Below are 144,179 nucleotides of genomic sequence, written 5' to 3' on the forward strand. Positions count from 1 at the left end.
TGATGCTGGTGCCCCTCTCACCAGAGAATTCTAGTCACTTTGATAAAGTGCATCTGTATTGGAATACTAGCATGCCTACTTTTCTGAGCATTTTGCTCCTTACATCTTCCATCTGCCATGACAATTCTGCCATTTCTACTTCTCTTAGTGTGGGCCACCACTTTCTTCAAGCTTCTAAGAGCCATCATGGAAGAATGATAGTCATATTTCCTAGGGTCCTTGATAGTATTAAATCCTCTCTCCCTGGAGAGTGCTGCCAAATCAATAAACTCTCCCTTGTCCAAATTTATTTTCCATCTGCTTCCTTGTTTAGCATTTTCAGAATACAGTCTCATAAGCACTCTTCTTGTTCCTGCTGGTACATGTTGGTGAGGTCCTGCAGCTCCATCACTATAAAGTCACTTTTTCCCTTTTCAGGGCAAGTCCTTCCCCAGCTGGCTTTTGCTATAACTTTGTCCTGTTTATGTCTGACTACCCGGAGGATAGATTGAGTAGTCTCAGAGTGATTAAGGAAAACTTAACTGTTGCTTGGCAACAATACATGTCTGTTAATCAGAGTTGAGAAATATTAAAAAGATGGGACACAGTGCGGGTAGAATTTAAGATTGGTAGCAAATTGGTCTGCTCATTGTTCCATGCTCCTTGCTTCGTGTAGTTTGCTGGCATCTCCTCTTACCTCTGTTCTGTTATAAACAAACCCTCTTAGATCTTTAAAGTCTTCATGGAAAATTCCCTCTACATCTTGCCTTAAATGAAACATGGCTCTCTCCCTAGGTCACAGCTTCCTTCCATGAGTTCTAGGATAGTCATTCCAATACCTCTCCTACTGACATGCACCATATTTATTGGTCAATAGAATTACTATTTCCCCAAAACTTTCACTTCCATTTTAAGATATTCATCTTCCCTGCCTTGCAAAATCTCTTCTAGGTCAGGATTATTTCATATGACTACCCACTCTCTATACCCCTTTTATTGTTACTAACTGCACGTATGTCCATGTCATTTGCCCATATTCATTGAGGACATTGCCATCTATGTGAGAGTTTTCTTCTCCATCCCAACTCCTCCCATCATTCTCAGTTAATTGTAAGACACAGCTGGACAACATATTCTACCAACTAGGCTCACATTTCTTTGACTTTCAGCTCCTGTGACTTTCATTTCTGCTTCACACATACTACCCCATTGATGGTCCGTTTTAGCTCTTTATATCACCAGAATCTTCTTCACCTTTAATATCCAACTTTCTGACTGGAGCTGCTTGGCCTTCTCACTTTCTTATATGTTCACTCCCATTACACCTGCTGTTTAGCTTCTTCCTGGTATCCAGCCACTTGAGCCCTCCACTTTACCCCGGTTAACTGTATCCTTCTATCCTCCATCATATGCAGGATAGACACCAGGATCTGAGCTTGAACTACTTTTACTCTTAGCTCATCTCTCAGTACTGAGAATAGCTCTCAGAATAACTTTTACTCTCTGAGCTTTCAACTCTCACTTTCAGCTCTATAGTTCACTTTTCTATGAGCCCTAACAACCCCTCATGTTGCTGTATGATTGTCATGAGTCAATCATACAGCAACATTCTAGACTGAAGCTTATGGATAAAATCTGCCTATCTTTGAAAATATGAAATGAATGCAAATTCATAAACTCTAATATTAGTTGAACTACAGAGCACTATTCATCAGTCCCATTTCCTGTTTTTTTTTTTTATTCTCTATAAACGTAAAGAGCTATTCCACAGCTTCGCAAATCTCCTCAGATCTGGTCATCTCCTAGCCCCCTTCTAAGAATATGGTATCATATCTTACTGAGGAAATTGATGCAAGAACTTCCCTGCAATTTCTGTTCCTACTCTGCCTCTATCCCCATCATAAGACAAACTTCTTTCCTTTTAAGAGCTATACCTACAACTCATTCTTGCCTTCTTTTATTTTTTGGCCATGCTTCACAGTGTGTGGGATATTAGTTCCCCAACCAGGGATCGAACCCATGGCCCCTGCATTAGAAGGGCAGAGTCTTAACCATTAGACCACCAGGGAAGTCCCTCATTCTTGCCTTCTTATCTTTTATTTCAGGGTGTGATTTGACCTTTCAGTTTGGGATCAAATCCTCCATTTGTACTTAACTTAAACCCATCTCCTCTCATTTCCACTAAGGTTTTGCTTTATGAGTTACCTCTTTATACTACATACCTTCAATTTCTTTGTTTGTTTCCTTCACATTATCATAAAAACATTTAAAAGACTATCTTGTCTTCCCCCCAAATTCCATTAACCCTGCCATTATTTTATAACAAATGTTAAGCTAAAATATAGGTTTAATAGAGCTAGGATTTAATTGTCTCAAGATCACACACTAACTAAGGTAGCTCAGTCTCCTCTGACATATAAGTGGGATTAAATAATAGCTACGTTGAAGTATTATTGTTAGCATGAAATGAGATACTGTACTATGCATGGTAGATGTTAAACAAATATTAGTTTCCTTTTCTTTCCTTCCTTTCTATTTCCTTAAGGGTAGGGGCTGTGTCTAAGTAATTTTTGAGTCCCTACTGTATGAATCATTTTTATATCTCTAATATTTACCATAGTGATGGGCACAAACAGTCACATAAGTGTTTGTTGAACTTAACTGCTCATTGATGTCTTTTGAATATCTCATTGAATATCACTCTTTCCAACCTTTACTTATATTGGAACTGTGAAGATAGGTGGGGTGTGGGGGAATAAGAAGCATGTGGAGAAACAATGTTGACGCAAGGTGTATCTTTATGATTCTGAGGATTATCTGATAATAAAGAACAATGAGTTCTATTTTTGTAGTCTAACCCTAATTCTATTTTACTAGAATTATTCTACTATAATGATTTTATATTTTTTGAGAATAAACAATTTAATTTCTATGTGACTAAATTGCTTTGTCTTTACATGGCAGTATAATAGTATATATGTTAATCTATGCATTATTAGTAGACTTAATGAATTAATCTACTGGATTACAATGATCAAATTGGCTGTTTGACCAGAATTTATTTGTTAAAAAATTGGATGTTAAAAGAATGCAAGAGGGCTTCCCTGGTGGTGCAGTGGTTGAGAGTCCGCCTGCCGATGCAGGGGACATGGGTTAGTGCCCCGGTCCGGGAGGATCCCACGTGCCACGGAATGGCTGGGCCCGTGAGCCATGGCCGCTGAGCCTGCATGTCCAGAGCCTGTACTCCGCAACGGGAGAGGCCACAACAGCGAGAGGCCCATGCACCACAAAAAAAAAGACAAAGAATGCAAGACCCCAAATTGCAAAGTGTATGACTTGACTTTACAGAATGAGAACAAATAAGTCTATGTAATGGAAGCATGGGTTAGCTTTACTTCCAGAAGTCACTCAAGTCACCCTAAATGATTGCAAAGCACTTTAAAAATCTGAAGCTTAATAATCATCTAAAATGTGTAAATTAGATGAAATACGTAAATACTAGAATACATAAGAGCTACTATTGTAAAGAAAGTCATATCTTATCAATTACTTTATGTTAACAGCACTTAACAATGACTTTCAGAGTACCATACCAGATGGTCTATAATAATTCTACCAAATCTCATTTATTTGTAAAACTCACAGATTTTTAGACTACAAGTGATTTTAGAGATAATTTATACTAACACCCCAGTTTCATGGATGAGGAAAATAATGGTGATAAAAATTTATTTGCACAGTAGCAGAAAGCCAGTGTGCAGCAGAGTCAGGACAAGAACAAACTTCTGCTTCTCAGTGCAGCTGTCTTTGGATCCCTTCAACTGCAACCTGGACCAAATCCTTGGAGCCCTACCCTTGAGCAATCCCTGTGTAGTGCAGCCTGGGAAGTGAACACTGGATCAGAAACTAGAAGGAGGAACATTATCAACTGTTGCTTCTTTTTCTCAGACTCAGACATATACCTTTAAGGATGTTACAGGTCACATGTTCAGTACTTCTCACCTAAAATAAGCAGGATATCTGCTGTTCTCCAGTAGTGAGATAGAAGCCAGGACTTCTTAGTCACTCTAATCCTTCTTCAAGACAATACTAAACAACCCTCTGGTCGTTTCTGGAAGTCATGGTTCTTTAGTACCCCACAGTCCAGGCCCAAGCCTGGTGTGACTATATGGCTTTAGCACTGGGCATTGTTGGCTTTGCTCACTGAGTGGTTTGTTGCTGGGGGGCAGGGCATGATTAAAAACAAAATCTCCTGCTACCCCAGAAAACCTCTCCACAAAGATAGAAGAGAAAGGGAACAGCTTTATTATCGAATAAGCATAAACTGTAATTACAGGTGATCTGTTAAAGAGATTGCAAAGACAGAAAGAAATCTCACCCTTTTATATAACGTTGACAAAAAGTTAATCAATGATTGAGCTAAGAAAGAAATGGGAAATTTTATTTGAGCCAACCTGAGAATTATAACCTGGGAGACAGTCTTTCAGAAAGCTCTGAGGACTGTTCCACACATTAGAGGTCAAAGCACAGTTATATAAATTTTTGAGACAAAGGGTTACACATCAAATGATGTATTGACTGTTTACACAATCCAGACTGCATGCACAAAGCAAGTAATTTGTCATTATGACCCTTTACAGGATTAAGAAGGATGGTTGTCTCCTAAGGAGGTCTGGTTAATGCAGATGCACAATACACACTAAGGGGAATGAGGAGGCCCAAATAGGTGGAAAAAAATTTATGATTAAATTTTTGTCCTGTCATAAAATGAATTTTATTTCATCAATTTCCCCCTTTTGATCATTAATCTTTTGAGAGAAAGCATTGGGTGACCAAATATTTGATCCCTCAATGATAGGGTGGTTGCTTACCTTCCCTGGGTCCATCATGTCCCTTGATGTCAGGTCTTAATAGCCTGGTTCTTTTTTTCCTTTTAGGGGTTGTACTAATAAGAACTAATGTCAATTCCAAGTTGTCCAATAGGATTTACACCAATTTTATCTTGCATGTGCATTGTGCATGTTCATTAATTTATAGAGGACTATAGATGTGATCAATAGTTTCAAGTTGTTTATATACCATTCTTAGTAGGAGTAGGTGATGCATAGTGTGAAAGGCAAAAAATTATCGCTTTATGAGTTACACAAACTGTAATCAAATTGACAGTATAAGTAACAATGTCATTTAGTAAAGGTTTAAGCCAAGACCCTCCTAAACCAAACCATTTTCTTAGTATTTCCCCTAAACTGGGAAGAGGGTCATTCAGAGTGGCAATATGATTTTTCATATGTGTCATAAGATGAGTTACAATAAAAGACTCATCAGGTATAAAAGCACAACATTCAGTATGTATTATAGCACAAGCTCCTCCTTGGGAAGCAGTTAGAATATTGAGGACCATGTGATTCTGATTTTCATGGAGACTTCTGAATTTAGCAAGCTAATGGCTTGATTGCTATTATTCAAAGCTTGCTGAGTAAATTTTGTTAAAGCCTCTATGTGATTAATGACATCTTCTATTCCAAGTGATGGAACAAGTACTGTAACCAAATTGTCATACTGTTGGAAAACTGATTGAATACAGAATGCTCACATTAAAGGCAGATTGGCAGGAGCTGTTTCCACCTACCTGTAGGTGACATTGAGCCCAAGGAAGAAATACATTTGGTTCATAAACAAAAGTTTATTAAAGTAATACAGGCCTGGCTTAGCATCTTGAGTCAGCTGTCTACTTCAGATGTCGTCTTCTTGTTCTGGTCTGATAGTGCTGGTCTTAAGTTAGTCAGGTGTCAGAAACAGGAGTTGCAGTTCATTCAGGAGAATAAGAGGCCTGATATGATCCCTTCCATCAGGGCTGTAAAGAATCCTTTATCTGATGTTTTTTTCAGTATGCATAATCTCCTGGTCATGGGGCATCTGATCCTCATCCAAATATAGATTACTGTGATAAGCTTCAGAAACAAACTTTACAATAATGTAACATAGCAATAAGGAGCCATTTGAGAAGTGAGTCTTATGCAATAAATACAAATAACTTCAAAGACAACAACACTAGAGCTTCTTTTTAAACCACACTAGAACTTAATGCCCACTGAAACATAATCTTTTCTCTCTAAAATACAGAAAGTTTTAACAGATTACTTAAAAGCTTAAGAAACTTTCCAATCTGTTATCAAAAGCAGATTAGTATCCTAAGAAAACTTTGTCCTCTTAACAGGGAGTACACCAAGTTCAGATTTTACACCATTTAACCTTTAGTATTAAAATTAATTTACTCAATTAAATTTATTCCAATCTTAGCAAATCCTGACATAGAATTCTTTTCTAAAGATTCTTTCATTTTCTTTCTCACAAACCTTCAACAACTTTCTATATCAATATTAATTTGTCCCTTATTTCCTTTCCCATTTAGAAATAACCAGCTTTAGGACAAAATTACTTTCTTTTCCCTTAAGAAAACTCATTTCCAATCCTTATACCTTTTTTTTTCCTTGCATACAAAGATGTTTTCCTTGTTAATTTTTAGTAGTTTTAATTACATATTTTAATTAGAATTCTTAACTTTAAAACCTTATTGTCTCAAACTAACAGGCAAGTAATTATGAACTGTTTGTTTGTCATAACAGCACTTCCCGACTGGCAAACTTAGAAACATATTCTAATTTCTTTCCTCAGTGAGGCACAATATATATCTAAAGAACCCAAATATCTTTAGTTTTTCTCTAATAAGAAGACAAAAGTATGTAAACTTAGACTTGTTTAGCAGTTAAAGTTCCAGTACATTATTTGGAATGATCTGGATATTCAATGAATTCCCATCAGTTAACTTAATTTAGCAGTTTCAAGTTACCAAGAAATCTGCAGAAGCTATTTTAAGTAGACAGTCCTTAAAATAGAAACTATTTTAAGTAGACAGAAACTATTTTAAGTAGACAGTTCTATTTTAAATAGAGAGTCCCATCATTTTACTTAATTTAGCAGTTTCAAGTTACCAAAAAATCTGGAGAAACTATTTTAAGTAGACAGTCCTAAAACATCATTATTCCTAGAGTTCACCTAAAAATCTCTCACCTCATTTATATTTGATGTATTTTAAAGTTTCATCATATCAAGTTAATGTTCTTGCTGACAAATTTTTCAACAGGAACGATAAGAACTTATTTGACTTATAGTAAACCTAGGTACCATAAAAGTATTGATATTACACGTAATGTTGATGACTCTAAAGACATGTCTATATTAATTAAAACAACACACTTAAACTTGATTTCATTCATTAAAGTTAATCTTAGATCATGTGATACTGAAATTCATTTGGATTAGTTTCTTTTATATTTGAGTTTTTATATAAGCACTTAATTTCCTTTCAGCCAAGTAAATAGAGTTATTTTATAAATTAATTTTAGCAATACCATATATCTAAAACACATCTATGTGGATACATACAAACACACAGACACAGAGACCCCATAGTTCCTATAACAAAATTTCAGCCATGAATCAGGTACAATAATATAAAACCCATCAGTTACAAAAGAGATTGGATTCAAATTGGGTTTCTGGCAGATGGAACAAATCAAGGTCATTTGTTTAGATGGCTAAATCCTTTTAACTATTATTTATTGAGAAGACACTTAAGATGTGTATTTGTTCTTGACAAGTCAAGTTCCAAATTAACTATCTATCTCTCTTGTTTTTTTCTTTCCCTAAGAGTTACCTTCCTGAAATTTGCATTTTAAAAAGATGGCCTACATAAGAGTTCCTAGAGAAGACCAGATATATGACTTTATATCTCAAAGGCATAAGAGGAGAAATGCAAGTTCCCCTTAGGAGGAAATTTTGTTCCCTTAAAGCCAGAATTTATTTTTTCAATACTTACAAGCCACTTAAGACAAATAGGGGAGGTTTGTGGAGTAGTAAAAGGATTGGTGGGCTTTGGATTGTTTCTGGAGACACACATATGGTCCTGTAAAGACTAGACTTATAAAACAAGGACAGCTGTTTTTTTTTGTTGTTGTTTGTTTGTTTTGTTTGTTTTGTTTTATTGCGGTACACGGGCCTCTCACTGTTGTGGCCTCTCCCGTTGCGGAGCACAGGCTCCGGATGCACAGGCTCAGCGGCCATGGCTCACGGGCCTAGCCGCTCCGCGGCATGTGGGATCTTTCCAGACTGGGGCACGAACCCGTGTCCCCAGTATCGGCAGGCGGACTCTCAACCACTGCGTCACCAGGGAAGCCCCAAGGACATCTGTTTTTAATTCCCCAAAGGATTGAGTGGCCACTTAAATGATATCTAAGGGCTGACTTACTTTTTCAGCTATGTTGGATTGTTTTCATTTCCCTCCTTTAGCTTAAGGGAGAAAGCCAAAGGAAAAAAAAGAAATCCAATCAGGCCCTCAACATTAGTTATGGTTCTGTTAGACTGGTAGCTTCCCCTCTTGGTAATCCATTTACAAAAACATTCGAGGATTCTCCCTGGGTTTAAAAAATTCTTTAACTATGGCCCTCAGTTTGGCCTTTGATCTGAAGAGGCTCACCTAGAGCCTCAGGTGGTCCCCTTCTTAAAGGTAACCATTCAATAGTCTCTTCATAGTGGAACGGCAATTCAGAGGATTACTAGAATGAGTACTCAAATAAAGGGGGACAGAGGGGAACAGTACTTACATCAGTCTTGAAGTCTTTTGTTTTAGGTACCTTTTATATCAATCTTTCATTAGCCTTCTACAACAAATCCTTCAATGAAGCTACATTGGAATTCTGAAACCTTTTGGGGCTTCTGCACACCAATTAAAATAAGTACAATGTTTTAAGATGAGAGGTATCTAAAATTTTAACAGTTTAGAAGTCTTTCCAATTCAAAGAATCCAAGGAGCTAGCCCTACACATATTTTCTCCTGCTATTCTAATTTTAGAAAAGAGAAAAACTATTACCACTCTTGTTTCCAGTAGATCCTGCAGACAGAGATCCAGCAGACTGGTTGCCATGGTAAGAACTTACCTTCCACTGGCTTTCTTTAAATGTGAACACAAAGTTCAGTTTTGGAGTGCCTAAAGAACCCTATCTTGGCCGTTTCAGGGTGGGATTTCCTTTAATACCCAAATAAGTAAGTACTTGCAAGTATACATAAACCCAGCTGGTATTCCCCTGGGTGGCTATCTTCCCAGGAACTGTTTGGCCTTTGAGAAACAATTTTACATTAATAATTTGGTAATCTAATTCAGATATTAAATCTCATCTGAACAACTTTCTGAGGACAGTGTGGTAGATTGGATGTGTGCTTCTTCTGAGTCTAGCTCCCCAAGGAGTTGCCTTTGGGTTGGTTCAAGTGTCTCAGTTTCTCCCTCTGACAGTCTGAAACCACTGTGGGTGCTTCGAGCACTGGATGATCAGTCCTTATCTCGTGCATCTCTGGAAGAGCAGTATTTACTTAATGATTATAGTGGGGTTCTCTGTGGGGACCTCACTGCATATCATGAGGATTGATCCTCAGATACTTCCACTACGTTCTTAGTCACCTAAGAACACCTTGTGGCTGGAAGGAGCAAATGCCCCTTGTTCTTCAGAGCTGAATGATTCAATCTTTCTTACCACTAACAAAAGTTTTGTTCTGAGCATATATCAAATTGTTTTGTCAATTTAAGCCAAATTTTAAAAACCCAGCCACCTATGATTCCCTGAATCTCCTGCCCAGATCCCCCTAGGTTCCTGCCTAAGAAATGCACTGGTGCCCCTTAAGATTCCAAGTCTTAAGTAAAAACAGCTCAAATAAAAATTTAGAATCATCACTTAAAAGCAATGAGAGCCAGATATCAGGAGAACTCACCAGAACACCTGAGGAGTACTGAGAAGCTGGTGGGGCTCAATGGGCCTATGCTGGTACCAAGTGACAGTTTGGGGTAGACTCCAGGTGTCCTCTGGTGGGTATCTCTGATATCCTGCCAACCATACCATGCATATGTCAATGAAAAAATTAATCAATAGTTGATCTAAGAAAGAAAGGGAAATTTTTATTTGAGCCAACCTGAGGATTATAACCCAGGAGACAGTCTTTCAAACATCTCTGAGGACTATTCTACTCATTAGAGATCAAAGCACAGTTATATAAGTTTTTGAGACAAAGGGTTATATGTCAAATTACATATTGACCATTTACACAATCCAGATCTAAATGTACAAAACAAGTAGTGGGCCATGATAACCCCTTACAAGATTAAGAAGGAAGGTTATCTCCTGCGGAGTTATTGAGTAGTAGATCATCCTGACCCTTTACAAGATTGAGAAGGAATGTTGGGGATTCCCTGGTGGTCCAGTGGTTAAGAACCCACCTTCCAATGTAGGGGACGTGGGTTTGATCCCTGGTTGGGGAGCTAAGATCCTACATGCTGTGGGGCAACTAAGCCCGCTTGCTCTAGAGCAGGGGTCCCCACCCCCCGGGCTGTGGACTACTACCAGTCCATGGCCTATTAGGAAGCGGGCTGCACAGCAGGAGATGAACAGTGGGCAAGCAAGCAAAGCTTCATCGCTTCATGTGTCGCTCCGCATTGCTTGCATTACCGCCTGAACCATTCTCCCCATCGCTCCCGTTACTGCCTGATCCATCCACCCACAATCTGTGGAAAAATTGCCTTCTATGAAACCAGTCCCTGGTGCCAAAAACGTTGGGGACCGCTGCTCTAGAGCCCGTGCACCACAACTAGAGAGCCTATGTGCTGCAACTACTGAGCCCACGTGCCACAACTAGAGAGCTCACATGCCCTGGAGCCTGTGTGCTGTGGAGCCCATGCACCACAACTAGAGAGAAGCCTGTGTGCTGCAACGAAGAGTCTGCCAGCTGCAACTAAGACCCAATGCAGCTAAAAATAAACAAATAAATACTTAAAAGAATATATATATGGGGCTTCCCTGGTGGCGCAGTGGTTGGGAGTCCGCCTGCCGATGCAGGGGACATGGGTTCGTGCCCTGGTCCGGGAAGATCTCACGTGCCGCAGAGCGGCTGGGCCCGTGGGCCATGGTCGCTGAGCCTGTGCATCCGGAGCTTGTGCTCCACAACGGGAGAGGCCACAACAGTGAGAGGCCCGCATACTGCCAAAAAAAAAAATATATATATATATAGATATATAGATATATATATACATATATATATATATCTATATATCTATATATATATATATAGGGTTAGAAAAAAAGACAGAATGTTATCTCCTAAGGAGGTCTGGTTAATGCAGATACACAATACACATTAAAGGGGAGGGAGGAGGCTCATACAGGCAGATAAAAATTTTATGTTTAAATTTTTCTTGCCTTGCCATAAAATATTAATTTTATTTCACCAATAGCCAAGCAGATATAACCTATCCCATGCATGTTCTCAAGATAAAAAATTACTGGTCTTCAAGTAAGGAGGACTTGACACACTGTTTGTCATATTTCGTTCATCCTAATTTTACGTGGTAATTGGAGTGACCATCTGTGTTAACTAATTGGTTTTATCCAAAGGAAAAGTAAACTTCTCATATCTTTATGACAGGAGGTAATTTTGCAAGTTGGAGCTGGAGGTCCTCCGAAGTTAGGCTCCAACCTTCCCACAGAAACTAGAAGATGGGGTACTCTCTTTCTTGATAATTACATTTCTAAGAAATGGCCCCCAGGTCTCTGAGAAAGACATTGCTGGATTGTAAAGCTATCAAGAAGTTTATTTAGCTTTATAAAAAAGATTTACATTCATTTCAAAGAGAAAGAGAAAGAATTTACAATTAAAAGTTTTCTAAAGTTAATGCTCTAAAAAAAGGGAGATAACGGAGTTTTTCCCCTTATTTTCAACAGGGAGAATTGTCTATTATTTTTAATTTGTATCCCCATTACTGTACCAAACTAAGTGGGACTGATCACCCTCTTCAACCTCTTCCCCTTGAGCAGAAGCTGTGAGGCATAATTTTGTACAAACAGAACTTGGTAAACTTATTTTGGACACTATATGTCAGGTTTTTGTAAAACTCTCTAACAAAAGTTTAAATAGCATTGAATGTAATTTCTAGACAATAATGCTTGAGCAGGAATTTTGTAAGTTTTTCCCCCTTTATTTTTTCTCCCTTGGAGTAGTTTATCATCTTTAATAATCTTGTTGAACTTGCTTAATAGTAAGAGACTGTGATTGCATGGGAAAAGAAAAAATCATTATATAGTGATGGCGGGGGTTTCCCCCAATCCTGGGTTAACAATTGCCTTTCTCCATGTGCATGATAACAGTGAGTGTTTACTGGCTCTTTTCTATATGCCAGGCCCTATTCTAAGTGCTTTAAATATGTTATTTCATTTAAACCTGTATAGAACCTTACAAAGTAAACACTCTTCTTATCTGTACTTTACAGATAAGAAAATCAAACAGAGTTCATAACTTGCTGCACATTAGGCATCTAGTGAGACCTGTAGCTTGGCTTGAACCTCAGCAGTCTGACTCCCATATTTACACCCTACTAGCAATGGCTGCGAGCTGGGCCCCAGAGCCAGACAGCTCTGGGCTCACATACTATCACTGTTAGCTGGGAAGTTTGCCTAGTTGTTCTGTGCCTCAGTTTTTCAAATGGGGATAATAATAGTATAAACCTGTGAATGAAGAATGTTGCCTGCCGTATCAGTAAACAAAGGATGTTACAGCCATAAAGCCATCACATTACAGCCACCCCTTACAGTGAGCCCTGAGGGAACTCAGGATGGAAACAGGCTGCCCACTGCCCAGCCCTCAGCTGCTGTAACCACCCCTGACAGTGCACCCTGAGAGGACTCAGGATGGGAAAGAACAGGATACTGACCCTGGTTGGTTACGGCGCATATCAAAGGAATGATTTCAGTGAGCCCAGACTCTTGCATCTTCTCATATGTAGAAAAGTGCTAAATTCCTTAACTTGAGATGTCTGGTTTTCTTTAATTAACAGCAATCTTTTGAAGTTCCTACTACCTGGTCTTTGTTGCAAAAACTCCTGTATATCCTGGCTCCTCCTTTACCCTTTTGGAGCAGTCTCTCAGAGCTATATGAGAGGCTGTGTCCTGGCTTAAATCCTCAGTTTTGTCTGCCAAATAAAACATAATTCTCAACTTTTAGGTTTTGTGTTTTGTTTTGTTTTGTTTTTTTCAGTCGACAACCTCATGAAAGCTCATGAGGATTACTGATATGTGTGCACAGGATGCTGAAGAGTTTGACAAAGAGAAAAAAGTTGAGAGATATTAGCTTTCATTAATAATATATCCTCAGTCCTTGAAGTCAAACCCCATGGCTCCAGCCTAACTGAAATAACTCACTGCATTTGGAAAGGTCTCTTTCTTTCATGCTCCCAGTCTATTCCTTGGTAGTGACTGTCAATGCTATAACTTCTCTAAATTATATTTATGGTACTGGCTTTAGAAATGGCAACAGTCTCAGTGCTTACAAATTCATGCAACAAATGTTTCTTGAGGGCTCACTATGCTACCAGTCATTTGCTAGATATGGGAGATAGAAAGATAGTAAATAAAAGACACTCACCCCCACACTTCCCCTCTAATACAAAAAAGAGAGATGCAACTGCAACTGTGACAAGAGCTACAAAAGGGAAATTCAGGGCTCTATGAAAATGTAGAACAAGGTGGATTTACCTGAAGCTAGTAAACTTCAGGTCCCCTCACTTGCACAATCCTTCCAAGGACACAGAGCCATTTATTTTTTAGTAAAAGTTGCAAGATATCTTAACACTTGTGGTTAAAATAACTTTTCATTCCACTTCTGTTTGTCAAAACTCCTCTCCTGTTGGATGATGTTGGGGTGACCACCAGCAGTTGGGGGATTTGCTAAGAGGAAGTTGAATTGGGGATAGCTTAGACTAAATGAGAAATATTTTGTGATGAGTTGTCTCTTCTGTATAGGCGTAAGTAAATTTTAGTTGTACTGCTATAGGACTATCTTCCAGAAATATACTTTCTCTGTACCCTGTGACATCCATGTCTAGGCCAGAGGTGGTATTGAGATATAGATATGTCCCAACGTGTCCAGTCCTGGAAGAATATGAGGATTGAAGGAGAAGCAAAGTTTGAAATGTTTGAAGTGTATGTAATAAGAAGTTAGTATCAATTGTGTAAAATTGTAAGCAGAGGATATGGTTTCATGGATGCATAGTCATAATGGAAGTTTTCCTTTGTCAGAAATATTCAGCAATATAGTATTTACTATTATGATGCACCATACTTTTTGTGTGTGTATGATGGGAATTGGACACAATAGAATTTATCAGAATTTCTGCCTATGCAGGATACAAATCTGTAGCAGTCCTATAAATAGCAAGTCTGTATACGTGTGCAGTCACATGATTTAGCACCCAAACTTTCTACTCCCTCTATAGAAAATGTGCTTACAAAATCTTTGATATATGAGGAGGTGATCAAAGACAATGCAGCCAAAAAAATGTAGGGGAAAAGTGTAAATAGTGGTATGGTAATTAAGCACTTAAGTAATTAAACATATTACCTTACTTTTCTGGATTGTATGAAATGTGTGATATTACAGATTTTTTTGACATTTGTAATTTGTTATGATTTCTTCTTACATTCTAAATTAATATTCATTTTTATACCTAATTTGGTATTTTTTTTTCTTAAAGAAGGCTCCCAAAAGTGTGTAAGTATCAGATATCACCAAACTTGGATGCAACTCTAGCAGGGAGACCTAAACTAGTCCAGAAGCCAAGGTAACTTTCTGAGAAAATGACATTGAAGCTGACTCTTGACGTTGGAGGTCAGAGGCAGCCGCACTAAGATGGTAGTGTATTTATGTGTGTGTATGTGGGATGGGGATGGGAGGGAGAAAGTGTGAGGAACTGGGGTGCAGACGCTAAGGCTGAACCATGAGGAAGGATGGCAGAAGTCATGGTGTGTTCTTAGGCCCTGCAATTTCAAGAAAAATTAAAAATTAAAAAAATTTAATATGATCATTTCTTTCATGTCACATTCAAGACAGGTACAGTATATATGAATTTTCAATCCCATATTCAGGAGTGAAAGTAATATCATTTTATTTTATTTAAGTCCCATTCTTAGTCCTCATCCATCCGTCCATGATTGTGGGAAATTCAACCTTAGTCATCCTTAGAGTCCTGTTCTTTTCCTTCACTCTCAAGATCATGAGAAGGTGGGCTTTCTCTGAGGTATGTGTGTTAGTCCGTTCATGCTGCTATAACAAAATACCATCGACTGGGTGGTTTATAAACAACAGAAATGTATTTATTGCTCGCAGCTCTGGAGGCTGGAAGTCCAAGATCAGTGTGCCAACAGAGAGTCCCCTTCTGGTTTGCAACTGCTGACTTCTCATTGTAATACCATCGCTTTGGGGGTCATGATTGCAACATATGAATTTTGGGGGAACACTGATATTCACTTCATAGCAGCATGTGCTCTCCATCTTCTCCCAGAGTTTCCCTGTGGCATTGGTCTAACTGCCTACATTGTTAGTTAACTGGATAACTCACCCTGTATTGTCTGCCTCCCTTTCTTACTGGTATTCCAGAGTTCCCCAGTGAGTCATTTGTAGTGGATCCTCCTCTCAGGATCTGCTTTGGAGGAACCCAACCTGAGACAATGAGTTAATACTGTAAGGGCACTGTCAATGCCCTCCAGCCAAAGACCACCAGGGACACATCTATAGTTGAACCAGTTGGGTTTATTTATTTTTTTGCATCAAAGTAGGACACACACCATGGGATATCATGGGGTGTCTCTGAAAAAGTGTGTCAGAAAGGACCTATTATAGTATTTGGACTTGGCTGGATGGTTTGGGAGATGGTCTAAGGAAGCGGGGATTGGATACTGTCAGAAAGCACAGGCAATTCTATGAAGGAGAATCTCAATAAATCTTACCTATAGTGAGGGGAGACTAAAATGAAGTTAAAGTTGCAACTGGAAAAGAAATAGCCACTCATCTGGGCCAAGAGCTGGGCTGTCAGGTACTTGTGGGTGACAACCGGGAACTTGTTTTTGTCTGTGCTTAGACAAAATTGTGAAGTGGACTTGCTTTGTCTCACCTTCTGATCTCAGAGTAAACTTGTCTGAGGTTGGTATTCTGTGAGATGGTTTATGTCTAATAGATTAGCATGGTCTACCTGTGAATGCCAGGCCAGGTTCCGAAAGTCCAGTCCTGGTCTGCTTTTTAAATTTCTCAGCACTTAGAAAATGAAAGGCACTTAGTAAACTCTCAATGTCACATACCAGTCACCAGTCTGAAGTTAGGGCTTCACAAGCATCCTCTTTTAATCTTAACAATAATCTTGAGTTAGGTATGAATTATATTCACATTTTAGAAGCACGGAAGAAATGTGATCTGTGCTTATGCAGAATGTCAACAGGTACATTACATTAAGATGGAGAATGATAAACCAGAGATCTGCCCTTAATTCTGAAGTGAATATTATTAATCCCTTAGAGAGAAAAAGCAAAAGCAGGAGGGTCAGAGGCCCGCTGTCTCTCGGCAATAAGATAAAAGTCGATGTGTCCTTGGAAAAATCAAAGCTGCCCGGAATCTGCAACTTCTATTAGATTTCAGCCACTTCCCCTTAGGAATATGGAGGCTGTCTTAAATATATTATTATTCTGATGATGTGTGGTTCAGCTTGGACTTAAACATGCACTTCAGGAATAAACATAAATTACTGAAAAGGCATTAGCCCTCCGGCAGTGTATACATGCCTTTTGTTTCTGCAGTCTTCAAACTTTTCTGGCACAGTAATTCGTCCACCAACACAAGGACATATAAACCGCCATTACCAGCTCTAGAAAAAACAATCCGGACAACAAAGGGAAAGACAGCAAGAAAGAGCGTGAGAGAGGCCAAGCGAGGCAGCGCCCTGGGGTTCAGATCCGGGTGCAAGGGCGCGAGGCGCCTCGGCCGCTAGGGCCCGCCCGCTCCCAGCCCAGCCCTCATAGCTCTAGGATTTCTGGCCCGCCCCCTGCGCCGCCCGCTTTTCCGGCCAGATGTTGGGAGGCTCTACATGGCGCTGCTAGGCCGTGTCCTCTTTGCTTGGGGCCGCGGTCCTCGGCGGGTAAGGCGGCGCTGGAAGGGCAGAGGGCCCTGCGCTCTCCCCGCAAACGCCCTGTCCGGGGGGCTAGCGGAACGAAGCGCAGAGCGTGGAGTCGCGTTACCGGGACGCTGGGAGCGAGGACAGGGTATCTCGCGGAGAGAGGACAGAGGACTGGGGTTTCTGGGGAATCTCGCGAGGAGCGGGAACCCGGGGACTGGGATTAAGTGGGAAGGTCGCTTTGTGGTGCTGTCGGAGGAAGTCCTGGTATATGTTTGTGTTTGGGATGGGGGTGGGGGTGGGGGTGGGGAGGGCACGCCGTGGTTCTCACTGGTTCCCATTCCTAGTAGTTTCAAAGTTGTGTGTAAGTAGAAAGAGAGGACACTGTACACACCGGCCTTTAGAGGAGTGGGAGAGGGACGGGGTGGGGAGTGGGGGCCCAGAGGGAGCATTGGCCTTCTCTGTAGTTTTTTTTTTTTTTTTTTAATGAAGGAATTCTTTCAAGTGTTAGTTGTTCAGTTAAACATTAATACAAACATATTCACATAAAAAACTTCCCTTCCTAGAGATAATGCTGGGCGAGCTGCATCTCAGGCTGGCTTCCACCACTTCCACTCTCATAATTTTGTCTTGTTTTGTCAACATCTCTCCAGTAGACCACTAATCAAAATAAAGTGTGCAAGAGAAGACAGCTAGAAGGGGGAAGAAAGAAAGGAAAATAAAAAAGTCATATCCAAGACAGCCCCTTCCCCCAACTAAATTAAAAAAAAAAATCTTAGTGAGCTAAACTAAACTAAACCAGAGTTCACAATTTCCTTAGCCAGGTAGAAAAATTAATCTGCCAACTGTGAAAAAAACTTTTTTTTCAGTTAGAATGGGCAGCCATGGTTTTCTTTTTTGAAAAACATGGACAAATTCCAAATGTGAACACAAGGAAATGGTATAATGAGTCTCTGAAGTAAGAAAGAAATTCCTTTTAAAAAGTGAAATTTGTTCAAGGTTAGGGTTTTGTTGATACTGTTTTCTCTTATAAAGATTTAGGTTATAGGTTATTGTAAAAGAAAGCTACATTTTCAGATCCCTTCATAAAGAACTCTCTCATTTGAATCCTACCATGGCTCTGTAAAGAAGAAAAGTCTTCAGAGAATTTTTTTTTATTAGTCTCTGCTTTACAACAAAGTGAATCAGTCATACATATACATCTGTTCCCACATCCCCTCCCTCCTGCGGCTCCCTCCCTCCCACCCTCCCCATCCCACCCCTCCAGGCGGCCACAAAGCACCGAGCCGATCCCCCCGCGCCACGCGGCCACCCCCCCACCATCCATCCACCCCACGCCCGGCAGTGTATACACGTCCATGCCTCTCCCCCGCCCCGTCACAGCCCCCCCACCATATCCCAAGCCCACCCCCAGTAGGTCTGTGTCTCTATTCCTGTTTTACCCCTAAGTTCTTCATGACTTTTTTTTCCCTTAAATTCCATATATATGTGTTAGCATACGGTATTTGTCTTTCTCTTTCTGACTTACTTCACTCTGTATGACAGACTCTAGGTCTATCCACCTCATTACAAATAGCTCAGTTTCGTTTCTTTTTATGGCTGAGTAATATTCCATTGTATATATGTGCCACATCTTCTTTATCTATTCATTTTTCTTTAAACACGAATCATTAGGACTGTAGTAATAAGGTCACACAGACCGTATCCCAGCTCTTCTGACACCATTAGACAATACAGCATGAGGGGGAGAAAATGAACTCATTTAAAAATTAACTGTAATCTGACAGTTGTGAAATTCCTTTGCTTAAGAAAAATGGAAGTTTTGAGGGTGGGGGTTTGAAGGCAAGAGAGGCCCTTATAGGTGGTGTTTCTCTCCTTCCTGGCACATGCAGGCTTGGGTGTGAATTACTGGGAAAGGAAAAGTCTTCACATCTGTTAAGTGGGAGATTGTTCCAGGCAGCATAATGTTTCTGTGAGCAAATACAAGTTTTTTCAGTTAAAGCCCCTGATTTGAATATTTTAGTTACCAAGAAACTGAGAAATGTTTCCTTTGTCATACATCCTATTTATGAAGTGCTGTATTGTGCTGTTAGCTAGTAGGGTTCAGTTCAGTGCAGCGTTTAATGAGAACTGGCTCTGTGCCTGCCCTGGGGATGCAAAGGTTAAAAAAAAGTATGAAACTTGCTCTCAAGTTGCTCTCAGTTTTTTTTTTAAATAAATTTATTTATTTATTTATTTATTTATTTATTTATGACTGCGTTGGGTCTTCCTTGTGGTGCGAGGGCTTCTCATTGCAGTGGCTTCTCTTGTTGCGGAGCACAGGCTCTAGGCACACGGGCTTCGGTAATTGTGGCACATGGGCTCAGTAGTTGTGGCTCGTGGGCTCTGGAGTGCAGGCTCAGTAGTTGTGGCGCACGGGCTTTTTTGCTCCATGGCACGTGGGATCTTCCCGGACCAGGGCTCAAACCCGTGTACCCTGCCTTGGCAGGCGATTCTTAACCACTGCACCACCAGGGAAGTCCCGCTTTCAGTTTTAATGAAAACATTCACTCATTCAGAAGTTTATCAAGAAATGCTAATTAAGTGCCTACAAAGTGTTGGGCATTCTTTGGCGATCCTTACTTGAAAAGTATCTCTACCATCCTTGAGCTAATAGCCTCATATGTATTTTTCAAGTTATGGATAATAACTCATGAATGGACCTTGAAATAATTTAGTGGAACAAAATGAGTTTAAGAAAAATAAAGTGGAATGGAGTAGAAAATAAAGTGGAATAGAGTAGAAAACCTAATGTAGTAAGGTTAAGTTTACTTTGTGAAACTTTTTTTTTTAATTTACTATTCTTCCCTTCATAAATTCATTCTTTGATATCTGTGGTGCACATTGCTTTTTCTTTTTCCTTTTTTTTAATCAAGAGTAATAACTACTATTTTTATAAAAATGATACCTGGCCAATATGAATTCAAGTAATATAGTTAAATTAAAACAAGCAAAGTAACACATGTTCCCAAACTGGCCACCCAGAAATAACTGGGGTTAACATTTGGCTAACATCATTCCAGGCACCTGTTTGTGCTGGTTAAAGGATGGGTAGATAGGCATAATTTTGCTTGGATGTATCACATTTATTTTTCCCATTGAACTTCATCAACATTGTTTCATTGTCTTCTGATGCTGATTATTGTCAAGAAGAAGTGTAAGGCCAGCTGGGTTTTTTTTTCCTCTTGTTTGTGTTTTGAGTTTTCTTTCTTTCCTCCCTCCCTCCCTCTCCCCCCCTTTCTTTCCTTTCCTTTCCTTTTCTTTCTTTTTTTTCTCTCTTTCATTTTTCTATAGAGAAAGCCTAAGAAATCTTTCTTTACCCATCTCAGAATTTCGGAATATAAGCTTCCTGGAGGCAAGGATTTTCGTGTGATTTGTTCACTGTTGTATGCCCAGAGAGCACAGAGTAAATATGGAATATCTGTCACACGACTGAATGCATGTACTGTGTGGTGTATAAGGCATATTTCTTACTAGATCCTCATTCAGAATATGTCTGAAAAATGATATTCTAGTGGGTCATCACCAGACATCAACAGACTGTGAAAATGCAGATGTTTATTAGAATGCATATATGAACAAAGCAGTGTGTGCCTAGAGGAGGCAGGGAAGGCTTCATGGAGGAGGTGGGCTCCTAGAGCTCACTTTTGAAGGAGTTGCAGTGTACAGGATCCCAAAGATAATCTAGATGTAAGGAATTGCATGTATCAAGAAGTGAAGAAGCATGACCTATTTTTAAAAATTCAAGTGTTTTGGCATTGTGGACTTTGCAAAGTATTGGAGTCAGAGAGAAGTTCATGGAGATGAGACGGGACAGGTTGCTGGGGGACCAGGGCATGGTGGGCTTCACTTATTTATGTGGCAAATTGAGCATTTACTATATGTTAGGCACTGTACTAGGGATATGAGCATGAGAAAAAGAGCTGATTCCTGCTCTCAGGAAGCTTAAGAATCTAGTAACATTATAGTATATTATGGTATGTGTTATGATGAGTGTTCTTGATCTTAGAGGGGTACAAATAAATAACATCCCTCTTCTCCCGTCTGAAAAAACAGAGTAAAGATGGAGGCCAAAGTACCACTTGTTACAGTTTGGTATTAGAGCCAATTCTAACTGGATTTCCTGAATTAGGCAGACTTATCATCTGAGGAGGAACATTTGCTTTCTGAGGGCAGCTAGCTCCCAAGAGGGAGAAGGTTTAAGAAGGACTACTCATGCCCAATTATTCTCTCAAAATTTGCTGGTCAGATAAACCATTTCCAGGGGGACAGGGTGACTAAGGGGGCAAAAAGAAGCCTGGAGTTAAACTAACTCAGCTCCCCTCCTGGAGGGAAATGAAACATCAGGATTAGGGAAGAAACATTTCCCATCCACAGTGGGAGAAGTGTACAGTTTTAAGGAGTATAGGGGCTTCCCTGGTGGCGCAGTGGTTAAGAATCCACCCGCCAATGCAGGGAACACAGGTTCGAGCCCTGGTCCGGGAAGATCGCACATGCCACGGAGCAACTAAGCCCGTGCGCCACAGCTACTGATCCTGTGCTCTAGAGCCCGTGAGCCACAACCACTGAAGCCCACGCACCTAGAGCCCGTGCTCTGCATCAAGAGAAGCCACCGCAATGAGAAGCCCATGCACTGCACCAAAGAGTAGACCCCACTTGCCGCAACTAGAGAAAGCCCGTGTGCAGCAATGAAGACCCAGTGCAGCCAAAAATAAAATAAATAAAATAAGTAAATTAAAAAAAATCACTTTAAGGAGTATAATTTTGGGGTTTTACATATAAGCTGGGACCTGAAGGATTAGTAGAAGTTAGTCAGGGGGAAGAGTAAGAGTAAGAAAGTTCTAGGCAGGAGAGTGGCCTATGTGAAGGCACAGACTAGATTATAGGTAGCAAGTAAGGAGGCAGGTGGTGAGAGACAGGCCAGGGAGCAGCCTGTGAGCCACATTAAGGAGTGAGAGCTTTGTCCTGAAGGCCTGGGAATAGGGGTGAGAATGGAGGCAACCTGGGTAATCTCTCCAGATGAGAGGCCATGGTGGCTTCAACTAAGGAATGGCAGTACATGAGAGACTTGAAGTCTGGTGATATTTAAAAGAGATATATTGAGAGGTCTTGATGATTGGTGGTAGGGGGTGAGGAAGGAAGATTGGGCCATGCTGAGGAGGTGAATGGCACCATCAGAATTGTGAGCAGGAAAGTATTATCATCAGGTGAGACTTGAGATGGGGATACTAGAGTGCAAGTATAAGTGATAAGGGTCTGAACTAAGGGCAGTTGTTGGAGCTATTTAGGACTAAAATGAACCGAACTTAGTGGTTTGGGTATGTGGTGTAAGATGAAGCCCAGATTTCTATTTTTGATCCCTGAGCTAAGGGAAATGCTACTCTCTGAGAGAGAGCATTTATGAGAGGGAGCCAGAGGGAAGAGAGGGGCAAGTGATATATCTTGAACATGTTAAAGGGCCTCTAGGACTTCCAAGCTGGTATACAGATAATTTGATTAAGTTATAGAGGTGGTGGTGAGAATGATAATTCTGTTGGGAGTATTTGGGAAGCCTCAGCCTTGAATGATGAATGTTGAGTGATGGTGGGGATCAATTTGTTGTTGTTGTTGTTGTTGTTTTTTGGTGGGGATCAATTTGTATAAAGGTAAATAGGTAGAAACAATTTGTGTTTGGGGAACCCTGCATATTTTGTTTTTTTGAGTATAAATTTCAAGGTGGAAAAGCAGAGGGAGATGAGGCTGGAGAGATGGACAAGAGCCAGGTCATAATGACTTGCTGTGCTGGGTGAAGCTAAGGAATCTGGACTTTATGCAGGGAGTCACTGAAGGATCTTAAGGGTAGAAGTACCATGAGCAGGTTTGCAGTACTCTGGAGCGCAGCATTGCAGATATGTTGGGGTAAAGGGAGACTGGAGGACAGAGACCACATAATGGATGATGTAGCATAGGCCCTTAGTATTTGTGAATGATGGAAGATAGGGACCTTTGAACTCAGGCAATGGATGGAGAGTAAAGATACTGACAGGGGAGGTAAAATACATGGGACTTGGAGAGGAATGGAATATATTAGGTGAAGAGAAAGAGGATGTGAAGGAGTCCCTAGAGGGAATCACTTGGATGAATGGTAGCCTCAGAGCTCAAATATTAATGTGAAGAAATTTCAAAACAAACTCCCTTCCAAAACTATAAAGCTAACTTCGTAATGTTAAAAAAAATCTAGATCTCAGATTATTCCCCACAGGTCATTATAAAGCACATCAAAAAAAGGAGGGGAATTCTAAAGTTAGCCAGGGTTTCCTAGAGCTCATATTAGAAGGCATTTCATTGGTGTTTGGCAAACCTTAGTTTTTAAAGAAAATTCCAGGTAGAAAATAATCAGCAATCTTAGCTGTCCTATATTCTCTTCCTAAGATGATAACTTACTTTGAGATTAGAAATGCCTGTGTAAATATAAGTAAGTTAAGAGTAAGGGGACAGCTATACTTTGATCCCTTCCAGCATGGGGAAGCTCCCACATTGCCTTGCATCTAAAACAGTGATAGAACTGTAGGCTTTCACAGTTTGTGAAATGATGTTGCCATTTACCTTTAGCCCTGATTTATTTTATTCTCTGTGCTTCAAAATTGTATTTCCAACTGCAGATTAGATATCTACACCAGAATAGTCCACAGGCATCCGAGGTGGAGCATTTCTAATACAGAACTGGTTATCTTCAGTTCTCCACCTTGAATCTTTTCGTGTCAGCGCAATCATTTCAGTAACAGCATCACTCTACATGCAGCTATTTAAACTAGAAAACTCTGTCATCTTCAGCTCTTCCCTTCTTGCTCACCATTTCCAGTTGGTTGGCTTCTGAGTTCAGGCTAATCAGCATGTTAAATATGTGTGGTAAATGTTGTCTTGATTTCTGCTGTCATTATTTCTCACTTAGACTAATGCCTTTTGTCTGACTCATATCTATTTCCTTCTAGCTCACAGTTAAATCTTATTCTTTCCAAAACACAAAGGCAATGCAAAAAGTAGCAGAGGTATTGAGGTGAAGGTGAGAGAAGTGGAAAAGGCTCTATCCGCCAAATGGCCTTGATCAAAGGGAGAGACCTCTTTGTCTGCTTTTAGTGAAATAGGTCAATGTGTGCTGAGGTTGGACTTTGAGGCAAGAAGAAATAATTGGATCAGGCAATATTATGTACAATAGTAATTCACTATATCCTCATTTTCTGGGACCTTCCCATCTGCAAGTAATCTTATTTGCTAACTTCTTACCCCTTCTATGATGGCATCCAGTCTAAATCATCATCTCTTACCTGGCCTGGTATAAAAATATTATACTTACTCTCCCTGCTTTTAGTCTTGCCTCCTACATTCCGTTCTCAACTTAGTAGCCAGAACAATTCTCTAAAAACTTAAGGCAGCTCATGTCAATCCGCTGCTCAAAACTTTGGAGAGTTTCCCACTTGACTTGAGTATAATTGTAAGTCCACGTAGTGGTTGACTCAGCCTGTGTGATCCAGTCCCCTTTACCTCATTGACCTCACCTCCTGTCCCTCTTTCTCTTCCCTCCTTCTACTTCAGCCACACTGGCCCTCCGATTCTTCCTAATGTGCTAGGCATGCTTCCTTCTCAGGGCCTTTGCTTTTAGTTTTCCCTCTGCCTGAAAGGACCATGCAACTCATCCCCTCACTCCCTTTAGGTCTTTGCTCAGATGTCACCTCGATGAGACCTTTGCTGACCACTCTATTTAAAATAGCAACACTCTACCCATATCCTATGCCTTATCTTTCCCCACAGCAACATATTAACTTTTAATATACTCTATATTTCACTTAATTTATCTTCCCTCCCACCCAAAGATAATCTCTCTTAGGGTAGAATATTGTATCTGTTTTGCTCACTGCTGTATTGCCATTGCCTAGAACAGTATCTGGGGCATAGCAAATGCTCAGTAAAAACATGCTAAAGATAAATAAAATGAGTTAACACTATAATCGTAATATCATGTTTATCTCTAATACTTTTTCATACAAGCAAATTCCCAAATCAGAACAAACCCTTTTCAAGGGTTTGTTATGCTATGTTGTAAACTGTTACATTGTAGACACTTATTAGGAATTTTTATTTCAAATGCGATTATTTATACCTTTATAACCTTTCCTCTGTGAGGTTGAGAAAATGTTTTAAAATAATAAGAAAAGAAAGTTTATATGCAAATATCTTGCTTAATTTATCTTTCATAAAGTACCAGTTAAAATTCCCTATACAAATCAATACTAAATAAATAAAAATTCATCTTAGCGCTTTTGGGAAATTAGAACACATTTTTTCATTATTACTAGGTAATGATAAACTCACCAGCCTACTTTTGCAAATTTCCTGATTCATCATCTTAATGTAATAGTTCTGGAGTTGGTGGCAGCCTTAAGTAAAACTGCCATTTATGCAGATAAAGATTATAGTAAGTTGCTTGGATTATCATGCTTTGGCAAAAGGATACCAAAAAATGCATTGTTAACATGAAGGTAAACGAAATATAATGACTGGCATGGAGGATTACCAGATTTGCAAATTTATCTTTCACAATTATTTTATACATGTTTTCAAATTTTATCTTTCACTAACTTTTTTCCCTGGTTAAAAAATCAAATCATATTTATTGAATAGATTTTGAAATTACTAAGAACCAATCAAACTAACAAAAAGAACAAATAATCTTCCATTATCCCATCACCTAGACATACATAGTAACTGTGAAAGGTAATGAATGGACTCTGAAGTCAGACACATCTTCGATTTGAGTCTTTACTACTTATTATTATTTGTCTTTAAAAGTTAGTTACTTGACCTTTCTGTGCTTCAGTTTTCTCATCTATAAAATGGGAGTAACAATAGAATTTACCTTATAGGGTTGTTGAAAGTCCTTCATAGACCTGGCACATGGTAAATATTGAATCTACTACTAACTGTTGTTATTTTCTTCCAGTCTTTTTTCTAAGTATATATTTTTATTTATAGTTAAGAACATCCTGTATATTTCTTTTTTTTACTTAACATCATATTATAAGCATTTTCTTGTTCAGTTTCTAGTTGATGAATAGCCTTATCCTAAATCAGTGACTACATTTCTATTTCTTTAGGGTAAATTTTAGACATCTCAGAACAACTAATGGCAGCCCATTTAACTTATAAGAATGCTCTAGCAGGAAATTATTGATTCTGGAATTTTAATCTTATAACCATAACCTGATGGGGAATATCAGATACCCGACTGGTGTGATCATTAAACTCAGTAGGAGCTCAGTGAGTAAAGAGAGGCAGTATACAAGGTCGTTATAATCTTGGTTTTGCAAGTTGGGCAACATACTTAACTTTTCTGGGCCCCTCCTGAACAATGGGATAAAAATAATACCTATCTCATGGAGTGGTGAAGATTAGTTTCTAATCCTGATAAATGGTAAACACTTAATGAATATTAGCTCTTTATTGTTTGTTATTATGGTTAACACTTAAAAGTTTGTTTTCATAATTAAAAGTGAGAGAATAGCAGTGATTTTGACAAGTAATATGAGAGTAAGCTGTAAAATATAAGATAGGGCAGTATAAATATTTTTCAGTTGAAAATGGTTTGATTTTTCCCCCCATTTTAAATACAACAAATATTTTTATCTGTTCTAAATTTATTATCCAGAAGACAACATAGGAAGAGGCATTTGGTTTAATAAATCTTATAAAGGACTTTTTATAATTTTCTTCAGTGATTCAAAGATGGAATGTGATTTTTATCCAAATTATTCTTGCTAAAAGACAAAAAGGCTTTATGTAAGTTTTTTTGAAGTTAAATTTAAGCTAAATGCATAAACTAATAATGCTAGCATTTATAGAGTGCTTTCTGTGTGCTACACAATTTTCTAGGTTTATTATTCATATTAACTCATGAAATCCTTATAATGTCCTATGAGGAAGCTTCTGTTATTATCTCCAGTTATAGAAGAAACTGAGGCAAAAAGAGGTTAAATAACTTGCTGAAGGTTACATGACTAGGGAGAAAATTCTGCCCTGTGTAGTTGAGCTCCAAAGCCCATGCTTTTAACCACTCTACTGTTACTTAACATTCCAACAGAAAAAGAATAAAAATTGATTAAATACAGTACCAACATGTTTACAGTGAGTTTGTGTTAATCCAAGAATTTGATTAATATTAGAGTATGTTTTAAAAAATTCATATCTTTTGTGGGAATATAAGTATGCAAATTTCAATTCATGTTTTTCTTTTAGTTTTTTAGGTATGGAACAAAAATATTATATCAAAACAATGAAGATTTTCAGTCTAAATTCTTTCCACCCTTGCAAAAAGTGATGCTACCACCAAATAGTTTTCAAGGAAAAGTAGCATTCATTACTGGGGGAGGTACTGGCCTTGGTAAAGGAATGACAACTCATCTGTCCAGCCTAGGTGCACAGTGTGTGATAGCCAGCCGGTAAGTCAGTCTCAGCAAGTTGCCTGGCAAGAGTCTATTGAAGAATAATTCTGTGCCACAATATCGAAACACTATTTGCCAGAGTTGTTTGATTTGCGTCGTAATCTTCTATGAAATATCCATTAGATTATTTAACTAAATCTCCTTGGAAAAAGTCAGTTATAATTTTTGATGATAGGGCTTCCCTTGTGGCACAGTGGTTAAGAATACGCCTGCCAGTGTAGGGGACACGGGTTCGAGCCCTGGTCTGGGAAGGTCCCACATGCCGCAGAGCAGCTAAGCCCGAGCGCCACACTACTGAGCCTGTGTGCTAGAGCCCGTGAGCCACAACTACTGAAGCCTGTGTGTCACAACTACTGAAGCCCGTGCACCTAGAGCCCATGCTCTGCAACAAGAGAAGCCACAGCAGTGAGAAGCCCGTGCACCGCAGCGAAGAGTAGCCCTGGCTTGCTGCAACTAGAGAAAGTCCGCACACAGCAATGAAGACCCAATGCAGCCAAAAATAAATAAATTAATTAATTTAAAAAAATTTGTGATGATAGAAATAATGATTGATTATGGAACTGATGATATATATATTTCACAAATTCATTGATAGAATTTTTTCTGTATGTGAAGTTAAAAAGTACTATATTGAGGCTGCTTGTTTTCAGTGAGAGTGATTATAATTACTGATTCAGTGGATAGTTAACCTTGTACCAGGATAATGGATATAATGCTTCCATTTTCTATAAGATGGGCAGATATTTCAAAACAGCTGTTGTGATGAATGTAGGGAGGGTGAGACCACGTGGAAAGAATTTCTTATTTAGGCATCTCCCAGTACCTTATAACGATGTAAGTATAGAGGTTTAGAGACTGGTCAAAAAAATCTACCCCTTCTTCCAATTTTGAATAGTGTACAATTTTTAGGTAGGCTAAGTAGTAACCTGAATGACAAGTCACTATGTAATTTACAGCGGGCAAAAGGAATTTCTTTCAGATGTTGTCTTTAATGCAAATTGGCCAGAACATTTTTTTTTTCATGTTGTAATGTGTCTAAGAGTGTTAAAATATTATTTTCTTTGTAACACTACATAATTTACATTATTTATTTTTTCCTGTTTCTCTCAAGAGCATAAGATTCTGACTATATATAGTTGTCCAGACCCATCAATTTGATCTAAAATCTACTAACGTAGATTTTATACATAACATAGATTTTTTTATAGTTTAACATAAGCTTACATCATTCCAGGAATGTATTTTCCTTCTAAAGCAGGCTTGGGCAAGGAAATAATTTAAAATCTATGAGTAGATATAAAATAACTGGCTTAGAAGTAATTCAATAAATTAGTGTCACATATATGAAAATTGCTTAAATTTAACTTCTAGAAAATAAATGCATTCAAACTAACTTGTTTGTAGATATAGCTTTTCTATTGTCTCAAAAATTCATGTCATTAAGCTGTAGATTCTCTTTTTTAATTTATGAAATTAAAAAAAAATATAGCATGAAGTTATTTCAGAACTCATGCAAAGTACCATGTGTTTATTTCTAGAAAAATTGATGTTCTGAAAGCAACTGCAGAACAAATTTCTTCTCAAACTGGAAATAAGGTACATTAATAACAGTTACTTAAATCAGATTTAGGAATTATAGCATGCTTAAGTAATTTACTCATGCTCATGGATTAGGAAGTCTGAAAAAATGTAGGGTTCTTTTTTTCTCTTTGTTATTTTGCAGGTTCATGCAATTCAGTGTGATGTGAGGGATCCTGGTATGGTGCAAAGCACTGTGTCAGAGCTGATCAAAGTCGTAGGACATCCTGATGTAAGTGTAATGGTGATGAGGCGAAAGTATGAGGTCTTTGATGTTGATATCACCTACCAAGATGTATTAAGGAAATAAAATATTGATGTGAGCAAATGCTGTGTTAAGAAGCATCTATTTTCCATTGCTAGCAGAAAGTTAGCTCTGTTTAAATCAGGGAATAGATAAGGTGGACTGCTACACCATTTCCTTTCAGGAGTACTTAAAAAATACATTTACAATCATATAGAACAAACTTGATTTCACTTTATTTAATAAGATTATGAAATAAGAGCAGTTATCCAAGAGCACAATATCTAGTTTAAATGATTCATGCTCTTTGCTTTTTTTAAATAACTTTTGATTATCTCTGTCAGTGGAGGAGAATAATACAAACAAGGAAACCTACAAAAAATATTCCAGATTTCTTCTTGTAAGACCTGAGATATGCATGGGTATTTTGCTTTTGTTTGGTTCACATATTGGAAAGAAACCATTTCTTCTAGTAGTCTCAAAGAGAACACTTTTCTATGTTAAAGATATTTTCAGACAGACCAATAATGTATTATATTATTGGTGGAATAATAATATTCCACCGATAATAAGTGGAATCTTTATTGATATTGAAGAAGCAGGTCATCAACCAAGAATTTCATTAGCTAAATTAAGCCAAAATGATACCAGAAATTAAAGGCATTTTAATTAAGATTTCTTGAAATAAAGTATAGTCACATGGTAGATATGCTTAATCTATATTTATATTTTTAATAATAGACTCTACCCTAATTTTGAGATGGCGATTAGAACTCTAAAATTTGGTAAATAATAATAGGAAATTTTCACAGGCTCACAAAAGGTAAAACTGAACCAAATCTCATGGTATTTTTACATAGCAGACTGTGAACTTTAGCTTTATGATATTATTTGGATTTATAAGTTTCAAAAATAAAAGCCCTTTGGGGAAAATATTCTTCCTCATCTAAGTTTCTGTAACTTGCCTTAATCATTTATTAGATTGTGATAAACAATGCAGCAGGGAATTTTATTTCTCCCACTGAAAGACTGTCTCCTAATGCTTGGAAGACCATAACTGACATAGTTCTAAATGGCACAGCCTTTGTGACACTAGAAATTGGAAAGCAACTAATCAAAGCACAGAAAGGTATGTATATTTATTCTTTACATGTTTATTGGATCCCTACTTGTGCAGGTTCTGTGCTAAGCCCTGGGATACGTAAAAACGTCAATGACAGTGTCTATTCTTGTACAACTCATAATCTAGTGGGGAAGAAAGATACTTAAATAGTTACCATATGCACTTAAATAGTTACCATATGCTGTGATCTAAGCTATATTAAATGTTATGTTTCAAGTGCATTGGAAATCCAGAGAAAGAAATAACTAACTCTCCCTAGGGATGATTATCATGTTGAGGAACAGAATGCAATTTTAGCTGAATTTTCAAAGATCTAGACATGGAGAAGGGGGAAGGAAAGGAAATGTAAATGTCCATGGGAAGAAGCTTGGTGTGGGAAAAGCAGAAGGGTTTAGGGACTGGTTACAGACGGAAGGGAGATCAGTGGGAGATGATTATGGGAGGTGGGTGTAATTGGGAAAGTTCCCGATACCAAAATGGGGAATTTGATGTTAATTTTGAGGAAATGGGGAATTATTTCCTTATGGCTTTTTCTTGAAGGTGTCTCATAAAGAATATGACTTGATTAGAAAGGTTACTGGGAACAATGTAGGGGCTAGAAAAGATTAGAGAGATCATTTAGGAGGGTCTTATTTTCCTTTTGTTAGGATAGATGGCATGGAGGATAAATTAGGAGATATTTAGAAGATAAGATCAATAGGCCTCACTGATTAGGTGAGAGAGTTTTTAGCTGGATTGGATAGTTTAGATGATGATGACATCAATGAGAAAACTGGAAGGAGAGTAGATTTAGAATGTACTAGAACATTTTTGTTTAGTACTATAGGAACAGACTTCTTTAGAAACGTTCATACAATATAAATAGTGAATTTTGGCCTTTTGGCTAAGATCAAGTGTAATATAAATAGTGAATATATTTGTAATGTATTTATGTGGGTATATACATATATGTCTAGAACCAGTGTACATTTATTCATTTAACAGAAACTTACTGATGACTTTTGTGTACCAGGCCCTGTGCTGCATGCCCGCATGACAGGTGACTAAGACACTGTCCCTGAGCAGGTTGTGGTTGGGACTTGAAGGATGGGGGTATTTTCTCAGAGAGGTTGGAGAGTATTCTGAACCAGGACAAGGAGGAAGAATCCTTGTGTTCCTTGAAGGATGTCCTCTGGGGCTTGAGGGGAATGGCATGGAGCTGACCAGTTTCCTTCTGTTGGTTCAAAGCCTTTGCCTCATTAGGTTCAATTTCTTCTTCTTTACAGTGTGGATAATTCTCAGATCAGCTTGAGAAAGGATGTAGGAACAGACAGAAGGATGCTAGAGAGGCACTAGTTTTTTTCCTACGCATGTGCTAATAACTTCCATCTTTTCTCCATGCACTCACTGAAATTGAAACCCCAGGTCACTCATTCCCATTACAGCAAAGTGGATATGATTGAAATTTGGAATTTACATAATTTTTTTGATTTTTTTAAAGGGGTGGATGATTGGGAAGGGAGACAGAGAAGTGTGGGCTGACTTCTCTCTCTTCTCTGTTCTAGGATCCTTCTATCTCTTCTCACTCTGCCTCTGTCTGATTTTCTCTCTCCATACCTCTTACTCATTTCTCTTATTTGTTTCTCTCTGTATATCTGTCTGTCTCTCTCTTTCTCTCTCTCTGTCAGCTCTTCACTTTTGCTTCTGTTTCTTTCTTCATCTTGGTCTCTCTCACCGCTTGGTGTTTCTCCGCCTTGTCTCTTTTATTTCATCCCCTGCCCATCTGTGTTACTCTGGATTTCTGTCTGACTCTCCCTTCTTTTCTCATTATTGTCATTCATTTTAACATAGACTTTGATCTATTTTTATTCATCACATTGGTTAAAATTCTATGGGCTTCATTAAAAATACATTAGCTAAGGCTTCTTAAAAGATGGAGCCAGTTTTTATTCTTCCAAAATTCCTGTCGATTATAGATGCTGTAACCTGACAGGGTTTTAAGGACTTGTATTAGTGAGCTGTGGAGAGTACAATGCACAGGGTCTTTTCTGGTATTGGAGCGATAGTCTAGGAACTCAGGTGCTAATGACCTTTGAGGTGTGTCAAAGTGGTAAATATGGAAGTCAGTTCAGGGAGCAGGCCATCTGTAGTAATCTGTGATCAGAAGTATGTTAGGTGGTCTGGTATCTAGGAAGGCGGTCAAGGTAAGATATCCAGGAAGTCAGAGTAGAAAATATAAGGGCACCAGCAACTAGAAGCCAGATGCTCACTTGCTGGGGACAGGAATTGGTGATGAGTTCCACTCAGAGAGGGGCTAGCAGATCACTGAAGATCAAGAGAACTGTGGCCTTAGCAGGGGCAGAGAAGCTAAAATTAGAGGGACACTGTTAAAGTATGTTTCTAGGCAGCACTGATGCAAAGCTAACAATTTTGAACAAATAAAAGATTTATGAAACTCCTAAAGACCTTAGCCCAATGTGCTCTTATAGCCACAAAGGTCAGTAAATACATGGCTGATCCTTTCTGGGGAGGATTCGAAATTATCCTGCTGAGGTTCATTCATCACTAGTATGTCATGTATAAATTTAAAATTTTTAGTAAATAGTGTGGAAAAGAGTACCTAATTTTATTAAAGAATTGAGAGAACTTGCAATGAGGAAAGAGTAAAAGAATAATACAGAGTTTTATTTAAGAATCTAGTCATGAAGGACATGGATAGGATAAATATTGAATTTTTCCATCAAACCTTAGAGATCACTAGAAGCAAGAGATACCTCTTGAAACTCTTAAGAGGTTATTTTAACCTCTTAAAGTAGCACTATTATTTAAATAGCATTAATAATACTTTATACCACAATAGTGCTTTGTAATTTACAAAGTATTTTCATATACCAGTATAGAATCAGTATGAAATGCAAGATTATTGTATGCTGAAATACAGATAGATTAAAGAAAGAGTAAATCAATACATAATGTAGCTCTAATGTATATATTATTTTTAGTTTGCTAAATGGGAAGAAACATTTATATATAGTGAAATCCACAGATTTTCTATATATAAATTGATACAGAATTTTGATTGTTTTATAAATTTATACACTTAGGTAACCATTACCAAACCAAGACATAGAACATTTCTATTGCCTCCAAATGTTCCCTCTTGCCGATTTCTACTTATGTTCCCTCTTGCTGATTTCTACTTAATCCTCACTGTCTATGTTTTTAATCCATTTTTTATTGAGTTGTTTCTCTTTTTATTATTTTAAAAATTCTATATTTATTTATTTATTTATTTATTTATTTATTTATTTATTTATTTATTTATTTATTTTTTTCTTTTTGCGGTATGCGGGCCTCTCACTGTCGTGGCCTCTCCCGTTGCGGAGCACAGGCTCCGGACGCGCAGGCCCAGTGGCCATGGCTCATGGGCCCAGCCGCTCCGCGGCATATGGGATCCTCCCAGACCGGGGCACGAACCCGTATCCCCTGCATCCGCAGGCGGACTCTCAACCACTGCGCCACCAGGGAGGCCCTATATTTATTTTTTATTGAAGTAACATTGGTTTATAACATATATAAATGTTTCAAGTGTGCAGTATTTCTACTTCTTCATACACTACAGTGTATTTACCACTAAAAATTTAGTTTCCATCTATCACCATACAGTTGATCCCCTTTACCCATTCCTCCCTGCCCCTTCCCCTGGTAACCACTACTCTGTTCTCTGTATTTTTTTAAATTGTTTTTTCCTTCCCTACATCACAGCAGCATCTTACCGTATCTATAGTTGAGTTTTTTGTTTGTTTTTTTTTACGATGTTGGGGGTAGGAGTTTTTTGTTTTATTAATTTACTTATTTATTTTTGCTGTGTTGGGTCTTCGTTTCTGTACTAGGGCTTTCTCTAGTTGTGGCAAGTGGGGGCCACTCTTCATCGCAGTGCATGGGCCTCTCACTATCGTGGCCTCTTTGTTGCGGAGCACAGGCTCCAGACGCGCAGGCTCAGTAGTTGTGGCTCACGGGCCCAGTCGCTCCACGGCATGCGGGATCCTCCCAGACCAGGGCCCGAACCCGTGTCCCCTGCATTAGCGAGCAGACTCTCAACAACTGCGCCACCAGGGAAACCCTGTTCTCTGTATTTATGTTTTTGTTTTTGTTTGGTTTTTTCATTTATTTTGTTTGTGTGTGTGTGCGTGTGTTTGTTTTTTATAGTCCACATATGAGTGATATCATATGGTATTTGTCTTTTTCCATCTGACTTATTTCACTTAGCATGATACCCTCAAGGTCCATCTGTGTTGTCACAAATGGGAAAATTTTATCTTTTTATGGCTGAGTAGTATTTCTCTCTGTGTGTGTGTGTATATCACATCTTTATCCATTCAACTCTTGATGGGCACTTAGCTATTTTAATATCTTGGCTATTGTAAATAATGCCATGATGAACACAGGGGTTCATATATCTTTTCAAATTAGTGTTTCTGTATTCTTTGGATAAATACCCAGAAGTGGGATAGCTGGAAAATATGGTAGTTCTATTCTTAATTTTTTCAGGACCCTCTATACTGTTTTCCATAGTGGCTATACCAGTTTATATTCCCACTAACAGTTTACTAGTGTTCCCTTTATTCTGTATCCTCACCAACATCTGTTATTTATGGTCTTTTTGATGATAGACATTCTGACAGGTGTGAGGTGCTATCTCATTGTGGTTTTGATTTACATTTCCCTGATGATTAGCAATGTTGAGCATCTTTTCATATGCCTGTTGGCCATCTATAAGTCTTCTTTAGAAAAATGTTTATTCAGCTCCTCTGCCCATTTTTTAAATGTTTTTTGTTGTTGTTGAGTTGTATGAGCTCTTTATATATTTTGGATGTTAACCTCTTATCGGATATATCATTTGCACGTATCTTCTTCCATTCAATAAATTGTATTTTCATTTTGTTGATGGTTTCCTTTGCTGTGCAGAAATTTTTTAGTTTGATGTAGTCCCATTTGTTTATTTTTGCTTTAGTTTCCCTTGCCTGAGGAGACATATCTAGAAAGATTGCTAAGACTGATGTTAAAGAGCTTACTGCCTATTTTCTTCTAGGAATTTTGTGGTTTCAGGTCTTAGATTCAATCTTTAATCCATTTTGAGTTGATTTTTATGTATGGTGTGAGATAGTGGTCTAGTTTCATTTTCTGTCAGTGGCTGTCCAGTTTTCCCAACACCAAGTGCTGGAGAGATTATCCTCTCACCATTGTATGTTCTTTGCTTCTTTGTCATATATTAATTGTCTGTATATACATGGGATTATTTCTGGGCTCTACTTTCTTTTCCTTTGATCTGTGTATCTCTTTTTCTTTCATTACCATGCTGTTTTAATTACTATAGCTTTGTAATTTAGTTTGAAATCAGGGAGTGTGATACCTCCAGCTTTGTTCTCTTTTCTCAGGAGTGTGTTGGATATTTGCTGTATTTTGTGGTTCGATATAAATTTTAGAATTTTTTTGTTCTGTTTTCATGAAAAAAGTCCTTGGGAATTTGATAAGGATTGCATTGAATCTATAGATTGCTTTAGGTAATAAGGACATTTTAACAAAGTTAATTCTTCCAACCCATGAGCCCAGAATATCTTTTCACTTATTTGTGTCTTCTTCAATTTCTTTCAACAGTGTCTTATAGTTTTCAGTGTATGAGTCTTTTACCTCCTTGGTTAAATTTATTCCTAGGTATTTTATTCTTTTTTGTGATTGTAAATGGGATTGTTTTTAAAATTTGTCTTTCTGCTAGCTCGCTGTTGGTGTATAGAAACACAGCCGATTTTTTGTATGTTGATTTTGTACCTTTCAACTTTACTGCATTTCTTTACTATTTCTAATACTATTTGGGGGAGTCTTTAGGGTTTTCTATATATGAAATCTTATCATTCACAAATAGTGTCAATTTTTCTTCTTCCTTTCCAATTTAAATGCCTTTGATTTCTTTTTCTTGCCTAATTGCTCTGGCTGGGGCTTCCAATACTATGTTGAATAAGAGTGACAAGAGTGGATATTCTTTCCTTATTCCTGATTTTAGAGGGATAGTTTTCAGTTTTTCCCCATTGAGTATGATGTTAGCTGTGGGCTTGTCATGTATGACCTTTATGTTGTTGCGGTATGTTCCTTCTATACCAATTTTATTGAGAGTTTTATCCTAAATGAGTGTTTAATCTTTTCAAATGCTTTTTCTTCTTCTCTTGAGAAGATCATATGGTGTTTTAAAATTAACTTTATTGAGGTATAATTGATGTATAAAAAACCGTACATATTTAATGTATACATTTGTGTATACCCATGAAACCACCATTCAATCAAGGTAATAAAACATATCCATCACCTCCATGAGGTTTCTCATGTCCTTCTTCCGTGTGTGTGTGTGTTAACAGCACTTATGTGAGAACTACTGTCTTAATAAAAAATTTTAAGTGCACAATACAGTATTGCTAAATTTAGGCACGATTTTGTACCTAAAGAGATTTTGCAGATCTCTAGAACTTATTCACCTTGCATAACTGAAACTTTATAGTCATTGAACAACCCCCATTTCCCCTTCCCCCCAGGCCCTGGCAGCCACCATTCTACTTTCTGCTTCTATGAGTTTGACCTCTTTAGATACCTTATATAAGTGTAATCATGCAATATTTGTCCTTCTGTGATGGGCTTATTTCACTTAGCATAATGTCCTTCAGGTTCATCCATGTTGTTGCACATGACAATTTCTATTAAAGCTTAATAATATTCCATTGTATATGTATACCAAATTTTTTCTTTTTCCTTATCTGTCAATGGGCCTTTGGTTTGTTTCCATATATTTGCTATTACGAATAATGCTGCAATGAACATGCGAGTGCAGATACCATTTCCAGGTCTTGATATCTGTTCTTTTGGATATATACCCAGAAGTGAGATTGCTGGATCATAAAGGTAGTTTTATTTTTAATTTTTTGAGGAGCCTCCATACTGCTTTCCATAGTGGTTGCACCATTTCACATTTACACAATGGTTGCACATTCACCAGTAACAGTGTACAAGGTTTCCATTTTCTCCATATCCTTGCCAACATGTAGCTTTTTTTTTTTCAAATAATATCTGTCCTAACAGGTGTGAGGTGATATCTCATTGTGGTTTTGATTTGCATTTCCCTGATGATCAGTGAAGTAGAGCACCTTTTCATGTACCTGCTGGCCATCTGTATATCTTCTTTAGAGAGATGTCTATTCAAGTCTTTTGCCTATTTTTTAATCTGACTATTTGTTTTTCCCTATTGAGGTGTTGGAGTTCCTTATAGAATTTGGATATTAACCTCTTACCAGATATGTAATTTGCAAATATTTTCTCCCATGCTACAGGTTGCCTTTTTATTCTGTTGATTGTTTCCGTTGCTGTGCAGAAACTTTAGTTTGATGTAGTCCTACTTGTCTATTTTGGTTTTTGTTACCTGATTCCACATGCATCCTTGAAAAAATAACAAAAATTTTATTCTTCTGTGTAACACCATACCATTATTTTACCTAAGAAAACTAATAATTCCACAATGTTTTATTATCCAGTTCATATTCAGATTTCACCAAATATCTTCACAAAATATCTTTTTTTAATTGAAGTATAGTTGATATATAATATTATATGTTACAGCTGTGCAATATAGAGATTTACAAGTTTTAAAAGTTATATTCCATTATAGTTATTATGAAATATTGTCTATATTCCCTGTGTTGTACAGTATATCCTTATAGCTTATTTTATAGGTAATAGTTTGGACCTCTTAATTGTCTCCCCTAAATTGCCCATCCCTGCCCCCCTCTCCCCACTGGTAACCACTAGTTTGTTCTCTATATCTGTGAGTCTGTTTCTTTCTTGTTATATTCACTAGTTTGTTGTATTTTTTAGATTTCACATGTGATAACATACAGTATTTGTCTTTCTCTGACTTATTTCACTCGGCATAATACCCTCCAGGTCCATCCATCTTGTTACAAATGGCAAATTTCATTCTTTTTTTATGGCTGAATAGTGTTCCATATATACATATATATTTTACATATATATATATATAAAACATCTTTTTTATTGGAGTATAATTGCTTTACAATGTTGTGTTAGTTTCTGCTGTACAGTGAAGTGAATCAGCTACATGAATACCTATATCCCCTCCCTCTTGGACCTCCCTCCCACCCCCCGTCCCACCCATCTAGGTCATCACAGAGCACTGAGCTGAGTTCCCTGTGCTTTATAGCAGGTTCCCACTAGCTATCTATTTTACACGTGGTAGTGTATATATGTGAATCCTAATCTCCCAATTCGTCCCACCCTCCCCTTCCCCCCACTGTGTCCACATGTCTGTTCTCTACATCTGTGTCTCTGTTCCTGCCATGGAAGTAGGTTCATCTGTAACATTTTTCAAGATTCCACAATATGTGTTGATATGCGATATTTGCTTTTCTCTTTCTGACTTACTTCACTCTGTATGACAGACTCTACATCCATCCACATCTTTACAAATGACCCAATTTTGTTCCTTTTTATGGCTGAGTAATACCCCATCATACATATGTACCACATCTTCTTTATCCATTTATCGGTTGTTGGAGATTTAGGTTGTTTCCATGTCCTGGCTATTGTAAATAGTGCTGCAATGAACATGGGGTACATCTGTCCTTTTGAATTATGGTTTTCTCAGAGTATATGCCCAGTAATGGGATTGCTGGGTCATATGGTGGTTCTACTTTTAGTTTTTTAAGAAACCTCCTTACTGTTCTCCACAGTGGCTGTATCAATTTACATTCTGAGTGCAAGAGGGTTCCCTTTTCTCCACACCCTCTCCAGCATTTATTGTTTGTAGATTTTTTCATGGTGGCCATTCTGACTGGTGTGAGGTGATACCTCACTGTAGTTATTCTTGTTTGTTTTGTTTTTGTTTTTTGTGGTACGCGGGCCTCTCACTGCTGTGGCCTCTCCCATTGCAGAGCACAGGCTCCAGACGCTCAGGCTCAGCGGCCATCACTCACAGGCCCAGCCGCTCCACGGCATGTGGGATCTTACTGGACTGGGGCATGAACCCATGTCCCCTGCATTGGCAGGCAGACTCCCAACCACTGCGCCACCAGGGAAGCCCCCTCACTGTAGTTTTGATTTGCATTTCTCTACTAATCAATGATGTTGACCATCCTTTCATGTGCCCCTTGGCCATCTGTATGTCTTCTTTGGAGAGATGAAATTTAGGTCTTCCACCCATTTTTTTTGATTGGGTTGTTTGTTTTTTTGATATTGAGCTTCATGAGCTGTTTGTATATTTTGGAGATTAATCCTTTGTCCACTGCTTCGTTTGCAAATATTTTCTCCCATTTTGAGGGTTGTCTTTTCATCTTGTTTATGGTTTCCTTTGCTGTGCAAAAGCTTTTAAGTTTAATTAGGTCCCCTTTGTTTATTTTTGTTTTTATATTCATTCATTACTCTAGAAGGTGGGTCATAAAAGATGTTGCTGTGGTTTATGCCAAAGAGTGTTTTTCCTATGTTTTCCTCAGAGTTTTATAGTGTCCAGTCTTACATTTAGGTCTTTAATCCATTTTGAGTTTATTTTTGTGTATGGTGTTGGGGAGTGTTCAAATTTAATTCTTTTACATGTACCTCTGCAGTTTTCCCAGCACCACTTATTGAAGAGGCTGTCTTTTCTCCATTGTATATTCTTGCCTCCTTTGTCATAGATTAGGTGACCATAGGTGAGTGGGTTTATCTCTGGGATTTTTATCCTGTACCATTGATCTATATTTCTGTTTTTGTGCCAGTACCATACTGTCTTGATTACTATAGCTTTGTAGTAGAGTTTGAAGTCAGGGAGCCTGATTCCTCCAGCTCCATTTTTCTTTCTCAAGATTGCTTTGGCTATTCGGGGTCTTTTGTGTTTCCATAGAAACTGCAAAATTTTTTGTTCTAGTTCTGTGAGGAATGCCATTGGTAATTTGATAGGGATTGCATTGAATCTGTAGATTGCTTTGGGTAGTATAGTCATTTTCACAATATTGGTCTTCTAACCCAAGAACATGTTATATCTCTCCATCTGTATGTGTCATCTTTGATTTCTTTCATCAGTGTTTTATAGTCTTCTGAGTACAGGTCTTTTGCCTCCTTAGGTTTATTCCTAGGTATTGTATTAGTTTTGTTGCAATGATAAATGGGATTGTTTCCTTAATTTCTCTTTCTGACCTTTCATTGTTAGTGTATAGGAATACCAAGAGATTTCTGTGATTTAATTTTGTATCCTGCAACTTTACCAAATTCATTGATTAGCTCTAGTAGTTTTCTGGTGGCTTCTGCAGGATTTTCTATGTGTAGTATGTCATCTGCAAACAGTGACAGTTTTACTTCTTCTCTTCCAATTTGGAGTCCTTTTATTTCTTTTTCTTCTCTGATTGCCTTGACTAGGACTTCCAAAACTGTGTTGAATAAGAGTGGTGAGAGTGGACATCCTTGTCCTGTTCCTGATCTTAGAGGAAATGCTTTTAGTTTTTCACCATTGAGAATGATGTTTCCTGTGGGTTTGTCATATATGACCTTTATTATTTTGAGGTAGGTTCCCTTTCTGCCCACTTTCTGGAGAGTTTTTATCATAAATGCGTGTTGAATTTTGTCAAAAGCTTTTTCTGCATCTATTGAGATGATCATATGCCTTTTATTCTGTAGTTTGTTAATATGGTGTATCTCATTGATTGATTTGCATATATTGAAGAATCTTTGCATTCCTGGGATAAATCCCACTTGATCATGGTATATGATCTTTTAAATGTGTTGTTGGATTCTGCTTGCAAGTATTTCATTGAGGATTTTTGTATCTATGTTCATCAGTGATATTGGTCTGTAATTTTCTTTTTTTGTGATATCTTTGTCTGGTTTTAATATCAGGATGATGGTGGCCTGGTAGAATGAACTTGGGAGTGTTCCTCACTCTGCAATTTTTTGGAAGAGTTTGAGAAGGATGGGTGTTAGCTTTTCTCTAATTGTTTGATGGAATTCGCCTGTGAAGCCATCTGGTCCTGGACTTTTTTTTGTTGGAAGATTTTTAATTACAGTTTCAATTTCATTACTTTTGATTGTTCCTTTTATATTTTCTAATTCTTCCTGGTTCAGTCTTGGAAAGTTGTACATTTCCACGAATTTGACCATTCCTTCCAGGTTGTCCATTTATTGGCATATAGTTGCTTGTAGTGGTTTCTTATGATCCTTTGTATTTCTGAAGTTTCTATTGTAATTTCTCCTTTTTTATTTCTATTTTATTGATTTGAGTTCTCTCCCTTTTTTTCTTGAGTCTGGCTAAAGGTTTATCAATTTTGTTTATCTTCTCCAAGAATCAACTTTTAGTTTTAGTGATCTTTGGTATTGTTTTCTTCATTTCTATTTCATTTATTTCTGCTCTGATCTTTATGATTTCTTTCCTTCTACTGACTTTGGGTTTTCTTTGTTCTTCTTTCTCTAGTTGCTTTAGATGTAAGGTTACATTGTTTTTTTGATATTTTTCTTTTTCCTTGAGGTGAGATTGTATCGCTATAAATTTCCCTTTTAGTACTGCTTTTGCTGCATCCCATAGGTTTTGGATCATTGTGTTTTCGTTGTCATTTTTTTCTATGTATTTTTTTGTTTTATTTTGATTTCTTCAGTGATCTCTTGGTTATTTAGCAATGCACTGTTTAGCCTCCATGTGTTTGTGTTTTTTCCATTTTTTTCCCTGCAATTCATTTATGATCTCATAGCACTGTAGTTGGAAAAGATGATTGATACGATTTCAGTTTCCTTAAATTTTCCAAGGCTTGATTTGTGACCCAAGATGTTATCTGTCCTGGAGGATGTTTTGTGTGCACTTGAGGAGAAAGTGTATTCTTCCACTTTTGGGTGGAATGTCCTATAAATATCCATTAAATCTATCTGGTCTGTAGTGTCACTTAAAGCTTTTGTTTCTTTATTAATTTTCTGTCTGGATGATCTGTCCATTGGTGTAAGTGGGGTGTTTAAGTCCCCCACTAGTATTGTGTTACATCAGTTTCTGGCTGTTAGCATTTGCCTTATGTGTTGAGGTGCTCCTATGTTGGGTGCATATATATTTATAATTGTTATATCTTCTTCTTGGATTGATCCAATGACCATTATGTAGTGTCCTTCCTTATCTCTTGTAACAGCCTTTATATTTTATCTGATATGAGTATTGCCACTCCAGCTTTCTTTTCATTTCCATTTGCATGGAATATCTTTTTCTATCCCCTCACTTTCAGTCTGTATGTGTCCCTAGGTCTGAAGTGGGTCTCTTGTAGACAGCATACATATGGGTCTTGCTTTTGTATCCATTCAGCTAGTCTATGTCTTTTGATCGGAGTATTTAATCTATTTACATTTAAGGTAATTATCGATATGTATGTTCCCATTACCATTTTCTTAATTGTTTTGAGTTTGTTCTTGTTGGTCTTTTTCTTTTCTTGTGTTTCCCGCCTACAGAAGTTCCTTTAGCGTTTTTTGTAAGGTTGGTTTTTGGTGCTGAATTCTCTTAACTTTTGCTTGTTTGTAAAGCTTTTGATTTCTCCGTTGAATCTGAATGAGATCCCTGCTGGGTAGAGTAATCTTGGTGTAGGTTTTTCCCTTTCATCAAGTATATCCTGCCACTCCCTTCTGGCTTGCAGAGTTTCTGCTGAAATATCAGCTGATAACCTTATGGGGTTTCTGTTGTATGTTATTTTTTGCTTTTCCCTTGTTGCTTTTAATATTTTTTTAATTTAAGTTTTGTTATTTTGATTAATATGTGTCTTGGTGTGTTTTTTCTTCGGTTTATCCTGTATGGAACTCTCTGCTCTTCCTGGACTTGGATGGCTATTTCCTTTCCCATGTTAGGAAAGTTTTCAACTCTCTTTGAATATTTTCTCAGACCCTTTCTCTTTCTCTTCCTCTTCTGGGATCCCTATAATTTGAATGTTGGTGTGTTTAGTGTTGTCCCAGAGGTCTCTGAGACTATCCTCAATTCTTTGCATTCTTTGTTCTTTATTCTGCCTCTCAGCAGTTATTTCCACCATTTTATCTTCCAGCTCACTTATTCATCCTTCTGTCTCAGTTATTCTGCTATTGATTCCTTCCAGTGTAGTTCTTATTTTATTTATTGTGCTGTACATCACTGTTTGTTTGTTCCTTATTTCTTCCAGGTCCTTGTTAAACATTTCTTGTATTTTCTCAATCTGTGCCTCCCTTCTATTTCCAAGATTGTGGATCATCTTTACTATCATTACCCTGAATTACTTTTTAGGTAGGTTACATATTTCCTCTTCATTTATTTGGTCTTGTAGGTTTTTACCTTGCTCCTTCATCTGTTACATATTTTTTTGTTGTCTTAATTTTTTGTTGGGTGGGAGTGTGTTCCTGTCTTAATGGTTGTTTGGCCTGACGCTTCCAGCACTGGAGGTAGCAGGCAGTTGGGTAGAGCCAGGTTTTGGTGCCAAGATGAGGACCTCTGGGAGACCTCACTCCAATTAATATTCACTGGGGTCTGAGGTTCTTTGTTAGTCCAGAGGTTCGGACTCAGCGCTCCCTGCACAGGAGCTCAGTCCCGACCCCTGGCCCATGAACTGATTCTGCAAGTGATATGGTGTGACAAGAAAAAAAAGAAAAGGAACAGAACAATGACAAGGAGTAAAAAAGAAAATAAAAATAGAAAACTAACAGGTATATTAGAAAAATTAAAAATATAAATGAAACAGCAACCAGAAGGTAAAACATAATCCCAGTAGCAAAAAAAAACCCCAAAAAAAGCTGGAAAAAGCCTTGGCTTTGGGGGGCGGAGCTTAGCTGGGGCGGGGCTTAGCTGTGGGTGGACTTTAGGCTGGGACAGAGCCTGTGTTCAGGACCTATGCTGCTGGTAAAGGCCCTGGTGATTGGGGGAGGGTGTTAGGCTCAGCAGGGCTCTAGGGGCCCTTGGGGTGCCTACAGCCTCGGAGGGTGGAGTGCCAGGCCCAGCACCCCAGCAGTTTCCATGAGGCCGGAGTGGGCAGGGAAATGCTAGCTGTGTTCCCTCTGATTCTCCTTTCCTGACGATCCCTCCCTATTTGCGTCTACTCTTCCTCCCCTGTCTTCCACACCCACAGGACGCACATGGCTGGAGGGGGCCTCAGAGGGGAGACATCCAGGCCCAGGACCCCAGCTGGCTCCCAGGGGCTTGAGTGGGTGGGGGAAATGCTAGCTGCATTCCCCACGGATCTTCCAACCCTGGGGTTCCCTCCCAGCTCACCTCTACTCTTCCTCCCCCCTCCCTCCCATGTTCCCATGACCCATACGCCAGAGGGGTCCCTGGAGGGCAGAGGACCAGGCCCTGGACCTCAGCAGGCTCCCCAGGGCCTGAGTGGGTGGGGAAATGCTAGCCTCTGAACCCCTGAGGGTCTCCCCCCCCCCCAGTTCCCATTGGTTCGCTCATGGTGAGTGGGCCTCTCCAGGAGTGGGAATCCCTCCGCTTCCCCAGCCACCCCTCAGGCATGTGGGTCCCGTCCAGCCTCCACTTCTCCCCCCTCGTTCCCCATGACGTCCTACCCGGTTGCTCAGGGTTTCCTGCCATCCCTTTGGGTATTGAGGTCCCCCACCAGCATCTGGTAGTTGCCCTAGTTGTGAGAACATGTGAACTCTGTGTCCTCTTACTCTTCCATCTTGACTCCACCCTGTTTATATCACATATTAATCCACTCATCTGTTGAGGGATATTTAGGTTGCTTCTGTATCTTGACAATTGTAGATAATACTACTTACAAATAAAGGTAAGATGTTAGGGGAAAACCAGAATGAACTTTTTGGCCAACGCAGTACAATGAACATTGCAGTGCATGTATCTTTGCAAATTAGTGATTTTTTGGATGTATACCCAGGAGTGAAGTTCCTGGGTCATATGGTAGTTCTATTTTTATTTTTTTGAGAAACCTCTATACTGTTTTCCACAGTGACTGTACCAATTTACATTCCCACCAACAATGTACAAGTGTTCCCTTTTCTCTACATCCTCGTCAACATGTGTTATTTGTGTTCTTTTTTGTGATGGCCATCCTGACAGGTGTGAGGTACTATGTTATTGTGGTTTTGATTTGCATTTTCCTGATGATTAGTGATGTTGAGCATCTTTTCACATGCCTGTTGGCTCTCTGCATGTTCACTTTGGAAAAATGTCTATTCAGGTCTTCTGCCCATTTTTAAATCAGGCTCTTTGTTTTTTGATGTTGAGTAGTATGGTCATTTTAACAATATTAATCATTCCAATCCAAGAACGTGGTATATCTTTCCATCTGTTTGTGTCATCTTCAGTTTCTTTCATTAGTGTCACAGTTTTCTGAGTACATGTCTTTTACTTCCTTAGATAGGTTTATTCCTAGGTATTTACTCTTTTTGATGTGCTGGTAAACAGGATTGTTTCTCTTTCTGATAGTTTGTTGTTAGTGTACAGAGATGCAACAGATTTCTGTATATTAATTTTGTATCCTGCAACTTTACCAAATTCATTGATGAGTAACTTTTCGGTGTGTTCTTAGGATTTTCTATTTATCTTGTCATCTGCAAGCAGTGAGTGTTTTGCTTCTTCCTTTCCAATTTGGATTCCTTTTATTTCTTTTTCTTCTCTGATTGCTGTGGCTAGGACTTCCAGTATTATGCTGAATAAAAGTGACAAGAGTGGGCATCCTTGTCTTGTTCCTGACCTTAGAGGAAATGCTTTCAGCTTTTCACCATTGAGTATGATGTTAGTTGTAGGTTTGTCATATTGGGTCTTTATTATGCTGAGGTATGTTCCCTCTATGTCCATTTTCTGGAGAGGTTTTTTTTTGTTTTTTTTCATAAATGGATGTTGAATTTTGTCAAAAGCTTTTTCTGCACCTGATTGAGATGATCATGTTTTTTATCCTTCATTTTGTTAATATGGCATATTACATTGATTTGTGATCTTGAACCATCCTTGCATCCCTGGGATAAATTACACTTGATCATGGTGTATGATCCTTTTAATGTATTGTTGTATTTGGTTTACCAATATTTTATTGAGGATTTTTGGATCTGTTTTTATCAGGAATATATTTTTTTTAATTTAGAAATTTATTGTTTAATCCACAAGCTTTATATAGCTTTAGTTTAAAACAAACAAACAAAAAAAAACAACAAAAACAAAACAAAAACAGTGAAAACAAGACACTATTTCAAAGTCTGGGCCCTTCCAGCTTTCCAAACACAAGAGCTCTGAAAGTTGTATATACCAATCGGAAGAACAAGACAAAATTATGAATGGAGCCATGACATTTCATAAAACAAAATTTTATGTAACTGAAGGATCCTTCCTGGGACTAGTTAACTGCCTTTACAAAAAAAATAAAAATAAAAATAAACGGAACAGAGTGAAATTCCAGTGTTCCAAATCAACTTGTTACACATCAATATAAACCCACAGTGTCCTGGCAAACAACATGCTTTCATTTTCTGTCTCATCCTAGAGCTCGAATCCTGATTCATTTCAGCAGAGACTCCACAGGCAACAGGAAAGACTGTGGCATTAAAATATTCATTTATACTTTTGTGGTAGTTCAACAGTGGTCTTATTTCTGGGCAAGCTTGCAAAAACCATACAAGGTTGGAAACATCATAACTTAAATGGGTGCTAAGACTCAAATGAGAAAAAGGAAAAAAGAAAGAAAAAGTAGAAAGAAAAACCTCTGGGAATAGACAGGGGCATTTAAAGGAACCATAAGAATGCCAACAATATTTAAACCCCCTTTTTTAAAAAGGGGATTTTTTTTTTTTGGCTTAAAATATTTCACTCTAAATGAATTTATGTCAGCTGTCAATGAAAGAATGTCACTAATACACTGTGGACACCTTTTGCAATGTATATCCATGCCCTTTTTTTTTTACATGGTGAACTTCGACCTAGCAATTATTACAACAAATGTTATAGTCTAAAGCTCAAACACATTTTTAGCAATTTTGAAACTGAATTGCGTACAAACCAAATAAAATTTACATCATAACAAACATTTCCACCTAGGACTGTGGGGACACTTGAGCCTTCCGCATTGATCTCAGGGCCTTTTCACGCAGGTGCTTTTCTAAGTCATCAAGGTTATCTTCAGCCTCACTTTCAGTCTCCTTCTTAGGCTCTGGCTCTGCCTCTGGTTCTTCCTGTGCTGATGCGGCTATGGGAGCAGCAATGGCTGCAGGGGTCACAGGAGCTGCAGCAGCTGCGGCTACAGCCTTTTCCTTCTTGTGTTTTTTGTGCTTCTTGTGCTTCTTATCCTTTTTGTGTTTCTTGTCCTTCTTTTTCTTTCCACCTCCTTCTGGGTCTGAATTCCTTGCCGGTGATGGGCTTGGTGTTGGGCTTTTAGCCTTTTTAACCGGTACCACTGGTGACCAGTTGGTAGAGGGTGACTGAGACTGGACAGGGGATGGAGGTGCTGGGGGTTTTTTAGCTGCTGGCTCAGGAGATCCCGAGACAGATCGGGAAGATGAAACCCTCCTTACCGACTGAGGGCTTGGTGAGGCAGCTTTTTTTATCTTTTTGGGTTCCGGAGTCCTGGAGACTCTCCTAATGGGCCTAGAACTTGGAGATGGGGACTGCCTTCTTTGGGGTGATGATGATGCTCCTCTTCGAACAGCTGGAGAACTTGAGGAGGTCTGAGGAGCTCGAGGCCGTGGTGAGGGCGAATGCCGTTTGTTTGGTTGTGGTGACCGGGCCTCCCGGGTAGATCGGCTCGGGGAAGACCCTTTCCTATGCTTTGATGACAACGAAGGCGAACGTCTCTTGGTGACTGGGGAGCTTCTTTGTTTGGGAGGTGGCGAATGGGAGACCAGACGCTTTGGTGGTGGAGACGGTGATGCCCTTCGTTTAGGAGGGGGAGGGGGTGAAGCCGTTCTTCTCTTTGGAGGTGGAGAAGGAGAATATCTCCTCTGTATTGGAGGAGAGTATCTTCTTGGGGAAGGTGAGCGACGACGTGGGGGAGGAGAAGGAGTCCTTCGTCGTGGTGGTGGTGTGGGAGACCTGCGTCGACGAGGCGGAGGGGCAGGAGAAGGAGAACGTCGCCTTCTGGCAGGCGGTGGGGAGGGGCTTCTCCTCCGTCTACCACGAGGGGAAGTCTCTTTCTGGCGCTTTCGAGGTGATGGAGAGGCACTCCAGGAAGGGGAATGTCTCCGCCGCCTGCCTACCTCACCATTCTTCACGTGGGACCTTTTGGGTCGCTCATCTTCTGAGGAAGAGGAGGAGCCAGAATCAGAGGAAGACTGCTGGTTCTGTTGTCTGTATTGGCGTCTCTGCTGCACAGAATCTGCTGCAGCCATTTTGCCACCTTTATCTTCTGATTCAGATAACTCCACTTTTCTAGGCTTGGGTGCTGGTGAAGGGGACTCTCTTTTCTCAGTACCTTTATGTTTTGTCACTTTACCTGAAGCTCTCCCTGGAGAGACAGAAACACGACTTTTCCTCGTACGGTTTGACTGCTGGGGTGTCGGGGAATGACGAGTTTTTGGTGGTGGAGTTGCTGGAGGTGATGGCCTGTGCCTTCGCCTCGGAGGGCTTGCTGAAGGACATAACCTACGAGTTTTCTGAGGGGGGCTGGATGTCCTCTTTGGAGGCTTCTTTGGCGGTGACCGGGAACGAGATGAAGAGGACGAGCTACTCCCAGACAAGGATGCCGATGAACGCCTTCTTCGTCTCACTGGAGATCTACTCCTTCTATGCCTTGGTGGAGGAGGCATTCGTCTCGGTGGAGTTCTTCTTCGAGGAGATGGCCGTCTTCTTGGGCTTGGCCGCCTCCTAGGTGAGTATGATCTTGATCGGGATCTATGGCGCCTTCTCGGTCGAGTATGAGAAGGAGAGCGAGAACGTGTCCGGGATCTTGACTTGGAACGTGACCGAGATCTTGGTCGGGTCTTCTCCTTTTCCTTTTCCTTTTTGGAGTTTTTCTCTGGAGAAGGTTCTTTAGGCTCTGGTACTGGTTCAGGCTTGGGAACTTTCAGGATGTCACTAGTAGAAGTGGCCTCTTGTACTGAAGGTTCTTTTACTTTCACTGATGGCTCTGGGAGCTCTGAAGTTTTTTCCTTCTTCTCTGGAGCAGGGGAAGGACTCCGGCTCTTGGTTCTGTGACGGGGAGATCGAGAATGACTGTGCTTTCTCTCTCTCCTGACAGGGGAAGATCGTCTTCTAGGGGAAGGAGATCTGGATTTGCATCTTCTTGGGCTTCGAGACCGCTCCCTTTTTTCTCTGCTGCTTTCTTTTTCTTCCTTATCCCTCTTATCCTTGTCTTCATCTTGCTTTTTCATAGATGCCAACTTTTCTTGTTCAATCTGTCTCTGTTTTATTTCTTCTTTCTTCAGTTCTAGGAAAGCAGAAGGGATTCCAGCGATGTTTTCTTGTGCACTTAAGAGCAGGGGTCACAGTTCTCCCATAAATTCTCTAGCATTTTTTCCATTCAAAAACCCAGTCAGGTTGATTTGCATCATTTTGGAGTCTGGATTCTTCACTTCCAGCTGGTTGAATATAAACTCAATCACAACATCATCTTCAAACCCAAGGATTTCCGTTACTCGTTTTGTTATCCAAGGCTTTATAACCTCCAAATTTACTTTGCTCATGTCCACCTTTTTTTCTAGCTGCTTCAGTAGCTTCTTCTGTTTGTTGCTGAACTGATTATCCTGTTCTGCACTTGTTCCATGGAAGAATCCCGCGTCCATCTTGCTGCCTCGCTCGGAGATCCTATCAGGAATATTGACCTGTAATTTTCTTTTTTTCTTTTAATTGTATTTATTTATTTATTTATTTTTGGCTGTGTTGGGTCTTCGTTGCTGTGCGCGGGCTTTCTCTAGTTGCGATGAGTGGGGACTACTCTTCGTTGCAGTGCGCAGGCTTCTCATTGCGGTGGCTTCTCTTGTTGCAGAGCATAGGCCCTAGGCACACGGGCTTCAGTAGTTGTGGCTTGCAGGCCCTAGAGCACAGGCTCAGTAGTTGTGGCGTACAGGCTTAGCTGCTCTGCAGCATGTGGGATCTTCCCAGACCAGGGCTCGAACCCGTGTCCCCTGCATTGGCAGGCGGGTTCTTAACCACTGCGCCACCAGGGATGCCCCTGTAATTTTCTTTTTTGTTGTTGTCAGGATGATGATGGCTTCATAGAAATGAGTTAGGAAGTGTTCCCTCCTCTTCAAATTTTTGAAAGCTTTTTAGAAGAATAGGTATTAATAGATATTAAATGTTTGGTAGAATTCACCTGTGAGGACATCTGGTCCTCTACTTTTGTTTTTTGGAAGGTTTTTGAATACTGTTTCAATCTCCGTACTAGTGATCAGTCTACTCAGATGTTCTGTTTCTTCATGATTCAGTCTTGGAAGGTTGTATGATTCTATGAATTTATCTGTTTCTTCTTTGCTGTCTGATTTGTTGGCATATAGCTGTTCATAATATGTTTTTATAATTCTTTGTATTTCTGTGTGTCTCTTGTTTTTTCTCCTCTTTTGTTGCTGATTTTATTTATTAGAGCCCTCTCTTTTTCTTGTGAGTCTAGCAAAAGCTTTGTCAATTTTGTTTGTCCTTTTGAAGAAACAGCTTTTAATTTCATTGATATGTTCTTTTGTCTTTTTAGTCTCTAGTTCATTTATTTCTGCTCTAATCTTTACTGTATTCTTTCTTTTACAGACTTTGGGCTTTGTTCTTCTCTTTCTAATTTCTTTAGGTGTGTAAGTTTATTTATTTGAGATTTTTCTTGTTTCCTGTTGTAGGCCTATATTAGCATAAACTTCCCTCTTAGTATTGCTTTTGCTGCATCCCATAAATTTTGGTATGTGTGTTTTCATTTTCATTTGTCTTCAGGTAATTTTTGATTTCTCCTTTGGTTTCTTTATTGAACCAATAGTTGTTCAGTAGCATGTTGTTCATTCTGCACATATTCGTGATTTTTCCAGCTTTCTTCTTGTAGTTGATTTCTAGTTTTATACCAATGTGGTTGAAAAAGATGCTTGATATGATTTCAAATTTCTTAAATTTTTTGAGACTTGTTTCATGTGCCAACATATGGTCTATCCTTGAGAAAATTCTATGTGCACTTGAGAAGAATGTGTTTTCTGCTACATTTAGATGGAATGTTCTTTACAAATCTATCAAATTCATATGGTATTATTTCACATTTAAGGCCACTGTTTCCTTGTTGACTTTCTGTCTGGATGATCTATCCATCAATGTAAGTGGTGTGTTAAAGTCCCCTACTATTATTGTGTTGCTGTCAATTTCTTCCTTTAGGTCTGTTAATAATTGTTACATATATTTTGGTACTCCTGTGTTAGGTGCACATATATTAATCACTATGTCTTTTTGATAAATTGTCCTCTTAATCATTTTATACTCTCCATTTTTGTCTCTTGTTACCTTTTCTATTTGATGTCTATTTTGTCTGATATAAGTATAGCTATATCCACTTTCTGCCAGCGTTGAGTAGATGTTCTGTGTGAATCGTTCCACTTGTACAAGTGTTTTTGATGTTTTTGTGGGAGGAGTAGAGCTTCAAACCCTACTCCTCTGCTATCTTTTTTTGTTTGTTTGTTCCCAAACAAGATGGCGGAGCCATGTTGATCACTCCCCTATACCCACTTTCTTTTGGCTACTATTTGCTTGGAGTATTATCTTCTATTGCTTCACTTTTAGCCTATATTTGTCTTTAGAGCTGAGATGAGTCTCCTGGAGGCAGCATATATTTGGGTCTTGTTTTTTAATTCATCTAATTCTGTGTCTTTTGATTAGTGAATTCAATCCATTTATATTTAGGGTGATTATTGTTAAATGAGGATTGCCATTTTATCTCCTGTTTTCTGCTTGTTCTGTATCTCCATAGTTTCATTTTCTTTGTGTTTCTGTCTGCTGTTTTGGTCTGGTGGTTTTCCAGATATTTTACTCAGTTTCCTCTTTTTTATGTTTTGTGTCTCTGGTCTAGATTTATATATTGTGGTTCCATGGGATTTGTATAAAATGTCTCATAGAGAAAATTGTCCTTTTTCTGATGATAGCATCAGACCTTTATTTACCTATATGGGTTCCATCTCTTACCTCTTCACTTTTGTGTTTTTCTTGTCTCAACTTACCCCTTTTTATGCTGTGAGTCTGTTACCAAATTGAAGTAGATATTTTTCTGCTTTTGTTCCCTTTTAACTTTAAAAAAAAATTATTTATTTATTTATTTATTTTGGGCTGCATTGGGTCTTTGCTGCTGCACGTGGGCTTTCTCTAGTTGCGGTGAGTGGGGGCTACTCTTTTGTTTTTTTCTTTTTTTTTTTCCGGTACGCGGGCCTCTCACTGTTGTGGCCTCTCCTATTGCGGAGCACAGGCTCTGGACGCGCAGGCTCAGCGGCCATGGCTCACGGGCCCAGCCGCTCCGCGGCATGTGGGATCTTCCCAGACCGGGGCACGAACCCGTGTCCCCTGCATCGGCAGGCGGACTGTCAACCACTGCGCCACCAGGGAAGTCCAGGGCTACTCTTCATTGTGGTGTGCAAGCTTCTCATTGTGGTGGCTTCTCTTGTTGTGGAGCACAGGTTCTAGGCATGCAGGCTTCAATAGTTGTGGCTCACATGCTTAGTTGCTCTGTGGCATGTGGGATCTTCCCGGACCAGGGTTTGAAGCTGTGTTCCCTGCATTCGCAGGCGGATTCTCAACCACTGCGCCACCATGGAAGTCCCCCTTTTAACTTTTATGCAATAATAAAGTGTTTAAAAGACCTGTTCTGTAAGTTTGTTATGTACAACATGATTAATATAATTAACACTGCTGGATGCTATATATGAAAGTTAAGGGAGTAAATCCTAAGTGTTCTCATCACAAGGAAAAAACTTTCTTTCTTTTATTTTGTATCTGTATGAAGTGATCATTGTTCACTAAACTTATTGTGGTAGTCATTTTATGATGTATGTAAGATTGTTATGTTGTACACCTTAAACTTATATAGTGCTTGCTGTATGTCAACTTTATCTCAATAAAACTGAAAGAAAAAAACCTATGCTGATAAGAGTTGCAATTTTCCAATAACATCTTTTCTATTTATCATCTTACTCAACATTTTGTGTACTTTTGCCTTTTTGTTTCTAGTAGAAGTGATGCTTTCAACATTTTTTGTAAGGCAGGTCTAGTGTTGATGAACCCCCTCAGCTTTTGTTTGTCTGAAAAAGTCTTTATTTCTCCTTGATATCTTAATGATGACTTTTCTGGATAGAATATTCTTTGGTGACAGTTTTCTTTTTTTTAACATCTTTATTGGAGTATAATTGCTTTACAATAGTGTGTTAGTTTCTGCTTTATAACAAAGTGAATAAGCTATACATATACATGTATCCCCATATCTCCTAACTCTTGCATCTCCCTCCCACCCTCCCTATCCCACCCTCTAGGTGGTCACAAAGCACTGAGCTGATCTCCCTATTCTATGCAGCTGCTTCCCACTAGCTATCTATTTTACATTTGGTTGTGTATATATGTCCGTGCCACTCTCTCACTACGTCCCAGCTTACCCTTCCCCCTCGCCGGGTCCTCAAGTCCATTCTCTACGTCTGCATCTTTATTCCTGTTGTGCCCTTAGGTTCTTCAAAACTTTTTTTTTTTTTGGTTCCATATATATGTGTTAGCATATGGTATATTTTTTCTCTTTCTAACCTACTTCACTCTGTATGGCAGACTCTAGGTCCATCCACCTCACTACAAATAACTCAATTTCATTTCTTTTTATGGCTGAGTAATATTCCATTGTATATATGTGCTGTATCTTCTTTATCTATTCATCTGTCAATGGACAGTTAGGTTGCTTCCGTGTCCTGGCTATAGTAAATAGAGCTGCAATGAACATTACGGTACATGACTCTTTTTGAATTTTGGTTTTCTCACAGTATATACACAGTAGTGGGATTGCTGGGTTGTATGCTAGTTCTATTTTTAGTTTTATAAGGAACCTCCACAGTGGCTGTATCAATTTACATTCTGAGTGCAAGAGGGTTCCCTTTTCTCCACACCCTCTCCAGCATTTATTGTTTGTAGATTTTTTGATTATAACCATTCTGACTGGTGTGAGGTGATACCTTACTGTAGTTTTGATTTGCATTTCTCTAATGATTAGTGATGTTGAGCATCCTTTCATGTGTTTGTTGGCAATCTGTATGTCTTCTTTGAGAAAAAGTCTGTTTAGGTTTTCTGCCCATTTTTGGATTGGGTTGTTTGCTTATTTGAAATTGAGCTGCATGAGCTGCTTGTATATTTTGGAGATTAATCCTTTGTCAGTTGCTTCATTTGCAAATATTTTCTCCCATTCTTAGGGTTGTCTTCTCGTATTGTTTATGGTTTTCATTGCTGTGCAAAAGCTTTTAAGTTTCATTAGGTCCCATTTGTTTACTTTTGTTTTTATTGTGATTTCTCTAGCAGGTGGGTCAAAAAGGATCTTGCTGTGATTTATGTCATAGAGTATTCTGCCTATGTTTTCCTCTAAGAGTTTTATAGTGTCTGGCCTTACATGTAGGTCATTAATCTATTTTGAGTTTATTTTTGTGTATAGTTTTAGGGAGTGTTCTAATTTCATTATTTTACATGTAGCTGTCCAGTTTTCCCAGCACCACTTATTGAAGAGGCTTTCTTTTTTCCATGTATATTCTTGCCTCCTTTATAAAAAATAAGGTGACTATATGTGTGTGGGTGTATCTCTGGGCTTTCTATCCTGTTCCATGTATCTGTATTTCTGATTTGTGCCAGTGCCATACTGTTTTGATTACTGTAGCTTTGTAGTATAATCTGAAGTCCAGGAGCCTGATGCCTCCATCTCTGTTATTCTTTATCAAGATTGCTTTGGCTATTCAGGATCTTTTGTGTTTCCATGCAAATTGTGAAATTTTTTGTTCTTGTTGTCTGAAAAATGCCATTGGTAGTTTGACAGGGATTGCATTGAATCTGTAGGTTGCTTTGGGCAGTAGAGTCATTTTCACAATGTTGATTCTTCCAATCCAAGAGCATGGTATATCTCTCCATCTATTTGTAACATCTTTAATTTCTTTCATCAGTGTTTTAAAGTTTTCTGCATACAGGTATTTTGTCTCCTTAGGTGGGTTTATTCCTAGGTATTTTATTCTTTTTGTTGCAGTGGTAAAAGGGGATGTTTCCTTAATTTCTCTTTCAGATTTTTCATCATTAGTGTATAGGAATGCAAGAGATTTCTGTGCATTAATTTTGTATCTTGCTACTTTACCAAATTCATTGATTAGCTCTAGTAGATTTCTGGTAGCATCTTTAGGATTCTCTATGTAAGTATCATGTCATCTGCAAACAGTGACAGCTTTACTTCTTTTCCAATTTCGATTCCCTTTCTTTTCCTTCTCTGATTTCTGTGGCTAAAACTTCCAAAACTATGTTGAATAATAGTGGTGAGAGTGGACAGCCTTGTGTTGTTCCTGATCTTAGTGGAAATGGTTTCAGTTTTTCATCACTGAGAATGATGTTGGCTGTGGGTTTGTCATATATGGCCTTTATTATGTCGAGGTAAGTTCCCTCTATGCCTACTTTCTGGAGGGTTTTTATCATAAATGGGTGTTGAATTCTATTGAAACCTTTTTCTGCATCTACTGAGATGATCATACGGTTTTTCTCCTTCAGTTTGTTAATATGGTGTATCACATTGATTGATTTGCATTTATGGAAGAATCCTTGCATTCTTGGGATATACCCCACTTGACTATGGTGTATGATCCTTTTAATGTGCTGTTGGAATCTGTTTGCTAGTATTTTGTTGAGGATTTTAGCATCTATGTTCATCAGTGATATTGGCCTGTAGTTTCCTTTCCTTGTGACATGTTTTGTCTGGTTTTGGTATTAGGGTGATGGGGGCCTCATGGAATGAATTTGAGAGTATTCCTCCCTCTGCTATATTTTGGAAGAGTTTGAGAAGGATAGGTGTTAGCTCTTCTCTAAATGTTTGATAGAATTTGCCTGTGAAGCCATCTGGTCCTGGGCTTTTGTTTGTTGGAAGATTTTTAATCACAGTCTCAATTTCAGTGCTTGTGACTGGTCTATTTATATTTTCTATTTTTTCCTGGTTCAGTCTCGGAAGGTTGTGCTTTTCTAACAATTTGTCCATTTCTTCCAGGTTGTCCATTTTATTGGCATATACTTGCTTGTACTAATCTCTCATGATCCTTTGTATTTCTGAGGTGTCAGTTGTTACCTCTCCTTTTTCATTTCTAATTCTATTGATTTGAGTCTTCTTTTTTTTCTTGATGAGTCTGGCTAATGGTTTATCAATTTTGTTTATCTTCCCAAAGAACCAGCTTTTAGTTTTATTGATCTTTGCTATTGTTTCCTTCATTTCTTTTTCGTTTATTTCTGATCTGATCTGTATGATTTGTTTCCTTCTGCTAATTTTGGGGTTTTTGTTCTTCTTTCTCTAACATCTTTTGGTGCAATGTTAGGTTGTTTATTTTTGATTTCTCTTGTTTCTTGAGGTAGGATTGTACTGCTATAAAGTTCCCTCTTAGAACTGCTTTTGCTACATCCCATAGGTTTGGGGTCATCATGTTTTCATTGTCATTTGTTTCTAGGTATTTTTTTATTTCCCCTTTGATTTCTTCAGTGATGTCTTGGTTATTAAATAGTGTATTGTTTAGCATCCATGTGTTTGTATTTTTACAGATTATTTCCCTTAATTGATATATAGACTCATTACGTTGTGGTCGGAAAAGATACTTGATATGATTTCAATTTTCTTTAAATTATAAAGGCTTGATTTGTGCCCGAAGGTATTGTGTATCCCAGAGAATGTTCCATAAGCACTTGAGAAGAATGTGTATTCTGTTGGTTTTGGATGGAATGTCTTATAATAAATCAATTAAGTCCTATAAGTATAAATTAAGTCCATCTTGTTTAATGTATTGTTTAAAGCTTGTGTCTCCTTATTTTCATTTTGGATGATCTGTCCATTGGTGAAAGTGGGGTGTTAACGTCCCCTACTATGTTTCTGTTATTGTCTCTTTCCCCTTTTATGGCTGTTAACATTTGCATTATGCATCGTATGTTGGGTGCGTAAATATTTACAATTGTTATAACTTCTCTTGGATTGATCTCTTGATCATTATGTAATGTCCTTCTTTGTCTCTTGTTATAGTGTTTATTTTAATGTCTGTTTTGTCTGATATGAGAATTGCTACTCCAGCTTTCTTTGGTTTCCATTTGCATGGAATATCTTTTTCCGTCCCCTCACTTTCACTCTGTATGTGTCCCTAGGTCTGAAGTGGGTCTCCTGTAGACAACATATATACAGGTCTTTTTTTGTATCCATTCAGCCTGTCTATGTCTTTTGGTTGGAGCATTTAATCCATTTATATTTAAGGTAGTTATCGATATGTATGTTCCTATTAACATTTTCTGAATTGGTTTGGGTTTATTATTGTAGGTCTTTTCCTTCTCTTGTGTTTCCTGCCTAGAGAAGTTCCTTTAACATTTGTTATAAAGCTGGTTTGGTGGTGCTGAATTCTCTTAGCTTTTGCTTCTCAGTAAAAGTTTTATTTCTCTTTCCGAATCTGAATGAGAACCTTGCTGGGTAGAGTAATCTGGATTGTAGGTTTTTCTCTTTCATCACTTTAAATATGTCCTGCCAGTCCCTCTGTCTTGCAGAGTGTCTCCTGAAAGGTCAGCTGTTAACCTTATGGGGATTCCCTTGTATGTTATTTGTTGTTTTTCCCTTGCTGCTTTTAATATTTTTTCTTTGTATTTAATTTTTGAGAGTTTGATTAATATGTGTCTTGGTGTTTTTCTCCTTAGATTTATCCTGTATGGGACTCTCTGTGCTTCCTGGACTTGTTTATTTCCTTTCCTATTTTAGGGAAGTTTTCATCTATAATCTCTTCAAATATTTTCTCAGTCTCTTTCTTTTTCTCTTGTTCTTCTGGGACCCCTATAATTCAAATATTCATACGTTTTTTGTTTTCCTGGAAATCTCTATGACTGTCCTCAATTCTTTTCATTCTTTTTTCTTTATTCTGCTCTGCAGGAGTTATTTCCACTATTTTATCTTCCAGGTCACTTATCCATTCTTCTACCTCAGTTATGCTGCTATTGATTCCTTCTAGAGAATTTTTATTTTCATTTATTGTGTTGTTCATCCTTGTTTATTTGCTCTTTAGTTCTTCTAGCTCCTTGTTAAACGTTTCTTGTATTTTCTCCATTCTATTTCCAAGATTTTAGATCATCATTACTATCATTACTCTGAATTCTTTTTCAGGTAGACTGCCTATTTCCTCTTCATTTGTTAGGTCTGGTGGGTTTTTACCTTGCTGCTTCATCTGCTGTGTGTTTCTCTGTCTTCTCATTTTGTTTAACTTACTGTGCTTGGGGTCTCCTTTTCACAGGCTGCAGGTTCATAGTTTCCATTGTTTTTGGTGTCTGCCCCCAGTGGGTGAGGTTGGTTCAGTGGATTATATAGGCTTCCTGGTGGAGGGGAAACTAGTGCCTGTGTTCTGGTGGATGAAGCTGGATCTTGTCTTTCTGGTGGGCAGGACCATGTCTCGTGGTGTGTTTTGGGGTGTCTGTGACCTTATTAGGATTTTAGGCAGCCTCTCTGCTAATGGGTGGGGTTGTGTTCCTATCTTGCTGGTTTTCTGGCATAGGGAGTCCAGCACTGGAGCTTGCTGCTTGTTGAGTGGAGCTGGGTCTTAGCGTTAAGATGGAGATCTCTGGGAGAGCTTTTGCCTTTTGATATTACATGGAGCCGGGAGGTGTCTGTTGGGCCAATGTCCTGAACTCGGCTCTCCCACCTCAGAGGCACAGGCCTGGCACCCACTCGGAGCACCAACACTCTGTCAGCCACATGGCTCAGAAGAAAAGGGAGAAAAAAAGAGAAAAGGAAAGAAAAAAACAGGTACATGGGGAGTTTTTGCCTTTGGGGAAGTCTGAGGTCTTCTGCCGGCGTTCAGTAGGTGTTCTGTAGGAATTGTTCCACATTTAGATGTATTTCTGATGTACTTGTGGGGAGGAAGGGGATCTCCACTTCTTACTCCTCCGCCATCTTGAAGGTCTCCCGGATTTATGTTCTTAAGGCCTTACTTACTACTCTGTCAGTCCTCAGCTCTACTTTGCCAATAGATATGTTGGTTACACCCCTGTCTTTTGAAATTGATATTTTATTTAAACTAAATTCAACCAATGACTCTTGTGCCACTGTGAAAGACATATTAAATAAGTGTTCAACATAGTATGATACTCTTCATACTTGGTTGTTTTTCAGAATCTTAAATTACTTAACATTTGAGTAAGAATATTGACCACATATCCACTATTATTTTTTTAAAAAATATATTTGGATTCTATTTAAAGAGAACAATTTTTCTTAAATTTTCCTTTTTTTGTGTGTGTGAGTGTATTAATTGACAAAATATGTGACATCCTACCCAGGTATTTTACTTGATTTTGGACTATCTTTGATCATTGAGTCACATAGATTACTTTATACCAGGAAGCTAGAATTTCTTCCACATAAGACCACATATGAGAAATCTGTAGTGATTACTGCAACTTGTATAATTATTAAATACAGATATAAGATGCAATAGATGTTAGAATACTGAACAGTATTATTTATAAGTAAATGCTCTAATTTTAACTAAATTTTCTTCCTTCTTGTCTCCCTCAGTCCCTCTCCTTCCCTCCCTCTCCCCTCCTTCCTTACTTCCTTTCTTCTTACTTTTTTAAAACACCTAACATTTGTCAAGTGCTTATTCTATATCAGGTTTTGTTCTAAGTGTTAAATATTTATGAACTCATTTAATACTTGTAATGACTCTGGAAGGTAAGTTTATAGTTATGGGTAGAAACTGAGGCACAGAGTTAGTCTTTTTTAATATATTGGTAGATGTTTTTAATTCTCACTTTTACAGATGAGAAAATATGGTTTATTAAATAACTAAGAAGTGTTAATTATCACTGTTAAAATTGATGATTGACATATTTTTTTTTTATTGTCAGAGGTAGTCCAGGGCTTCCCTGGTGGTGCAGTGGTTGAGAATCCGCCTGCCAATGCAGGGGACATGGGTTCGATCCCTGGTCCAGGAAGATCCCACATGCCGCGGAGCCACTAAGCCCGTGTGCCACAATTACTGAGCCTGTGCTCTAGAGCCATGGGGCCACAACTACTGAGCCCACATGACACAACTACTGAAGCCCACATGCCTAGAGCCTGTGCTCTGCAACAAGAGAAGCCACCACAATGAGAAGCCCACTCACCACAACGAAGACCCAACGCAGCCAAAAATAAATAAATAAAATAAATAAATTCATTAAAAAAAAAAAGAAGTGGTCCAGTAGGAAAAAAGAAGGAACAGTAGTTTAATTGAAGTCATTGTCACCTAGTTTATACCTGATACTTAGATGGTGAGTCTTGATATTTTGACCACTACTTAGCTTTCTCATCTGTAAAAACGATTGGATAATCAACTACTACTCCAATATTTAGTAAGCAAACAAGGTATTAGATACAAAAGTTTTGTGAAAAACATAAATTGCTTCAAAAATATTCATGTGCTTCTTCATGTATGTGAATGAACATATGGTAGCTTAGATAATTTAAAGAATTAGGTAGAATTAATTTTCAGAGATTCAGGGAATCTAAGAGTATGGAATAGTCAGAAGCAACCCAAGGAAGCTTGAATCATATGGACTGTGTCAGGGAAAAGCAAGGAGTGAACGGTTACTGTCTAGTCAGACTAATCATGAACAATGAAGGGGAAATAGAAAGTAGTTAAGAAATGTCTGTAAAGGAAATCATGGATAAGATCAGTGTCATTGGAAGTATGCCTGAGATGATCTTACCAGCAGCCTGAGAATATCTTACCAGCAGCCTTGTGCTAGAGGAAGAGAAGAGTAAATGCAAATAATGCACCAACCGAAGAAACTAAAAAAGGAAAGATCCTTTTAATCAATAGTTATGAAGAAACAGTTGAAGGCTTTGAACTAAGTAAAATACTTTATGCTATTCTTGCAATTGAGTTAAAACAAATTATCAGAAAACACAAGGTTTTTAACCATCTTGCTGTTCTAGACACATAATGTGTGAACTGTAAACACAGAAATAAATTTTAAAGCATTCTTAGTTTCAATCCATTGATATTGAATTCAGCCAGTTACTTTTCCCTCATCATTCATCATTCAGTGAACCTCAGCCTGTCCAATCTCATGTCCTTCTGTAATCACCCTTTGTTTGGCTGCTCTTTTACATAGACTCTGAAAGAATCATTTTTCCTTAAGCCATATAGAATTGTCATGCCCAGCTTTAGTTCCACACCTCAATGAATGATGTCCTATTCAAAAGCTCTAATACACACTTAAGCATTTAAAAACATGCTGCACATTGTTATTGTTCCATGTTGTAAGTCTCCTTTTCTCATCCATCAAAATTGGAAATGCTATTACCCATCAGTATATAATACTTCTGCCCCACCTGCAAACCCTTTCCACCCTTACTCCATTCTTCTCCCCACCAGTTCCTAACTCATCACTAAGCACAAAGGTGATGCTTTGTTTATGGAATGAAACATTTTTGAGACCCACAAAAAGAAGGCGAATTGAGGGCATGTTTAACACTACTTTAAATTATGTCCTTCAGCTTTACTATTAGGGGAAAAGAAGATGACGAGCCTTTTGACAAAATCAACTGATAAGGAGGCAAATGCACCTTGTTTCAGAAGAAGGAAGAGTAGAGCAGGCATAGGATGAGGCTTTTCTTATTTGTCAGTTGTGTGAGTGCAAGTTGTATGCTGTTTAGATTTTAAAGTATAGAAGGACCATATGGGTACATTTCTGTGTATTGCGTCTAGGCCTTCCTTAGAACAATGGGTGCATTTTAAGAATGTTTAAAAACACTTTCTTAGTAATGAGTTGGCATTTATTAAGGCAGTGTTAATATCCTTTTAAAAATCACTTTTTGCTAGAGTTACTACTTTGATACAACATTTCTACCTCATTTATTAAATTTTCTTATAGAAACTGTGTACCTTACTTTGATGTTTTGTGAAGATAATGTAACGGTAAGGTGATTTGGAAATTTTGGAAAGGAATCTTTTTTTTTTTTCTTTTTAACTATATAACTGGAAATTTCTTTGAGAGGAAATTTTATGAGTGTAGGCTCTGGATCAAACTGCCTGGTTCTAGTCCTGATGATACCACTTATTAGTAGTGTGAACTTGGGAAAACTACCTCTCTGTGCCTCAGTCTCTTTTGTAAATAGGAGGATAAAGATAGAACCTTCCTCCTAGGATTGCTGTGATGATTAAGTGAGCTAGTGCCTGTAAAGTGTTAAGAATAGTGCCTGGCTCAGACTACTACTCAGTAAGTATTAGCTATTAAAGAAGATGTTAGATTCCTCCAAGATAAGTGTATTTTTACCACCTGTTTTACAAGGGGACCATAAAGTATCTGAATGTAAGGCTATGTCCCTATGTCCCATAGTTAAAATAGACTAGAAAAACCGGAGCTCTGATACCACTTATTGTAATTAAACTTTTAAGTTTCAACCTACATGAAGGATGTATTTATGTTAAATGTTCAAATGAGATGTCTTCACTTAGTAGATAATATTCTTTTAAAAAGAGTTATACTATTTGTTTTTAAGTTATATGATCATCCTGTGAATAACTTTTAGAGTGTCGATGACTTTTAGATTTAAATTCAATTGAGGCTCTTATCAAAAAGTGGCTAAGAGTCCTCTGTGCCTTCACCAAAAAGAGAAGTGAAGAGTTTGCTCTTCATGTTATGATTGTCAGGAAGATTAATTGCTGGCAATAACAGTAGAAGAGTTAAACCTGCAAACAGTAGCTCACCTGTGTGCCTAGAAAGTACAAGGAGTTCAGGTTTACTTACTTGTAGTATGTAATGCCTGGAGAGGCAAAGATGAGGCTAAGGGGTGTGGACTTTACCCTCTGGAACTGGGTAAAGATAAACTGAAGGATCTTAACAAGAGATATATTCAAAGTGGTGATTGAAGCATGATTAATGACTGAGGGGAGGCCCCAGTGAGGAGAAGTGTTGAGAAAGAAAGAAGAGAGAACCAATGAGGGAATGTTCTAGTCTCAGGAGATGTGAATCAGAAACATAGGTGGAGGAGTTTACTCTGGATACTGAAAGAGTTGATAAATGATGTTGAGGGCCCTGGTGAAATTGTAGATGCATCTTTCCAATGGCATTTACCTACAGTTTGGAACAGTTTTAAAACTCACTCCTTATAAGAGTGGAGAAGGCCATTCTGGTATTAAGAACTGCAGGGTGGGACTTCCCTGGTGGCGCAGTGGTTGAGAGTCCGCCTGCCGATGCAGGGGACACGGGTTCGTGCCCCGGTCCGGGAAGATCCCACATGCCGCGGAGCGGCTGGGCCCGTGAGCCGTGGCCGCTGAGCCTGTGCGTCCGGAGCCTGTGCTCTGCAACGGGAGAGGCCACAGCAGTGATAGGCCCACGTAACGCAAAAAAAAAAAAAAAAAAAAAAAAAAAGAACTGCAGGGTGGATGTTTGAGAGAATGTGTGGCTAGGAATTGAGTGCCTGATTCATGTAATAGTCTAGGCTGTAAATAGAAGAGTTAGACTAGGAGGGAACTATAAGCCTAAAGAATATGGGAGATAAAGCACCCAGAATTTATAATGAAGTCTCAAAGAGCACATGTAGTATGAGGATGTGAAAGATCTGGAAGGACAGAATACAGAGAGTAACACATTGCATTTAGTATTTTGGAATGATGACAAAGTTCAGGTTGTGGCTAAATTGAGGTAGCACCGAAGGTCATGGAGCTGTAAGATTTATGATCTTGTCCACCTGAATGTTGAGATCTTCCAGATTGTTGAGAGAAGTTGGCTTTGAGATGTGGTTACAGATATTTGTGTAGGTTTAAGGCCAGGAGTCAAATTTTAATGAAAATGGCAGAGTAGTTGGGAAGTCAAAGTTAACATCAATTGAAGTTACAAATGGTGGTTAAAGAGCTGGATATTATCATTTTCAAAATGGGACTTTTTGCATGAGGGTAAAAGAGTAATAGGTAAAATTGATAACAATGATTAATTAGTGAGTAATCTGTAGAATGTAATGACATTTGCTGGAAACTCCCTATTTTCCTACTTTACACTGATAAATCTGGGGCCCAGAACATGGAAGTGATTTGCTCAAGGTCACACAGTTATAGAGCTAGTAAATAGTAGAATCAATGTTTGAGTCAGGTGTCTTTAAACTACAGTATTCCATCTCTACTGAACATTGGAACTGAAATTTTTATTTTAATTTTCAAAATTTGTATTTAAACCAGATTTTAGAGCTTTTGAGTCTTTTTTTTGAAACTGGCACATAATCTTACACGTTTTATTTAATAGTGTGATTTTTAGTGTTTCTTTGTTACTACTTTTTTCCATTTTGAAATAGTTAAGGATGGGCTAGCATAATATTTATTTTATTTATTGCTCCCTTTCTCTATTTTCTTAACTTTGCTAACATAGGTTCTATTTTTGTTGTCAGCACTGGGATATTAGAAACTTGCCATTTACGAACCTCTTCCATAGGTAATTCTAATTTAAATGATTAGCCTTCCTATGAAAAGAAAAAAATATATCTGTGACTGACCCTGGGAATCTGGGAATTCTTTACTTTGAGCTATTAGCACCACTGTTCATTTTTTGAAATCCAGCTGTTAATTGTTTATGCAGCATTCATCCTATTGGAACACTGCAATCTCAAATGTTTGCCTCTTTTTTACACTCGGGGTAATTAAAAGCAGCAGTAGCTCATTCTAAGCAGTGGGCTACCCACATCTTAAATAAAATCTAGAGAGAAAGAGAAGAGGACGGTAACTTTCATTTCCAGTATCTCAATTATGTAATAATGACTTAACTCCTCCTTTCCCACACCTCAAGAAAAATTGCTGTTAAATCTGAATAGGAAGATAGAGCACATTCTATTGGAACACTGGCATTACATAAGTAATTGTCACTTTTAAAAGTAGTTTTTGGGCTTCCCTGGTGGCGCAGTGGTTGAGAGTCCGCCTGCCGATGCAGGAGACACGGGTTCGTGCCCCGGTCTGGGAGGATCCCACATGCCGCGGAGCGGCTGGGCCCGTGAGCCATGGCTGCTGAGCCTGCGCGTCCGGAGCCTGTGCTCTGCAAGGGGAGAGGCCACAACAGTGAGAGGCCCGCCTACCGCAAAAAAAAAAAAAAAAAAAGTAGTTTTTATAATTTTGTTGTAAGATGATGCAGTTAGCATCTGTTGTCAGTGTACTGTAATGGTGTACACTAAAGTTCTACTTCCTCTTCTTTCACAGGGTGAATTTGGAAACAAAGTAATTTTCAGAGATCTGAAAGACTGAGATTGATATATTAGAAAAAGTTACCATAATGCCTAACATAACTATTCTTATTTCTCATGTCCTTAAAATGGTACTCCTGTCCCCTCTTCCACTCCCAATGTTTTCCGGGTTGTGCTAAGTTTTGTTTCTACTCTGGAGTGTGTGGAGGGAAAGAGAAACAAAATATGTCAAGGAGAAAAAAAACTTATCAGAAAGAGAAAGACAAATACCGTATGCTAACACATATATATGGAATTAAAAAAAAAAATGTCATGAAGAACCTAGGGGTAAAACGGGAATAAAGACACAGACCTACTTGAGAATGGACTTGAGGATATGGGGAGGGGGAAGGGTAAGCTGTGACAAAGCAAAAAAGAGGCATGGACATATATACACTACCAAACGTAAGGTAGATAGATAGTGGGAAGCAGCCGCAGAACACAGGGAGATCAGCTCGGTGCTTTGTGACCGCCTGGAGGGGTGGGATGGGGAGGGTGGGAGGGAGGGAGATGCATGAGGGAAGGGATGTGGGAACAGATGTATATGTATGACTGATTCACTTTGTTATAAAGCAGAAACTAATAAAAAAATAAATAAATAAAAAAAAATAAATAAAGTTCTGAAAAAAAAAAACTTATCTGAATATTCTTTAAATTATTTTCCTTGTAGTCCTTCAAACTTGTAGTCTTAAATTTCTTAAAGTATCTACTGTTTCATAAATTATATATATATATATATATATATATATATATATATATATATATAGTTTGATTCATTTGCTAATATTAACTTACAGTATTTTCAGTGTTGTGGCTAAGTAAGAAGTAGAAAATCACTGATTTTTCAGGAGCTAAATATTATTATTTTAAATTTTCATGCAGTCAATTTACTGAGAACCCACTATGTCCCAGGCAGTGTTGATTACTGGCTGTATTTTCCTCTGCTGTACAATATATCCTTGTTGCTTATTTTATACATAGTAGTTTGTGTCTCTTAGTCCAATACCCCTATCTCACCCCTTCCCCCTTTCCTCTCCTCAGTGGTAACCACTAGTTTATTCTCTATATCCATGAGTCTGTTTCTGTTTTGTTATATACATTCATTTATTTTATTTTTTAGATTCCACATATAAGTGATAACATACAGCATATGTTTTTCTTTGACTTATTTCCTTAAGCATAATACTCTTTAGGTCCATGCACGTGTTGCAGATGTCAACATTTCATTCTTTTTTATGGCTGAGTAATATTCCATTGTGTATATATATACCACATTTTCTTTATCCATTCATCTGTTGATGGGCACTTAGATTACTTCCATATCTTGGCAATTGTAAGTAATGTTGTTATGAACATTGTGGTGCACATATCTTTTTGAATTAGTTTATTCTTTTTCTTCAGATACATACCCAGCAATGGAATTGCTGGATCATATGGTAGTTCTATTTTTAGTTTTCTGAGGACTCTCCATACTGTTTTCCATAGTGGCTGCCTCGATTTACAATCCCATCAACAGTGTACTAGGGTTCCCTTTTCTGCACATCCTCACCAACACTTGTTATTTGTAAACTTTTTGGTGATAGCCATTCTGACATGTGTGAGGTGATATCTCATTGTGGTTTTGATTTACATGTCTCTGATGATTAGCATTGTTGAGCATTTTTTCATGTGTCTGCTGGCCATCTGTATATCTTCTTTGGAAATATGCCTTTGCCCATTTTTTAATTGGGCTGTTTGTTTTTTTGATATTGAGTTGCATGAGCTGTTTACATATTTTGGATATTAACCCCTTATTGGCCATCATATTTGCCAGTATTTTCTCCCGTTCAGTAGGTTTTTAAATTTCATCCATGGTTTTCTTCATTGTACGAAAGCTTTTAAGCTTAATTAGTTCCCATTTGTTAATTTTTGCTTTTATTCTTTTGTCTTAGGAGACACATCCAAAAAAAGATTGCTGTGGTTTATGTCAAAGTGTGTTCTGCCTGTATTCTCTCCTAGGAATTTTATGGTTTTAGGTCTTTTTAGATCTTTAATTCATTTTGAGTTTATTTTTGTATATGGTGTGAGGAAATGTTCTAATCTTTTTCTTTTACATGTAGCTGTCCAGTGTACAATATCATTTGAAAGGTCTTCATCTGCTGATTCTCTGTTTTGTGTCATTTCTGAGAGTCTTTCTATTATCTGATTTTTCTCCTGGTTGTTTCTGTGTCTTTTTATGTGTAGTAATTTTTGGTTGCATGCTGTGAATTTTATGTTGTTTATGTTTATATTTTATGCTGTTGCTGTTATTGTTGTTGTTGTGTGTGTGTGTGTGTGTGTGTGTGTGTGGTGTCCACATATGTGTATGCATTTTAATTTCCCTTTGAATTAAAAACTTGTGGACCAGCTTGATCAGTTCAGTGTTTATTTTTAAGTTTTATTTGGGTGAGTCTAGAGTAGACTTTACTTTTGGGCTAATTTAACCCTCCTATTAATGCACAGCCCTTCTGAACTTTCCACCGAAAGACCTGGATATTCAACAAAGCTGCTCAGACTCACTTATCTCCCAGCCCTATGTGTACTCTGGGAATTGTTCAGCTTATGGTTCCCAGGCAGTTGTTCTTTGCCTGGCCTTATGGGATCTTATCCTAAACACGTACAGCTTGATGTTTGGCCAGAGACTCAAGGATACACTATGCAGATTTATGGGGCTCTATCTTTACATACTTTTCTCTTTGGGGGAACTCTCCTCACAAATTGCAACTTCCTCAGTCTCTCTAAAATCAGATCTGTCTCCTCAACTCAATGATAATGCCTTATTTGGCTATTTTCCTACTCCTTATGCCACAGTCTATATGACATATGTATATAGTATAATATAGAGTATGTAATATAGAATATATAATATGTATATATATGTAGTATATAGTACATACTATATAGTATATATACAGTACCTTTAGGCAAAATCTGATCTTAGGGCTCATTACATTTGTTTTTCTTCTCTCAGGAATTGCCATCTTTCCCTGCTTGCTAAACAGTATCTGAAAATAGTGGTATCATATATTTGATACAGTTTCTTTGTGTTTACAGGAGGAGGACAAATCCATGATGCTGGAGGCAGAAGTCCCTGCTAATTTAGTTTTGGTTCCGATTTATTCTTATAAATGTGTTAATGGAAATCCTGTCCAGCTGACTATGCAGGGTATAATAGGGCCATACCTTTGAGATTTGAGCCTTGGTATTGACTCACCTGGTATAGAATTTTAATTAAGCACAGACTGGACCATCCTGAATGGCAGCAAGATTACTAGCAAAGATGTAGCAATATTATTAGATTACTCTTTCATTAATTTAGGCTTAGTGAAGTTTTGAAATATTCTTCAGTTTTTGTTATACCCTCTTGAATTAGATCCCATTATTATAAATAATGTTTTCCTGATGTGAATTGATTTAGCTGTATTGTTAATTACTGTATCATTTTAAAATGTCAGGAGCATCGTTTCTTGCTATTACAACCATCTATGCTGAGACTGGGTCAGGTTTTGTAGTACCAAGTGCTTCTGCCAAAGCAGGAGTGGAGGCCATGAACAAGTGAGTACTACTGTGTTAATCCTGTCACTGAAGATAAATAATGTGCTTTGGTAGCTTGTGTAACTAAATTCCTGCTTTCTAGTCTCTTTCCAGAGAAAAATAAAACAAAGACTAATTTGGATTCACCAGGAGACATTCTATTTCATGAATAAGTCCTAGTTGTCTACAGCAGCACTGTCCAATAGAATTTTCTGCAATGATCAAACTGTTTTGTAAATCTGCAGTATCCAATAGCTATATGTGGCCATTGAACCCTTGCATTCTGGCTACTGTGACTGAGACACTAAATTTTATTTAATTTTAATTACTTATCCAGTATGACTGTGTATTATAAAGTATGAGAAAAAGTCTGATAGGAACTCAGACTAGTGTATCCATGTATCTTTACTAGTGCCCCCTCTGACCTCTCTTAAACATACCTTCATCCTTTTATTCTACCTACTATACACGATTAATAGAACTAACATAGGCCGTGACCACTTGTCAGCTCTTTTGGCCTTTTCTCAGCAGCATATGATTGCTTTTTGAATCTGTTCCCCATTGGCCTTTTCCACTGTCTTAGTTGTAATGTAAGGTCTTATCATTGCTTGTCTTGCTTACTGTAATAACCCCATAATATGTTTCTCTGCTACCAGTTTCTTTTCTCTTTATTTTTTATTCACATTCCCACCAGACACATCTTTCTAGAAATGTATATCTGCTTATTATAATGCCTAGCTAAAAACCTAATATCATTTTTCTATTACTCTTTGGAATAAAAGCCAAAACTCAATATGGTATTCTAAACAGACTTGTCTCTGGCCTTTCTTTATTCATTGACTTATTTGATAAATATTTATTGTGCATCTTTTGTGTACATGGGATACAGGGATATGATAGTGATGGAAATAGAACAGTCCTCATTCTTACCTGAACTTACATTCTTTTACCATTATTCCTGTGCTTTTAATTACCATCATTCCTGTGCTCTATATTTTCTTAAACACACCACGCATTTTTATATCTCTGTGCCTGGGTTATGCTGTTGTTGGAATTTGCTGTGGTATTTTGCCTCCCTTCAGGGCGTTTGTATCACCTCCTCTGGGATATTTTCTTTCATTTCTCTAGAAGAGAATTAACCATTCTCTACTCTTTGCACCCTTAAAACTTTGTTTATTCCAATCTAGTGAGAAGACTAACACATTAATAAATGCCATCCAGTGTTGTAGATTCTAAAATGAAGGGGCACAGAGAAGGGCATTGTAGACTATTTTTAACATGTCATTAAAGCTATATGACTTCCCCACTAGAATGAGTGTTCTGTGAGAGAAGAAAGCATATCTTATTCGTCTTTGTATACTCATTGCTCAGCAAGATCGGGTACATAGCTGGTGCTTAGTTCTTGTAGAACTACATAATTGTTCTCTTTTTCGAGTAGTCTCAAGATTCTTTTTAACATTTAAACCAGTAATACACATTTGTTTGAGATACAAAGAAGTTATACTTTACTCAGCAGTTTAGTTTGGATAGAGATAATTACCGTTTTTTGGGTTTTTTTTAATGTCAAATGGTATTGGAAATAAGGGATTTGAACTCGACTATTTTGGCACCATTTGTACAATATTTATTTTGTCGAGATCTTTGACTCTTGTTAGAGGTTTCAATTTCATGTCTTTTAAGGACTATGATTCTGTGCTGCTTTTTTGGTATTACTGTATAGTGAATTGCACATAGCAGATGCTCAGTAAATGTGTACCTTCCTCCCCAGCCCGTGTTCCCATCAGCCCTCTTTCATATTTTGTAGTACACAGTCATACCAGCTAAGGTCTTGTAGGTCCCTGAATACTGCATGTTGTTTATGCCTTTGTCCTTTACTCACACTGGCCCATATGCCCGGGCTGTCTTCTTTTCTCCACCCTACCTTCTAATATCTCCCATCCTCTTCTTTCCCCCTTACTCCCACAAAAAACTCCTAATCCTTCTTCAAGTGTCAGCACAATTATCACCTCCTGAGGGAAGCCTTCCATGTACTTCAGGAAGGCATAGATACTTCTTCCTTTAAGTAGTCTTAGCACATATTACACAGTTTCCAGGATAGTAGTATCTAGTTCATTATACAACTAAAGTGACCTCTCTTGAGAGAGGGACCATCTCCTGAAAGCAGGGCTGCCTTTCTTTATTTGGGGGTATTGGCATATAGTAAGCTCACAATAAACACCTGTTGATTGAAAAACAATAATGGTTAACATTATTGAGGATACTGTACTTAGCATCTTAACATGCAGAGTGAGCCAGTGAGGTGGATTCCTCATGTTACAACAGATCTTTTTTTTTTATTAGTTTCTGCTTTATAACAAAGTGAATCAGTCATACATATACATCTGTTCCCACATCCCTTCCCTCATGCATCTCCTTCCCTCACACCCTCCCCATCCCACCCCTCCAGGCGGTCACAAAGCACCGAGCTGATCTCCCTGTGCTCTGCGGCTGCTTCCCACTATCTATCTACCTTACGTTTGGTAGTGTATATATGTCCATGCCTCTCTTTCGCTTTGTCACAGCTTACCCTTCCCCCTCCCCATATCCTTAAGTCCATTCTCAAGTAGGTCTGTGTCTTTATTCCCGTTTTACCCCTAGGTTCTTCATGACATTTTTTTTTAATTCCATATATATGTGTTAGCATACGGTATTTGTCTTTCTCTTTCTGACTTACTTCACTCTGTATGACAGACTCTAGGTCTATCCACCTCATTACAAATAGCTCAGTTTCGTTTCTTTTTATGGCTGAGTAATATTCCATTGTATATATGTGCCACATCTTCTTTATCCATTCATCCGATGATGGACAATTAGGTTGTTTCCAGCTCCGGGCTATTGTGAATAGAGCTGCAATGAACATTTTGGTACATGTCTCTTTTTGAATTATGGTTTTCTCAGGGTATATGCCTAGTAGTGGGATTGCTGGGTCATATGGTAGTTCTATTTTTAGTTTTTTAACAACAGATCTTGAGAATATAAACTAGGTTAAAAGAGCTAGCACTAGAACACATTTATCTGCTGCACCTATGAATAGAGATAGCATGGCTTTTCCTCTTAAGCCAGTTTCCTTAATAGCTTGGGAAGTTTTTCACAGAATGCTGTAAACTCTGCTCAGCTCAGTAATTCTGTTAAGACACACAGCTACTACTTCCCTAGCAATCTAGTAGGTGCACTACAAGTACATACCCAGGGTAGGTATGGTCTTGGACTCTGTCAAAGATATCACTCAGAAAAGCAGTTTTTATGTATGATTTGCCTGAAAGAGATGCAGCCCATTTCTCTAAAATGCACCAGTGGATTAATCAGATTAACAGACTGTACTTGGAACACAATGCCTTATAAAACTTTGCTTTATAAAGCATTGTTAATGTTAATGCTTATCTTAGTGTTATCTTAGTGTTAATGCTTATCTTAGTGTTAATGCTTATCTTAGTGATTATCTTATTACATAGAGCTTATGTTATGCTTTATAAAACATTGTAATGTTTATCTTAGTGATTATCTTATAATTACATAGAGCTTATGTTATGCTTTATAAAACATTGCTTTATAAAGCATTGTTAATGTTAATGCTTATCTTAGTGATTATCTTATAATTACATAGAGCTTATGTTAATGGAGATCTTATAATTACACAAAACTTATCCCTTTGTATCTATTGCAAGGATACAGTGTCTTAAGGACATTACTATACTACACAATTTTCCTTTTATATGTTTTCTTGGAAGAAATGTTTTATTAAATTTTTTTGTCGGAAACAATTGTGTTTTTCCTGAGAGATTAGCTTGCTTTTTTCGTTATGGGCAGTGTGAATTGTGTAACTGATTAGGCTTACCTTTTGCATAGCATCATGGAAGGAGTAGATACAAGTTTTTGACCTGCCTATTATAATTATATAGAATATCACAATACATTTAGTTATAAGTTTCATTCTCGACTTCTTTATATTTCCTTATCCTTGTTTTGTTTGTTTTCTTTCTTTTCAAGTAATTTTATCTTCTTCACTTGCATTATATGTATTCCTTAAGTTACATTAAGTCATTTTTTGAAAGTAGATTAAGTATATATGCATGCAAATATACATATGAATATAAATTTCTAAAATAAGTTTAGGTAATAAAAGTTAGACATATCAAGTAAGCTTTTTTTAAAATTTATTTTTGGCTGCATTGGGTCTTCATTGCTGCGCATGGGCTTTCTCTTGTTGCAGCAAGTGGGGGCTACTCTTTGTTGCGGTGCACGGGCTTCTCATTGCAGTGGCTTCTCTTGTTGCGGAGCACGGGCTCTAGGCACATGGGCTTCAGTAATTGTGGCACTCAGGCTCAGTAGTTGTGGCTCTTGGGGTCTAGAGCTCAGGCTCAGTAGTTGTGGTGCATGGGCTTAGTTGCTCCACGGCATGTGGGATCTTCCCGGAGCAGAGCTCGAACCCTTGTCCCCTGCATTGGCAGGCAGATTCTTAACCACTGCACCACCAGGGAAGTCCCAAGTAGGCTTTTAAAACAGGTTGCTTCTTCAGGGTTTCATGTTTGCTATTAGAGTTCTATTTTGCTTCAGGGCATTTAGCAAGATTCTTTTAGATTCTTATTTCCTTTTTAGCTCAGTTCAACAATTGTATTAAAGCCTAGTTAGACATGATATGGTTAATATTTTAAATCTATGTAATCCATCTCTTACTCAATTAAGGCACTTGTAATGTTGCAAACATTGTAATCTAATGTACTATGAGTAAAGTTACGTTGAACTTTATAAGTGCAGGACTGAACTCCAGAAAATGTGGGGGAGAGACGTGAATCTCTTCCTTCTTTATGCTAAATAATGATACCCTTTTCAAAGGTGTGTATTGATATTGGACTTCGTTCAAAACGTGAATAGTAGGTCATCTAGCCTAGTGCTTAAGGACACTAAAATGTAAATGGTAGATAGTACAGCAGAGTGTGATTAAGGGCACAAACTCTAGAGCTAGACTGCTACAGGTTGACTCACTAGCCATATGACCCAGAGCAAATGATTTAACTTCTCTGTGCCTCAGTTTCCTTGTCTGTAACAGGGGGGGATAATAATAGTACCTACCTATTGGAGTTGTAGTCTCTGGCATTTAATAAGCATGCAGTCTTGGTTATTAGTATTTTTAATATATAGTATGATATTTTAGAATCTGTGTTGTTTATTTTAATTTTTAGGTCTCTTGCAGCTGAATGGGGTAAATATGGAATGAGATTCAACGTGATTCAACCGGGGCCTATAAAAACCAAAGTAAGTTTTGGTTTGCTTATGATCACATTTTGAGTGAGTAAGGCATGAAAGATAGTAGATAGATTCTGATGTGTGCAGGATTTTCCATGATACCTTAGTTTGGAGCCCTGGTGGAAGGGAAGAGGGTTTTGCCATTATCCAAAATAAGAAATAAGGAGATGGGCAAGAATACAGCAGCTATACAACTCCTTGATTAGGTCTATTTCAGTGTCGTAATCTTTCTGGGATCTTTTATGCCATCAATTTTGGCATTTTGTCTGATTTGCTTTAATGATCTGTTATTGTGTTATATTTCTTAATTTTTACTATATTTTAAAGGTTCTTACTTTGACATCCTTTTTTAAAATGGAAATGTAACTATATTTTAAATTTAAGAGATGCTTTAGAAATTTATCATATAAGCTTGGTCTTGTTATAGGCAACACTTTCTTTGACACATGTCTGTGCCTTTTCACTTTCAAACACTGTTATGCACATCTTCTAGTTCCCATGTCTCTCTGATTAAAAATCCTTCTGATGGCATGCATTTCACCTGAAATCAGATATTGCAACTCATAATTATCACTAATGCTGTTACAGATGTTGCTTAAAAGGTTCACAGGTCCTCTGTTCTCTCACATTACCCCAAATGACTTCACTCTCATACTTCTTTTTGTTCCCCTGTAAAGCAAGAATTTATAATCCCAACTGGGATGTTTCTTTGAAGGCCCAGGTGAAATTTGCTAAGTTGCTTCTGTTGTATAAACTGAAAATAATGCAAAGGAGTATTTGGCTTGTAGATGGTTCTGGGGTATTAAATATTAATATGGAGATGGTTGTATTAATTTATTTAGCAGTTTGAAGCGTGGAAAATGGAAAGAAAAACTACCTGAGTGAGTGAAACTTGACTGAATATCTTGTTTGGCACTTCTGTAATAAAAAATAATAAAATTAATGGAAAAATAATTCAAAGACACATATTAAAACACATGATTCAGAATAGCACTGTGCTAAGCACTATCTTATATATAGTCATAGAAACTTCTTTCTAGGACCTCAGTATCTAGGAAAGATCATCTGCATTTTGTTATTTATTTAACATGTATTTACTGAGTGCCTTCTGTATGCAAAGATGCTAATAAGAAAGATACAAAAACATTTGTGACAGATGCTTGCCATCAAGGAGCTTTTAGTCTAGCAGTATAGGTGTAAGTTTTATGCAAATAACATGCATATAGTTTTAAAGAGATTAAAAGAAAATTGAAATATAGAAACTCTCTAGCAAGCACTGATAGAACGAGGATTGGGACCTTTGTCTACCGTTTGTCTTTGATGCTTTATACCTGCCTAGGGAGAGCTGAAGTGCTCACAAGGAGCCTGTGTGTGCTTGCTATGTCTCATATCTGTGTTACTGAAGAGAGTTGTCACCTAGACTTCCAGGCACTGGTAGAGAAAAAGCCAATTATTCTTATTAATCAACACGCATGCATACTTTATCTTGGTCTGCTCCTTTTTATCATTAACAGAAGGCAGAAATTGTTTGGCAAATTTAGTTATGGTTTTTCTCTCTCTGGAATCTACTTGAATTTAATATACCTACATACTTTTTTCTTCCTTTTCTATTATTTTGAGAAGAAAGGAGAAGAAAAGGAATTTCCTCTTAAATATTTCCTACGTGAATCATTTTCCTGTGTTTACTAAATCAAATGACAGTAGCAGCCCTACCTCCACCACACTAAATTTGTACATATTTCGGAGTACTTTCATATGCATTTTCTCATTTCTCAGACAACAATTTTGTAAGATAGCTAAGACAGGCATCCTCATTATACATATGAAGAAACTAAGGTAAAAGTTATATTTTCTAGTGTTTTTTTAAACATCTTTATTAGAGTATAATTGCTTAACAGTTTCTGCTTTATAACAAAGTGCATCAGTTATAAATATGTCCCCATATCTCTTCTCTCTTACATCTCCCTCGCTCCTACCCTCCCTCTCCCACCCCTCTAGGTGGTCACAAAGCACCGAGCTGATCTCCCTGTGCTATGCAGCTCCTTCCCACTAGCTATCTATTTTATGTTTTGTAGTGTATATATGTCCATGCCACTCTCTCACTGTGTCCCAGCTTACCCGTCCCCCTCCCTGTATCTGCAAGTCCATTCTCTAGTAGGTCTGCATCTTTATTCCCGTCTTACCCGTAGGTTCTTCAGACCTTTTTTTTTTTTTGATTCCATATATATGTGTTAGCATACAGTATTTATTTTTCTCTTTCTGACTTACTTCACTCTGTATGACAGACTCTAGGTCCATCCACCTCACTACAAATAACTCAGTTTCATTCCTTTTTATGGCTGAGTAATATTCCATTGTATATATGTGCCACATCTTCTTTATCCATTCATCAGTTGATGGACACACTTAGGTTGCTTCCATGCCCTGGCTATTGTAAATAGAGATTCAATGAACATTTTGCTACATGACTCTTTTTGAATTATGGTTTTCTCAGGGTATATGCCCAGTAGTGGGATTGCTGGGTCATATGGTAGTTCTATTTGTAGTTTTTTAAGGAACCTCCATACTGTTCTCCATAGTGGCTGTATCAATTTACATTCCCACCAACAGTGCAAGAGGGTTCCCTTTTCTCCACACCCTCTCCAGCATTTACTGTTTGTAGATTTTTTTTTTGAGGAGAGTTTAAAGATGCTTCCCCTTTTTTTTTTTTTAAGATGTTGGGGGTAGGAGTTTATTAATTAATTAATTTATTTTTGCTGTGTTGGGTCTTCTTTTCTGCACGAGGGCTTTCTTTAGTTGTGGCAAGCTGGGGCAACTCTTCATCATGGTATGTGGGCCTCTCACTATCACGGACTCTCTTGTTGTGGAGCACAGGCTCCAGATGTGTAGGCTCAGTAGTTGTGGCTCATGGGCCTAGTTGCTCCGCGGCATGTGGGATCCTCCCAGACCAGGGCTCGAACCCGTGTCCCCTGCATTAGCAGGCAGATTCTCAACCACTGCACCACCAAGGAAGCCCTGTTTGTAGATTTTTTGATGATGGCCATTCTGACTGGTGTGAGATGATATCACATTGTAGTTTTGATTGGCATTTCTCTAATGATTAATGATGTTGAGCATTCTTTCATGTGTTTATTGGCAATCTGCATATCTTCTTTGGAGAAATGTCTATTTAGGTCTTCTGCCCATTTTTTGGATTGGGTTGTTTGTTTTTTTGATATTGAGCTGCATGAGTCGCTTGTATGTTTTGGAGATTAATCCTTTGTCAGTTGCTTCATTTGCAAATATTTTCTCCCATTCTGAGGGTTGTCTTTTCATCTTGTTTATTGTTTCCCTTGCTGTGAAAAAACTTTTAAGTTTCATTAGGTCCCATTTGTTCATTTTTGTTTTTATTTCCATTTCTCTAGGAGGTGGATCAAAAAGGACCTTGTGGTGATTTATGTTCTGCCTGTGTTTTCCCCTAGAGTTTGATGGTGTCTGGCCTTACATTTAGGTCTTTAATCCATTTAGGGTTTATTTTTGTGTATGGTGTTAGGGAGTGTTCTAATTTCATCCTTTTACATGTAGCTGTCCAGTTTTCCCAGCACCACTTATTGAAGAGGCTGTCTTTTCTCCACTGTATATTCTTGCCTCCTTTATCAAAGATAAGGTGACCATATGTGCGTGGGTTTACCTCTGGGCTTTCTATCCTGTTCCATTGATCTATATTTCTGTTTTTGTGCCAATACCATACTGTCTTGATTACTGTAGCTTTGTAGTATAGTCTGAAGTCAGGGAGCCTGATTTCTCCAGCTCCATTTTTCGTTCTCAAGATTGCTTTGGCTATTTGGGGTCTTTCGTGTTTCCATGCAAATTGTGAAATTTTTTGTCCTAGTTCTGTGAAAAATGCCATTGGTAGTTTGATAGGGATTGCATTGAATCTGTAGATTGCTTTGGGTAGTAGAACCATTTTTCACATTGTTGATTCTTCCAATCCAAGAACATGGTATATCTCTCAATGTATTTGAATCACCTTTAATTTCTTTCATCGGTGTTTTATAATTTTCTGCATACTGGTCTTTTGTCTCCTTAGGTAGGTTTATTCCTAGATATTTTATTCCTTTGTTGCAGTGATAAATGGGAGTGTTTTCTTAATATCACTTTCTGATTTTTCATCATTAATGTATAGAAATGCCAGAGATTTCTGTGCATTAATTTTGTATCCTGCTACTTTACCAAATTCATTGATTAGCTCTAGCAGTTTTCTGGTAGCATCTTTAGGATTCTGTAAGTATAGCATCATGTCATCTGCAAACAGTGACAGCTTTACTTGTTTTCTAATTTGTATTCCTTTTATTTCTTTTTCTTCTCTGATTGCTGTGGCTAAAACTTCCAAAACTATGTTGAATAATAGTGGTGAGATTTGGCAACCTTATCTTGTTCCTGATCTTAGTGGAAATGGTTTCAGTTTTTCACTATTAAGGACGATGTTGGCTGTGGATTTGTCATATCTGGCCTTTATTATGTTGAGGACAGTCCCCTCTATGCCTACTTTATGGAGGGTTTTTATCATAAATGGGTGTTGAATTTTGTTGAAAGCTTTCTCTGCATCTATTGAGATGATCATATGGTTTTTCTTCTTCAGTTTGCTAATATGGTGTATCACGTAGATTGATTTGCGTATATTGAAGAATCCTTGCATTCCTGGGATAAACCCCACTTGATCATAATGTATGATCCTTTTAATGTGCTGTTGGATTCTGTTTGCTAGTATTTTGTTGATTTTTGCATCTATGTTAATCAGTGATATTGGCCTCTAGTTTTCTATCTTTGTGACATCTTTTTCTGGTTTTGGTATCAGAGTGATGGTGGCCTTGTAGAATGAGTTTCAGAGTGTTCCTCTCTCTGCTATATTTTGGAAGAGTTTGAGAAGGATAGGTGTTAGCTCTTCTCAAAATGTTTGATAGAATTCGCCTGTGATGCCATCTGGTCCTAGGCTTTTGTTTGTTGGAAGATTTTTTTTTTTTTTGCGTTACGCGGGCCTCTCACTATTGTGGCCTCTCCTGTTGCGGAACACAGGCTCCAGATGTGCAGGCTCAGCGGCCATGGCTCATGGGCCCAGCCGCTCCGTGGCATGTGGGATCTTCCCGGACCGGGGCAAGAACCCATGTCCCCTGCTTCGGCAGGCAGACTCTCAACCACTGCGCCACCAGGGAAGCCCCGTTGGAAGGTTTTTAATCACAGTTTCAATTACAGTGCTTGTGTTGGTCTGTTCATATTTTCTATTTCTTCTTGGTTCAGTCTCAGAAGGCTGTGCATTTCTAAGAATTTGTCCATTTCTTCCAGGTTGTCCATTTTATTGGCATAGAGTTGCTTGCAGTAATCTCTCATGATCCTTTGTATTTCTGAAGTGTCAATTGTTACTTCTCCTTTTTCATTCTAATTCTATTGATCTGAGTCTTCTCCCTTTTTTTCTTGATAAGTTTGGCTAATGGTTTATCAATTTTGTTTATCTTCTCAAAGAACCAGCTTTTAGTTTTACTGACCTTCACTATCGTTTCCTTCATTTCTTTTTTATTTATTTCTGATCTGATCTTTACGATTTCTTTCTTTCTGCTAATGTTGGATGTTTTTTGTTCTTCTTTCTCTAACTGCTTTAGGTGTAAGTTCTGGTTGTTTATTTTAGATATTTCTTGTTTCTTAATATAGGCTTGTATAGCTATAAACTTCCCTCTCAGAACTGCTTTTGCTGCATCCCATAGGTTTTGGGTCATTGTTTTTTCATTGTCATTTGTTTCTAGGTATTTTTTGATTTTCTCTTTGGTTTCTTCAATGATCTCTTGCTTATTAAGTAGTGTGTTGTTTAGCCTCCATGTGTTTGTATTTCCTACAGATTTTTTTGTGTAACTGATATCTAGTCTCATAGCGTGGTCAGAAAAGATACTTGATATTATTTCAATTTTCTTAAATTTACCAAGGCTTGATTTGTGACCCTAGATATGATCTATCCTGGAGAATGTTCCATGAGCACTTGAGAAAAATGTGTATTTTGTTGTTTTTGGATGGAATATCCTATAAATATCAATTGAGTCCATCTTGTTTAATGTATCATTTAAAGCTTGTGTTTCCTTGTTTATCTTCATTTTGGATGATCTGTTCATTGGTGAAAGTGAGGTGTTAAAGTCCCCTACTATGATTGTGTTACTGTCAATTTCCCCTTTTATGGCTGTTAGTATTTGCCTTATGTATTGATGTGCTCCAGTGTTGGGTGCATAAATATTTGTAATTGTTATATCTTCTTCTTGGATTGATCCCTTGATCATTATGTAGTGTCCTTCTTTGTCTTTTGTAATAGTATTTGTTTTAAAATCTATTTTGTCTGATATGACAATTGCTACTCCAGCTTTCTTTTGATTTCCGTTTGCATGGAATATCTTTTTCCATCCCTTCATTTTCAGTCTGTATGTGTCCTTAGGTCTGACGTGGGTCTCTTGTAGACAGCATATAAATGGGTCTTGTTTTTGTATCCATTCAGCGAGTCTATGTCTTTTCGTTGGAGCTTTTAATCCATTTACATTTAAGGTAATTACCGATATGTATGTTCCCATTACCATTTTCTTAATTGTTTTGGGTTTATTATTGTAGGTTTTTTTCCTTCTCTTGTGTTTCCTGCCTAGAGAAGTTCCTTTAGCATTTGTTGTAAAGCTGGTTTAGTGGTTCTGAACTCTCTTAGCTTTTGCTTGTCTGTACAGCTTTTAATTTCTCCGTCAAATCTGAATGAGATCCTTGCTGGGTAGAGTAATCTTGGTTGTAGGTTTTTGCATTTCATCACTTTAAATATGTCCTGCCACTGCCTTCTGGCTTGCAGAGTTTCTGCTGAAAATTCAGCTGTTAACCTTATGGGGATTCCCTTATGTGTTACTTGTTGCTTTTCCCTTGCTGCTTTTATTTGTTCTTTGTATTTAATTTTTGATAGTTTGATTAATATGTGTCTTGGCGTGTTTCTCCTTGGATTTGTCCTGTATGGGGCTCACTGTGCTTCCTGGACTTGATTAACTATTTCCTTTCCCATATTAGGGAAGTTTTCAACTATAATCTCTTCAAATATTTTCTCAGTCCCTTTCTTTTTCTCTTCTTCTTCTGTGACCCGTATAATTCGAATTTTAGTGCATTTAATATTTTCCCAGAGGTCTCTGAGACTCTCCTCTATTCTTTTCATTCTTTTTTCTTTATTCTGCTCTGCAGTAGTTATTTCCACTATTTTATCTTCCAGGTCACTTATGTGTTCTTCTACCTCAGTTATTTTGCTATTGATCCCTTCTAGAGAATTTTTAATTTCATTTATCGTGTTGTTCATCTCTGTTTGTTTGCTCTTTAGTTCTTCTAGGTACTTGTTAAACATTTCTTGTATTTTCTCCATTCTATTTCCAAGATTTTGGATCATCTTTACTATCATTGTTCTTAATTCTTTTTCAGGTAGACTGCCTATTTCCTCCTCATTTGTTAGGTCTGGTGGGGTTTTGCCTTGCTCCTTCATCTGCTGTGTGTTTCTCTGTCTTCTCATTTTGCTTATCTTACTGTGTTTGTGGTCTCCTTTTCACAGGCTGCAGGTTCGTAGTTTCTGTTGTTTTTGGTGTCTGTCCCCAGTGGCTAAGGTTGGTTCAGTGGATTGTGTAGGCTCCCTGGTGGAGGGAACTCGTGCCTATGTTCTGGTGGATGAAGCTGGATCTTGTCTTTCTGGTGGGCAGGTCCACGTCTGGTGGTGTTTTGGGGTGTCTGTGGCCTTATTATGATTTTCGGCAGCCTCTGTGCTAATGGATGGGGCTCTGTTCCTGTCTTGCTAGTTGTTTGGCATAGGGTGTCCAGCACTGTAGCTTTCTGGTCATTGAGTGGAGCTGTGTCTTGGCATTTAGATGGAGATCTGTGGGAGATTTTCCCCGTTTGATATTACATGGAGCTGGGAGGTGTCTTGTGTACCAGTGTTCTGAATGTGGCTCTCCCACCTCAGTGACACAGCCCTGACTCCTGGCTGGAGCACTAAGAGCCTGTCCTCCACACGGCTGAATCACTGCAGAAACGTTCTGGAAATGAAGCATGGTATTCTCCTAAGCCCATTTAGAAATACCTTGGAGGAGAATCATAGAGTCCCTCCAATCTAGTTTTTCTTTTTCCTTGTGTCCTTTCTAGTGGTTTTTTAAAGGTCAATATTGGGTAAAATGAATATGGAAGAATTTGGCAAACCTCTTTGTTGCTTACAAGTACTAAGGTATGAACAGGCTGCCATAGTAACATTCCATTTACTGCAAATTTTGTTTCTTAAATAGGAAAGAGGTTGTATTAAAAAAAAAAAAGCAACTTAATTATTTTCTTAATTCCTAAGGGTGCCTTTAGCCGTCTTGACCCGACTGGAGCTTTTGAGAAAGAATTGATTGACAGAATTCCCTGTGGTCGGCTAGGAACTGTGGAAGAACTTGCAAATCTTGCTGCTTTCCTTTGTAGTGATTATGCTTCTTGGATTAATGGAGCTGTAAGCATTGTTGTCTCTCAACTTTTTTGGGAGGTGGATTTGGGGTGGGGAGGTGGATTGTAGAACCAATCCCGACGATGTTGAATGTCAATATGATTTAAAATATTTAATTAGCTATATTTAGTATATTATTTATAATACAGAAATATTAATATATATTGTTTAGCTTATGGAATTGATTCATTGATAAATTAATTTTATTAAATGCAAATCACTCTAGTAGACATGCCTCTAAGATGAACTTTAAGATTGGGTATAATTTGAAATTGTAGAAATGATGGAGAGAAGACTTTAAAGAGAGTAAATCAATTTAGATTTAGTCATCAGTTTTGTCCTTAAAATTTAGGCTTTGATTGAAACTGCCAAGGAAATATTCTATCCAGTTAGGATGGAGAAATGACTAATGGTTCAGAAACTTTTTAAAAGAAGTTAGTTTCACAGCTTTTATTATTATTTTTCAGGTAATTAGATTTGATGGTGGTGAGGAAGTATTTATTTCAGGGGAATTCAACAGTCTGAGGAAGGTAATACCATTTTGTGAGTATAATATAATATTGGCAGTGAGGATACTAAGCTTTAAAAACACACAAGAAACTCATTAAATTGACTTTTTCTTTTTGTGGTAGGTCACCAGGGAGCAGTGGGACACAATAGAAGGACTCATCAGGAAGACGAAAGGCTCCTAAGACTACTCCGGCCTTCATCTTGGTTATAATGGAAATTATACAAACTGTCTATAATCTTTTGAATATTTTCAAGTCTAATAAATTGTTACATAGCAAACATTGAGCGTGTATTATATGCTAGGCCAATGGTAGGTAGATCTTGTATATTAAAAGATAAATAAGATGGGATGTTGTCCCTTTAAAGAATTTTTTAAAAATAAAAAGAGGAAAGTGAGTGAAGGCTTTTGATAGAGGTGAAACGAGACTGGAAGTGCAGAGAAAGGAACAGATATTTGTAACCTGGAAAAATCAGGAGTAACTTAATGGTGAAAGTAGTATTTGAATTATATATTAAAACCATGTCTTTGGTGATGGTGCCTAAAAGAAAGTAGAGGATTTACAGTAAATCTAATGGACTCTTGTCTTTTCAGTGTATTTCCTTTTCATTGGACTTATGAATTGTCTTCTTTAGATAGCTCAGTATTAATTCAAATAAGTTCTTGCCAGGACCTATTTTGTAGCCAGACATTTTGTTTGGTACTGAGAATAAAACATGAATAATCTACAGCCTTTGCCCTCTTAAAACTCATTATCTAGCAGGATAGATAGACCTGTAAATAATTATTTATGATTCATTGTGATAAATATTCCAGCAGTGTTATAGTGTGGAGGGGGAAGTAATTCAATCTGTCTCCAGAGTTTAGAGAAAGTGACACCTAGGAGATAGCATTCCATCTCAGCTTTTAACATATATATTCTCTATGAATTTATGGTTACCAGGGTGTGGGGAGGTGGGGAGGGATAGACTGGGAGTTTCAGATTGACATGTACACATTGTGATATTTAGGATGGGTAGCCAGCAGAGACCTTCTGTATAGCACAGGGAACTCTGCTCAATATTCTGTAATAACCTAAATGGAAAAAGACTTTGAAAAAGAATAGAAAAAAAAATTTTTTTTAAATAAATTGTTGTTATAAAAAATTAAGGGGCTTCCCTGGTGGCGCAGTGGTTGGGAGTCCGCCTGCCGATGCAGGGGACACGGGTTCGTGCCCCGGTCCGGGAAGATCCCACATGCTGCGGAGCGGCTGGGCGTGTGAGCCATGGCCGCTGAGCCTGCGCGTCCGGAGCCTGTGCTCCGCAACGGGAGAGGCCACAACGGTGAGAGGCCCGCGTACCGCAAAAAAAAAAAAAAAAAAAAAAAATTAAGTGTACTGGAATAGGAAATGCTAAAAAAATAAAGTATATATTCTCATGTAGAGAAGATGAGCAAAGCTCATAAAATATTTTTATGTATAATTTCATTTCATTCCATATTTGGTTTGACTAATTTGTCATCCTAAGAATCAAATAATAAGAAAGCCACAGTCTCAAGCTATAATTTTGAGTTTATATTAAAAAACAGTACTTTGCTTTCATAGGAATCACTCATTACATGCTCACTAGACTGACTTTCCCAATTGCCTGAATTACCAAGAGAGGGGACCAGCTTCTATCTTACCTCCTCTGAATAGATCTGCAAAGGAATCTAGTTTTCCTGTTTGAATTTATATGCTGTAAGCCTGATATGCAAATCCTTATTACATTGACAGTTAATTCTGTGCATAAGTTACATTAAATTGTGTACATAAATGGTTTAGAATGAGTGGCCTTGACATTTCCAATAATTTTGCCTTTCACTGGGGTACCATACCCAGTCTCCATTTTACCTTTAACACTAACCATAGTTTTCCTCTCTTCTATCTATATCTTTCTTCTTTATTTTTAAATTATCAATACTTCTTGTGGTGTAGGAAAAAAAAAGTGCCAGTAGTTATATAAATTACCTTTTGTAAGTTTCATCACTTCTTATTTTCTTCATGATAAAATTCAGGATTATAATATCTGTTCCACAGGGTTGTTATGAAGATTAAATGAGATGAAACAAAAACACCATGTAAATGTAAAGTACACAAATTAAAGACAAGGCCCTCCTGTTTTTCTACTCTTTGATTTTTAAGACATGATTATCATAGAAAATGTGAGAATACAAAAGAATAAAAAAATTTAAAACTAACTTCCTAAAGAAAACTTCTATTAATACTTTGGTATATTTATTTCAACCTTTTGCCTTTTTTCATTTAATTTTTATTTTTTATGAAACTAATTTGTTTATATAATTTATATAGGGAAGAGTACTACTGCAATCTCTGCTCCAAAGCTATTTTCCCATGTAACTATCTTCAGCTCTTTTAACCACTTTTTTTGTCTGTTTTTTTTTTTTTTTTTTTCTGGAATATACATTCTTCCCCATCCACTAATTCTACCAATATAACCATATCCCTATTTTTGGTTAAATTTATATTCAGTGTTTATAGTTTTATAACTTTATTAATACTGCTTTTTCCTCAATGTTTTCTCAACTTCCCTACTTCTTTTTAACAGTTGAGATTATATGATGTCAGATCCTGTTTCTCATAAATAAAATATTTTTTTATATTTCATTGTTTATATGTATCATACTTTGATTTTTTATTCTTAGAATTAGTTAAAAAAATTTTTTGGTATAGTATATAAAACTGTGATGAAGCTTTTAAAGACCCTTGATACACATTTCCAAATTGCTATTCCTGAGATTTGTATGGGTTTAAAAAACCCTGAGCTATGTGTGCTAGTGCCAATTTCAACAAATACCTACCAACATGGGGTAATTTCACTTTCAAACTATTTGCCAATTTCATAAGTAAAAATTGATAGCTCCTTCAAACATTTAATCATTAGTGATAATACTTTTCTATACTTAATGTTTGTCTTTTTACTTCTTAATGGGGTATCATAAAAATTTTGTCTTGTCTGAGTTTGTATACAAATTTTTCTTCCGTTGATCATCTCTTAGAGTTTGCTTCATTATTGTATATTATTACAAATGATGAATTAAGAAGCAAAGCTTGCAAGCATGGCAGGGAGGACCAGAAAAGAGATCATGGTAATATTATTTGACTGAAATTTCTTCCTAAGAAAAATTTCTTAGGAAGTCTGAAAGAGAAACAAACATTATTGATGGATAGTCACTATATTTTATGACACAACACCTTTGGGCTGTAACCATATCAGTGTTTTACCGTAAGAATTATTACTTTGTCACACTACTTAGTAACTTCTCTACGAGTTCTGCTTCTAATGAGTTAACAGAAGAGTTAATACTCAGAAAATTAAAGTGAGGATTATTGGTAACAGTATCACTCATCTTAGCATTAACGTATGAAGACATCCCCAGGAAATGTTTCAGGTAAGGAGTAACAGCTATTGTTACTTTGTTCTTGTGGAAAACTAAAGCAGTGAGAATTTAAGTGACTTTGAAAAATAGAATTTTAGAGCTGGAAAAGTCGTAGAAGATAGTACTCTCAACCCCTTCATTTTATAGTTAAAGGAACTGAGGGTCAAGGAAGTTGTGACTTGGCCAGGGTCATATAATTAGTCAAGCTCATGTCTCCTGCTCAACTGGACCAGTTTCTTGGGATCATAATTTAAACCAAGAGACAATAATAGGGTCTTTATGAGATATAGTTCTATTGCAAAATCCTTCTTCAAAGAAAAAAAGCCCATTAATTTTGGGGTGGGAGGTGTTCTTGATCAATTTTATTTTGTTGTAATTGAACATAAAAATATTTATTAGACTTTCATAAATTCATTCTCAACCTCAATCCCTTTAATTTTCTTCTAAGGTCTTACATTTCTCAACTGTACAGTAAAATAATCCTTGGGTTTGGAGACAGAAAAATGGCGCTTAGTATAAAATCTCAGCCCCTTAACACTAGCATAGGTGATCTTGCCTGCTCTACCTTATACACACTCTCCCCTCACACAGGCTCTGTCACAGCAGCTTTCTTTCTGTTCCTTAGGATTGTTCAACCTAGGGTCTTTGCACTGGCTGCTTATTTGTCCTATGAATGTATTTTTCCTTATCTTTATATGGCTGGCTTCTTCAGAGAGGCTTCCCTATATCCCTATTTGCACACCATTAATTTTTAAAAACTTTTAAGTGACCTATGATTTCTAAAAGTACTCAAATCGTGAATTTTCACAAAGTAAATATGCTTTTATAACCGCTAACTAGGTAAGAAACAAAATATCACCAGGAATCCAGAAGTCTCGCTTATGTCTCCCATCATTACTCCCTTTCTCTCCCTAAAACTAACCACTATCTTGACTTGTAATCTCTAAGCTAAGCTGCTTTTGAAGTTTATATAAGTAGACTTACACAACATGTATTCTTCTATTGCTGGCTTTTATCTGTGTAGCAATTGCTTATGCATTTTCATTGTTACATAACATTCCACTGTATGAATATACCACAATTTATTTGTTCTGCTATTGGTGGACGTTGGGTTGTTTCTAGTTTGGGCTATGTCAAATATAATGCTGCTATGAGCCTTTTTTTTTTTTTTTGGTGAAGATAAAACATAGAAGTGAAATTGTGGGATTGTGAAGTGTGCATATGTTCAAATTTAGTAGATACCACCAAATAGTTTTTCAAAGTCTTCACAACCTCCCATCAAGCAGTGTGTAAAAATTTCCATTGTGCCACATCCTCATCAATACTTAGCATTCAAAAATCTCTTTAACTTTAGCCTCTCTGATGAGTGCATGGTAGTATTTCATTTATTTTAATTTGTATTTCTCTTGATTACTAATAAAGTTGATTAGTTTTTATTTTGGATATTTAGATATGCTTTTATTTGTGAAATGCCCATTCAACTTTCTTATATATTTTCTGTTGTGTTATATATAAACATTATTTTTAGGAATAATGTTTATATATTTTGGATATGTACCTTTGTCAGTGTTACAAATTGTTGGAGGAGGTCATCGAGAGGACGTGACTGCAGGTCGACTCAAGAGCTGAATCTAGGCTCCTCACTCCCTCCCTCATTCTGGAATGTAGATTGAGCCACCGTTCCCACAGCCAGAGCTATTTCAAGGAAGTAGCCTTGAGTGAGTAAGGTGCTGTTGAGACCATCTGGATTGAACTCGTGACTGAACCCAGTTTAAAGGCTCTAGAAACTTTAAGATTCTGGTGGGCAGGTGTAGAGATCTACTCATTTTGCACCCAAGCCAAACCTTGTACATAGGTTTCCTTGCTTATTAAACCTGCCACCTACCAATCTGGAGTGGTCTGACTCTTTCTTAGGTCTCTCTTTGTCCTCCATGTACCGGGACCAGTTTCAGATTTCACCTGGGGAACTCTCAACGTTGTGAGCCAACATAAATATCTTCTCACACTCTGATGTTTGGTTTTTCAAACTACAATCAAATTTACTCCCTTAATAGTATATTTTTGGGAACAGAGTTCTTAATTTTAATAGAGTCCAATTTCTCAATCTGTTTTTTCATAATTGGTTAAGGAATTTTCCATGCATGAGGTATTAGAGATACTCTCTTGTTGTCTGCATATACTTCCCATTTATGTTTAATAATAATATACTTGGAATGAATTTTGTGATATGAGGTAGGCATTATATGAGCTATCTTACATTTGCCTTTTCAGATTCATCTTCCATTCTTCATTCTGTTCTCTGCTCCAGGGGGCTGGCCTGTCACTTATATGTAATTGTGACTGATTTAGCTGAGTTATGAGAATTTCTTTTCCTGGTAGTACTCGGGAGTTAAAGTCCACCATGATAGGCCAGGTGCTGGATTCGTGGACATTATTACTGTGAGCACTCTAGGAAGTTCCCTCAGATATACTCATCAGATTTTTTTCTTGTTGCTTTTCTTTCTTTTTCCATGCTATTATTGTAAGAGTACAAAACCTGGTCTAGTTATGGTGTATACTTTGTAATGGATAGTTGTTTTCCTACAGATGAAATGTAGGAAAATTCTATATATTCTTCCTATTCCTCTGGAGAACGTCTTTCATACAGAAATATTTGATTATGTCTGTTGGGCAAAGAGCTACAAATATTTGGATTTTTTGAGATTTCTTTGTAAATCTTAATGCCAGAGACACATATTAATTCAATGAGGCATCCAATAATGCACTGAGTCAGGCAGGTTTACATTTATTTAGATTTCCTAGGCTGTAATAATTTCAGTAACCTACACTTCCCCTGAATTGATCATGGGCTATGTATTTACTGACTTTTTGAGGAAGAAAACAAATATACAAGATTATTAGAGTTATTTTCCTTTTTATTTATTCTTAGTAGTTAAATTCAGCCTAAGGTCAGTGCTTCCATTTACACACTAGAAGCAAAGCCAGTCTACTACTGCCATCATATGAGAAATTTTATTTTTTGGCAATCTCTTTTCTGTTCATTCTTGGGGGAAAGAGATACCTCACTTTTTGTTATTTATATGAATTGAGAAAACCAGTGCAGAATTTATAGAATGGGGATATTCAAAGTGACCCAGAACCATTAACTCTTTGGCAGTAACTTTATAAATTTCAAAGAGACACATCTGGGGCTTCCTTGGTGGCGCAGTGGTTGAGAGTCCGCCTGCCAATGCAGGGGACATGGGTTCGTGCCCTGGTCCGGGAAGATCCCACCACGGAGTGACTAGGCCCCTGAGTCATGGCCGCTGAGCCTGCACGTCCGGAGCCTGTGCTCCACAACGGGAGACGCCACAACAGTGAGAGGCCCGCGTACCACAAAAAAAAAAAAAAAAAAAAAAGAGACACATCTCTCATAGTTCCCTGCTTCACATCAAAAAATGAGAAATCGCCAACCATATCATGTCAACTATAACCAGTATAGTATATTCTAGCTACAAATATATGAAACTGTGACTTGGATGTGGGTCAAAAGAATGTTTTAGAGCCACCCTTGCTAAATAAGATAAATGATTGCATTAGCATTTCTCTTGAGATGTTCTTTTTAACTCATTGGAAACTATTCGCAGATAGAAATAGAACTATTTTGAATGCTGATCTCAACATGAAATATAGAATTCACAGAATACACAAAATTATTGATGATATAACATTCAACAATCAGGGTGCTATGAATTTTAAATTAAAATTCAATTATGTAGTAAAAAAGATTTGTTGTAGCTAGAAAAGAAAATATTTTCAGAGGCAGCAGTTACCCTTGGTGGAAATGAACAGTTCTACATAAAAAGGAAATCCAGGAAGAATGCAAACTAAACACCAGGATACCTGATATATATAATTTAATCAGATAGTACATAGACTATGACATAAAAACAGCAGTTTACTAGAATAATTATTGTCTGCAGCACATGAAAACAGTTTAGAAAATGGGTTAAGGTCATACTCTGACAGTAGACTCGTTGGAAATACAAATGTAGAATAAGACAGATTTATGCATCGTCTGGTGCTGCCTTTTCTTGTCATCAAATCAACTTGAACCAATAGATTGGTGTGGATTCAAGCAATAGGTGTGTTGTTGATTAATTGATTAAATCTTGCCTAGTGAGACTGTTAACCTCATAGAGCCACAGTTAACTAACTATTTATTGATATTTTGGTATTTTAGATGCAAAAGCACATTTCTTCTAATTGGAAACACAGCTTAGAACTACTTTGTGGGGCAGATTTACAATTGTCTGAAATAAGAATGCTTGGCTTGTTATATATAATTCTTCTATTCAGTGACAAATATGCATTTACATATCAGAGACTAGGATTTTAGAGATTAATCCTGGTGGAATTTTTAGGGAAATCTTGTCCAACTATATTTATGGAAGCAAGAATATGTTAGATTATTTTTTAATTGGGTGTGTTGACTGGCCTAAGCATAGACATTCTCCTTTTCAAATGTACAAAAAATGTACATTACAAAAAGCATAGAAACAAACTGAAAAGAGTGTGCCACACATCCTGGATAATTATCTATATGCAGCTAAATTTACAGATACAAAACAAAATACAGCCTATTCCCTTATAGGGCACAGTTATTTTTTAGATACAATGTACCGCTAGTAAGTGGTCATGGGCATCAACTCTAGTTGTCCCCAGCAGAGAGAATAAGAGCAAGATCCGTTCGGTACAGCTTCCCTCCATCCGATAAAGCCATTATGCTTTTCTTGTACGTTGGAATATTATTAATATCCAGATCCTATATAGAACATAGAATGTATTATAATCCAGTTAAACATGGAAGTGAATTAACCACTGTCAAGTGATAAAATGTGAGACTAAACTGCTTGTTACATCAATCCATCAAGAAAAGAGCTGGATTAAATTCTTATACAAATGTGGATAAATCACAAGGTTGTTTTTGAAATCTATTTATCACAGTTAAACACTGATTCAGGCCAGTACCAAATCAGGTTAAGAACTGAAATCTACTTCTGCTCCTCTATAAATTTTTAAAGTAGATTCTCCAAAATGGATGTGAGGTTGCTTCTAGATGGATCCATCAAGTCTGCTTAAGAAGTAAGTGTGGCAAGGTAACTAGATTACCTGTTTATTCTTCTCACATAGATCCTTCAGTAAAGCATCCAGTTCATTTTCATCTATGTATCCATTGCCATCCTAAGGGAGGAGTAATAAAACAGTATATAAGCAAACTCATCCATAATAATGGAGAATGTAGTAAATTGGAAATAATTGAAATCCTCAGAAAATCTTCCTACTGCAAACTTGGCAGATATTCTAACCTCTTAGGTCAGACCCTCAAATTTTTAACTGTTCCAAAGTTCCAAAATAGATATGAATTCCCTCTCATTCAGCATCATATATTTGTAATATACTTTGAAATTTTCAAAGTGATTTCACATTTAATATTTCACTTTATGTTAACAATATCACCACCTCCTGTTGAAGTAAGTAATTAATCACAAATATTTTCATATGAGTGAGGACATATAGGCTTGGGGAAGCTATATTACTGGCTTGATGTCACATCAGGCAGTGGAAAGGCTGTACTAGAGCCCGCAGAGCACTGATTTGGTCCAGGAGTAGAGAAATTAGAAGAAACAAAACATGTTAACTAGTGACATCATACACAACCTTTCCTCACACACATGATCTTACCATATACTTAATGGGAGGATTCTGCTGGATATTTTCATCTAGCTTAATCCTCATTCTACCCTGCAAAGTGAGTATTATTATCTCTTGGTTACAAATGAGGAAACTGAGGATCAGAGGATTTTGGTATCTTATTCAAAGCCTCACAGGAGATAAATTGTTGCATGGGATTTGAATCAAATTTGTCTAATTTGGGATATAACATAACTAATTTCCTATGACAAGAATAAATTGGCTGAGTAATTTTAATAGCTCATGTTTCTTTTAATATGACCTTGAGTTTGAGGTTAACCCTTCCTGAGCATTTTCCAAATTTTTCTAAAGAATCAAATTATAGATAAGAATTTTTTTTACCTGATCATATAACTCAAAAGCTTTATTGAACTCTTTCCCACACATTTTGACTCCCTAAATGATAGAGAAGAGAGAAAAGATTAAAATACAACTATTATATTCCATTGTGTTTCCCTTGGCAAATATCCCACATTCTAACCTTTCGAGAAAAATATTATTTATGGTAGAGAAAAGGAGAAATACCTGAAATTTAAGAAGAAAATTCTCCTGCACTGGCAGTAACCTTTTGAGAGAAAAACATTATATTAATACATTAGATTTTTGACAAGGATCAGCTTTTTATAATAATATTTGCATAGTTCGTAAACTCACCTGGCCATCTCAGTTAATTCTAGTTTCCCATCATTATTTGAATCAAACAATTTCAGCTGAAAGACAGAATGCATTACTGTAGCCATTGAAGAATTATTTATTGCATTGAGGAGAAGGAAATTCAAAATAAAGCAGTTTGAGTTATCAATTACCTATATAGACAGCAGAATTCTAGAAACTAGCATTTATTAAACTTCCAGTGCAAAATTTCTATTCTGTGACCTGTGTCAATTGCCAAATTTATCAGAACAATATAGAATAGTCAGAGTAATAGTGATCTTAGGCTAGGCTTCTGGAACATAATCATTTATTTTTCTTGCAAATATATGTTTATATGTATCAAGATGTGGGAGAGATGGTGTTTGGCAGTACATAGCACATCCTGAAACTTTCCAAATAATAGTATGAAAATTAATATTTAATTTGTTTCTCTCTTTTACAGCATCAAAGAGTACAATCAGAATAAGCAGATAATATGAATAAATCCTCAGAGAATAAATTTTTGAGTAAGTTTGAATTGTTTTATTTTGCCTTGGGTACTAGGTACTCAATAAAGCTCCTTACCTCCTCATTGCACTTAGGTATACATCATATACCAAGACATAGCCAGGTATAAACACATTCGTACCCGTATTTGGGAAGCATTCACCTTTTAGAAAGTTGCAACTACTGTTCTAATATTTTATATAGAAGGACTACATATAAAATAAAATATATAAAATATGTGAAAAAGTGGCATTATTTTTGTTTTTAAAGAAAGGAATGTGATCATAAAGTATATAGGTTTGGTGAGGTCTCTTTAGGGAAAAAAAGAAGGGCATTCTGTGGTTTGAGATGTTCTAACAATCCTTTGTAGGAGGTAGATTTTTTCAGGATCTGATACTGATGTAACATTTTATAGTCCATTGACTATAAAAGTTCTAAATTTTCACAGTGTCTACCAAGATACTGGACACCAGATCACACAGTTTAGTGTCCACAGGGAAATATTTCCCTACAAATATATTTAAATTTTAATTAGTTCTTGATTAATCTACTTCCTGGATTTGAGCTTGTTTATGACATTTAACCAGATAGGCCAGGCCAATTCAACAGGGGGAAAACTCCCATTTGAGTGGTTTTAAAAAGGCTGCTTCAAATTTCTACTTGGAAAGGAGTCTTTAAGTAGACATCATTTAAGACTGGCACAAAACAGAAAATTGATAAATGTAGGTTATTGTCCATTTCCCAAAAGTTATTCAGAGTGTAGATCTGCCCATTGTAACACGTGTATGTTAGTGATGTGGTAAGTGGCAATGTAATGAGGAATGAAAGAGGGCACTTCCTTACAGTGAAAACTTTTTTGATTGCTCTGAAACTAAAGATTAGTCCCACTTTATAATAAATATCACTGTATAATGAATAGGGCAATAATAAAGTTCTAGTGTTTTTTTTTTCCCCACATAAAAGTAGGCTGACAGACTGCAAGTAAACCTCAGTTACATCAAATATGATCAAACTTTTTTTTTTTTTTTTTTTTTTTTTTTTTTGCGGTACGTGAGCCTCTCACTGTTGTGGCCTCTCCCGTTGCGGAGCACAGGCTCCGGACGCGCAGGCTCAGCAGCCACGACTCACGGGCCCAGCTGCTCCGCGGCATGTGGGATCTTCCCGGACTGGGGCACGAACCCGCGTCCCCTGCATCGGCAGGCGGACTCTCAACCACTGCGCCACCAGGGAAGCCCTGATCAAACTTTTTATAAAATTATTTCTCAGGAAAAAATTCTAACTCCTTTATTGGTCTAAAATAACATAATTTTTATAATAGGCACTTATGTTTTACAAGTTATTTATTTATATCAATGAGGTAAGAATTCACTGTACATTTATAGTACTTAAAGTGTGTATAAATATATGTACTGATCTGGATAATTTAAAACTGTCTGAATTTCAAAAATTAAACAATTATAATAATGTTGCCAAAATACTGGGCCATGGCTTAATCAGTTTGGCAAAGGCTTTTTCCTCATAGTCCTAATGCTGTGAATCAAAATGAACAAACTTTACTCACTTGGAAGTTAATTAACTTCATGGGCATTGTATTATTTTATCTGGATATTTATAAATTTATTTGTTCATTCATTCTTCAAACATTGTGCTTATGTGTAAAGCAATTTTCTTCACTCTATTAGCAGTATTCTAAAATAGTTCTTGGTTATACTATTTACCATAGCATCAAGCTCAGGGTATATTTGGATTTCCTCACCAAAAGCACCAAGACAATATTCCAAAATAACAAGAATCAAAGGAAAGAAGGAGGAAATATCCATTTTTAGTCACTGAATGAATAAGGTAGCCAGAAGTTTTCTCTAAACTCTAACAAAATCAATGATTTCCTAAGACATGATAAAAATGGATTCAGAATCTCTATAATAAGTGAGGTTTTGGTGATATAATTTATATATCTATAATGTAACTTACATATATATGTGATATAATTACACTGGCTTGTAAGAAAAACAAGTGATATTTTGATAGATGAAAATTGCCTACCTCCACAAGAAAGGGAATGCTCATATGCTGAGCCTTAAAACCAGCCTTACAATACACTTGTAGCATTCAGCCTTACAAGGTATAAGCATCCCTAGGTATTTCACTTTTGCAGTGAAATGATACCTATGTGCATGTGATGCCCACACCATGGCTTGTTTATTTCATCCTGTGTAGACTTGGGAATTAGCCAGAATACAGTAATATTTCATAGGCTCTTGGCTGTAGTCTTTTCAAGATCAGTCTTACCATTAGGTCTGTATACTCAGCTAGTTTTTTATCATCAACAGTCTTGTTTGCTTTTTCCAGCAGGTCCTTTAGAAAGTTCTGTTAAGACAAAAAAGTCAGATAAATTTCATCAATAACAAACAATCTGCTTTCATTTCAGCCTGCCTTGAAATGGAACACCCCAGGAATACAAAGGAAGTCTCTTTTTGAGGGTAGAACCGGGTAACGGGAGGAGCTTAGAAGGGAGGTACTCTTGGCGTTCCAGCAGTTCTCTTTGACTGAAAACTTATCTGTCACAGTCTGTGCTATGCTATGCTATGCTTTTATGATTTCAATTAAAGAAGTATCTGGATTGTGCACCATGTAGGAATCAGAGTAAAAACTTGTAAAACCAGCCAGCCCAATGGAGGCATTTCTACCTAATGGTATTATCAGTAAAGAAGGTGGAGACCTACCCTTAATTTCAAGTGCATTTTCTGCCCTCACAAACTGTATTTCCACATCAGTTTATAGCCAATATGAAGTACATTTCACCAGAGGGCTTTTAGGCTTGATACGGTACAAACCACCTTGGTTACAATGTTTCAGCTGACTGTTCAAACTAAAACAGTTGGCTGCAGATGTTACCTAATCTTTGAAGGATATATGAATCACATCAAAGTAGAGATTAATGTGGGAAGGATGAAAAAAGATGATTATTAATTTGACAGTTGAAGTTTAGGAGTGAATTTAAATTTTTTTACCAGAGAAATAAATTAAAGCTTTATAAAAACTTGCCATATAAATGACAGTGTAAGTACTTAATATAAAGTCTTTCATTTTGTCTAGTGCTGTTGATTTGCAACTTCTTTATTTGTTCAGAAAATGAATTAATGCAATTATGGAAAACCGAGCAGATATTATGTTCAGACATTATTGAAGGATAGGATTTCTTCAGTTTTGTAGTTGTTTATCTCCCTCCCAGATTTTCTAGCTCTGCTGGGCTGATTTAACTTCATTATTTTCAAGGAAGGAGAGCTTTTTCTTGGTTTGATAAATTTAATTTCACTTCAAACATTCCACTTCAAAATCAAAGTAAAGCATGGAAAACTCAAAGTTATCTGTTGGGGGATGAATTTTACTTTTGAACCATATGAGGCTTTTGTCAGAGACTAATTGGGTTAAAAATCCTCATCAGAGACTAAAATGGTGGTCACAAAAATAGCCTGGGAGAAACCTCGGGATGCTGAGATTCAAAGTCGTGTCTGAGAGCAAGCAATGTTTTACTCTATTACGGAACTTAAAATTAGCTTTCTTGAAAGATCCATTAAAAAAGAATGCCAACTTATCGTCAAAATTCCCCAGAGAGGAGTACTTCTATTTAGAATCTCTTCTGAGAATAAAATTTAGAATAAAGAAGGCCAGTATTGGAAATGAGCTAAAGTTTCATTATGAACTTGAAATGATTTTTAAAAGAATTTTCTTTGGTCCAATAGAATAAAAACACAATAGTTTAACTGTCACCTTGTGGGTAACCTTGTGGGTTGCTGAGTTGCATATTTGTGAAAGACATTGTTTTTGGTGATTTCACATGAAAAATGCTTACATTTCTAAGTGTTTTTATTTTTTAAGGTGTTATTACTATTATTTTCCTTTCTTAAAAATTTTTTTAAGAAATTTTAAAAAAATATTTTTTTCAGCCATGCCACAAGGCATGTGGGATCTTATTTCCCCTACCAGGGATTGAACCCATGCCCCCTGCAGTGGAAGCATGAAGTCTTAACCACTGGAGGGCCACGGAAGTCCCTGTAAGTGTTTTTAGTTAAATATGTTTTAGCAATTTTGCAGTGGTACAAATATATGTAACTCAAACCATGTTAAACTATGACCAGGAAACTGTGTTTGTTATTCATGTTTCCCTACATAATAGCAGAAGATGTAGCTCTTGATGACTGAAGCTTGAAAATGTTTGTCCTTGTGGGGAAAAAAACATTATTATCATTATCAGATATTCTGTGTCCAAAACCAGGTTCTTTTCCCAGGCAGCTGTGTACTCTTTAAAAATTATCTAATCTCTCTGAATTTCAGTTTCTCTGTTTGTATAATGGGAATTATAATACCTCCCTTGTAACTTTTCTGTGAAGATTAAATGTTAAAATATATTTTAGGCATCTAGTACTATGCCTGTCACATAGTAGGTGCTCAATAATTATTAATCTGCTTCCCTTTTAGTTACTCTATACCATGAAGATAGAGAAAATAGTGTCTTCCAGACTGAGAAGTATTGAGGTGAATTTAAAGAAATGACAGAAAGATGCTTCTATATTTCTGAAGGCTAGTAAATTATTGAGTTCATGAATAATATAATTTATACTGTGCCTGTATTTCACAAAATCTTCCATGTGCAACATCTTACTTGATCTTCACAATAAAGCTGAAAGGAAGGTATTATTACCCCCACATAAAAGATGAAAAAAATCAGGCAGAATGATATAGAGATTTGTCCAGAGGTAAGACTTGATTTCAGACCTCTTTGCCTTTTCCTTCATATCTTCTTCCTCCCCCACCAGCTCTTATATACATCTGTGAGATATGAATTGATAAATTCATTTTCAAAGTTGCAGTTTTTCGGAAGTTTGATTATATTAGGACTTTGTTTTTATTGCTGTTACTGAGAGGCAGTAAGCTACGGGTCTTGGAACAGACGAGTTTAGAGATCACAGTTCTATGTCTTATTTCTGTGTAGCCTTCAGTACATCAATTAACATCTCTTAAATTTTTCCTCACTGGGTTAAGACTAATCTCAAAGAACTCACGTGAAGATTAAATGTGTGTAAAGCACCTGGCATACAGTAGGTGTCCAATAATTGTTTATCTTGAAAGAGAAATCTATTTATATAGCTGTTTCATTTATAAAATAAAATGTCAAATTTTAATGAAAATAACCAACCTATTTGGCTTAGTATATAATTTATCTATCTATCTATCTATCTATCTATCAGCTACCTCATATAACAATTTGTATATACCACAGAGAATGCTAATTTTACATTGCTGAAGAGAATTTCAAGAAGTACTTGAAGTCTCTTTTTTGATCTGGTTCTTTATTAACAATTGGAAGAGTGGGTGAAAATGTGCCATTGCTTAACATTAGTTTCTTTTGTGGGAGGTTTTTTAAAAAGCTACAAAGTTTATAATTATATTTGACAGGAAAAAACTTACATGTTTTTACTTGCTTACCTTAAGCTCCTCAGTTTCTATGAAGCCACTGTGATCAGTATCATATTTTCTCCATGTCTGTAAATTATTTTGGATAAGGAAAACCAAATATATTAAAAAAAAAGGCAACCATTTTCCTATTTTAATTAGTTTTCTGAAAACATCACTCAGTGACAGAGCTTTCTTATACCTTCATGAACTCCTCACAGGACTTCAGCTGCTGGCATCGGAAGAGCAGCAGGAAGTTCTCTTCTGTGGGTAATACATGAGCCAACTAGAAAAGATTTTAAAAGTTGTTGTAAGGAGTTTGAAAACAAGTCTCTCACATTTCCTGCTCTTAGGTTTTCCTAACATAGTTTTATTACCTAGAAAACTAGGAAAGGAAAAACATTATAATCGATTTTTCCTTTCTGATACTTTGCCCCTACAAAGTGCCATTGTGTTTTCCAGTGCTTGGGTGTCCTTGAGTGACTGGTTCTCTGGTCTGGGAGATGACCACAGCAAGGATGCTTAGGAAGCTCAGATAGGGATTATTTGACCAATTCTCATCTGCTAGACATAGAAGGAGACTCATCCTGGTGGCTTGACCCCTTCATCTTTTCTGTGCCACAGATCTGGTCTTATTCTTCTCAGGGCACACAGAATGGCACACATGGGGCCATACATTTCATGTAGAATAAAAGAAACTATGAGAAATATGAATGCAGTGGAAAAGATAGAAGGAAAAAATGCATTCTTAAGTCTAAGGAGAAAGCTTATTAAGAGATGCAAAGGAAGGGAAACTCAAGACAATTGTAAGACAGTGGAAAGAGAGATGGAAAGGACAATTCACAATGAACAGTGGAAATTGACCAGTAATAGGGAATATCAGTTCTCAAATTTTTGGTTTCTGCTAAAAGAACGTCTGCTGCTTGAGTTCAGGGCTTGAATTCTATTCGATGATTTCCATTTAGTGACCTTATGATATTTCTCCTTAGATCTCATTTTGTAACTTCAATGCTCTTCTTCTTTTTTTTTTTAGGAAAGAAGGACTCCAGATCCCATTTTAAGATGAATATAATCTATCTATTGTGTGCAGGGAGGGAGGGAGCTGGATTGATGGCCTCACTGAAGGTATGGGTTCTATTCCTGGCTCAGCTGCTAATTAGCTGTGGTCCCCAGCAACTCCCTCAGCCATTTCTGGAACTTAGCACTCTCATCACTAAAATAAGGACTTGAAATAGAAACCAGTGTCTCTTAAATGTATTGGGTTCAAAATGACTTTGAGAATCTGTTAGAATCACTACATCTTCACCGTTAAAGAGTGAACCTACAACACTATATTTCATCTAATTTCCAGAAGCTGATGAATCCCCTGAAGTACGGGCATGAAGCCTCATCTCTGGATTTTAGACCAAGAATCTGCAGTCTAGATTAACCTTAAGGTCAGCATAAACACCGAAAGTTCTACCAAATTATAGGAGACTCTCACACTTCAAAAAAATGTTGTCCTTTTAGGTCCATTAAAAAATATAAAATTTAATATAAAATGGATCATTCTACCTTATAGGCAAGTAATCTCAGCTTCTTTATGCCTGTATAATATGTCCTTTAACTTATCTTGTTTTTAGATCTTTGAAATAATATCTCAGTTTAGAATCATTCAGTTTATAGGCACTAATAATGGGATGAAACTAAGAGACAGGGCCAGACATCTTATTAGGATGTTTAGTATGACTCAGAAAACATTTTCTTATTTATTTTGAAACAAAGGTCACTAGTTTGGTTGTGCATTAATGCAAGCATTTATTTAGGAAACAGGAAATAGCCAAAGCCAACTCTCTATTTATTGGTATGTAAATTGTCAGATACCACTTTGTAAGTTTTGGGTGGACCTCCCCATAGACCATCCACTTCAGGAGGGCAAAGACTATTCTTTGTCTTCATCCTCTGAATACTCAGTGTGGTGCTCAATGTTAGGTGCCTGACATAAATGTTTGGAATTGGTTGATAATTTTACTTCATTAAAAATACCTACTTAATATGATTTGTAGTGAGCATTTTTTTCCATCTTCATTGCAATTTTCTATATTGCTTGGATTTTCCCAATTATTGTGTGTTGTTTTGAACAAAAATAATAATTTTTCTTAAAAAATTCTATTTACCAAAATCCACCAAATATATAAAAACAGGAAAAATAAAAGAATGAGCTAGTAAGCAATGACCACATGTAAAATTAGGGAAATTTTAACCATCTTTGTTTCAAAAATTAAACTTCATATAACTTTCATAAAGTTCAGTGGTCTCTAGAATGTCAAATAAAGAGATGGTAAAATTGCTCTTCATGTAGTATAAATATATATCTCTTTGCCCATGTCATTTTGGTCCTAGTTGGTTTAATTATAAGAAAATACATATTCTATCTACATGCAAAATAGTCAATCTTTTAATTTGACTGAACTGTTAATGTTAAACTGAATACAGTGCTGTCCTATTTTACAGACATTAGAAGTGAGTCTAAACACATAAAACATTGTAATAAGACAACTAGTCACTAAGAAAGAAGCAGTGAATATGTGTGGATAGGATGTGGCTATTAGTGAACATTAAGAAGTCTTTTTGGGGGCTTCCCTGGTGGTGCAGTTGTTGAGAGTCCGCCTGCCGATGCAGGGGACACGGGTTCGTGCCCCGGTCCGGGAAGATCCCATATGCCGCGGAGTGGCTGGGCCCATGAGCCATGACCTCTGAGCCTACGCGTCCGGAGCCTGTGCTCCGCAACGGGAGAGGCCACAACAGTGAGAGACCTACGTACCGAAAAAAAAAAAAAAAAAAAAAGAAAGAAAGAAATCATCTTTTGTGTGTTTTTTCTTTTGTTTTTGGTGGGGGTTTTTTGGCCACATCATGTGGTTTGTGGGATCTTAGTTCCCAGACCAGGGATTGAATCCGGGTCCTTGTCAGTGAAAGTGCCTAATCCTAGCCACTGGATGGCTAGGGAATTCCCCAAACCATCTTTTTCAAGGTGTGTTTCACAGTGCATATGAATTAATATTCAAGTTTTAGAGCTGGTGCAGTAACTCTCCAGCAGTTGACTTTAAGACCATATCTACAAAATACCTGAGGTCTTTTATAGAAGCTGTTAAGTAGGGCTGCTTTTGTCTCTGTTTTGCTAAGTCACCGTTGTCCATAGTAGTATCCAGTACTACCTGTTCCAAGATTATTGGTGATTTCTTAGTTCTTGGGCTACCTACCTGCTTTTTCATAAACTCTCAAAACTTTATTATGGGTTGGAGAAGAGAGCAGAGAAAAGCAAGGGAATAAGTGGCAGGCAGATAACTGTGGCTGCCACAGGAAAATCTCTCAAAGCTTCATTTATGAAGCTTGTCGCTTGTTGCTTTTCACTGAGAGTGGGGAAGCAAACATTTCTACTTGCCTGTCTTCCCTATCAGTCTATATACAGCTTGAGGAAAGGGTCTGTGTCTTAATTACTGTTTCTTTGCCTGGCACCTGCAAAAATTTCAGTAAATATTTTACTCAACCAATGAATGAAGGCAATTGACTATCTTGGGTCAGCATAGGCTTCCAATAAATGGAAATAAGGTTCCTTTGGAGATAATTCAAATAACTTATTACTGAGTTGCAGATAGGGGTTGGGGTGGTCACTGTGATATGACAGCCAGAGCTCTCTTTAGGTGCTAGGAGTGTTGCTATGGTCTCAACTGCCAGGTCTCTTTGGGAGATTACCTGGGCTGAAGAGAGCTATGTTCCCCAAGGAAGCTGAATTCTATGACTGATGCATATGGGGATATAAAACCTAGCCCTCTCACTGAAAACTTGGGACATCTCTGAAGGGTCATCCCAGTTTAGAATTCACTGTAGGGTCAACTGAAGTTGAGACTATATCACAGCCCAAAGCCTCCCTCTGCCCAGCCCTGTTATTTTCATTTACCTTCCACAGGTATTAATCCCAAGAGCACTTCCTAATAAACTTCCTCATTGCTTTTCTTCAACTCAGATATGCTCCCCAAGGAACTCAACCTGTTCCATGACAGGGATCTTTACCATCTGTCTTCTATTTCTAGGCATAAAATGGAGCCCTTGCCTGTGTTTTGGAGTAGGTTGAAATCCCTTGCTCTGGCTCATGTGGCTATGATTCAGAACCTACTAGGCACTGTGCTGGATGCTGGAGATTCATAGTCACCGATAGTAAGAACTTTACAGGGAGGCAGATAATTTCAAAAAAAGTTTTTTTTCAGACAATTTCAAAGCAACATGCTAGGTGCTGGGAGAGTACACATGAAGTAACTTTACTAGAAATATAAGTGACTGAGCTATATCTTTTAAAGCACACATGAGACATAACTTTTGAAGACAATCTTGGTGCATGTTAGCTTCCTTCAACACATATTAGTAAAACATTCACTTTTTTGGTTTGGGAACCAAAGAAATATTTTTCTAGCCAATGAGAAGTGAGTCCAGGAAACCTGGAAATTTGAAAGGCAAATAATCTTTCTGTACAAGTTAAAGACTGGTGGAATTTAATAATTTGAATTTGACAAGTTATAAAAATGGGAAAAAGATTGACATTCAGAAAAATGGTATAGATTTTCCAATGAAATATTTTTATTTTATTTGTTTGACATGTATTATCACATTTGATGTTGATACTCATATGTCACCCCTGTTCAGAGTCAAGGAAACAGAGGCTCAGAGAAGATAAACAGCCTGCTATCACATAGCTTATAGTTGGAGCCACATTTGAAATCAGACAGTCTGACTTTTTTGATTTTGAGACCTTGTCCTTTTACCATCACCCTCCATTAAAATCTTCAGTCAAAAAATTTTCTTAATAAACTGTTTTTAAAAATCTATCCAGGGGCTTCCCTTGTGGCGCAGTGGTTGAGAGTCTGCCTGCCGATGCAGGGGACACAGGTTCGTGCCCTGGTCAGGGAAGATCCCACATGCCGCGGAGCGGCTAGGCCCGTGAGCCATGGCCACTGAGCCTGCGTGTCCGGAGCCTGTGCTCCACAACGGGAGAGGCCACAACAGTGAGAGGCCCACGTACCGCAAAAAAAAAAAAAAAAAAAAAAAAATCTATCCAGAATGAAGTTTTAAATCAGACTTTATTGTCAGCCATTTCCCCAAATTCTGAGGTAGAAAAGTAGTCTGCTATAAAAAAAATTACACTTACTATGGTTAAACTCACATGCTCAAATCCCACTATGGCTGAAAAGAAGGAAAGTCTAGAGAAGTGTCTACTTCCCTGGGGGGGTTATTATAGTTTTAGGATTAAAATAGCTTGTAGATCTATTTTTCCAGTGGGTGCACTGACCTGGACAAAGAGACACAATAGACTGGAGAGGTTGGTAGTTTCCCACATAGTTCCCAAGGGATCAGGTGAAAAGTTTGCAGATTTGACATCCAGCTAAAGGAAATATCTATACTTAATGTGAGCACCAGAGAAGAAATTTCTATTATCTGTTAAATCATTCAGTCTCTCTCTTTAACTATTTTAATCAGTCTTCTCTGCAATAGAGCTATTAGTCTGAATAAATTTAGAACATTTTGACTGTCACAGTATTTGTTAAATTATCTCAGAATTTCAGTGCTCCTGTTTTGAGTTTGTATCAACAATCTCTTTATTATCGAACTGTATTTGTGTGAATTTTAAAATCTCTTTGGAGACATAAAATTGAAAAGTTCACAAGAAAGCATATCTGTACATTTACCCCTCTTTTTACATGTTTTTACATGTCTAGGTAGCAAAAGCATGTAGTTGGAAAGTGTCAGTCAACTTCATTAGAACAGAAGTTTGAAAATTAACCACTATATTTTCTGATCTTTTGAATGACACATTTCAATTACAGCCAAGTCAATTTGGCCTGTTTCCACCAGGAAAGTAGACTGCCACTTAAATACCATTTGGTTTACTTTGATTAGATTTTGATGAGCCCATGTGTACACCTGCTAAGTGGGCAAAACAAGCAAACCTAACCCCTTTTTCCTTTGAACACCAAAGTGATGGTGTACTTGATGTGAGTTGATGGGAGTAAGTAGACTATTATATATTTTGGAGAACCTGGGTTTTTCCATTCCTTCATAGCTGGCTGAGATTTGTGTATTTGTATTTCTTGTTATATATAGTATTTCTTAGCAAGTGATATATAAGTTGGAAAACAGAAAGGATGAAGTTTATTTAATACAACTTTCTGGTGACACTAGAGAGCACATTACAAATTCAGGCATTCCCCACTCTTCCTTTCTCCATTTTGTACATGTAATCTGTAGTTTTCAATTCCTTTTTTACAATGATTTTTTCAGAACCTCTCATTTTTCTTGTCCCTCCTACTTAACCAGGCTAAGTACAATCAACATGCATATGAACTACAGCAGCAATCTCTTCCCTGTTCTCCCACTCTCTCATTCTCACTTCTCCAAGTTCTCACCCTCCCCACTTCCTTCTCTGTCTTGGCTGATAACTCAGATTAATGAAAAGAATTCTGGAATCAGAGTCAGACATAAGCCTGTATAAATGTTCTGTCACTCCCTGCCAGTGGGATCTTGGACACATCATTCAACCTTTCTGGCTTCAGTTTCTTTATCCTTAAAATGAGAAATCTTGGCTAGCTTTTCCCACAGGTCCCATATGACAAAAAGTTCCCCGTCCTGGAATACTTAAACTTTCTAATTAATTCTTATGTGTCTCACTTCTCTCCCTTTAAACTCTTTCTGCTTCCACTGATCTGAAAGTTCTTCCCAAGTTATGTTTCAAGTGGTTTGGTCAAATAACTTCTTTATACTTTGTGCATCCCTGTTCAACCAGGCTAAATTTAAGCCTTGCCATAAGTAATCAATGAACTGAAGCTTGAAAATATTTTCTTTTTTTTTTTTTTTGCTGTATGCGGGCCTCTCACTGTTGTGGCCTCTCCCGTTGCGGAGCACAGGCTCCGGATGCGCAGGCCCAACGGCCATGGCTCACAGGCCCAACCGCTCCGCGGCATGTGGGATCTTCCCAGACCGGGGCACGAACCCGTGTCCCCTGCATCGGCAGGCGGACTCTCAACCACTGCGCCACCAGGGAAGCCCGAAAATATTTTCTTTTAATGCATAAAATGTATGGATTATTAATTGTAAAAAAAGGCTGAGTAATTTAAAGGAAAATGGCTGAAATTCTATTGAAGTCACAGGTTTCCTCAACTATAAATTAGATGTTCATTTTATATTTGTATTTATTTTATTTTGTTATAATGAGAATCAAATGAGATCACATATTTGAAAACACTCTATAAATTGTGTAATGTACAGAAATAAATGAAAATTCTTTTTCTTACTGTTATTGCTATAACAAGTTCCTCAAGTCTTCATTTCAGTCTTCACTAACTTCTTCATCCACTTCTGTTACCTATTTCTCTCTATCTTTCCTCATACAGAAATCCTTTCTTTCCTATAACAGTTTCTTTTCTCAAACTTCTGGGGAAATTTCTTGCATCAAACCTCTAGGAAAATGTATTTGCTAGTGAATCCTAGTCTCCCATCCAAATTAGACCTCAAATAATGCTTCATAAATGATTATACCATATCATACACAGTAAAATATAGATTCAAAACAGATTCATCCATCTGATCCTTTTAAAAATGTAGAATCCATGTGAATCAGATCCATGCTTTTTGTGCTACTGTTACAATCCAGTATCACTGAAGAAATTAAAATAAATAGCTGAGCCCACTGGAGTTCTTAAAGGTGAAATACTTTAAATACAAGATGACAGTCTTTCCTCTGCTAGAATTATAAAGTATGCCAAACTCTGAAATAGCCACATCTATAATTTCACTGATTTTAGAATTTCTGCTAGTTTTGAATAATTAGATTTATGTCATCTCATTTATATTCATTTGAAAGTTATTTTCTTATCCTTGATGATTCATATCTTGATTAGTTGGCCTCTATGTCAGTCTATAAGTCCCATTACTATTAATTTATCTATTTATATAGTAATGAGTTACACATGGGCAAAGGGGAAAGTGTATACTCCAGGGAAATATTTTAATTACAAAGATAATAATAGTATGTTCTTCTTTAACTCTATTTGTGGTAGCTGTTTAAAAATAAGTGTATTTCACATTGACGTCACAGGTGTCCTATAAAATCAATTATTTGAAAACCAGGTTAGTTCTCTGAATCAAAGTTAAATTATGACTAAATGTTTCTCACAGCCAGAATACTTCACAATCTAATACATTAAGAACATTATATAAAGAACATAATTATGCCTATATTTGGTATATTTTAAAATATGACCTTATTAATTTTTCTGGACAAAGTTGTTCACTCAACTTCTCTAATGGGTTGCAGAGTTAAAGAAAGTAGCTGAGACACTAGATTTTATAAAAGTAGAAGTAAGGGAAGCAACAGCTGTTTCACAAATCTGAGAATGCTGAAGAATTAATGTCTAGTCAAAGTTTTGTCTCCTTGATTCATAGACCAAAAGAAAAGTTGTCCTCAATAGGAAAAGTCATTGTCAAAAGATAAGATTTGACACCAAGAGTTTTAACTCTTAATGACTCAAAAGAAATCTGTACCTATAACACATCATAAAATATTCACTGACTTTAGCTAAGTTCTTATGTTTTTATAAGGCCAACTGCTAATCTAAAATGGAATTTCAGAAACCAGCATGCAGCTTTTTACCATGATATCATTTAGGGACTACAAATACTTTATTTTATATTCTAACAGAAAAGTCTACACTGTTAAACAATAAGAAATACCAACGAACCATATACTTGGTTGGTGTTTTATTGACCTGAATCTGGGTAATGTAATGGGATGAATACTCATCTAGAAGTTGGGGGCTTGAGCCTCTAATTGCACCAGTGCCAGCAAACAGTTAACATAGTCAAAGGCAAATCATTTCACTTCTCCAGGTCTTAGTTTCATAATGTACTAAATTTCAGCTTTGGATTATGCAAATTCTTAGGTTTCTTTCATTTCTGAGCAGTTTTTGATTTTATATTTCTGAACAAAAGATAATATGTTACTTAAGTAAAATAAACCTCTTGGAACAGGTCTTGCCGTATCATGTTTGAGTTGAATACAACTCCAAAAATCTCACTTATTAAAACTATATGAGAATAATGCATAAGTTTCTTACCTCTACAATTCCTATTTTTCCATCATCTTTTTGCCCATACTGATCCACAAAAGTTTTCATCTCAGGTGATAACTCCTAAAATTATAAAAAAAAGCAGGTAAGAAGTTTAAAAAACAAACAAACAAACAAACAAACAGTATGCTTGTGATGGTGTAATAACTTGTTGCAAAGAAAAACTGGAATTAGAGCCATTCAGAATTATGCATACGATTAACTATTTTCATGAAAATTAAAATACAAGTGATACACAGTTTTTACTGGTTTCAAATGACTTATTATTATTTCTGAATCAATCACTATGATTTATCTTCTATTATTAGTTTTCAGAATATGTTATCCTTTGAGAATGTAGTCAGAATCATTCAGTTCATAACATTTAGTGAATTTAAATATAATGATCACTGTGAAAGTACTTTAACATTGCTTGCTTCAGGAAAGATTATTTTATATTGCTGCACTAATTGTCCTATAACATTTTCTTTATTATAACATGTTTTATCCATGGAAGTTAAAAATATGTGTTTTCAGACAAGCAAATAATGTGAATGTTCAAGAGCAACTCATTTGTAAGCAAAGAATGTTTCCAGCACGGAAGTAGTTGGAAACATTCTTTGCTTACAAATTAAAAATCAGAAAAATATGTGTCAGATTAAAAAAAATAACTTGACCAATTTGCACTTTCATTAGAGACAGACAATACTGATGACCTTATTTTGGTCACTGACTGTATATGCTTAAGATCTTTGACTCCAAGAGTAATTTAGGGAGCAGTTTTCCAGTGTTTCCTTGTTTCCATTTTTTTTCCCAAGACGATGTTCTCTCTCTCATTTTGTTATGTACATAAGACATGTTTAAGAGTGACAAAGTGAATGCTTTCATCTCATTTGACTTATTTTTTTCAATGTATTCTATTGCTTACATAATCTCTTCACATATTGCCAGATTAGAGAGCTCTGAACTGTAAACTAGTAACCTGAACATAGAACTAGTATTCAGGAAGTTGGATTTATACCCTTGGGTCTTCAACATAGCCCATTTAAAATAGCCCTCTTGAATTAACTGAAGCCTATGTAAAATAGGTCAGCCTTTATGAGTGTCCTATTCTGTGTCCTTAGAAAAGTAAATTAAGGTCTCAGTTTTTATCATAACTAACAAGATAGTGATATTATCTATCACACACATTTGCTCTAGGGATATAATTTGACGGCTATATTGAGGCTGAATATTATTATTTCTAGTGTTACAAAATCCTGCTTTGGTTAAAAGTAAATATCTTTAGTAGAATTGAGGTAATAAATAGTAATTAAGCAATTTAATATAGACTTTAAAAACTCTTCCAATATGGATTAATTTCAACTTGTATTTATTAAAGTTTATTTATTTTATTACAGCAACAATTGTAAGAAAGTGAAAGTGGCAATAGTGTGACTCTCAGTTATGTTCTTTACACATACCTTAAAGTAACAAAAAAGTGTAAAGTAAATTTAAAACAGTGTATACCTCTAGTCCAAATTTATGTTTTAAACAGTGTAAAACATAATGATAATGATAATAATAATAACAAATTAAAGCTTTATAAAAAAGAAATGCAAACTTAAAAACTATGTTTAGTGAAAAATGGTAGCTCTGAAAGTAGACTGGGTTGTTATATTTCATTAATGCTATATTCACCTATAGTAAATATTATTGAAATTTTTGAAATTTCACATTATTAATATGATAAGCCAAACAACGTTTTCATTAATACAGTAAAATCTGTTATCCTATTGCTAGAAATGCAAATAAACTGGGTTTATAAGGTCAACCTTTAAGTTCCAAAAAAAGAGAAGAAAAAATATAAAAGTAGATTTAGTACAATGGGGTCAGTAGTGAAATATTTGTCTACTACATGAACTTCTCAATCCATATCTTGATTTAGATTTTAACTATTCAAAGCCTATATTACATAATTCACAAAATATTCAATAATCAAGGTATTAAGCAACTTGATATAATCCTGTACCTGTGCTCAAATTTGGTATAATAATCTAATAATTACAGCTTCCAATATTCTAAAATTGGAATCTCGGCTGTAGAAAAAAATAATTAAGATCTAAAATCTTTAAAATTCTAACATGAAGTCACTGTTTGCAAAAAGTATAAATATTAAAATGGGAAGAGGAAAAGAAGTATCTGAAAACATGTATAGAGTTTCTAAATATCTGAATTTCTAAATGAAAATAAATATTAAAATTACTTCCAGAACAATTAAAATATAATCATTTAGCTGCTGGAAGCATCTTTCAAGGTCTTAATGAGAAATTTTATGTCAAGTAAGATTTTCCAACCAGATTTTTATATATTTATATTTTTAAATGTGGAAGAAAATGTTTTGTTAGTCAAAGATACATAGAGCTATAATGATAGCATTGCATGAATTTATTTACATGGTAATGTATAAGGTGGGGGAAGGGAATGGAGAAGTATATAAAACATTTTCAATTTTATTTGATTTCATCCTATTATACTTTCAAATTTATGTAATATTAAATCTGGGTAAAACAATTCCCAGAGTGTTATCTGGTTTTAAATCAATTTGATATAAATCATTGGATTTTAGCAATTGATAGTTTTTTAATGCTTCGTAATATATTTTAGTGTTCTCTGGGATTCTTTTGAATTTGTTGTACAGAGATGTGTATCACACAATTTTTAATTTAGATAGAACAAAAAGGGAACTGTTAGTAAATTGTATGTACAGATATATATATAATATATGTGGACTATTATATATATAACTCAATGCTAGACGTGGTGATCTGCTAAAGGATTCACACACCACTATATTTTCCTCTAAAGATATATATATATATATATATATATATATATGTATAGTCTATAATGTAAAATCTCTAACGATAGTCAAAAAGACGAAAGATTGGTAACATCTCTCTAGCCCAAATCCAACATTGCCTTCTGCAATGCAGTCTTACATAAACCCCAATAGATTAGTAAGATTCTTAACTTATTTTCCTCTATGTAATCATCTCATCTATGTTTTAAAGCTGGGCATATTTTATTTTTATGCTGACAATATCTCTTCTTAACAGGTTAATTTATGCCTAAAGGAAGTCATTCATAATTAATAAAAATTGTCATTTGTTTAATTAACTAATGGCTTAAATTACAAATATAGCTTATTTTCAAAACACCACTAATTGCTTCTCATTAGAGTATCACTTTCCTTGTTTAAAATATGTGAAGTTCTTAAAATTACTTTTTACATCTCTAACTTTTGGTTTTCTCCTTCTCAACAGAAATGAATCCCCTTTTTGCTAAATTCCTTGCTCATTGTTATGTTGCAAAGTTGTACAATTTTCCCCCAGAGAGGAAGGTCAAGACAGGACATTTTCTCATCACTCCAACCACATCAACATTACAAGAATAATAATTGGCAATAGAATAAGAGATCCATAATCTGCAGATTTGTTTCCTGACCACCAAAGGGGCAGAAATGTATTTCTACCCCCTTACAGGCTGTTAAAGAGAAGTTAAAAATTACCTAACTGAACTCAATCGAAGAGGTGGTGATCTGATAAAAGATCTCACCCACACTTTCCTTTTAAGCACTATTAAAGAAAGTACAAGTATAGAATCTATGTTTTAAAAGCTCTGGTTTCATATTGTAAGGTTTTTTCCCTTTAAGGAATTTCTCTCTCTCTCTCTCTCTCCCTCTCCTTTCTCTCCCCCTTCCCCTTCCCCCTCTCCCTCTCCCTCTCCCTCCACAATTTGGAAAGGCGCTCTTTCTCCCCTTCTCAGTAAATAAATGTTTACATTCCTGGAAACCGTTTGATTTCGCTGGCTCTTTATGAGAATGCTAGAATATCTATTCATTTAAAGGCGAAGGTCCTTTTACTCCTTTGCAAACTTCAACCTACCAATCCAGCCTTCTTCCGCGCTTGCTGGAGCTCCTGAATCAAGTTCTGAAGCTCTTTTCCTTCCAGGTAACCACTTCCTGTAAAGACAAAGAGGTACCCAGGTGTCAGACATCTCATTCTGAGTTTCTTCCCCATTCAATTTCCACAACAGCTATCTTTCTGGCCACCGGAGAGGTTCTCTCTTGCCTCGATATTCATTAACCCGCAAAGGATACAGGCACAGCAGTGCTCCCCTCCCAGCGTGTCAACATTTAGACTCACTAAGGCGAAGGAGGATAGTTAGGATGCTGAGTGTAGCAGTAGAAACTTTGCGGGGCAGGGTTCCTCAATCCCCCCCACCCCTTTTTATGAGTGCCATTCTTGGAGAATAAAAGTTTACGGTTTGGGGATAACATAGAAACAATACATAAACTTTAAAGTCAATGGTTGGCCGCCAAATGGAGAGATAAGATTAGGGAGGTGCGGGAAGAAGTAAAGAAAAGAAATGAGGGATAATCAGATCGGGAGCCTCGAGGGAGGGGAGAGGGAGGGAAAGGGCAGGGACAAGGTTCTTCAAAAGAGAGAAGATAATCACCGTCAGCGTCGAAATGAAGCCAGATCTCGAAAAACTGTGAGGCTGTGATCAGGGATGATTGCAGGTGGGATTCTGCCATTGTATAGCGGAGTGTGTGTCTGCGTGGAATATGTGTGTGTGAGTATGTCAGGGCGAAAGTGGGCTGAGAACCTCAGGGTGTGTGTGTGTGTGTGTGTGTGTGTGTGTGTAAAGAAGAAATCCTGGGCTGCTGGAGGAAGAAGAGCAGGGCGCAGGCGCTGCCAGGCGCTGTCCTCGGTGCTGCTAAGCTCTGGCGTTCCTCCGGAGTTCTCTCTCCACAGCCGGCACCCAGTTCTCAGTATTTATCTTGACAGTCGAGCCGGGCCACGCCTCCTCTTGCCTCCCATTCCGCAGTCCCGCCTCTTGCTCGCACCCACCTTCTTCCCCTCCCTTCCAGTTTTCTCCTCTTCTCCCAGGAAAGCTAGTTGGAGCAGTAGTTTTGAAGTGTAGAAAGCAGCGGGTGGTGGGAAATCCTTAGCTCAGAGACTGGATGCTGAAAATAGACTAATTTCTCTCCACATTCTTATGTCCAAAAGGTATCTTACTCCTGAATACTATAGTAAAACAACGTACATGAAGAGGTTTTGATTTTCAGATGGAAGAGGAAAGCTAATGATGGGTAGAACCACATAAATGATACTTATATATTGTGTGTGTATGTGCATGATTTCTCCAAGATATTTTAGTATTTGTTTGAACAAAGTCAGGTGAAAGTTGGCAAATATTAGATTAATTTAATTAATGTATACAAGGAATATATTGATATCAATAACTACTCTATTTTGTGCTTGTGAGGTCCATCACATGAATGTTTCTTAAGATGGCTTATATAAACAAGCCTTGCCAACATGAGAAAGCAGGATTATGTTGTTGTTTTTTTTTTCAACCTGAAGTAGAATTGTAACTGGAAAGTGACAGAATTAAACTATAAAATCATAAAATGTTAGGAGAAGGAAGTAATCTTTAGGGATATTATGGTTTATCTCCTTTGGGTTTAGAAAGAGTGAGCAAACTAAAAAAAAGAGAAACCAAGGATCTGGTCCAAGTTCACACCTAGGTGAGTTAATGACTCAGCCAAGGCCCTGCTCAGTGGCTGGAACACACATATCTTTTCTTTTTGCTATGCCAAGCAAGTCTTGTTAAAGAATATTTCAGAAACTGGAAGTTACCATCAGAGTTGGGGGAAAAAAAATGAACTGAACACTTTATGTATTTTAATATAATAAATAATATATTTAGATGATTTATTATTTACTTAAATACTTCTAAAATATTTGGTTTTGAATATTTTGAATCCTTGAGGTCCACTGAAGATGTATCTTAAATGTCTGATTAGAATTGTACAAAAGCAAAATGAAGGAACAAGAGAAAATTCGAATACAGCCAATGTAGACTTAAAGTGAATTCACCAAGCTCTATTTTTTAACCTGTGTAATTGAGAATAAGAACCCTCAATTTTATGTTTCTGAGACTGTAAGTCTACCTAGTAGTGGATTTGTGGCCTATTTCAATAATCTTCTCAATGGAATTCTCACTTCCATAGTACTTTGTTGTACACAAATTATTTTCACTTTAGTTACCTTATATGATTCTCACACTTAGTTTCTGAGGCTGTTATGCAGAACAATACTACTAATAATATTTTACACAAAAGGTAAATAACTGTATTCTTGGACTAAATAGGCATTCATTAAATATTCATTTGTTTATACTTTTACTTATCCAATAAACATTTATTAGTACTTATTATGTCAAGCACTCTGCTAGACACTGGAAAATAATGAAATAAAAAACATGGTGCCTGCCTTATTGAAGTTTAGATTTATGAGGATATAGTCACATGCACACACATGATATAATAGATATGATGGAGGTATGCACAAACTACTATGTATGTATAAATCTCCTAATTTTTCTGCATGTGTGAGAGTTGAAGCTTAAATTATCTAACTTTTCTTAGATAACAAGTGCAGAGAAAACTTTGTTCCATGGTGGGCACTTTTGGTTATAAGGAGAAATGGTAATGGGAATGAAAGACCAATAGTTTGTGCAAGCTCATAAATTCTGGAAGACTAATCCTAAATCTAGTCTGCCACTATATTAGCAGCAGGAACTTTGTTTGAAAAAATATAGTATGTGAACTTGGAAGCAAATGTTATCACTTCAAAGACAGGGTGAGAAAGAATTCACTATAGAATAATTTGAGGAAGCACTCTGACCCTTTCTGGTCCTAACAACTAACAATGTCTAGACTTTGGGTACAGTTAAGAGAGAAGGAAAATTGCTGGGATAAAAATGAAGGAACATGAATTGAACAAACCAATGAAAAGACAACTAAAACTTCTATTACTTTTGGTAATTACAACTAATTTTCTTCCTGAACACCCCCTGACACCCTCCTCCCACCCAACACACAGTGGTATAAATTCCTAAATAGTTCCACCATAACTTTTTTTAAGAGTAGTGTTTTAAGTTTCAAAAATATTACATGACTGTGAGAGGGAGATGCAAGAGGGAGGAGATATGGGGATATATGTATACATATAGCTAATTCACTTTGTTATACAGCAGAAACTAATACAAATTGTAAAGCAATTATACTCCAATAAAGATGTTAAAAAATATATTACATGACAACTTGAAAACAAAATTTAAAGATGTATATGAAAAAGCCAGCTCCTTTCCATTTTACTTTGCTTAAGTTAAGAAGACTTCAGAATTTCCACGTAACATTTTTTACGTGTGGTGATTTGCTTAGGGTGGGAAAGGAATAGGTGATTTTCTTGGAGCTGTGTGCAAATAGCAAGCACACTCTTTTTACTTCTTTTTATTTTTATGTAGAATGGCTTTTGAAGGAACTAATGTAGATTATGGAGATCTAAAGCCCCCTTTTAAATCATCTCTTAAGACTGCCACTACCCTAAGCAATCAATATTAAAATCTCGGGCTTCTCTGGTGGCGCAGTGGTTGAGAGTCCACCTGCCGATGCAGGGGACACGGGTTCGTGCCCCAGTCTGGGAGGATCCCACATGCCGCGGAGCGGCTGGGCCCGTGAGCCATGGCCGCTGAGCCTGCGCGTCTGGAGCCTGTGCTCTGCAACGGTAGAGGCCACAACAGTGAGAGGCCCACGTACAGCAAAAAAAAAAAAAAATTTTAAATCTCCATGATTTTACAAACACACAAATATGGTTTTTTTTAATTTTCACAGAAAAGAGACTATATTCTTTATAGTACTCTGTAACTTTTGATTATTAAATCAAAGGCATCCCTCCAATATTAACATCAATATCTAATTCATAATTTTTATAGTCAAATAATATTTTTATTGATTAACTGTAATTATAGACATTCAAGTTACTTCTAGCTTTTTAAAATTATTTTATTTTTCTTTTTTTTATTGACAATGTTGAAACAGTGCAACATACACCTTTATCCATTTATCTTAGATACAAGTGTGTTTTGTTCTTGTTGTTTTTTGTTTGTTTGTTTGTTTTTTGGCCCTTGGCTTGAGGGATCTTAGTTTCCCAACCAGGCGACCAGATATTGAACCCAGGTCACTGAAGTGAAAGCGCCTAGTCCTAACCACTGGATGGCCAGGGAATTCCCAATACGTGTATTTTTAATTACAGTAGGACAGAGTCCCCAAAAATAGTATTGCTAGTTCAGAAATGTGCATACTTTACATTTTTTTTTTTTTTTTTTTTTTTTTCTTTTTGCGGTATGTGGGCCTCTCACTGCTGTGGCCTCTCCCGTTGCGGAGCACAGGCTCCGGACGCGCAGGCCCAGCGGCCATGGCTCACGGGCCCAGCCGCTCCGCGGCATGTGGGATCCTCCCAGACCGGGGCACGAACCCGTATCCCCTGCATCGGCAGGCGGACTCTCAACCACTGCGCCACCAGGGAGGCCCAATACTTTACATTTTAATACACATTTCCAGACTACTTTCTCCAATTTGTAGCAACTCATACAAAGTGTGAGGATGACATCCTCATTAGCTATGAATGTTATTGCCTTTAAATTTTGTGTTAATCTAATGGGTAAAAATGTTATTAGTCTTCTCTTAATTTGCATTCACTATTCTTAAAAGTTACCTTTTGATTTTCTAAGGTGAGATTTTCATCATATATATATATATATATATATATATATATATATATATATATATATAATAACAGAAATATCAGTCAACAGAAAATATTTTTCCTTGAAACTATTATTGGTCTGTTGTCTCAGACTGTTACCTAATTGTACCTACAATGTCTCTTTTCAGAATATTTTTAGCTATTTCTAGATTAAATTCTACTTTATGCTACCAGCAAAGAAGTATATGTTTTATATAGATTTGAAGTAAATTTAGAAATAATTCTTACTATTGTTTTCAAATCCTTTGATTCCTTAATTAAGGTGAGAAGGATCTTCTTAAGTTCATGGGAATCCTTCATTTCTAGGATTCTTGAAGAACTACACAAGCTTTTAATAATGAGAGTGATTTTTCCATAAGATTGGAGTTTCTAAAAACAGCATTGCAAACAAAGCATTTTTATGACCTGCTTTATAGGCCTCATTACTCAACATTACGGTGAATGGGTTCATGATCCAATATTGTCATAAAAATAGAAGCAATTTGTTTGCAAAAAAAAAAATCCCTAGGGTAATTAAAATGCATTTCCCATTTCATGGTACTGAGTTACCATATCTCCATTCATATTAAGGCCACTGTGGCTCCAATTCACTATGCAAATTGGAAGACTGAACGTCCCAGGTTTAATGAATGCTTACTTAATGTCTATTCAGAAAAGAAAACTCCCAGAAACTTTTCACTAGGGGTTCAATGGCTTGTGGGATATAATAAATCACTATCTCTTAGCATCATAGCTCCTCATAGAGGTGTCCTTTTTTGGCCATGTCGCAGCATGTGGGATCTTAGTTCCCAACCAGGGATGGAAGCCTTGCCCCCTGCAATGGAAGCTCAGAGTCCTAACCACTGGACAGTCAGGGAATTCCCTAGAAGTGTCCTTAATAGATGGATTAAGCCTTCTGGGAGAAGTTCATTGTTTTACCTACTTGTGTTCTCTGCAAGATACCTCATCAGCATCATCGTGTCATCTGATATTATTTTCCCAAAGATTGAAAAACTTGCATAGATTTAGTCACAGAGAATTCTGGGCTGGCTAGGCAAAAATTGGAAGGAATTATATTTCATTCTGAGTGTCACAAGTTTTAGAAAAAGAAATGAACAAATGTTGCTCACATGGAGGGCAGTAAAGTCTTGGAAACAATGACATGTGGCAAATGTTGGAATGGTGGTGTGGCTTGGAGAAGTTGCTGCCTGCAAATATTTGCAAAGCTTACATATGGAAGATGGGGCAGAATTTATCAGAAGGTGCCAGAGGTGAATTTAGTGCAGTTTAAAGGAACATCTATCAATTTGAGCTCTTCTACAAAATGGGCACTACTGGATATAGGTGGCATAATTCCCCCACAAGAACACCCATTCACTTGCTTAAAAATATTTACTGACCACAGCATTCAGGGGGCTATAATGGCGAGAAAGAGAGTCTCTGTCCTCATGGGGGTTACAGTTTAGCAGGAAAGAATGTAGAAGTTGAATGGCAGGCTGTGAGAAGGGATACATACACAGGGGGCATTTTAACTTTTTAACTTCTGTGGTCCTTCCCAACTCTTCAATTCTATAATTTTGTGACTCTGCTTGGTCTGGGGTTTTTGTGATAGGTAGTGTGCATTTGCAAAATAGATTTCTAGTGAAGAGTATATACTGTGGCCTTGAGCAAAAATGATTTTCTTAGTGACTAACTGACCTACTTAAGATAATTCTGAAGTCCTTGGCCTCACTGAACCCACCTTCTAACCTTCTGAGTTACAAATGCCAGTAAATACTGCTACAAATATTTTTATTTACATTAACTGTATTTTCATTTTTTCAAAGACAGAATCTTTTGATTTATGAAGAGAAAGAGATCTAAAATATGAAAGGCAGATTTTACCAAGTTTTTTTTCTTTTCTTTTTTTTTTAAACCTCACATTTGTTTATTTATTTATTTTTGGCTGTGTTGGGTCTTCATTTCTGTGCGAGGGCTTTCTCTAGTTGTGGCAAGCGGGGGCCACTCTTCATCGTAGTGCGCGGGCCTCTCACTATCGCGGCCTCTCTTGTTACGGAGCACAGGCTCCACATGCGCAGGCTCAGTAGTTGTGGCTCACGGGTCCAGTTGCTCTGCAGCGTGTGGGATCCTCCCAGACCAGGGCTCGAACCCGCGTCCCCTGCACTAGCAGGCAGACTCCCAACCACTGCACCACCAGGGAAGGGAAGCCCCCAATTTTTTTCTTTAGAGTAGATATCTAAAGTCATCAGGATTCTTCAGTTGACAACAATTTTAATCAGTCCTAAACTTCATTTTTTTCATATTGTACAATCTCTGATATTGTGATGTATCTTACAATTAGTGTTCTACAATTGGCAAGTTGATACATGATAATCATGTACCTTAAATCAATGGTATATTAAACTTGAAGTTTGTTAATTCCCTTCAAAAATTTCAGTGGTTACCCAATTACATGAAGAATAGAATTTAAATCTCTCAGGCTGGAATCCAGAGACCTATGACCTATACAATATATTTTCAGTCTTATTTCCAACACCATTCCCATAACATCCAACTTTCCAGACTCACACACACACACCTGTATATTTGCAGTAAGTCTTTGCTTATGTTATTCTTCTTTTTCTGGGAAACTTGCCTTTTTCCTTCATCAATATTTCCCTGTTGGAGTACTACCTATCAGCAGCTTGCTACAGGTTTAGACATTGCCAGGTTGCTCTCTCTTGGTCTCTCATCAAGAGACAATTATTCTCTCTGTTGAGTAACTTTGAGTAGCTTACTGTTCTGTATCTTCTCTGACTGGCCTCTCAGCTGGATTATGCAGTTATTTATAAAGTGGTTTTAAAGGCCCAGATAAAAGGAAGTATATTTGGCTAACAATAGCCAGGAAATGGAACACATCTTGATTTTAACCTGAATTAACACCTGACTAGAAGATAGCCATTATATGCTAATATCTTTGAATTTATAATTGTGCCTTTTTCCCAATAGATTTTTGTAACATTTAGAAGTGGGAAAGGTGGAAAGTTCTCATCAGTATATTCAATGAATTAAAATATTAGCCTTTTAAAAAATGTAATAGGGAATTGAAAATGGACAACTAGTTAATCAATGAAACAAGTATGTACTGTTCAAGAATTTCAAAGTTATTAACAAACTCTGGTGTCTGACTTTTTTTATTTTTTATTTTATTTTTTAACATATTTATTGGAGTATAATTGCTTTACAATGGTATGTTAGTTTCTGCTTTATAACAAAGTGAATCGGCTATACATATACATATATCCCCATATCCCCTCCCTCTTGCGTCTCCCTCCCACCCTCCCTATCTCACCCCTCCAGGTGGTCACAAAGCACCGAGCTGATATCCCTGTGCTATGCGGCTGCTTCCCACTAGCTATCTTTTTTACTTTTGGTAGTGTATATATGTCCATGCCACTCTCTCACTTCGTCCCAGCTTACCCTTCCCCTCCCGGAGTCCTCAAGTTTTAGAATCATCTCTTCTCAGCACACTTGCCCTATTGTATTCTGTGTGAAACTTTTTAGTTCTTCAAGATTCTCTTTTTTTCTCCAGGGCATTTTTACTTATGCATCCTGTTTCCTGCAACATCTTCATGCACTCTCTTAAGCTGGGCCAACTCCTGATCATCACTTGGGACTAAAACTAAATGTTAGTTTTTCAAGAAGTCTTTTCCTAAATTTTCTTTCAGGTTGTAAAATCTTGCTATATGCTCAGAGAGCACCCTGTGTACTTCCTTTATCATAACACTTGACACTCTAACTTTTAGCATCTCTTTTTTTTCACCAGATTCTAAGTTCCCCCAGGACAGGGACCAAGTCTATCTTTCCTTCATTGTTTCATAAGTACCTGACACAAAGTACATAATCAATAGATATTTTTTAAATGAGTTATTAAATACAGATAAAGATGTAAGTGTTCTTAATTAAGAATCTGAAACTTCAATACATTTTGTATTTCTTTATTCTGCTTTTCTGAGGTCTAAATTCAAATAGATAGGGAGGATAGACAAAGGGAGGAGAGGATCATGGGGAAAAAAGCATACTAAATTACTCAGGGCAAATGAAAAACTAATTAAAGTAAATAACTGTGTGGAAGTATGGTTAAAAATACTCAGGGATATTAAATCCACAGAATTCACACCCAAAATTGGACTCATATTCTAACCCTCACCTCAGTCAATGCCCTCCCATTCTGTATTTCACATTTTTGTTAATGGCTATTCAGTTTCCCAAGCCACAGGGACTGGACTTTTCTGCCCACTGCATCAAACTGGTTTATTCCAAAATAATAAAGTTATCTCTTTTTCCCACTCAAGGCCACTCTTTTGTTCAACCCCTTCAGCTTAGTCAGTTCTTAGACTATTGCAATAGCCTCTTAGATGGTCCCCTGCCTCTACTCTGGATGCCTTCTCTACTTAATTATTCTTTTAAAAAACAGCTTTTTAGAGGTATAATTACCATACAACAAACTGCATATATTTATACTGTATAATTTGACAAGTTTTGACAAATGAATTACTCTTGTGAAATCATCACCATAATCAAGATAATGAACAACATCCACCACCTCAAAAATTTCCTCATGCCCCTTTATGACCCTTTCTTACCTCCTATTCCTTCCAGTTGTCTCTTCCCCATCTCCAGGCAGCTACTGATCTGCTTTATGACACTATAGATCAGTTTGCATTTTCTAGGGTTTTATGTAAATGAGATCACACAATGCATATTCTTCTTGTTTGGCTTCTTTGTGTTGCTATGTGTATAAATAGTTATTTTTTATTGCTGAGTAGTATTCTACTTCATGGATGTACCACACTTTGTTCATTCACCTGGTGATATTCATTTGTTTGTTTCAGTTCTGGCCATTACACATAAAGCTGCTATGGGCGTCCATGCACAAGTCTTTGTATAGACATAAGCTTCCATTTCTCTTGGGAGAACATCTAGGTGTAGAATGGCTAAATCATATGGGAGATATATGTTTAAATTTTTAAAAAACCTGCCATACTGTTTTCCAAAGTGGTTGTGTCATTTTGCATTCCTACTAGATCTGCATAAGATTTTCAGTTATGTTACATCCTTGAAAACACTTGGAATTGTCTTTTTATTTTAGGTAGTATAATATGTATGTAGTAGTATCTTATTATTGTTTTAATTTTCATTTCCCTAATAACTAATGATATCGAGCATCTTTCCATGTGCTTATTTGCCATTTGGTGAAATATCTGTTAAAGGCTTTTATAAATTCGATTGTATGTCATCTTCTTATTGAACACTGAGGTTTTATTTTTTAAATATATATTCTGGATATATGTTCTTTATTGAATATACAGGTTGTAAATAATTTCCCTTAGTCTGTGGCTTGTCTTTTTATTCTCTTAAAGCTGTCTTTTGAAGATCAGAACTTTTAAATTTTGATGAAGTCCACTTTATCAATATTTTCTTTTATGGATCATGCTTTTGATGTTTCTAAGAAATCTTTGCCTGATACAAGAATGTAAAGATTTTATCTTCTGATTTTACACGTTTTATAGTTTTAAGTTTTATATTTAGGTCTATGCTCTTTTTTTTTTTTTTTTTTTTGTGGTACGCGGGCCTCTCACTGTTGTGGTCTCTCCCGTTGCGGAGCACAGGCTCCCGACATGCAGGCTCAGCGGCCATGGCTCACGGGCCTAGCCGCTCCACAGCATGTGGGATCTTCCTGGACTGGGGCACGAACCCGTGTCCCCTGCATTGGCAGGCGGACTCTCAACCACTGCACCACCAGGGAAGCCCTATGATCATTTTGAGTCTATTTTGAAGTATGTATCAAAGCTCATTTTTTTTCATTTGAGTACCCAAATTTTGAAAAGATTATCCTTTCTCCAGTTTTTTTTGACCATATACTTTTTTTCTGTACTTAAAAATGTTGCTCTACTATCTTCTCACTTGCTTTGTTTTTTATGAAAAATCTTTTTCTCTGTTTCTCTGTGTGTATATGTAAAGTATCTTTTTTTTTTTCTGGTTGCTTTTAAGATTTGTCATTGTCACAGGTTTTGAGAAGTTTGATTACGATGTGTCTTGGTATAATATGATTTATGTTTCTTGTGCTTCATTATTGTTTTTCTTCTTGGAAAATTTAACAGCTTGGAAATTTTTCTTGGAAAATTCTTTCTTGAAATTCATAAAAAGTGGAAGTTTTAAAATCTTTCTTTCTTTGTCCTTCATCCTTTTGGAAACTCCAGTTATACTAGGTCACTAGAAGTTGTCCCACAGTTCACTGATGCAATTTTCAGTTTTTAAAATCATTTTTTTCTCTGTGTGTTTCATTTTGGAGAGTTTCCATTGCTATATATGCAAGCTCACTAATCTTTTCTCCTGAAATCTCGAATTCAGTGTTACTCTCATCCAGTGTATCTTCATCTCAGACATTGTAGTTTTCATTTCTAGTAGTTCAGTTTGAGTCTTTTTTTATATCTTAATTTCCTGAATATATAGAATACAGTTATAACTGTTTTAAATGTCCTTGTCTGCAATAATAGTTGTGTCAGTTCTTGGTCAGTTTTGATCAACTGATTTATCTTCTCAGAATGGGTCATATTTGCATGATTCTTTGAATGCCTAGTGATTTTTATTGGATTCCAGACAATGTAAATTTTACCTTGTTGGGCATTGTCTATATTTGTATTCCTATATATATTCTTGAACACTGCTGTACGACACAGTTACTATTATGCAAAACAGTTTGATCTGTTTGGGTCCTTCTCATGAGGTCAGAGCAGTGTTTAGTCTAAGGCTAATTATTCCTCACTACTAAGATACCTCCTGTGTATTCTACCTAATTCCCCAAGAGTTTTCCCAGTCTACCTGGTGGGAATAGGCATTATTACCAGCCATATGAGAGCACTGAATATTCCTTTTTCTCATCCTTCCTGGTGATTTCTTCCCAGCTTTAGTTAGCCTCCTATATGCATGTCAGTACTTAGCAGGAATCCTAAGAGGACACTGTAGATTTTGAGTTCTCTCTCTGTGCTGGTTTCTTCTCTCTAGTACTCTTGCCTGTAAACTTGATCCACATTGTTCTCCTCAGACTCGTGGCATCGTCTCCTCAGCTCAGAAGTCTGCTGGACTCGACCTGGATTACTCGTCCCTACACTAAGAACTAGAACCTTCTCAAGGCAGTAGCTGTTGCAATAATTGAGCTCACCTAATTTGTTTCCCCTCTCTCAGGGATACCTGTCTTTTGTTGCCTGATTTCTGTTGTCCTGAAAACTATGGTTTTATATATTTTGTACAGTTTTTGTTTTTTATAGGTGTGTGTGTGCGTATTTGGTTCTTGTTGTTCCATCTTGACCGGAAGTGGAAATCTTCTAATTCATTACTTATTATGCTGGCTGGTAGAGTGCTCCTCCTAAAGGCCTTTCATTCAGTGGCTTCCCACTGTATGGCTTATGATATGCTCTCTAATTTCACTTTGACCTCCTTTATAGGTTCTCTCAGTGTTTTTTTTCTTTCCCCAATTTTTCAGCTTTTCCTTCAATACTCTATGCTTTGTATATTTTTGCCTGCCATTTTCTTTACTTTTACTCTTCCTGGATTAAGAACCATTATCTCTTAAGCTTTTCTTGACCGTTTCTTTCATTGTTCAGAATTGATTATTCTTTTCTTTGCACTTCCACTAACATTATACTTACTTTTGTTACAAAATTTATCAACTATTATAATGATTGGATTGTACCTCTTTCTTGTACATGAGTCCATGGAGACAGAGATGAGGTCTTCTTTATTTTCTGTCTCCTCAGTGTCAAACACTGTGCCTGGGATGTAATGAAGTTTCAATAAATTGTTAAATAAATTGATAGAGAGTTGGAATACCATATATTAAGCCTTCAAGGAAGAACAAACTTTATTGTAGGAGTTCTCAACCATTGACTGAACATTTGAATTACCTGAAAAGCTTAAAAAAATCCTGATGCCCTGATCCTAAGAATATTAAACCAGAATATCAGACAATGGACCCCAGACATGAGTATATCTTAAAACTATCCAAGTGATGCAAATGTGAGACCCAGATTGAAGAACCTTGCTCATTTAATATTTTTAATGGTTTTATTGAAATATACCATCAAGTTCACCCACTGTTAGTATATAATTCAGTGATTTTTAATGAATTTATAGACTGTAAGACTACCACCTCAATACAGTTTTAGTTTTCCCCACCTCCTGAATTTATCTTAAACCTGTTATAAATCTCTACTTATACTCTCCAGGCAATCAGTGATCTGCTTTTTTCTGTAAATTTCTCTTTCTTGGTATTTCGTATAAATGGAATCATACAATGTGTAGTCTTTTGCAACTGGCTTCTAATGTTCTTGAGGTTCAACCATGTTGTAGCATGTGTCAATATTTCTTTCCTTTTTTATTGCTGAATAGTATTCCATTGTATGGGTACAGCACATTTTGTTTGTTCATTTCCCAGTTAGTGGACATTTGGATTCTTTTAAAGTTATTGCTTATTATGAATAATGAACCTATGAACATTGTCATACAAAACTCTGTGGGGGCATATGTTCTAATTTTCCTTGGGTGGATTCTTAGGAACAGAATTGCAAAACCATATGATAAATTTAGATTTAACTTTTTAAGAAACTTCCAGACAGTTTTCCAAAATGGTTATATCATTTGTATTTACATTCCCATTCACAATGCATGAAGATTTTAGATTTTCCACAGTCTCACCAGCAGTTGTTACTGTCTGTCTTTTTGATTATAGCCATTCTTGTTAGTGTGTAGTGATATCTCATTGTGTTTTTAATTTACATTTCCCCATGTGTACTGATTTTGTGTATCTTTCATGTTCTTATTAGTCAGGCATGTATCTACTTAGGTGAAATGTCTATTTAATCCTTTGTTTTTTTGTAAGTTTTGTTGTTTTCTTGTTATATGTATACCGTATACAAGTCTGTTACCAGTTTTATGATGGGGAAATATTTCATTCCAGTCTTTGGTTTGCCTTTTTATTTTGTTAATGGTGTCTTTTGAAGTGAAAAAGTTTTAAGTTTTAATGAAATTCTTTTTCTTTTGTTGCTTATGTTTTGGGATTGTATCTAAGAGATATTTACTAATCCAATGTCACAAAATTTTTCTCCAAATTTATCTGTTAGTTCTTAAATTCTAGTTCTTACATTTAGGTCTATAATCCTTTAGAGTTAATGTTTTCAATTTGAGGTATAATTGACAAATAACATTATGTTAGTTTCAGGTGTACAACATAATGATTTGATATTTGTATATATTGTGAAATGATTACTACAATAAGTCTAGCTAACAGCCATCACCATACATAGTTACAAAATTTTTTTCTTGTGACAAGAACTTTTAAGATCTACTCTTAGCAACCTTCAAATATGTAGTACATATAGTCACCATGCTGTACATTACACCCCATCCTAAGACTTATTTATTTTATAACTGGAAGTTTGTAACTTTTGGCTCTTCACCCATTTCAACCCCAGCCCCACATCTGTGAACCACCAATCTGTTCTCTGTATCTGTGAGCTTGGTTTTTGTTTGTTTTGTTTATTTTTTGTTTTAGATAACACATATAATTAAGATCGTACAGGATATGTCTTTCTCTGTCTTGCTTATTTCATTGAGCATAATGCCCTCAATGTCCATCCATGTTGTCACAAGCAGCAAGATTTTCTTCACTTTTTGTGGCTGAAAAACATTCCATTATATATGTACACCAAATCTTCTTTATCCATTCATCCATTGATGAACATTCTTTTGAGTTAATTTTTGTGTCTCGTTTAAAGCAAGATCTAAGTTTATTTATTTACAGATGGATATCAAATTTCCCCAGCATCATAGGAAATGACTGTTCTTTTCCTATTTAATTGCCTTGACATCTTTGTTGAAAATCAATTGATTATAAATACAAGGATTTATTTTGGACACTCATTTCTCTTCTACTGATGTTAATGCCAATCTGTATACTGATTTCACACTGTCCTGATTATTGTTAACTGTATTGTTAATTTTGATATTGGGCAGTTTAAATTTTCCAATTTTTTCTTCTTTTTCAAAATTGCTTTGGCACTTATAGGTCCTTTGCATTTTCATAAAATTTTAGGTCAGCTTAACAATTTCCACATAAAAACCTGGTGTAATTTAACAGAGATTGAGTTGTTTCTATAGATGAACATGTGAAAGAATTGTCCTTTAATAATATTGAATCTCCTACTGTATGGACATGGAATGACTCTTCATTTATTTAGGTCTTATTTAATTTCTCTCAGGAATGGTTTGCAGTTTTCAGACTTTGCTCTCTTTTATTAAATTTATTCCTACATATTTTGTTCATTTCGATGCTATTGCAAACACAATTATTTTTAATTTCACTTTCAGATTGTTTATTGGTAGTATGTAGAAATACAGTTGATTTTTGTAATTTGATCTTATATCCTGTGACCTTGCAAAACTCATTCTTTAATTCTAGTACTTTTGTGAACTCCTCGGGGTTTTCTACATATTGAGTAACCTGCAAATAAAGACATTTTTACTTCTTCATTTCCGATCTGAATTTTTAAATTTATTTTCTTCCTTCTACTCTTTCTCTTCCTCCCCCTCCCTGTCCTTCTCCTCTTCTATGTAGATGATATCTCAATTATTGACAGTGGGTTATTGAAATATTCAACTATTGTTTTTCAATTATCTATTTCTCCTTTCAATTTTTTCGGTTTTTGCTTCTGTATTTAGATAATCTATTCTTAGGTGTGTATACATTTATGATTGTTATACATCCCTGGCTTTTATCATTATAAAGTATCTTTCCTTTTACTTTCAACCTATTTGTACATTTGGAATCGAAAGTATATCTTTTTTGGACAACATATTGTTGGGTTTTGCTTTTTTAATCCAGTCTGACAAGATTTTTTTGAGTATATGGGGAGTTTTTAAGAAAATCAACATCTTTTACTGTTACTCTGTTATTCATTAAGTGAAAACAGATATTACTGATTAGGAACCACAGGATAAAAGAAAAGCACAGGCTTTGCATATAGGAAGACCTGTTGCAAGACCTGGTTGCAAGACCTGTTGTTTATTTTGTGACCTTGGTCAAGAGGAGTTCTAAAACGTGTAAAATGGTGGTATCTGTCTGATGGTATTGTAAAATTAAGAAAGAAACCTTAGAAAAATTGCCTAGTAGGGTGTTAGCCAGGTCAAGTAGTTAGTGATTAATGTAGTAATAATAAGCATCTTTTAAGGTTAGCATATTAGAGTACTCAATTTGATTCAAGATTCTTATCTTAAAATTCTCTAATCCTGATTCATTATAATTGACTGGGGAAACTATTCCCATGCCCTTTATGATAGCAAAATTCCATGGCAGTTTTTACTGGTGCATAATTATTGTATGGTTACTGTTAATTTTCATTCATAGATCATAATTCATTAACTAGAGGTGTTGTTTTGAATGACCTTTTGACTTATTCATTGCAAACCACGCCAGCATGAATTAAAATATAAAGTTGAGGTCTATTTATCACAGTGTTGTTGAGGTATTTTGTGACTATTAAAGCTGAGCACAGTCTCAGTAAATGAATCTTAGGATATCCATTTCCAATCAGCCAAAAATAAAGAGACACAAAATCAGACACAAAATAAAGAGATCTCCCGAGAAAAATGCTTTCATGAAAAATGAATAAAAGGAGTATTTAAGGGCACCACAAAAATGAGGGTAAAAGAAGATAATCAGTAATGAAACAAAACAAAAGCAAACAAAGAGAACTACCTGACATAAAACATATTTTATTCCAGCACATTTGTGAGTGTGTCTTCTGCAAACAAAACATTAAGAATGTTCTTGGACATCAGGGAAAATGTGAAAGTTGGATTCTTTTCTGTTTTGTTTCTTGGAATAATAGAGCGTTGGAACACTTAGGGATAAATCAGACTGAGAGCTTTTACATTATACTCAATTTCCTCCAGGAAAATGTTATTAAATTTTTTTTTCTTAAAAATCATGTATATGCCCAAGGAGAGCAGTGATGAGCAGTAGAGAAATATCTTGACAGATAGATGGAAAACAATTAGAATGTGCTCAGAGGTACTGCACCCAGCACTGTGGTGTTTGGTGCCAGGGAAATGCAAAATAAATAAAGCACCTATAATCATAATATTAATTGTGATGAACATTGTTTAAAAATTATTGAAGATAAGTAGACAGAGCTTTATCTATAAATATGTACTAAGGATATATATGTATATATGCAAGCATATGTAGTGTCAACTAAAAAATTATTCACAACCTAAAAGTTGAGAGTTATGTTTTATTCGGCAGGAATTTTAAGGACTTCAAGCCCAGGAGGCAGCTTCTCAAGTAACCCTGAGAGAACTGCTCTGAGAAAGCGAGGGGGGAGTTAGGATATATAGGAGTTTTGCAACAAAGGGCAGGTAGTCGGGAACATCAAAATATTATTGTTAATTAAAGAAAACAAAATACCCCAAGTTAAGGCATAGAGCGCTTTTCTATGTATGGAAAGATACAAGAGTCTGGGTTCACTGAAATCATTCCTTTGATATGCACCTCAGCTATCTGACGCCAGTATCCTGTGTTTTCACATCTTATGTTTTCTCAGGGTTCACCATAGGGAGTGGCTGCAGTCTGATGGTTGCTAGGTGGCAGGTATTCTTTCCTTCCTGAGTCTCCTCAGGGCTCACCAACTTACCATCCAGTGGTGGCTGCAATCACTGATGTCTGTGACATCCTTTGTTTACTGATATGGCAGGCAATATTCCATTTATCAGTAGTTAATGAACCATATTTCACTTTATGAAATATATTTGTGCTAATGGATTTAAAGTGAGTCTCCATATAGCAAATCCTATATTCCAACCTATCCCATTCAGGTAATTGGAAACATTTTCCATGGAAGATAATGAAACTGAGAGGCAAATACTGGTCTGGAATTTGTTAATAAAGTTTTTACTCAAAAACAATTTTTCAACAATCACTACGTGCCCTCTACTGCAAATAAGCTGGGGATGCAATGCTAAATCACAAGCTCTCTCTCTCTCTTTCCAAGGAATTTACCCTTTAGTTACAGACACAGAGAAGTAAACAAGGAATTTCAACACAATGTAACATGTTATAAAAAGATGATGCTGAGTAGAATGGAAGAATACAGACCATACTTAACACAGTCAGCTGAGGCAGAGGGAGTTCCTAGAGGGGTTGGAATCTAAGCACAAGAAGGAATTATCTAGGCAAAAATAGAGTAGAATGTGGCTCTCGAGGGCCTAGTGATGATGGTAGATGCACCGAGTTAGGGATGGTGGTATTGGTGATGGTAGAAGGTGTTCTATGCAGGAGCACAGAGTATTTGTGGATCTGCACATTTTAAGTATTGTTGAAGGGTTTAATATGGGAGAATGGAGAGATGTCGAAGGTGAGAGATGAGGCTGGCAGGGGCCAGAAAATGAATAAGTTTATAGCCTATGAAAGGAGAATTACTGTTCTGTGTTGTGCTGGTAAACAGTTCTATGAATAAAATGCTCTGTTTTGTAATGTTTGCCCATTTCTGTGCTATAAAGACTCCCACCATGGCCACTTTCATGCTACCAATGGTTTAACAATTGCCATGCAAAATTCCTCAGTATTTAAGAATTGACTCTTGAGAGCCAGTTCATCCAGTATACAACTACTAGAGACTAAATCATGACTGCTAAGCTGTTGTTAAGAAAGAGCCTGTGGAGAGGGAGGGAGGTAGATGCATTCATTTTCGTGATTCATCACTAGTTTAAATAACTTTTCCTTTTTTAGGTTGTAACTGAACTTACCTCCCCAACACCTATGCATACATATATACTCACAAAATCAGCAGCCATTTTAATATATGACACATTCCATTCAGTGGGAGACAAAACTTAGAATCTTAGAATTTTAGGGAATCTTTGAAATTGTTTGGCACAGCTCCTTTAAAGTTCAGGAAACTGAATCTCAGGTTACAACTAGTAGTTGCAAGTGTATAGCCTGAATGTCTTTTTCAGCCTTTCTCATATCAGCCATTAGCCATCTTAGCATCCTCCAAACCCAATTTCTTTACACTATCAGTCACTAAATTTTAACTCTTTACTCCTTTTCTAAATGTTTATGATTCAACTGAACTGCAATACTATAGTTTATTGCTCTCAGACTTAGAGATCTCTTACTTCAACATTTTAGTTTTTTCAAGTTAAACTATTTCCTGTTTGAATTTTTTTAAAAAAAACTGAATTTTTATGTGTGCAGATTTTCAATAAATATACATGTTCAGTTCAGTTAGTGATTCTTAATTTTAAATGTCTTGCTTGAATTGTCAAACACAATTTAGAAAACTCAAAAGAAGAAAAGTTCTATGTACCCCAAATTTTACTTTTACCATTGTTTTATTTTCCTTCCTGATGTTCCAAGATTCCTGCATCATTTCCTTTCTGTTTCAAAAACTTCATTTAGTTATTCATTAAAGTAAGTATGCAGGTGACAAATCCTTTGTTTTCTTTCATTTGGGAATGTTATAATTTCTCCTTCATTTCTTAAGAATACTTTCATTGAACATGTTTTCTAGTTCTTCTGGCCATGATGGTAGCTGGTGAGAAATGACCTGTCATTCAATAGCTTTTCCACTACAGGTAAGGAATTCTCTCTGACTGTTTTCCAGTTTTGTCTTTGTGCTTAGTTGTCAGAAATTTGAGTATGTTATGTCTTGGCACAGATTATTTTGAGTTTATCTTGTTTGTGGTTTGTTTAGCTTATTGAATCTGTAGGCTTATGTCTTTTTGTCAAATTTGGGAAATTTGGGTCTATTATTTTCTTTCATTACTTTTCTAGGCCTTCTCTCTTTCTCCTCTACTTCTGAGACTCAAATTGTGTGAATATTAGACATTTTGTTATAGTCTCACAGGGCTTTGAAGCTCTGTTTAAACTCTGTTTAACTTTGGTCAGTCTATTTTCTATCTATTGCTCAATTTAGGTAATTTTTATTATTCTATTTTCAAGTTCACAGGTGCTTTCCTCTATCCTCTCCATTCTGATGTTATGCCTACCATTGAGTTGAAAAACGTTTTTTAACGTTTAAAATTTTAAAATTTAAACTTTTTAATTTAAAATTTAAAAATTTTAATTTAAACTATTTCAATTTAAAATTTAAAAATTTTCATTTGGTTCTATTTTATACCTCCTGTTTCTTTGATAAGACTTTCTATTTTTTCACCTAATAAGTATGTTATGGCTAATTTAAACATTTTTATGATGGCTGCTTTAAAACTCTTGTCAGATAATTCCAACATTTCTGTCATCTCAGTGTTGGTATCTTTTTATTATCTTTTCTTATTCATGTTGATATTTTCCTGGTTCTTGATAGGAAGAGGGATTTTACTGAATAAATTATATCTTGGACATCTTGGGTATTATGTAATGAAACTATGGATCTTTTAAAAATCTTAAGATGTAATAGGTCTCTTTTGACACCATGTCTGTGGACAAAGAGGGGTGCAGTCTCGTTGTCATGTGGAAGTGCAAGTGCATATTCTCTACTCAGCTTCCATTGACAGTCCAGAGTAGGGATAGCATTCCTTGTTATTGCTGAATGTGGGTAGGAATTCAAGCTTCCTACTAAACCTGCACTGACACCACTCTGGCTGGAAAGGGAGGGAAGACTGGTATTGCTCTCTACATGGCCTCCACTGACACTGTGGTGGGTGCTGGTTACTGCCAGGCAGGGATGAAATCCTGCCTCCACAAGTCAATATTCTTCACTTGCCCTTTGCTGGCAGAGGATAAGTTATAGCCATAGTTTTCTCTGGAATGTTTGGTTGGAGTAGATAGGTTATTGTCTAAAAGCTTACTGTTTTGCTAGGCAGCCCTTTTTTTTTATCTTTTAGCTAGAGAGAGCTTCTTTTCTTGGGACTTTTTTTCTGGTCCCATTGACATTTCTGGGTTGTTGGGCTTTCTCGGCACTTAAAATTTCCTGCAGTATCTGCCTTTTTCTTGCCTTTTATTAAAAAGTTGCCTCAGAAGGCCAATGGATAGAAAACCTAGGGATTTTAATTTCAAAATTTGAGAAAAAAAACTGAGAATCAAACTATCCAGAAGTGGAATCTTGGTAGGTGAGATACTCTGTATCATGAGCTGTTGAAGATGAAAATCAAGAACCAGAAAGGGGTTGGACTAATTGACATTTAAGATCTCCTCCAACTCTGAAGTTCTATGATATTCTAAGAAAGCAGCTTTAGAAAATCTTCCCCAGTGAAGACGACTGTGGCATTGAGGCACCAAAACTTGAACCTTGATACCATGATCCTTCTATATGGAGACTTCTTGTCTACACAGTCCCTATAAGAATAACAGAGGGAAGATGGAGGGTTGGGAGGGGGATGGGAAGAGAAGAACATTCATCATAGACAGATAATACATATATTTTAAGCAGCTTTTAAAAGCCGAGAGACTGGGCTATGCTTTTATAATTTTTATATTGTTATCAGCACACTGAAAACTCCATCACCAGCTATAAATAAAAATATTTCTAATATTGAGCCAAAATAAGTTTTTTATATACCAGATACTCCTCAAGAAAAAAGATATTGGCTTTTATGTAAAATAAATGTTTGTTAATTTAAAGCAAAAGTATTTAGAGTTAAGAACATTTGGATCTCAATTAATGAAATACAAATTTTTACTTACATGTATTTAATATAATTCCATTATAGACTTGTTGGTATCTGAGAGGTCATAATTATCCCTTGAGAAAATGTTCATATTAGTAACATGTTGGAGCTAGGAGGATCCTTAATAACTAGTGACAGCCCTGAAATAAATACTGGAAATTCTGAATTGTGTAATTTCAAATCTTACTATGGACATAGGTCAATTGCATGTGATTCAAAAGCAAATACACTATATGAATGGAATCTCAATAAAGTGTTATATGGAAAAAAAGCAGTAACTAAAGTACACAACCTGAAACGGTTAACTAGTTCATCACTTGACCCCTATGATCTTGAAATAGGTCTATATTTCCATGGGGGATGCTAAGGAAACTAGTTAACATAATTAGAATTTGCTAGTGCAAATCAGGTACTCAGCTGTGGAGTTATTTACCAATGAGATTTATTTACCATGTCATCATGTATGCATATTTTCAGCTAGCCACTTAGGGGGTTCCAGCAACACTAAAAGCAAATTTGATATTTGTTTCCCAAGTGCCATTTTCATTAACATTTGTGGGTGTGAAATGTAAACAGTGAAGAAATAATTATTTCCCTTAGCAGTTATCAGAAATTGCAAAATGAGAAACATTGTGAAACAACTGAAATGTTTCTTTATTTTTTATTTGCTGAGCAATATCCCTGGAGGTTTTTTTTTGTGTGTGTTAGTGGTTAGAAGACTAGATTTTCAGTATTCTTTTATATTCAAACTGTGAACCTTATAAAATTTTTAGTAATGTTTTATGCAGGAAAAGATTAAGTGACCAGAAGTCATAGCCTGATTAGAAACAATGTTGGTTAATAAGAATGTCCTAATAATATAAAATTTAAAATTCAGTGAGAAAATTGACACATGATGAGAATTAGAATGAACAGAATTTAATCTGTACATACACACACAAACTATGAGTATTTATGTATACATATTTATATCTATATATAGATACATATAGATATATGTGAAATGTTGAGTTGAACTAAGGCATATTAAAATTTTTAAAAGTTGGCCAGACCCTTTACAGCCGATTAGGATAGTCTTTGGTTTTTCCAGCTCTCTCTCTGTCTTGGGTCTTTCCTGCAGCCCATACCTGTACCAGGGATTTGTCAATTTACCCCAGATCAGCAATGGTCACTCACATCATAAATGTCTCATCCCATAACTGAGCTTACCATGGATATCAGCATCCCCCACCAGGTGCTGGGGATTGAAGTATCTGGCTTTCATTCCTGCAGTGAATGTGGCCAGATCAGGGCCTCCAAAGACAGGGTCATAGATGGCCTGTCTCATTCTTAACTCCCTAAGTATTTGTTGTACCTCCTCTATAGATTTCTAGGGTCCCACATGGCCAGGGAGATCCCCCTCATTGGGCCAAATCTCCGTGCAGGCTAGGATAATCCAATTTATAAGGGAGTGAGTACCTTGAACACTGCTCTCCTCCTCCCTCTCCCCAGCTCCATGCAGGTGCTGCCTAAGGTCAAGCCGTGTGATAATGTTCATTTTCTTACCTCCTGCTTGTCAGACAAGTGCTATGTCCTCACCTTCACCCTTCCCCACTGCCCCACTCCATATGCCATAGCTGTACTAACTGTGCCTGCATACTTTTGCTCGAACTTGGCAGTTATAACAATCTCAACAGGAATATATTCTCTCATCTTGAATGTTTCCTGAATTGGGGCTTCCCTGCTGGTTGGGTTGTTGCTGTGCTTCTGCTTTCCTTTAGCATGGGGTGTTTACTGTCAATCACCACAACATCCTCCCCTTCACTCTCCTCACTTTCCTAGGGATTCCACCTCTTAGCATCCCAATCAGGCTTTGTTAGTGCTTAGCATCCCAATCAGTGCTTTGTCACAAGTACTCAGACAGTAATTTGCAGCAGATTGTACCCTCCTTAGCTTTGCAAAATGGCATCTTAGGGTCTTCAGTTTGTTATCCTGCTCTCCCACATTGTCTGCCAGCCCTGAAGCTAGCAGAGACAACTGCACATCCTTCTCTAACCTCAGCTCTTCTTCCAACTTTCTAACTTGAGTATCAGCCTCTAGTTAAGCATCAGTGGCCACAGATCTGCTCACAGTAGAAGCCAACCCACTGTGTAAACATTCAGTTGCCTAATTTGCAGCAGTTCCTCAAACAAGTACATCAAACCAGCTGGCTTTTTTGGGGTGTCCCATACTCACTCAGTGGTCCACAAGCATCTGGTGTATGGGCCACCCCTCCTCACACAGAGGTTGATGACCAACTTGGGATTCTTCCCCACCACATGCCTCTTTTCTAAGACCCCTTTTTTTGTTAGTTTGTTTGTCTCCTGGCTTTCTTATCAATTGTTGGTTTGAAAACTTGGGAGCTTCCGGGTGAAATCTAAAACTGGCCTCCCCTACATTGAGGGCAGGGAGAGACTGAAGAAAGAGGCAGATCACTCCAGATAGGTAGGTGGAAGGTTTAATAAGCAAAGGAACTCACATACAAGGGTTGTCTTTAGTGGCTATAAGTTGAGTAGATCTCTGCCCTCACTCACCAGAATCTTAAAAGTTTACATAGAGGTCTTAACTGGGTTCAGTCAAGAACACTGCCCGGATGGTCTCAACAACACATTTCTCTCAAGGTTGCATCATTGAAAAAGGTTCCCACTGTGGAAATGATGGGCCAACCATACATTCCAAGGACAGGAAAATGTATGAGGAGCCTCTCATTGCCCATGTCAAACTCTGGGGTCACCAGAAGTCATGTTCTCTTGATGACCTCCTCCAACAGCCTGTCAACCTGAATTTGGAAAGAAAGAGACAAAGTGAAATTTTACCTTCCTTTCTTTTTTCTTTTCTTTAAACACCTTTATTGGAGTATAATTGCTTTACAATAGTGTGTTAGTTTCTGCTTTACAACAAAATGAATCAATTATACATATACATATGTCCCCATATCTCTTCCCTCTTGCATCTCCCTCCCTCCCACCCTCTTTATCCCACCCCTCTAGGTGGACACAAAGCACCCTTTCTTGACCAAGCACCACAGATAGAAATCTGGGAAAGCTTTGGTAAGAATTCTCACCCTTTGCTAGTTTCTGCCAGTTTTCCCACTGTCTGCAGGCTCTGGCGTGAGTGGGGTGTCCCACTGGGTCTCATCTTAGTCACCATAAACTGTCAAGAAAAAGTAATTTCCCTCCACACTTTCTGGTGAGTGGTTTGCTGAAACCCCTTTTTCTCTAGGGCATCTCATAAATGGGTAAGCTTATCTAGGTTAGAAGTTCTCCACTAAGGCCACTGTAATTCAAGATTATCTTTGGTAAGGTAATGATGCTTGTTCAGCTTTAAAACAAATTTTTATTCACCCAAAGCCTTACACTGGGTCCAAGTCAGCTTAAGTTGTACCCAGTCTGGTTTCTAAGTCAAACCCAGTTCAACTCTGGCTGATTTCTGGACCCAGTCCACAAAAATAAATGTTCACATAAAGTTTGAAAGCTCCTAATGCAAAAGCTACAGACCTAGGATTGAGAGGGACTTACCCCTCACCTCCAGAAAGCAGCGAACTCAAGGGGCTCAACAGATACCTCTATCTGGTTGCTCATTTCTCCTGCAGGCTGTCAGGGTCTTCTTTGGTTCCCTCTTCTGACATCAGAGCTGTTACAAGGTAAACTGAAGCATATTAAAACTTCTGAGTTTATTTGAGCAAAATTCATTAGAATCAGGCAGCATGCAATCAAGCAGATAGAAAGGAGCTTCGAGGAGTTGTATAAAATGAAAGACGTTTATGGGCAGAAAGGAGGAGGAACAGGGAAGTTGCACTAATCAAAAAGGCAGGTTGGTTACTGGAAGTTTACTTTCCTTTAGGGTGTAGCAGGAATCTATCAGGCAGATGACCTAACTAGTGCTGATCAGGAGATTCCTGATTGATTGGTTTAAGATTTCATTTCTGGGAGACTAGAAGCGGTAATGAAGTCTTGGTTTGGTGATGTATGGCTTAGCATAAGCAACTCCATTTTGGACCTGTTTTCTTGTTTTTAATAGTATACATATGTAACTTTATGTATATCAAAACTTTGACCCAATGTTTTCTTCTTGTCAGTTTCTCACTTTTGTAGTGAAAACACCATTTTCTTATCTTGTTTTTGTTGTTATTATTATTATTTTAGTCTTACATGTTCAAATACCTTATGTTTCTTCTTGTACAATTTTGCCATAAAATAAATGCATATTTTTAGAATTTTTTCTATATATTTTCCTATTTTCATTGCTGTGAATTTTACTTAAAAAGCCCTTATTAAATGAATCCCTTGATAGCAGTCTGAATTATCTTTAATCCAAATAACAGCATGAATTCAAATTTAGATTGGATGACTCATTGCTAACTCTTCTAGGAACGCATCCATCAAATTAGAGACAAAATCAACTCCTTTGGCCTAGTTCTAAAAGTTAATTTCAAAACTTGAGGAAGTACACATTTGAAATTTGTGTTTCTTTCATATATCCCTAAATATGGAGTTCAAAGTCCTTTTTATTTAATACAAACTCTGAAATCTAAGCAAGCTGTGTCACTGGTTATATAATCACGTCTCTGAAGAATACAGGTTCATAGAGTAATACAAACGGAGTAATTTTTATATAAAGAGAAAAGGGTAAGGACAGAAATGTAACTTCAATATTTTTGTGAGTGATACAGTAGTGTTATTTGAGCTTTCAGTAACTCTTCAACCCATGTTCCCCAAACCTCAAGTAGCATGTTTTAGTTTATTTTATTTATTTTTGTCAACCATAGCTGTGAAAATGTATTTTCCAAGGTGAAAAATTTAAGTTTGACCCATGAATTCTAATTTCAGTAGAAGTCATTTTATCCTTCTCTCTCAGTTTCCTTGCCTATAAATTGAAGAGGTAAGAATAGACCATCTTTTAATATGTTGATGCAGACTAAGACTTTTTAAATTTATAGGAATTGATGGTCCTTGAACCATAACTGAATCCTTCCAGGAGATAGTCTATTCTCAAGTTAAAACACATCTTTGTTCTCTTTTGACCTTTCCCAATCCTTATTTCAGGGTTTAAAGACCTTCATTTAAAATGAAGTTTCCCTTATAAGTAGAATTTAAATATTTTTCCTGTCCTTGCTCTGTTGGAGAAAACAAATACACAATGTCTTGCCCCATTGCTAAGAAAAGAATTGAGTGTCTCACTCCATTGCTTAGAAAAGATTAAATGATTTAAAGTGTTACTAAAACTTGGTGATATTTCACTATCATGGTACAGTGAGTGCAAAGGACATTTATGTAAATAATTCAAAGTAAGCAGTTTCTCAGAAAAAATATATTTAGTGAGTATTAATCATGTTTGCTTAGATATCTTCTAATATATAAAATGTGGTGATTTTCAATAGTCCCTATCACCACTAATGCAAATTAGCAAGTGAGTTTCTCCAACCTGTGATCTCTTATTGACAGAAAAAAGTTGAGATTACATTGCTCAGTGAGAAATTGGAAAAGTACTGCAACCAGTGGGAACCTGGAATAATATAGGCTACAACACTTTTTATTCAGAGTTCAAAACAAACCAATGTACTAGGAGTAATCAAAGAGATAGAAAAATTGTTCCCTCTAACAAGATGCAGTAACTCCTTTATGCACTAAAGTGCCACAAAAGAAGTAACTGACTGGAATCCCAGAAGAGTTGTTGATCCCAGGAGAGAATCAGGTAGCTTAAGCCTACCTTTTCTCCTTTTCTTTTGTCAAATTTTGGTGACTTTGGGGCAAAACATAAGCTATTTTAATTTTTTTAAAAAACTCTTGAGAGGGAGAGATTTTACTTAGGATATCATAATTTCCCCCAGTGTCTAACTTAGGTCCCTCGTCTCCTTAGCAAAAATAGAGATAGTAATAAAATACCCAATATCTAGCATCCTTTCTTGCTGAGGAAACTGAGTCTGAGACAGACAAAGCAATTTCTCCCAAGCTACCCTGAAGTTGAAGCAACCATCTTATACTGGGGATAGGAAGTTTCATTCTCTTAAAAAAAATTTTTTTTTTTGTCACTAAAGAAAATTTGAAATGGTTATTAGCCAAGTGTATGGAAGAGGTGGGTCGTTTCCAGATCCAATCCTTAGATTTCAATCTGAGTTCTGTTTCTTGTTAACCAGGTTTCCACATATGGACACTAGTTTCTTAGAGTGATTCATAAGTAACATTAAAATAGATCTAGAGATGAAATAAATCCATATTGCTGAAAATGTCAACACTGTACTGACTGGTTTGAGCCTGGTGGAAGCAGCATGGTAAAGAGGGAAAAAGCCCTGGTTTAGGGTCAGAAACTCAGGTTTAAAACTTGAATTCAACATTTATCACCTTTGTGACTTTGGAAAAGTTGTTTTACTTCTCTTACTCCTGTTTCCTCATTTGTAATACAGGGATAATAAGATTTGCCTAAGCTGTTGAAAGATTTAAATGAGAAAGTGCAAGTGTTTCTGCTGGTGTTCTCTTCCTTCTCCTCTTATCTTCCTTGTTATAATCAACTAACATAAAACTTATTGTGTGCTTCCTTTGCTCCACAATACCTCTCAATAATCCAATCTAACTAAGAACTTTATCCTGAGACAATTAGACAGAATGAACCAAAGCCAGAGAAATTTGACAGTGGAAACTACACAAGAACCCTATTATTTGGCCTGTAAAATCAAACAACTGTTTAGCTAATTTTTAAAAATCAAATTGGCTCCTTTTCCCTTATTTAATTAAAATGATAGATGGGCACTTGGTTATTGGGTAGACTTAGGTGTTAGGAATATTGCTTTTGAAAATTAAACTATAACTTTGGGTTACATCTACAAATTAGTTTACTAAATAGAGAGAAATCAACAACCAAAAGTTTGTTTATGGAACTAATTTGTTTATGCAAACTGAATCCATATACAGAGTCCCATATCTTTTAGATAAAAATATTTCACTTAATATTTCTGCTATTGGAGAAACTTATAAATATACTGTTTTAAATAAGTATTCATTATATATTTCACACAAATCTTTTCTGTTAGCCTACCAAGATGAAACTTGGGATTGATTTCAAGGATAATTATATAACTATGAACTTCCAAAGACTGTACACATTATTTACGCAGCAGACTGTGTTGCATTTGAGGCAGTAAACGTATGATTGGAACTTAAAAGCCTTTTACACTGCTAGACATACACATTAATTTAAAAGATTCACTTGGCTAGTTGATTTCATTTCATAGAGTTATATTGTATATAGGCTAATATACACTGTCAGATGTACTTCTTGTGTATGAAAAAATGTGCATATCTTTTTGTAGTTTTAGTAAAATTTTAGCATAAATGAAAATGTTCCAATATTTTCATAATGTTTCTTTGAGCAGACTAACAAAGAAAACATATTCACTTGGCATAAATATGTTCTTTCCACTAAAGTTAATGGGTATGTTTGAAAGAAAGAAGATATCTGGCTTCTTTTGATCAATCTAATGAAAATTCATGTTCCTGTGATCCTGTAAATGACCTCCTTGAGTAGCTAGAAAATGTAAATGAGCAGATGAGTTGCTATGCCTAAACTAGTTGAGAAGCCAAACATTAAAATCTGTCATTCTGTTATTTATAAGTCAACAATTGCATTTTATTTTCCACTGATTTTTTAAAAAATCTTTATTGGAGTATAATTACTTTACAATGGTGTGTTAGTTTCTGCTTTAAACAAAGTGAATCAGTTATACATAAACATATGTTCCCATATCTCTTCCCTCTTGCATCTCCCTTCCTCCCACCCTCCCTATCCCACCCCACTAGGTGGTCACAAAGAACCGAGTTGATCTCCCTGTGCTATGCGGCTGCTTCCCACTAGCTATCTATTTTACGTTTGGTAGTGTATATGTGTCCATGCCACTCTCTCACTCTGTCACAGCTTACTCTTCCCCCTCCCCGTATCCTCAAGTCCATTCTCTAGCAGATCTGCGTCTTTATTCCCATCTTGCCTCTAGGTTCTTCATGACCATTTTCTTTTTTTCTTAGATTCCATATACATGTGTTAGCATATGGTATTTGTTTTTCTCTTTCTGACTTACTTCACTCTGTATGACAAACTCTATGGCCATCCACCTAACTACAAACAACTCAATTTCGTTTATTATTTTATTATTTTTAATTTTTTTTTTACAATTTCGTTTCTTTTTATGGCTGAGTAATATTCCATTCTATATATGTGCCACATCTTCTTTATCCATTCATCTGTTGATGGACATTTAGGTTGCTTCCATGTCCTGGCTATTGTAAATAGAGCTGCAATGAACATTTTGCTACATAACTCTTTTTGAATTATCGTTTTCTTAGGGTATATGCACAGTAGTGGGATTGCTAGATGGTATGGTAGTTCTATTTTTAGATTTTTAAGGAACCTCCATACTGTTCTCCATAGTTGCTGTATCAATTTATATTCCCACCAGCAGTGCTAGAGGTTTCGCTTTTCTCCACATCCTCTCCAGCATTTATTGTTTGTAGATTTTTTGATGGCCATTATGACTGGTGTGAGATAATATTTCGTAGTTTTGATTTGCATTTCTCTAATGATTAATGGTGTTGAGCATTCTTTCATGTGTTTCTTGGCAATCTGTATATATTCTTTGAAGAAATGTCTATTTAGGTCTTCTGCCCATTTTTGGATTGGGTTGTCTGTTTTTTTGATATTGAGCTGCATGAGCTGCTTGTAAATTTTGGAGATTAATTCTTTGTCAGTTGCTTCATTTGCAAATATTTTCTCCCATTCTGAGGGTTGTCTTATTGTTTTCCTTATGGTTTACATTGCTGTGCAAAAGCTTTGAAGTTTCATTAGGTCCCATTTGTTTATTTTTGCTTTTATTTCTATTTCTCTAGGAGGTGGATCAAAAGGATCTTGCTGTGATTTATGTCATAGAGTGTTCTGCCTATGTTTTCCTCTAAGAGTTTGATGGTGTCTGCCCTTACATTTAGATCTTTGATCCATTTAGAGTTTATTTTTGTGTATGGTGTTGGGAGTGTTCTAATTTCATTCTTTTACATATAGCTGTCCAGTTTTCCCAGCACCTCTTATTGAAGAGGCTGTCTTTTCTCCACTGTATATTCTTGCCTCCTCTATCAAAGATAAGGTGACCATATGTGCATGGGTTTATATCTGGGCTTTCTATCCTGTTCCATTGATCTATATTTCTGTTTTTGTGCCAGTACCATACTGTCTTGATGACTGTAGCTATGTAGTATAGTCTGAAGTCAGGGAGCCTGATTCCTCCAGCTCCGTTTTCCATTCTCATGATTGCTTTGGCTATTCACAGTCCTTTGTGTTTCCATACAAATTGTGAAATTTTTTGTTTTAGTTCTGTGAAAAATGCCATTGATAGTTTCATAGGGATTGCACTGAATCTGTAGATTGCTTTAGGTAGTAGAGTCATTTTCACAAGGTTGATTCTTCCAATCCAAGAACATGGTATATATCTCCATCTATTTGTATCATCTTTAATTTCTTTTGTCAGTGTCCTATAATTTTCTGCATGCAGGTCTTTTGTCTCCTTATGTAGGTTCATTCCTAGATATTTTATTCCTTTTTTGAAATGGTAAATAGAAGTGTTTTCTTAATTTCACTTTCAGATTTTTCATCATTAGTGTATAGGAATGCTAGAGATTTCTGTGCATTAATTTTGCATCCTGCTACTTTACCAAATTCATTGATTAGCTCTAGTAGTTTTCTGGTAGCATCTTTAGGATTCTCTATGTATAGTATCATGTCCTCTGCAAACAGTGACAGCTTTACTTCTTCTTTTCCGATTTGGATTCCTTTTATTTATATTTCTTCTCTGAGTGCTGTGGCTAAAACTTCCAAAACTACATTGAATAATAGTGGTGAGAGTGGGCAACGTTGTCTTTTTCCTGATCTTGGTAGAAATGGTTTCAGTTTTTCACCATTGAGGAAGATGTTGGCTGTGGGTTTGTCATATAGGGCCTTTATTATGTTGAGGAAAGTTCCCTCTATGCCTGCCTTCTGTAGGGTTTTTATCACAAATGGGTGTTGAATTTTGTTGACAGCTTTCTCTTCATTGATTGAGATGATCATATGGTTTTTCTCTTTCAATTTGTTAACATGGTGTATCCCATTGATTGATTTGAGTATATTGAAGAATCCTTGCATTCCTGGGATAAACCCCACTTGATCATGGTGTATGATTCTTTTAATGTGCTGTTGGATTCTGTTTGCTAGTATTTTGTTGAGGATTTTTGCATCTATGTTCATCAGTGATATTGGCCTGTAGTTTTC

The 144,179-nt window shown here is 36.9% G+C and overlaps 3 protein-coding genes across 4 annotated transcripts; 1 reads left to right on the forward strand and 2 right to left on the reverse strand.

Moving 5' to 3' along the window:
* Window positions 1-16,952: 16,952 nt before the first annotated feature.
* On the forward strand, window positions 16,953-83,937 carry DECR1 (2,4-dienoyl-CoA reductase 1). Of its 2 annotated transcripts, none has more exons than XM_081258657.1 (10): window positions 16,953-17,036; window positions 27,321-27,523; window positions 29,065-29,122; window positions 29,250-29,336; window positions 30,330-30,477; window positions 69,290-69,389; window positions 74,588-74,660; window positions 83,008-83,154; window positions 83,616-83,691; window positions 83,781-83,937. In XM_081258657.1, the coding sequence occupies exons 1-10, from the start codon at window positions 16,986-16,988 to the stop codon at window positions 83,867-83,869; spliced, it is 1,032 nt and encodes a 343-aa protein (XP_081114783.1). In that variant the 5' UTR covers window positions 16,953-16,985; the 3' UTR covers window positions 83,870-83,937. The 2 variants fall into 2 exon arrangements, with proteins under 2 accessions (XP_081114783.1, XP_081114784.1); XM_081258658.1 differs by having other exon boundaries at window positions 83,616-83,678.
* LOC308630184 (serine/arginine repetitive matrix protein 1-like) lies at window positions 41,967-51,865 on the reverse strand. The gene is given in 2 exon segments (XM_081258640.1): window positions 41,967-49,884; window positions 49,888-51,865. Coding segments are annotated over 2 exon segments (2,679 nt in total). The 5' UTR covers window positions 50,185-51,865; the 3' UTR covers window positions 41,967-47,502.
* Window positions 83,938-91,012: 7,075 nt separating the features above from the next.
* Window positions 91,013-108,610, reverse strand: CALB1 (calbindin 1). The gene is made up of 9 exons (XM_081258719.1): window positions 108,541-108,610; window positions 99,603-99,686; window positions 99,434-99,490; window positions 96,236-96,313; window positions 93,461-93,516; window positions 93,332-93,371; window positions 93,149-93,202; window positions 92,225-92,296; window positions 91,013-91,877 (listed from the first exon to the last, which is right to left on the reverse strand). The coding sequence occupies exons 1-9, from the start codon at window positions 108,598-108,600 to the stop codon at window positions 91,764-91,766; spliced, it is 615 nt and encodes a 204-aa protein (XP_081114845.1). The 5' UTR covers window positions 108,601-108,610; the 3' UTR covers window positions 91,013-91,763.
* Window positions 108,611-144,179: the final 35,569 nt, after the last annotated feature.

This window comes from Mesoplodon bidens (assembly GCF_964165515.1).
Source record: "Mesoplodon bidens genome assembly, chromosome: 16".
In the NCBI taxonomy this organism is placed as follows: domain Eukaryota; kingdom Metazoa; phylum Chordata; class Mammalia; order Artiodactyla; family Ziphiidae; genus Mesoplodon; species Mesoplodon bidens.

Coding starts and splice junctions, on each gene's coding strand:
- DECR1 (XM_081258657.1), top strand. CDS start 16,986: ATGGCGCTGCTAGGCCGTGTCCTCTTTGCTTGGGGCCGCGGTCCTCGG. Junction 83,155..83,615: donor CTTCTTGGATTAATGGAGCT/GTAAGCATTGTT, acceptor ATTATTTTTCAG/GTAATTAGATTTGATGGTGG. Junction 83,692..83,780: donor GAGGAAGGTAATACCATTTT/GTGAGTATAATA, acceptor TTTTTGTGGTAG/GTCACCAGGGAGCAGTGGGA.
- CALB1 (XM_081258719.1), bottom strand. CDS start 108,600: ATGAAAACTTTTGTGGATCAGTATGGGCAAAAAGATGATGGAAAAATA. Junction 99,491..99,602: donor CCTGTGAGGAGTTCATGAAG/GTATAAGAAAGC, acceptor AATAATTTACAG/ACATGGAGAAAATATGATAC. Junction 91,878..92,224: donor TATGTGAGAAGAATAAACAG/GTAATCTAGTTA, acceptor TGTTCTATATAG/GATCTGGATATTAATAATAT.